Below are 144,179 nucleotides of genomic sequence, written 5' to 3'. Positions count from 1 at the left end.
TGGTCGTTTCATGTTACTTTTCTTTACGAGTAGGTGATGAGGGTGTATTTAATATCACCAGAAATGAATACGTCAGTTAACTAAATGGACCTGTGCCATCAAAATATGTTGTTGTGAAAGCTCATTCTTCATCTTGGATTGCAATAGTCTGATTTGTAATGCAAAAATGATTATGCATTGATTCAAAGTCTGATGGGATTTCCTGAAAGATTAACAAGAGAAAAAGTTAAGATGATGTGGCTGTGAAATTAGTGCGAAGAACTGGGTTTGTCTCCCAACTGAATTAAAACTTTCCCCTTGTTTATGTAACTCAGCCTCTTGGTTATGGTTGGACAAAACATCTACTGCATGCATGTGAGAGAGACGAACTCTGCCCGTCCTGCTAAACGCACAAATGTGATGCAGTAACCTCCAGCAGCGGCTGTGCACATTTCATGCATGTCTGTGAGATCAGAGGAATTTCCCTCTCTCCTCAGCATGAACTAGACAAGGCTGACTTTATTTATGTATCTATTTATCTATTCAATTTATGCTCTTTCTAAATAAAGATGAATAAAACTATTCATGACAAGTGTTTTGTGAACTGCATTTGGGCCCCCAAGCAGCTTCATAATTCTGAGCAGGTGGCATGGAAACACTAAATTATAGGCGGCTGCAGACAATATGAGTTTCACGCCCGGCATCTTTACCATTGGTCCCCCCCCCCTCCCAGAAATCAGATGATATGATGCATGTGCTGAGCCCTTCCTGACTCCCATACAAGGATCGGCATGTGACCATTCATGAGTTACACAAGGTTAATCCGCCATTTGATGGGAAACGTGTTGTCCTCAAGGTCTCCCAGGGAAGACAGATTTAAAGGCAAGGGTGAGATTACATTTTCATTCTTCTCTCTTTTTCCACTGTTGACAGAGGAGCAGAGTTTATTTACTTTACCAGCCTTTTAATGCCAACACCCCCACCCCCACTGCTGCTTCACTGAGCTTCTCTGCTAAGTGATAAGCTGGGGGGGACCATTAATTTCTCTCCTCACACACCGTCACTCTCTGTTCACTTAAACAGCCTGCAGAGCTCAACATGCCCTTTACAGAGTCACTGATGTGAGGAGCACAGTTACATGTGTTTGAGTTGGTTTCTATGGTAATAACACACACATACTAAAGCGCCTGAAAGCTCAGAATGTTCTGGATTTTTTGCATTTATGCGGAAAAGAAAGTGAACCCTCTTTCAGTTCTAAGATTTTATGTAGTCATCTGGTCCTCACCAGCTCTTAAAATTAGGCAAACACAACCTCAGATAAACAACAACACAAAACATTTTACGATATGTCATAATTTCTATCACAAAAACTAAACCAACAGCTTGTAGAAGCAGCTTCAGCAGCAGTGAGTTGCAGTAATGGTTTCCTGTGTGAAGTTATCAGTCTCTCTCATGGTTCTGGAGGAATCTTGGCCACTCTTCTATCCATCGTTGCTTCAGCTCATTGAGGTTTGCAGCATTGGTTTCTGCACAGCTCTCTTAAGGTCCCACCACAGCATTTCAGTCAGGCTGAGGTCTGGACTCTGACTGGACCATTGCAACACCTTGATTCTTTTCTTTTTCACACATTCTGCTGTAGATCTGCTGCTGTGTTTGGGATCTTTGTCCTGTTGATGAGCCAGTTTCAGCCCAGCTTTAGCTGTGGGACAGATGGCCTCACATCTGACTCTAGAATACTTTGGTATCCAGAGGAGTTCATGGTGGACTCAATGACTGCAAGGTGCCCAGGTCCTGTGGCTGCAGAACCAGCCCAGACCATCAGCCCTCCACCACCGTGCTTGACAGCTGGTATGAGGTGTTTGTGCTGATATGCTGTGTTTGGTTTCCTCCAAACGTGCTGCTGTGCATTATGACCAAACATCTCCACTTTGCTCTGGTCTGTCCAAAGGACATTGTTGCAGAAGTCTTGAGCTTTGTTCAGATGCAGCTTTGCAAACCTAAGCTGTGCTGCCATGTTCTTTTTAGAGAGAAGATGCTTTCTCCTGCAGCCCTTCCAAACAACACTTACTGAATATCAGTTAATCAGTGCATTGATCAGTAGCTCCTGGCTGCTACTTGGCCTCTTAATTCTTATTCTTAACTCTTACGGGTGGGTGTAGCTTTTCACACACTACATCTGCACTTTGGTTTAGTTTTGTTAAATGCATAACTTCTCAGTGTAAATCCTTGGAATTAAAATAGTGTGAACTTTCTCATTTCAGACGACTGTCGTAGTGTATTGATGTTCTTAAAAAAGCACACAGCCTCTACCTTTATGCCTCATTTCTCCTGCTCATAAGCTCTCTGTTGTACTCAGGCGGTCCAGACATGCTTACAAGAAGAAGCATGTTCTTCCTCAAGCTTTACCTCAACTGAAAAAGAGATTAAAGAGACTTGCACATAGAGAGGGGTGTGATCTGTGTCTAAATTGGCCTGTTTTGTCCAAGATATACAGATTTATGAGCTGTCTGAAAGGCTGCATTTCAGGTTTCACTTTCACTTGTTTGTTTCACCATTCTGGTGTGTTGGTGCCCAAGTGGCCATCCTACAAATAGATTTATCGACAGCCTTCTGACTTATACACATTATTTTTATCAAATCATGGAAGAACCATCGTGAGAGCAGTGGCTTTAACCTTGCAGCCCTCTTATGTTGTGGACTATGACGCCACTCGTTCTTGGAGTGATTTTGGTTGGACAGGTTGGGGTGCAACACTGATCCTCCATGTACCAAGTACCTCCTGACACGTAAAAAGGCTGCAGACGGAGGCATAAACCTGCTGACTTTCATTCAGTAGACTTAAAGTAGAGACCCATTCAGCACTTTTCCCTTTTCTACTAAACTCTCACTCAGACATGATTCAAGATAGGCAATGAAAATAGATGGTGAGGGTTAAAATCTAGCTGAATTTCCTTCAGGGTAGGTTTAGATGTTACAATATTTATGGATTTGGTGAAAAGTTATGAATTTTACTATGCCTGGGTGACAATTCCTGCCACGTTATGCAAACTCAGCCAGACACAAAACAACTTACTGGGGATAAGTTGCCATCTCACAATGTCTCACCACAGAGTTTGACACCCGTGGGTTTTGGAGATGTGGACAATGGGTTTTGTATTGTACTTTCTCTGGTGATACTGGGCTCCATACATGTTTTAGCCTTATATAAATAGCTTTGTATTCTGACATGCTTGGAAATCTCTTTTAGTCATGCCATGATAGACTTCCACACACAAGTTAGATCCCTTGTCTCTACGTAGACGAGGACACCCACCCTCTCCTTATTGTCGTTCCATGGATGAAAAAACACCTTAGAGCTTGTTTGTACTTGCAAGGAGGGTTCCACCTGTATCACTGTCAGCCCCTGAAAACAGGTATTTTTTTCTGCATAGGCGGACAGATGTGCAGTCCACCAAAAAGCTACAACATAACACACTTATTGGCTGAAAGGTAGCTTGAGCCAGGCTGACAACAAACAATACAGATGAAAAGCACAGACAACAGCTGCTCTGCACAACCAGTTATTCAACATTTAGTTTCACTCCACCATAAAGCAAATCTGTGTCCACTTTGACCTCTGTGTGATCGACGGCAGAGCAAAGCTAAAGGACCAACAACAGCGCGAACACAACCAAGAGCAGCCCAGAGTTCAGACTGATCCAGACATTTCTAATAGTGGCAACAGAAGCTTTAACGTGTAGGCGTAGATTTGCAGAGGTCACAGGGTGGAAGGTCTTGGAAGCTTTGCTAAATTCTAAAGCTAATTGCTAATCTTGTACATTCACACACTTCAATTTAGCTTTGTATGTTCTCCAGAGTTCTGTTGGATACAAAGAAAAGTTTAAAGGAATTACCTGCGATTTAATAGGCTTTATAAAACACTGACTTGAATATGTTTTGGTGTACAAATATTTTCAGACTTAACTGTATATTTGGAAAACATTCGAAGAAAATATTCTCTGTAGCCATGTTCACAGCTTACTTGTGGTTGTTAGCTGCATTCATAACATAGTGTGAAAACTGGGGATATGAGAAGGAGTGTCATACATCATCTTACATGTGAAACATCATAGCCATTTCCACACTTTTCCTTACAGCCTCTTAGCCTCTCCACACATACAAAACGGAAACCATCCATTAGAACATGGCTACGTGCTGCTCAGAGCAGCTGTTAGCTGCCAGCGTGTAGCAGCTAAGAGGTGCTGCGGTGGAATGGCTCGACATCACGACCTCATCAGTCACCCACAATCCAAACAGCACGACAGGCGCACAGGTTTAACCGGCAGCAGGGTTCAACCGGAGCCACACTGCAGCTGGTGTGCAGGACACGCCACCTTATTTACTCCATTCTTGTGCACACCTGCTCAGTGTTGGGTCAGGCTCCTTACTGCAGGGTCAGCCCATCCTGACTGCACAACAATATTAATGCTGAGATACTTGTTTGGAGAACTGTTTTTCAGACTGGAGACAATCTATCTAAAATGCCAACAAGATTTTGAGGCTGCTTTTCCGTGCTTATGTCAAATAATTCAAAGCTCAAGCTATTCAAGCATGTTCCATGCTGTCTTGGTACTTTTCAGTGCTAAGAACTTGAGTTTAAGCTTAGTTTTTGTCTCAGATTTTTAGAGTGGCAAGTTGTACAGCAACAAGGTTCGAGCCAAGCCTTGACTCCTCATTATTGGGTCTTAAAAGGCAGCTTGTTTGCAGTTACAAGAAAACATAATTTCCATCATTCATTTGATATCAAGTTTCTGGCCACCTGGTCAGCGTTAACTTCAGTATTCATCTCTTCCAGCTCTGCTTTTGACTCTTGATTCCAACCCCTGAGGGACATTTTTGGGTCTTTTGCTACTAAATGCACTGCTATGTCCACCAGCTGGTCCTAAAATGTGTCTGTGTGCAGTTTGGTGCTGGAAAGGGAGTGTACCCTTTGTTTATTAGAGCCTCTTGGCTGGAACAAAACCGACAAACCAATATGGTTAGGTTGCAAACCCCAAAAAACCAAAACAGTTTTATAGATTAAAAACTCTTCCTCTGAGGGTGAGGATTACTTAAAAATAAATAAATAGATACAGCTTCTACTGCTTAAAAATAAACTTATGGATGAATTGTTTGTTGGCTTCAGACGTCCTGTCTGCTCCTCCTGAGCTCACTGAAACCCTCTCCACTCCAAAACAAGAGACAAACACCTCTTCATCACCTCCACCATTTCGATATCTGCTTCAGTCTTCTTTAAAAACTTTGATGCATTCCCAGATAAATCTAATCTTCCAAACACTCTCTGATCTAATCCTTTCTGCAGGACCCTCAGAAAGACCTCAGCTGGGATTTGAACCAGGAACCCTCTTGCTGCAAGGCGACGATGCTAACCACCACGCCACCTTCAATAAAATGATGCTGCATTAATAAAAAAAACAGGTTTGGTCTGCAGACAGGACGGCAGAATGATGTTTTAAGTTGTCTTGTTGAACAATGCACGGATGTCCCTGGAAAAGATGGGGCCTTGAAGGCAGCATATGCTGCCATAAAATCTCAGTGAGCTTTTCTGCATTAATGCTGCCGTCACAGAAGTAGAAATGAGCTTTGCCCCCTGATCCAACCCCATACCATCACAGAGCCTGGCTGCAGGGACTGGTTGCTGACAGCAGGCTGGATGCTGCTTTTGCTCTTTGATCCATTTCTTCCAACAAAGATCTGGAATACTGATGGGTCTGACCACAGCACACGTTTCCACCGTGTGACGGTCCATCCCAGACGCCTCCGAGCCCAGAGAAGTGGACGCCGCCTCTGGACGAGGTTAACATCAGGCTTCTTTTCTGCACAGTAAAGCTTGTGAATGGAACTCTGTATTGTAGTGCTTGATAAAGGTTTTCCACAGTAATCGCTTGTCCATGTGCTTCTATCAGCTTCAGTTATACTTAATTTAGAATGAGTTAAGAGCCTGAAATACAGGAATGGATGTCTGCTAAATTGAAAACTGTCAAGACAAGGATCATATTTAATGTATACATACCAACTGGCCCTGTGACGGACTGGTGACCTGTCCAGGGTGAACCCCGCCTCTCGCCAGATGACCGCCGGGATAGGCTCCAGCCCCCCCCCCGCAACCCGACCGATGGATTAACCGGGTGTAGAAAATGGATGGATGCAAAAAAGGTCAAAGTAAGGTAAGAATAGCTTCTTTTTCTCAATTTGTTGTTCTAACTTCCTCTGATTTGAGGTTTTAGAAAGTGTAAACGTGTATTTCAAGCGCCTGGTGATCAGCAAGCCTGAAGACTACTGAGTGGCTTGAGCTGGATATGTGTGTCAGGACAGGAAGAGAAACAGATCCTCTTAGCAGCCTGGAATTGGCACACTCTCAGGAAAGTGTCACTTGAGTTGGTCAACCTCAGAGTGCCAGGCGAGATAGTTTCTTCCTCCCCCAGCAGCCTGGCCCTACTTCACCCGGCTTCCTGTGGGAGGACTGCTTACCTAAAGGCAGTCGTAGAATCCATGTACATAACTCTGACCTTTCTTCGATATGCTGCTTAGTATGCCGTACCTGGCCTCCAGGCATTAGATCAATCCAAGGATTCAAACTGCCTGTTAGGGTAATTAGACTAAGAACTCCTGCTGAGGGCTGCCAGGCATATCTAGCTCAAGCCCCACAACTAGCAAAGACTTCAACACAAACACATCATAGCGCATGTTCGAACTCTCACCTCCATGCAGTGTCTTTGCTCCCACAAGCAGCTGCCCTGATAAAGAAAAAAACCCTACAGATATTTGACTTTTTGTGTTCTGTCTTCGCCTCTCCAGCGCTGCACATTCCTCCTCTCATCTTTCTCTTCTTGTCTCCAGATGTTTCTCTAACCATGTCACGCAGACAGTGACAGAGAACAGGCAGACCATGTTCATTCCATCAATTTATTGAAAACAGATACAACAGGAAGAGTTCATTCCTGTAGAGCAGCCACCCCCCCACTCCATAACTACAATCAATAAACAACGCCTGGTTTTAAAAGCATGCGTGGCATTTAATAGATTTTAATAAAAGCTCCACCACTGTCTCTATGAAAAAGGATTGTGTTACAGCAGCAAAACCTGCGCCATAAAACCCATAAAGTAAACACTTATCATTTCTGGTAGATTTATCCCAGAGTCAGTCCAACGATTTCCTAGAAAGTACATTAACACACACAATAAATATAAGTCACTTTCATAGCTGTTATGTGGAAAATCTCTTGATTATGGAAGTTAATAGACAAATAAAAGCTAAACAGGAGTATGCAGACAATAATTTACCTACTTTCGCTCAAATGAAAGCCTTAAAAGAAGCTCTAACTCAGATTCAGTTACACAAACAAGCGTAGGCCTAGAACATTCTGGTAAACGATTCAAATGTCGGCCCTAACCTCAAAACAGACAAATTAATGGGGTCTGACTGTGGCGGTTTACAAAGGCAGATGCATGCGACCCAAGTTGGCATCTTCCATACGGTTCCATCCCGTTTTCTTTGCTCTACTGAAGTTAAAAGACAGTTAAAATCATTAAGTGGTAATGTTAGATGTCAGTTTTGATTATGATGGAAATAATAGATTCCCAACATTTACCAATTTATCCTTAGATTCCTGTTGGCCCACCAGATTTTCTCCATGCTTCATGCTTCATTCTTGTCATTTGGAGGCCCAAAAAACAACCCATATGCAACATCTGCCTGAAAAAATGATCCCCTCTCGATTGGCCGATGCCGTTTCCCATGACGGGCGAGGCCTGTCTTCGCTGTCAGCACCTCGGCTGAGTTAAGGAGCATCAAATGATTTTTCTCAACGCAAAGCTGGCAGTACACATTATTCATGTTTATTTGCCTGCAAACCACAGTCAACATTATCCAACAAAATTACATGTTAATCATTTTCATGACGGGAAAGCAAACAACACAAAGACTATCTTCAAATATTTGGGCTGCAGTGCAAGGATGGTTATGAAGTTAGAACAGATGTCCCATTTAATTAGGAAGGGCTTCATTAGGCTGCTTAAAGGAATATTTGATCTCAGTCCAGTTAGCCAATTGGAATTTGCTGAATGCCATAAGAAGGCTAATTTGACTGTGAAGACTCAATTGCAAAGGGACGAGTTTACTTGGATTTTTTTTGTATTTCTCATTGAATTCGTTGTTTTAACGTTACACTCTTTAAAAATTGGTAACAGCATAAAATGAACATGCAACATAGCTGCAGTCCCACCAGATCCAACACGATCATGTCTGCAATGGACTGGAAGAGTGTCGTTAACTATGGGTTTTGTTCAGAGCTTCTCATCTCTGACACACTGTGTGCAGCAGGGGTCTCCTGTTACAGCACCACAGCCCCAAAACAAAGAGACATTTATGGATATTTAACTAAGTGGGATTTTATTGGTATAAACCTAACACTGTTTTCATGTGTGTGAACACAAAAATAACTTCATGGATTGTGTCATTCCAATTCAAGAGCGTTTTAACCGGCCAAAAAATGTCTGTATTTGGAGGATGAAGGGTTTTGGTCACCTGTCCAACCCAGTTATATTTATTTAGTCTTAATCTTCATTCTTATTCTTACTCACTGTTTATGCTATGCTTTGCTCATGTTTTCCCATGTTGGACGATTAATTGATTTTCCACCGAGTCTCAAAGGAAAATGTTGGAAAGATAAACAGATCAGACGATGTTCAAACGTGGCACACATGAATTTACCAGCAGAAAGTCTGTGTCCGCTGTGAAGTACGTGAGAAACGTGCGGAAATAATCCGGTCCAAATCGTCTGAGCACCTCCTGTGTTAATGTGTGAAAACACCTCCAGTTGTTGTAGTCGTGCACAGTTTTCCCGAGCAACAAGTGATTATTTTTGCTCCTGGGTACAGATCAACTGTACTGGTATCAGCACTTACTTTGGGGTGCAAGTTGTTATCTAAAAAACCTTTGAAAGTTAAGCGATCTAACAAAAACATTCAACTTGTGGTATTAACTTCTGAGCTTCTCACAAGAGCTTTCAACCACATGTTACCTGTCGAGGCATTTTTCTAAATTGTTTCTTTGGTGACTGCTGATTTACGTCATCTGGGAGATGTCAGAGTATTCAAAACAAGATGAGTTTGTCCTCAGTTTCTGTCGCTTAATTAATATATTTACGTGTGAAGAGGTACGTTAGTTTGTTGAAAGAAACTATCTACTATCTGCTAAAATCTACTTTGAAGAAACTGCAGCACATTGTAAAGGACAAAACGCAAAATAACAAAGCTGTCAGAATGATCTGTGCTGCACAGAATGTAAAATGACTGCTTTTTATCAAGTGATGTGCAAGTCATGACGTGGTCAGCGGGTGCAGCTTGTGCTGATGATATAGCTCTTATGTGAAAGAAAACACGTGTTGTCAAGAAGGAAATTTGCAGGTAAAAATCACTCCTGGTGGAGGGTAATTAATAAATCAATCCACAACCTTTTGTTCTGTAGATTTGGCCAGATGTTGCCACTTGCCTTATATAAAAATGATTTATGGTCTGGAATGTACTGGGTTGTGGCAGCTTAACAAAGATATGTTGATGGAGAGGGACAAGCAAAGGAGGATTTTCAGATTTCTCGAGATGGAGAAGACAGAGGGTGAAAATGTAAGATGGAGACAAAATCATTCAGAATGATGGAGTATCTCAAGCTGAACATGTGGTTTAGGAAATGAGACCTAAGGGTGGTTTTCATCTTTTCATTATACACAAACTGCCCAAATTATACAGTATTCAAAACCAGATGAGTTTGTCCTCAGTTTCTTCAGTTAATTAATAGATTTATTTATCAAGAGTTACGTTAATCTTAGTCTTTAATATGCCACAATGCAACGATGCCCAGGCCATTAATCATTTATTCTAACTTTTGAACATGGATGGGAGGATCCTTGTGTAGCCCCTGATCTTCTCGTCTTTACCACAGTCATTTGTTCACACAATATTTCAGCAAATGATTTATGGGCGGAGTGTTGTCTGAAGATGAGTTTAGATCAAACTGGAGAAAAAAATATAACAACACACAAATGAATCCTGTCGCCTTGGTATCATGACAGAACAAACCAGAAGTGGACTGGATTCATTCAGAGAGGAAACGGCATGCAAAGAGTGTCTTTTTGTTGAATTAGTTTAAAGCGGTTTTGGGAAATCACCCCTGGACAGACAGGCAGACAGTAAACAGCCCAAAGGTCGGACACTAAATATTTCACATGTGAAAATAAAACAGAAACAGAAAATATGTCAAGCAATAAGAAAACTAATCTTAGCTGGAGACCTTTTTTGCTGTTCTCCGGGTGTTTCCTTACGCTTTGCTTGTTTTTCCATAATGCAGTCTCAACACTTTTTCTGCTTCTGTGGTAGAAATCACACAATGACCGATACTGATTGCTTTATTTTCTCAGTGTGTACCCCCCTCTCGTGTATGTTATTGCAGAACAGGAGGATATACCGGACAGGGGGCCGATGCTGAGCCTGCACAATCTGAACGTTTTCTCTCTAATAATTTGAAATCCTGTGGGGTCGATGAGGGGTGGGGGCATGAATGAGGGAAGGAGCAGGGTGTCTGGATGACTGGGCTGGAGGGTGGGGGGAGCGACGCGAAGTGCCAGATCACCAGGTCTGCTGCTGAGGGTCTGTGAAAGGTGAGCACTGCTGCAGACGGGGTCAGGTATGCAGTCTGGCAGGCACGTGCTGGTGTTCTGACCAATATGTGTAGCTGCAGTTTTAACCGACCAAAACAGTAAAACAATACCTTCATGGTTGCACCTACACGTGAGGAAGCGGCCACACATACACACGGGTTGCATGCCAAGTAATTGTTGTTTTTGTGAGTTAATATGGAGTACAGGCAACTACACACCTGCCCAGAGGAATGTTGTATCATTATTGCCTGTGGGGGGTATCACTAATGGCATTCACATTCATACCATTGATGCCAGTGGCGCAGAAGCCCCACACAACACACATGAATGACTCTGAGGCAGCTTTTTTCTCTCTCTTGTTGAAATGTGCATACATGCATGTAATGTGTAAAAAGAACATTTCTATTAGCAAACATTGAGAAGAAATGTACCCAACATTGTCAAGCTCCAACTGCAGCTCACTGAAATGTCCTTCCCTGTGACAAGATGGAAACAAACGCCTTTTTTTTTCTCCCCCCCAAAAGCAATTTTAGCCGGAATACACTGCAGATGAGCAGTCCTCAGAAAGTGTTATAGCTCAAACAGCTAAATGTTTGAGCAGCCCTCTCCTGAGACTAGCCGTAGAGGTCCCTCATATTGGGGCTCTCCGCTTACATTATGCATACGGAGGAGGGTGTGACTTGTTGGCTCTTTTTTTCCGCCTGTATAAAACGAGAAGTTCGCGCAAAAGAAAATACAGATGGAGAAGGCTAGCCGGCTCGCTGTGTCACAGAGAGTCCCCTTAAACCTATGTGACAACTCGCATACTGTCCCTTTGTGACCAGCTTAATCAGCACAATGCCCGGTCTCTGTGTGCTTTGTCTTGCCGCCGCGCTGGCTGCTTTCGTCCGGATCGCTGGCACGGTGGGACCGGTGGTCCGATGTGAACCGTGCGACGCCAGCGCGCTGCTTCAGTGCAAGCCGCTGCCGAAGGACTGCGGGGAGAGGGTGAGGGAGCCCGGCTGCGGCTGCTGCATGACGTGCGCCCTCGGCGAAGGACAGGCGTGTGGAGTGTACACGGCGCGCTGCGGCTCCGGCTTAACCTGCCAGCACCAGCCCGGAGAGAACAGACCCCTGCAAGCTCTGCTGGAGGGAAGAGGAGTGTGCTCCAGTGCCGCGTCAAAAAAACTCAACAGCATTCTCATCCCAACCCCCAAACAAGGTAGTTTCCTGCTTTCCATTTGCGCTTTTTATGATTTATGCATTACTTGTTGCTCGTGTGTGTTTGGGTGATTTGACAGGCGCCCTCTCCGTGAGGGGGGTGTTCCCTCTTTAAGCGCGTAATGTTGATAGTGCATAGACTGGTTAAAGGTGGAACAATATGCATGTTTCGCTACCTTCCACAATATAAAACACACTAATTGTCGCGCTCAGCTGTGTTCAACAAATCCCATGAGCTTCTGGAAGTTTGAAGGGATAACACCGACTAAGGGTCGGAGGATCATTCAATTGGTGTCGCTCTGGAGGCGGTCACTTTTTTTCTTGAGCGCACAGCTTTTGACAATCGCGCGTAAAACGTACATTTTTAAAATGTGGGTTTGCCTGCCCACAGTTTTAGTGTAAAGGACAACAATGCTCCAGCTTCGTCCACAAACACACACACACACACACACATGCAGAGTCTGGCTCCTCCAACCCAATATTTAAGGGATGCCACATACATACTGTAAGTACACAGTATTTAGCGGAGGCTGAGCGAAGAGCATGTCCCTTTTCTTTTGCTATGTCCGTCTTTTCCGTCAGTAAAGCTCGTGGGATTTTTATTTTCATCATGAAAATATGTGACGCAGATTCCCCAGTTCAGGAGTGAGCCAGTACATCTCAGGTGTCTGGTAGGGAGGATACACAATAAACACACCTTTTGCCAATGAGCACTGAGTAAATGCACGCTTGCACAACACTGAGAGACATCCTGTGCGTGGTGTTTTGTGTGAATGGATGCAAGCTGCTCACACTGGTCAAACGGCACACATACCACTTCCATGTGAATACATACAGTTGTGTGTTTAGGCGCAGCTGATGGGAGGCCTCCAGGTGCCTCTGTGTGTTTTCCTCTCTCTGGGTATTTGGTCTGGCCACAGTAACGTGTTGTGTGCAAGCTCTCAACAGTCACATTGTCATACATTCGCATTCAAACATGCTTGTAGCTCTTATGTTTATCTTATTCATTCAGTCAGTCTGTTATTTCTTGACCTCATCTCTTCTTCTCTATTATTTACATTGTTTATCACAAGTTGAGGCCTATGATATCAGACTAAACTAAAATAGTTCTAATTTTGGAGTATCTTATGCAGAATAGATGCAGTGGGACATATCAGTGCCAGCATATGTACAGTATCTCCACAGCTGGAGATGAGGGGGAAAGGGATGGAATTGATCTCAAGCGCCCCTGTTGGGCAGAGTGGCTCATTGCAGCCCAGTGGTTTCCACTCCCATCTGTCCCCAGCACCAGAGCAGCTTCTCCTCTCAGACGTTGACCAACTCTGCTGTTTACTCCTGTGCCATTATGCAAACAAACTGCGTAATGTGTTTATCCAAAAGACTCCTGCCTTCATGGAAGGTTTTTATGAACATTTATATTGACAATAAAAATTAATGACGGCAAGAATTTAAAACAGGGCTCAGTATTTTTGTCCTCGGTTATGGATGTTTATGGGCATTGCTGAAGATTTCAGAAAAACCATAAGCAGGCTGTTTCAGGTTAAAGAGCAGTTCCTGACTCTGCTGAGGCTGTTGTTGACATCCATGTTGTTATTCCCAGTTCTGCTGATGGCGGAGCCCCACCACGTCACTAATTGATCAGGTAGCCACAGAGAAAGGGTCGGCTGCCAGCCTGCCTGCCCACATGAGCTACACGCCTACATGCCCATCCACCGCCCTCACCGCAGCTCGCGCACACAAAATCTGCTTCGAGTTAAAACTGTTCGGGTGTGTTAGTCGCTGCATGAGTATTCCCATCGTGCCTCTGGCTTTCCAGGGCGCTGTCTGCAGGCCTGGTTTCCTCCTTCAACTGTGGTGGTGTGTTCAACCAGGTGGCAGATGGAGTTTGGTCCTCTCCGATATTAGGGAGGAGTATTCGAAGCCCCTTCTTCTCGGGCAGATGGTTCCTGCTCGGCTCTGTGTTAAACAATTTGACAGTAAACTTTCTTCAAGCTATCAATATCTGCTCCATCATCTTCAGTTTTACCTGCCCATACCTTCTCCCAGTCCTAATATACACATTCACACTTATACTCAACATTTCTTCTCTGCAGCCTTAAACTGACTTGTTTACCCTCAGGTTCTCCTCCATCTCCTGGGCTGCATACTGTGGAGATTTGTGGATATGTAATCGTCATGTTTCTGTTTATTATTTGTCTTCAGCTCCGACTCCAAACAGCCCCGAAGGCAACTAAATAACTTTATTTAGTCTGTTTCAAACAAGCCTCTCCTACGCAGCCAAGAATTCCCATCGGGACTGAGTGAGATATTAGCAGGAAGTGATAGTTTTTTGTCATTTATAAGCACTTAAACATTTGCTGAAGTTTGCTTTGATTCAGAGGAAAACAAAAATGTTAGTGGGAAACAATTTGAAGACACTTTGGAACTTTTAAACAGGCCCGAGTTTTGTAATATCTAACTCTTTCCTCCACACATATGGTGCTGAACGAAGGAGTCACTGAATTTAGTTTTTGTTTTGTTACTCAACATCAGTCAGACTGATGACCTACCTTTTTCCACACAGAAAATACTGGAAATCAAGTTGAAGACTATGCCAACGTGACCCAGACGATGACAGTGATGCCCGGCGTGGTGACTGTGAAGGGTGGTCACAGTCAGGGGTCAATGGACACCAGGTCTCCGCTGCATAACAAGCTGTTGCAGATGGCTCAGAACAAGAAAACGCAGAGCTACAAGGTGGAATCGGTGTCGGGAGGAGCCAACATGGACATGCACAACTTCTCCCTGGAGAACAAGAGGGAGTCTGAGTATGTAAGTCACACCCAGAGGCGATGAAATTTCTGTAAGAAATAGTTATGCCAGTGGCGCATAAAGATTTTCTCTGTGCTTTCTGCTGGCTTTAGTGGAGTTCAAGGGATTCACAGCGGATTATATATTACACAATGTTGCACAGCTAAGCAAGCTGCCTGGTTTTAAACACATGTAGTACACCATCTTGGATAGAAAACCGCTTCCTCCGAAGGTCTTGAAACGCACACAAACACGTGACCCGTTGATTCAGGAAATTCAGATGCATCAGACTTTCCTTCGCTTTGCTTTCCACGCCTGGCTAGATGCATGCTGGCAGGTTGATCACGCCTGTGGTTGAAACCATGTGCAAGATCATTAGATCGTGCCAATCAAGCCCAAGTACAGATGGTTGGAACAGTAAAACTTCAAACAGCTGAGATAGGGTAGGATCACTGCCTGGAATACCTCCACGTTTTCTTTCATTGTTGACTGACTTCATAATAGAGTTAACACCCTTTTAATCATGCTACCTCATCTGTTATCATGTTCCAGTGGCACGTGAGTTGAGATGTACTGCCAACTGTATATCTTGAAGAAGTTCACTTGTGTTTGATGGACTCCTCTCTGGTGAACAATTTGTTGGTGTGTTTTGGTTTTAAGCCAAATGAAAAACACGTTTTAAACAAAGCTTCGGTTGCAGATTTCATTTTGGCAGCTAGTAGTTGCACAAACTTTCAGATGTAACAGTATTGGTATAAGCTGTAAAAAGCTTCCTGAATGCTTCTTTGATATGCTAAGCATATTTAAATTATGTGTCTGCAACCAGCAATTTTTCGTTAACCAAGTCTCAAAGGCAAACAGAAACTTTGAAGAGTATTAAGCAAATACTAAATCTTTAAAGTCTTAACTTTAAAACCAACAGAGAAAGGCAATTAAATCCCTATTATTTGTATCTCTCTTTCTTTGCCAGTCTCAATTCAGAACCCATGCATCATGAGTCTTTCATTCAGAAGCTGAAAATTATTGCCAGCTAGTTTTCTCACTCTCGAGCTACTTTGATTTAGTACAAATTTACCTATGTGAGCCTTTCAGATAGTTGAAGAATCTGTAATTAAGAGGCTCTGCTCGCTGGGTATGATTTGCTTTCTTTCTACTCAGCATGTTAGTATGAATTTAAAGTTACATACATTTAGTTATATTTATGATGCATTGCATGCTGAGAGAAAAATAGCTTTTAGATGCAACACAACAGTGCTGGCCACTGAAAAACATGATAAAAGATGGTTCGTGCAACACAAATCTGCCAAGTCTGAGAGGCAAAATGGAGGAAAATCTGACATTGTTTGTCGACCTATTTAGGAACACATTATCTAGACATTGAGAGTTGAGGCCTATCTTGCAAACAGGATTCCCTCCATGTGGGTTTGTCATAGGTAGCATATGACCGATTTCCTCTCCAGGTGTTGCTGAGAGGTGTGAAATTGCAGTATTTCTGGGATTTCTGCTTGCTAGTTAGCATGATTCTAGCTCACATACCATCTAAAACATCCAAAAACATCACATACTGAGGAAAGCAAATAAAGTGATATTGAGAGGCATATAACCTGCTTTCATGAACTAGTTAGCTCTAGTTATCCTTGATATTGCCTTCAGTTAATAATACTGAACAAATAACCATTAGGAAAGACTGGTAAGAATATCAAAAGTGTCCATGATGAGCTCTGGAGGCAGTCAAGAGAAGGAAGTCTCAGAATAAATGGCTGAAATCAAACCAGGTGTCCTGCTTGTTCGACTGCTTGCAAGATAGCTTCCCAGTATCAAGCACCACCATCACCACTAAAGTTTTAATCCTGCACGAAGGTCTAAACTGGGAATCGGATTTATTGTAAAAGGAGGAGAACATGGACCAGTAGGTCGAGTTTGGCAAATATTCTATCTGGAATGACCTCCAAAAGTCTGGAAAACAATGAATTTTTTCATTTTTTTATTTGCTGATTGGATCCAAACCACATTTGGAGACGATTAGTAATCAGATTGTGATCAGACGTGATTGAGTACAGATGTGTCTTGTTGTGGACGTTATGGCTGCTCAGATGATACTTTTTTAATTTGCATTTTTACTTTTTTATCACTCGCACTGCGCCACAAAAAAACCCCATAAAATCCAGAGTGTCGCAAACGATGAGAAGAGTCGATGCTGCAAGACATCAACAGTCTGTAGACAGAAATAAATTGCGTCCTTGCTCTTTGTGGGGAGGATTCTGCACAGACAAACTTCTGTGTTGGAAAGTCCTATCATCAGCATAGCCACATATTTACTTATGCCTATGTTGTTACCGCGGTGGCCCAAACAGAAAGATCTGTGCTGTTCGGGCACATCATTTGGATTTGATCATTTGCTACACAGACAATCAGTCCCAAGATCCGATGCCTGCTGTCTGAAAAACGCCACAGTGGCTTCCCGCTCCGCCTCAGCCGTATGCAGCTGGCAAAAATGCATCTTATTGTCAGCCCATGGGTAGGTGGTATGCATGTGGAGGCTCGTGCATGTGAGGCAAAAACACAAGGTACAAACAGTGCAAAACATTACTGTACTCTGCAATTTGTGGTTGAAAACTCCACAGTGTAGCTTTACCTTCTTTACAGTTGTTTAGAAAAAAAGAAGCTTTGATTACAAATATTTTGGGACAGAAAGTAGTAGTTTTTTAACAAAACTGATATCTCATTTGGGGATTTAACCTCTTCAACTTGGACCTACCGGCGGGTTTATCTCTGCAGCTCAGTGTTGTTCAGACCATAAATGCTTAGATATCCAGAACGTTATTTAAAACAATGCCATGCTCGATGTTTTTAATGCATAAACTGAAGCACAAGACATTTAGAATGTCTATTTTTAAAGGGATTAGTCAAACATAAAATAATTTCTCTTTATTTAAAGATTATATGACTTCAAGAATGAAGATTGTTACTTTTTCGACAGATAAGACAGTCCAACTTACCTTAAGGAGGTGATTAATGGGACATTTCGGGTTGAAGTTGAGCAAACATTCCAGATGTATTCATGTCTGTCACTGTGCATGGATAAGTGCTTAGTATTTAAGTGTATTTGCTGTGTTGCTAGGGGCCGTGTCGGCGGGAGATGGAGAGCATCCTGAACAGTCTTAAAATCAACAATGTGCTCAACCCGAGAGGCTTCCGCATACCCAACTGTGACAGAAAGGGCTTCTACAAGAAAAAACAGGTGAATGGCTCTTTATGCGGTTTCATCTCTGTCCCTGCTGTTACACACCGTGTCTGTCTCTCTGTCGCGCACACACACACACACACACACCTGCGGACATGCAGAAAGACCCACCACATGCCTGAACACTTCCAAAGAATCCTCAGACTCATCCCAACCACCCACAGATGTGCAATCCTCTTTCTTTTCTTTTTTTTTTGCAGCTCAGGTTGCCTTGACAGCCACATCAACACTATATTATCAGAATGGCTAATAACCATGTATTACCCTGGTAAATGCTCTGCAGCCGTCTGACTCATGCCTCACAGGAAATGAAGTCGGTCAGGTGTGTTTGTGGGTGTGTGGTGTGGGAGAGTGTGGGGGGTAGGGATGTAAGAATGCGGTTTGGGCGTGTGTGTGGCACGGTAGATGTGGCAGCAGGGGAGTGTATGTATGCAGCTTGTTTGATGGCGGTAGTTTTGGTGGGGGTGAGTAGGTGTGGGGTGCTGTTGGTGAGGTAAAAAAAACAAACAGGCTGTCACTGGTTTAGTTTTTCTTGTCCGTGGTGCAGCAGACCGGGGCCACCCATAGCCTGCTCATTGGAAACACAAGGAAAACAGAGTGGCTGCTAAACTTCAGAGTAGCTGGGCGGGTGACATGCGCTGACCTGAGGGAAGGAGGGGCGAGACAAAGGAAGGTGATAGATGAAGGCAGGTAGGGCATTGCTAAGATACACAGCGTGTCAAGTAAATACCACCATCCTTTTTTATGAGACTGGGAGTCTCATCGGGGGGATTTTTACCAAACTGGAGTCCATTCTGAGAAATGTGTGAGTCACCAAAAAACCCCACAAGCACTATTACTCAACTCTAACTGTCACACACACACACACACACTGCAAAATCCTCCTATTTCCCCACATTTCTTGAAGCGTGGCTTCATTGTTCTGCTATTAATGCCAAACTCTTCCTTGTTCTTTTCCCGGATTTCATCATCAGACGTCCACAAAGGGACAGGTTTTGGTCTGTGGATGTGTGAGTGTTGCATGCTGCGGTGTGCCAGGTCTCGTCGCCCTTTCTCAGAGGGCCAGTGGGGGTGTTGTGTTAAAGCCATCCGAGGGGATGTGCCTTCACGGTGTGTTGCAGAGATTTATGACCGGAAACACGGCGAAGAGGAGACCGTGTGAACCGTCTAGGGTGACAATACTGTGAAAAGAAGGGAGCAGGGGAGTTTGGGAGGGATGGGTGAGTGGCTGGGTGGCGGACTGAAGACTGTACAAGTGATATACTGTCCGTCATTGCATCTTAAATTCTTTGAAAATGACTTAGTCACAGATTGTTGAAGATAGCTGGTGTTGCATCTCTCACGTATGTACGATACCAGGAACTGAATGGGGCTTTCTGATGAGGTCATTCCAAGAATGATGAAAGTAAAAGCACAACTGTAAGTTCACCACTTCTAAGTAATTGTAGGGCTCGGGCTGACAATGGATTGCATAATGTTCCGCAAATTAAGTCACGCAGAAGTAGAAAAGGAGAATGAAACTCCCCAAAGCTTCTAGAGTTACACCAGTGTTTGTAGACAGATTTTGCTTTGTTTGAAAAAGGTGTCAATACTCACTGAAGGAGTTGAAAAAGCCTATTTTAGTCATTTCTGATGGCGCTAACTTAAATTTCCTTCTTAATATATATATATATAATATATATAATACATTTTTACCATATTTTTTACCACATTTCAACAAGATTTTTAAAAAGTCCCTGAAAGGTAAGACGTGAACACATCCCATCTGCTTAAAATTGTCCATGAAAGGAAAAGTGAGAAACGAATGTTACGTTTTAGCTTCTAGGGGACTTTTTCTTCCATTTTTTTTAGACTACAGTCTGTTTTTTTGGAATCTTATATCCCACTCGGCCTCTCTCTTCCTCAGAGTCTCCCTCTTTTGAGATCTGAAGCACTCATCCGGTATGAGAGAGCATGCAGTAAACGGCCCAAACTGCTAATATAAAAACAAAAAAATACTCAACTGGCAGTTTTATTGTCAAACACTTACCTTTGCCTTGTCTGAAGTTAGACTATGTACAGCTGGAGGGTCCATGCAAAGTGTCATCTGCTGAATTTGGATAACAGTCACCGCAGAACATAATGGCTGCTTGCCGGTTAAAAACACCATGAGAACTTAATTCCTACACAACATATCGGCTTCAGGACTTCCACGATGCGTGATTCCTGTGTGTTTCCTGTACGTTTTCAGCAGCAAACAACAATAATCGCTGCTTATGTGGCCAAAAACAAACATTAATCAATGTACTGGTGGAGCTTTGGATCATTTATGTCTTTATTTAGTCAAAGTATAAAACCAATGATTCATTTTGACGTTAGTATCAAAGTATTTCCGAGGCACAGCGAGTAAAGCCTCAACTGTGGTGGAAGTTGGGCGGGAGTTTGGCACCATTATAGGTTAATGCTCTCGTGCATAGAAGAAAAATAATCCATGTTATCAAGTCTGAATAATGAAAGTAGCAGACTCCCTCCTGATAGCAAATCCTGTATCTGGTGTTTGGAGAGCAGGAGTATTAAGTTGGAAATTGTTTTTCATGATTAAAAGCAGAAAAACTTGGCTACATTCTATTTCCAGCATGAGTCAAGCATCACTTTAACTCTGTGGAAGACTACGGTTGTCCCCAACAAGCTACTTGTGACAAGGTTAGTTGGATGAATTGAACAGGATTTTAACATGACTCGGATCTGTGTAGCCTTGCAAATGTGGCTGTTTTGCAAGAGTTTTGGGAGTGAAGCGGTGCGATGTAAAAATAGTTCAGCATGCCTCTGTTTGTTGTTTAGTAGACACGCCTTGCAGTGCTGAAAAAAAGCGAGCAGTATCTGTCTCGTGCACATCTACACAGCGCTCAACTGGAGCTTTTTCAGTTGTTTTATGTCACAGACAAATGTTTCTTTGAGGAGTGCAGTCAAAGGCCTGGACCCAATCAAAAAGCAAAGCTGTTGATTAGACAGGCTACTATGGACAAAGACACTTTATTGGTAATATCTTCAGCTGTTTGCAAACTTATTTTCATCTATTTCTTTGGATGAAACTGCTTTAGCATTACCTGGCTGGACGGTCTGTAGAAAATATAAGCAAATACTAAAAAAAAAGATGATACGTATGATGCGCCTTCTGATTTCTCCTGAAGACGAGGAGCACGAATGTGGGGGGAGGAGCCTGCCGTAATGCAGAGTGATTACACTTTCCTCTTATCAACCCACTCAAACTCGTGTTTTCTCGTATTTTTTTAAATGCAGACAATCTGTGCTGATTGGTGTAGCTAGTAAGTATCACAGATGGAAATATATATCCAAGTGAAAGAGGTGGCACGCATGTTTGTGTGGTTTTCTGTATGCTGGTAACATGAGTGGCCTGTAAGAGAAGCCGAGCAGTGTCGCCCTACCTAAGCTACAGTGCAGAGAAACATATTTTTAGCAGCAGTTACATGAATTGGCTCAGTATCCCAGTTCAGGCCATGCATTCCCTACACTGACCCACTCATTACACCCCTCTAAGTCTCACTCTGTCTCTCTTATTCATCATTTCATCCACCCATCATTACCCTCATTGTGCCCTGCCTACAGTCATGCACCCGTCTTTTGTTCTGCCTGCCCGCTCCATCATTCTGTTCATCCTGCCCTTCCGCCCACCTGGCTTCTCCTTCCTTGTTTGGCCAGGAATCACCCCGCAGAGGGTTGTGAATGGGACGGCAGTGTCTGCGTCTCTCTGTGTACTCTTTTAGAGTTTAGTGTGTGTGTGTCGAGAGGAAGAGGAGGAGGCCATGGGTTAAGGATGTGAGCCAGGTGCCTGTGTACCCTTGTGCCTCCTCCCTCACTGGGTGCCGACAGTGCCAGGCCCATAAGGGCTGACTTATTGAGCGTGACTCAGAAGGATGTGTGGAAACGTACACACTGACCACAATGGCTTTATAATAACTGACCAACCTTCGGGGACCCAGACAGCTATTTTCACTCTGTCTCTGCCTGGTTCTCCGCTCTCCCTGAAATTCTGGTTCAGCTCTCCTTCCTCCTCACTTTAGGAAATAAACTTTTTATTCTTGTTTGCTTGCAACGACTGTTACATAATATATAAAGGAGAGTAAAACTGTTCTGTCTAAAACTTAGTGTTTTTTGCAAACACTTTAACCTGTAAATGTAAACAAGTTTTCCTGTTTTCATGTAGCAAAACGCAATAAATCACCCCAACAAGTAAAAGTCACGGTGTCAGAGGTGAAATCTAACTCAAGCGCCCCCCCCACATATTGATGGTTTGTCATTTTAATTATGTATAAAGTCCAGATTATGGTTTGGACTTCCTTGTGGCGTTTACAAGGGTTTATTGGACCCGGGTTGTCTGCACGGTTAATTGTACACTAAACGCACCATCTATGTGAAAACAGATGGATATTTTTTGGATATACATCAGATTATGTGACCATGTAATCTTTAACACAAGGCTCCATTACAAGGGGCTTTCTAAAACCAGGCAAACTTAAAACTGTCCACCAAGATACATGAAGATACATGAAGATACATGAAGATAGCAGTTTGAGAGGTTACACCTTCGTCTTTTATTGTAAATTATTTCCTTTGCCCTCATATTTCATCAATATTTGAAGAAAGAACTGTCTTGAAAGGTAAAAATATGGAAAAAATGGTTAAAAAAAAGCAGCTCATTTATACATTAATGAAGCTTTTATTATGCAAGTTTACTAATAACGAGATTTGACACCAGAATTACCAGCATCTAACTGAGCAGCATGTTATTCTCTTAATAATAATTCACTCCGGTAAGAACGTCCATCTTACTTAAAGTTGTCGTCCACGTCGTCAAAATCTGATAAATATCCTGCCATGTTGCACAAAACTATCAGCAGCAAACTCTGTGTGAAGTTAGCCGACTGTCACAGAGCACGGAGTGAATAAACTGTGCTGCAGGGGGGCGTGTGGATGAAGTGGTCCCAGTAGAGTGCCTGTGTAGAAATCCCTCCGTTAGCTCTCCTATAGCTGCAAGTAGCCACATAACAGCAGCTATGAGCTAACAGAGCTATAGCACACGTTCATTCTTTCATTCTTCTTAAAGTATTGGTGAAATAAAGACAGATAATGCTTTATTTCACCAAACTGCTCTCGGTGAGTAGATGAACGTATTTCATGCCAGAAATAAGGTTTAGGTTTAAAATTACCGGAGTTCCCCTTTAAAACGAGTCTTCTTTCTTTGATGCGACACCATTGTGTTTCACCACATTCAGTCTTGATCTGTATCTCACCTGGTCAAGTCCAGCTTTGCTGACTTTGAAGGCACATTCTTCTAAAACAAACTATTTATTTAATATACCCTCCATCTACTGCCAATCCATTTGCAAACACACACACTCACAGATGCATCCTTTTTTTTCTTTCCCCAAATACATGCTCCCCTATACACACATATTGCATTTTATGAGCTTGTGTTTATCCTGTGGTCTGACTAGGCTCTTTTTAATGTCCATGAAGCCCAGTGGTGCTGCTATTAGCTATAAAGACCAACATCACAAGAGCACGCATTCATATGCACAACACACACATACACGCCTCATAAAGACAGCATTATGAATGTGCAGCATGTATGAAACGTGTATTTTTTTAGTGACAGTTGTGTGGACCACGCAGTGCCAGCAACAGGGCTGTGAAGCGCAGAATGTAGGGCAAGAAGTCTGGGCTGACCAACAGTTCAGACTCTGTGGTTCAGCGTGTCGGGGTTGGTGAGCTCATTAAATGGGTTTTCTTTCAGAAATGTGTTTGCTGAGTGTCGAAACTCACCTGATAAGTCTGTAACTCACTCCTTTATGGGGTGCAGCCAGGTGCGATTTAAGATCGATGAGTAGCAAGTAGAGACCGCCTGAAAAATGGGAAACAATTAGGAAAATATAACAAAAACGTATGACTGTCGTTCATAAGAAAGAGTTTAACCAGTTTAAACTTTTTTATGTTGCTCAATACAGATTTTAGTCACAATAACGATAAAAAATTATATAAAAAGACTTGAAGACGTAATGATGGAATTCTTAGCTCCAGATTTACTCACTTCACACCTGATCCAGATGCAGCTGTGATTTAGCACCTGGCGCTGATGCTTATGTCTTAATGGGAGTTTCCCTTTTTAGAGCCCAAATGGGGGACGGCCTTTTTTTAATGAATTGTGCAGAACGATTTGTTAAGACTTGTAATTCCCTGCTTATTGCACCATAACTTACCTCCTTAATGTTTCTGCTTGACGCGGATGTCACCGTTGCTACACTGAGGAACAGGGCAACAGGAAAGAGTGCATGAATAATGAGGTTCTCCATTCATTCACGCCACCAGAAGATGTTATCAGAACATGGTAATTACCAAGGAGTCATGCAAACGCTTCAAAACATATCGCAGCTCTTCACCGATTCTATGGATTTATTGCGCCATAAAGAACATCTTAAACATTTTAACTGGAAAGGAAATCAGGGTAATCCTGATGTTGCCTCTGGTTATCAACATGTCTGCTTGTCTGCTTGTTTGCTGGTAAACTGATTTGGTCTTTGTTGAAATTAGCTCCTCGTGCTTGTGTTTGTGGACCACCGCCGCTTTAGAACATCACCCTCCAAACTAGACACTCCCAGCGGCGCTGTTTAAGTTTTGCGACCGCATGTTAATTTGCCAGGAAAGTAAATCAGCCCCTCGGGGTTAGCATGAACAACAAGGCAGAGCCACCAATTTGACTCCCTGGCTAGCAGGACAAATTAGTGCATGTCATTCTCCATGCTATCACCACATGTTCATCTATTCTCCTCTCAGGAGTTCTCAATCAAATAACAGAAAAATGGCCGAACAAGTTACCTTAAGAATCATTTTAAAGAGGTGAAAACAGTTCACAGAAACTGCCGATGTAGCTGCTTGTTGTGGAAGTTTTTTCTAATTTAGAGCAAGCACAGAGAAGTAGGGAGCCAAGTGTGGGGATATACACAGGAAAGCATTAATCTGAAGCCATATTTTCCCAAAGTGATCGCACAGGAAAGTCTTGGTTATGAGATCTGCGTGAGAAATATTTTATGTTTAGCTCCGGCTTTGCTCTTCCTAAGTCATGAACTCCCCCGACAGCATGATTTGGGAATTTTTGTGTCTCTAAACTGTTAATATTTGGCCGTTTTTAAACACACATCCCAATTTTTCATGGATCATGCATAAAATCAACAACAAAAAGCCTTCCCTTGCTGATATCCACATCTCAGAGCTCCTGTTTTGCAATCCGATTGCAATATTCTTATTTTTTACTTTAACTGACCCAAATGGCCACACCAAGAGAGGAAAAAAACACATCACGAATAAAAGGGAATAAAAATCTGTTGTGTTATTCCAAATTAAACTCAAAATTAGAGAAATTTGATGAGTTTACATCATGTTGAAATCTGTCAAAGAGTGTCCATAATGGAAGGATTTAAATGTTACAAATAATATTTCTGTTTAAAAAGAATGAGCTAACAAAGCAGACTGGGGTTGTATCTGTGGAGCAGAGAGACATCAGACTGCAGCCAGGACTTGAAAAACCAAATGAGCACAACTGGTGTTCCAGATCACACAAATCAAGCAGCAGCAGAAGCACAAAGAAACGGGCAAACACCGTAACTAACCACAAGAGGGCCCGTAGGGGTCATCACAGCCCGAAAAACCAGGAGGTACACAGGGGAGGTTCTGCTCTAATGGGTCAGAGCAGAGAAGAAGTCCCGCTAACCGTAACTAACCAAAATAACCTGTCACCACAAACAAATCATGATTTATTTTAGCCTAATGTGGTGGTTAATGTGTGTTTAGGGCCGTTCTTTTTGCTTGCATTAGTTTATCTGGTCTAATGCTGACATTATTGGAGATGTTTTCGTGTTGCCTCCTGACCCACTGGACCAGCATCCTCTCTGATTTACACACAAAGAACTGAGTGAGACATGAATAACAAGAATGAGACAACAGGTCTGTGCCACCCTGTTGCTGGTTTAACGCATGGTCCATAAATATTCACCACCAATATCGCGTAGACCTTCCAAAACATCCAAAACAATGTTTTCAGGGAAGCATCTGTCTATTAAGAAAGGCCAAGCCTCCTATGGCAGGCTGGGTTGACAGGCTGCTCTTATCTCGTGCCTATAAATGAATAAATAATGCAAACCAAATATTTAAAATGTGCACACCAGTTCAACCACCTTATCGAGTCACTGAGAATCAGAAAAGATGCTTAAAGGACCTACTTGTAGGTCCAGAATTTGCTGGAGGACTTGGACTTGATATCCCATCTGATCTGGGATCACCTCAGGATCCCCAAGGAGGAACTGGAGGGTGCCACTGGGGAGAAGGATGTCTGGAATGACCTCCTTAACTACTGTGACTCAACCTTGGATAAGAAGAAGATAAACAACAAGAAAACCATATTAGTGATAGATAAGAGCTGTGCATGCTGTCAAATTTAATGTTAATACACAAATTCAAAGGTGGAAAGTGGAATAAATCGTTTCAGTTAAGGACAAGTGTGTTTTCCTTCCTATGAAATAATCTTTTCCGAAAAGATTTCCTTTTTTTGTAAACGTAGATAAATATATAGATAAACCGATAACAGTTTGGTGAAAGTCGGCGTCCTTCGGAAGATATTTAGATAACTGGAGATCCATATAACGGAGTGAACGGGGCTTAGAGGATGCAGCCTCTAAATAAGGCATTATCTGTCTTTATTTCACCAATACTTTAAGAAGAATGAATGAATGAACGTGTGCTATAGCTCTGTTAGCTCATAGCTGCTGTGTTGTTCACTCCGTGCTCTGTGACAGTCGGCTAACTTCACACGGAGTTTGCTGCTGATAGTTTTGTGCAACATGGCAGGATATTTATCAGATTTTGACAACGTGGACGACAACTTTGAGTACGATGGACGTCCTTACCGGAGTGAATGAAATTAGCCGACTGTCACAGAGCACGGAGTGAATGAGCTGTGCTGCAGCGGCGGGCGTTGATGACGTCATCCCAGTAGACGAGTGTGTAGAAAGCCTCTATAAGCCCCCCGATAGCCGCCAATAACAACAACACAGCAGCTATGAGCTAACAGAGCTATAGTACACGTTCATTCATTCATTCATTCTTCTTAAAGTATTGGTGAAATAAAGACAGATAATGCCTTATTTAGAGGCTGTATTGTCAATGCCTCCGTTCTCTCCCGTTAAATGGATATACGCGGATTTCGAGTAATCTAAATATCTTCCATAGGACGCCAACTTTCATGAAATTGTTGTCGGTGAGTAGATGAACGTATTTTATGTCAGAAATAAGGTCTAAGTTTAACAAAAACAAACTCCCCATTTAAAGGAATTGCGCCTTTATACAAAAAAGCAGCCCTTATAATGTGAGACTCTCCGCAATACTTAGGTTCATTTAAATGTTTGAGGTGTGGTGTTTAACTCCTAATCGTGTGATACTAGAAAGGCATCTCTTAATGGCCGGTGCTGGGGGTAACGACCACCCTCAGAGCATATACAGAACGGCATGTGAGTACTTTTTATGCTAAAATAGGCCTTTGTTCAACCTAATCCACCTCTCAAGTTTACAGGGAATGAGGCTTTGCTACTTCAAACATAGTCTTTAAGGTAGTTTTTCTTTAATATAGTGGGATCAGCGTGTGTTTTCAAGCTCCCAGTTTCTGAATCACTGCTCAATGCCGAGATTAAAAGAGATGGAAAAGACTAAATTATACCTTCTGAAAAGAAAAACAGTGTAATTGTTCAAAATATGTTGAAAAAATCATTTGATCTGCAATAAAAATAGCTAAATGAAGCTCATAAAAGTGATAGTTGCGTGTAATGTCAACGTTGATTTGTGTATTGAAGCAGTAAAGACAGGATTGCTGGAGATGACTGCTAATAGTTCACAGATGAAAGAGAGACTGAGCGGAAATTCAGAGGTAGCCAAGCAACAGGGGAATGCACACATGCACATTTTGCTCTTCCTCTCCCTTCCGCCGTTCCTTTGGCTTTTCAGCCCTCCCATACGCACACACACACACACACACACACATACTGGTATTGCGGAATTAGAGGGACAATTTTTTCAAACCAGTTTTTTGCAACAATAAACGGACACCTCTTTCCACTTATACTAGAAAGATGTAGTAAATCTTCAAAAATCCTGTTTGAGCCATACACCACAAATCTCACTTAAAAATTTAGATAAACACATCAGAAGTCAAGATACAAGAACCTGACGCAATGCTGTATTAGAAGGACAACGATAATGAGGTACTTAGCTCCGCCCATGACACAAACAGCAATTGCCAGGGCCAACTTTATTTATCAGGACCATAGCCATACACATACACAAATGTGAAATTTCTGTGTATTAAAAAGGTCAAACATGGATAAATGGAATACAACTAAACAGAAAGAAGTAGACTGGATTTTACAGCACCTTCACTAAATTTGTGAACAGAAAGGAAAATTTATAAATGGCAAAATGAAATTGTGCATGTCTACTGTTAAAAAAAAAGATATATTAAACAAACAAATTGGGTGAACAAGATGAAATGTCAGCATGTTTACATATTCTGAACAGCCATTATAACTGGAACAGCCCTCCTCCTGCCTCAACAAGATTAAATATTTAAATTGTCCATCAGTGATATCATCAGTACACAGAGATTACTTCTGGTCTCAACCTTAAAATCCCATGTGTCCTGATGATATCACTGATGGACAATTCATCACATCCCCATATGCTATGCAGGATTTTCTTTTCTTTTCAAAGTTACGCCCCGATTCCTGACAAAATCTCTTATGTTTTGGATAGAGCGACCAGCCAGAGCAGGAACTTCAGCCTTCTTGCATTGCTGGCATTCAATCATAGTGGCGAGTTTTCCTTTTTTGATGTGGCCACCGAAATGTCTCATGACTGCGGCAACCTCCATGGGAGACCATAGATGTTTTTTTGCTCTCCTGGCACTTTCCAAAGATACTAGAAAAAAGACAAGTAAATCATTAATGAAAACCAACTCCACTTTAAACATTTTTTTAAATAAAGAAATTTATGTTTAGTTTATCATTTTGTTAGTTTGTGCATTTTGTGTTTCTTTGCTATAAATGATGTACTGATATAATGCCTGTTTATTCCCCTTTTAAAATGTGCATTCATAAAGAACATACATTAGTGGGACAAGCTACAGAAATGACCATGTGGGTTGCACAGATGAAAATTAATTTCTGCCAAACAGCTTATTCTGCCGTTGATTATATGATTGAATTCTGAAGAAAATAAATTTTCGTAAATTAAAGATTGTTTGACAAACAGGCTTTAGCTGCTTGTGAAGAACCATCCAAAGCCAAAGGACACTTCTCCTTCTCCCCTCCTTCTCATGCTGGTCCCGAGTCTCATTTCCCAGTGAAGGAGATCCCACTCAGTATCATCTTACTGACTTCACCAAAAGACGTTTCTCTACAGGTGCATCATCGGCCCAATGGTTGAGAACCCTGGTTTACTAAATCTAACTTAATAACCAAATCAGAAAATACATATTCCCATTGCTTTGCTTATGACAGTTTTTTGGTGCTTTGCTATTTTGAAAAAATATAACTGAGAATGCATAACGGATTAAAATTGGCATAGAGAAAGTAGTATAAACATTAGACCCATTACTGATCACTAAATTACATTTATTTTCTAGCATCTGAACATTGACAGTGTGAAAATTTGTAATTTTTATTACAAGGTACAGTTTTACATGGTATGCATGTGGTACTTTATCTAATTAAGCCAGATGATATATTAGATAAAGTGTCATCTCATAGTATCCTGCAGAAAGAAGAGAATGGTCATCATATTGCCTTTGGGTGGTATGGATCATTTCTTTTTACCATTCTTCTGTTTAACTTAAGTAACTTGGTGTTTAGTGACTTGTGTGGTAGCATTTACCAGAATGTTTTTTTGTGTTCTTTTTTCTGTTGGGCTCTTTGTCCTTCCTTTTTAGTCTTCTGTTGGGTTCTTTCCCCTTAGCATCTGTGTGTTTACTATGTGCTGAAGAAAGAAAGAAAGAAAGAAAGAAAGAAAGAAAGAAAGAAAGAAAGAAAGAAAGAAAGAAAGAAAGAAAGAAAGAAAGAAAGAAAGAAAGAAAGAAAGAAAGAAAGAAAGAAAGAAAGAAAGAAAATTAAACAAAAAATAACAATGGATGAGCATTTATGGGGTTAAGCAACTGATGGAGAAATAATAAATAAATACATTTTATAAATAAATAAATAAATTCACTGTAAAGCACTTAGGCTGGAACAGCTTTTTGGAATTGTTCAAACATTATTTGCTTAGAAGTTGATTTGTCATTGTGAATGATATGATAAGAAGTGCTTTTATTTTTAAGTGCAAGCCAAGGCGCTGTAGTTGCCGTTGTGTGTACTGAAAAGCAGCAGCCAGGCCTATATGTTCATTGTTGCACTGTAACATATTCAATGAGTAAATTGTTAGATTGAAAAGAATGGCCTGGTCATCAGTTAAAGCTACTACTTCTGTAATCTACATTCACATCACTTGAAAGTTAGCTTACATGCCTCCCATTTATCTGAACTGTTGCCATGACAACAAAATGTAAACAAGTGAAGAAGGTCTGAATCCACAATGCATTATTTCATAGCCTAAAAGCGATCAAAGAAGGTGACATGTTAGTAGAGTGAGGATAAGGGCTAACCTTGTGATAATGGCACAGACATGCCTGGAGGTTCCTCGACAGGTTGCCCAGCCAACAGTCCTGCACAACCAGTAATAAAATATAATATAACTCATTACATACATAGAAATAACAACGATGAGTATTACAGAGAAAGTTTGGTTAACTAATAATAATAATGATATATCTTATGGTTATATACCTTTTCCACTGAAATTTTAATTCCTTGGGACTGAATTTCATTTGACACATGCAGTCAAGTTTGGACAAAAGCAGACTTTCACAGAATAAACCAGGAAACATTGAAAAATCTAATTGACATACGGCACCCTTTGCCATCTTTGTATGTGACTTCATAGACGTCCACGAGTAAAACGCAAACCAACTGTGGAAGTCTGTTTGCATGGGCACTCAATTGCTATCTGGGACATAAGTCATTCGGGCCCTTACCATTTTCTAGTATTTTAGATTAATTAAATTAATGCCCCCTTAATATATGTCTGAAATACAAGAAAACAGTAAGAAATTTTGGTTACTGACTTGACAGTGAAATTAAAATTGGTTAGGAAACAACATAACATGTAGTTACACTGTTAAAAGTCTAACCATCTGGTGACAATAAATACATGCTAGGTTCCTCAACAGATTCCTTTGTTTTTTTTAATTTCTGCAGAATCTGTAATAAAGTTTAACATTATCATCACCATAAAAAAAAAATAAATAAAAAATCAGTCTTACCAGTCTGTGAATATGTGAGATTTCCTTCATCGACCTCACGCTCAGCATCGACCTCACGCTCAGCATCGACCTCACGCTCAGCATCGACCTCACGCTCAGCATCGACCTCACGCTCAGCATCGACCTCACGCTCAGCATCGACCTCACGCTCAGCATCGACCTCACTCTCAGCATCGACCTCACTCTCAGCATCGACCTCACTCTCAGCATCGGAATCGGTCAACTGTAGGTTGTCTAATAAAATAAATGATATTGCCTTAATGAATTATGAGTTTAAAGTTATATATTATTGTTACAAATATTGCTATAAATTATCTACACGTGTGTTCCATTTTGCTACCATACATTTGCTAGAAACAGGTCTAATTTTTAACTTTAAATGGCATTACCTTCAATTTCAATCTCGTCAAGTGTTTTGCCTTGAAGGTTTCTGAGAGACCCTTTCTCCATGGCAAGCAGCAGTTTGGATATTTTGGCCAGCTGTGTAGTAGCCTCAGGAAGTCTGTAATATTCACGATGAACGCGAATATCGTGGCCAAGGAAGTTAGCAACTTGGTCCAACTCGTGATTCTTGAGGTTCAAGATCTGAGACAAAGTTGCAACATGTTTGCGTAATTGTGTTGACCTGAGGAGCTCAGGGTTTTCGGCCCCACATTCACTGGCATAAAGCCTCAAACAGTCCTGTCCTCTGTAGGGAGTCAGACAGTGAGGTCTGGCAAAAAGGAACAGGTTTTCTGCCAGAACACCACAGTCTTTTCTTTTTTCTATTAGGAGCGTTATGGCATTCACCATGTCTGGTGAAAGTAACACTGCAACCTTCCGGCCTCTTTTACCCCTTAATTCAACACGACTGAAGTGTCGACAAAGGTGAAGTTCAAATTCTGTCAGTCCAAATGCGATGTCCTTATGCAGGGCACTTGTGTCTCTCTCCAGAAAGCCATTCATCGTCATCTTAGAAATTTCCCCCCCTCTTCTCCTGTTAAAAAGGATTACATTTGCCATGGTGGCTTTACACAGTTCACTATATGATTTTGATGAACTATGGTCTTCCAAATCTTTCAATGCTTGTTCTGTAGTCTTCTCCAGATGTCTGTGAAGACGTTGAACATCTTCTGTGAAAGGAAGAGTGGAAGGCTTGTTAAACTTCCGCTCGTTCAACGTAGTTAAAGCGGTGTGTGAGATGAGTTCAGACCACTTTGTAGCATAGAGAGTTTTGAAACTCTGGATTGACTTTATCAGCATACTGTCTTCTGCCATGAGTGCTCTGCAATGTAAAATATCACTGACTTTCTGTAGTGAGTGACCTAACTTTAGAGCAAGGCTTGGAGTACGGTAGAAGTGCTTTTCTTGATCATACCCAGATACTTTCTTGACCGCTTTGATGACCACATCAAAATTAGCAGGTCTCACAGCATCCTCAAGAGTATGTATTGAGAATTCCTTGCGAAGCGTAAGTAGAAGTCTTCCAGATTCTCTGAGTTTCTGGCGAATGTACTCATGTTTGGTGGGATCCTGTCCGTATTTGTTGAAGAACGATTGGGCCAGCTGAAGAATGGAGAAGTCACTTCGCACAGTAGAAGTTATCTCATCATCTTTCATAACAGCTAACATGTTCCAAACCCCTGGTGATATCTGCTGACACAGAGCTGACTCATTCATAGAGGCCAAAGACAAAACTCTTTTTCTTCCAATCTCTGAAGTAGCTTCTACTGGTTTTGAAGAACATTTTCGAACATGTCGCCACAGATCTCGCCGGAGATATAATGCCTGGCAGTACATGCAGTGAATGTAGTCTTTTGCATTATACTTTTTCTTTGATGTGCGTCTTAGTTTTAGTGATCCAACTCCACTCACCAAGACCTCTGAGTTATGACTGTGGTTTCCCTTGTTGCGAAGCTTTATAAGCATCTTCATACGTTGTTTGGACCTCTTGGGAAGACTTAAAACTTGAGCAACATCTGCATGTGTTTTCTCATGAGTTTTTAAGTGACGTGTAAACTTTGTCTGTATCTTTCCACAAATGTAGCAGTAAGTTCTATTTCTGAGCAAGGATGATGTGTTTGAGACGTTTTCCGCTATAGCATCAGCACCATCATCAACAATAATGCCTTCGGCATCAGCGTTTCCTACTTTGGCAGTAACTCTTGATACGTCAAGCTGAGTTGTGCTGATCATATCTTCAGGTAATGATTCTGCAGCTTCAGAAATGGACTCTCTGTCTTCCTCTACAAAACTTTCTTGGTGGTGTCTTTTCTTTTTGGAAGCAGACTTGCTGGTGGAGACCTCACAATTCTGTACTTGTTTGTGACTGATTTCTAAAGGTTCTGATCTGTCATCCAATGAGCTGTTTGAATCATCTATGGAATCAGGAACATACTCCTCTTCTGATGATGCCGCCTCACTTGAACTTTGTTCTGTACAGACCTGATAATGATTAGAAAAACATTTATATTTTGTATACTTGGAAAGCATTTCACGGAGAATAATTCTACTAAAAAGCTTACCACTTGCAGAAATTCAGTGATGTCCTCCTTGTGTTTAACATAACACTTTTTGTGCCAGGACTGATTGCAAACTAGACAGAGAAAAGTAAGAATTTATAAAGGAAGGTAACATGGTAAGTACTGAAAAAGCAGCAAATGGCTCATTTTGAACATATAGCACAGCTACACATGGAATAGTTTTTTTATTTTTATAAGTGTTACTGTGGAATCACGTTCAAAAGATACAGATAAACTCCCCCCTCCATTCTCAAAAATTACCTTTACATCTCACACCACTCCATTTCAGAGGTGAAAAAGGTCCTCCACATGTAACACATTTTTCTAAACTTGACATTTCGTCAGGGATGAGAACATGATCACAGTCCTGTTGACAAAAAAAAAAAGTGTAATTGTAAGACAGGAATTTGATCCTAACAAACACTTGTGTAGTGTAGAATTAAAAAAACACTCAACAGAGCATTTTCTTAAACAGAACAAACTGAACAGAAAAAAAACATGCACTCACTGAGGACTTATGCTACCAGTAAAAAGTTCGGACCCAACTTCTCATCCTCATTAAGCTGAAAAGGTGGATCTAAACTTTTAACTGGTAGTGTACATCTTAACATACAGAGCTTTAGATTATTGAAGTGGATTTATAGTCTTCATAATGTATTAACTTGTCAAATTCAAAATTACACAACACATGTGAATCTATACGAAACTGATTGCAATTCTTATGAATTCATATTTTTAAAAAAAGTAAAAGTAAAAAAGTCTTCAAAGATTCAAATTACCTCTGGTGTGTTGCCTGAAAAGGACCCGCATGCACCAACAACCTCAGCCGGACACGGCATCTCTTTGGAGATCTGAAATGTAAAGAACAATCACTGAATGGGAGTTTGTTTCTCATGTAGAAAACTCAGTCCTCCTTATTCCTGCACCTTACATGTTGAGTATTACACAGGACCTGTGTGTCTGCGCACTTCTAAATCTACTTTCATTCCTTTCTTTGTGTAATTTCAAAACTCAGCCCTCCAGATTCCTGCATCTTACATATAAAGGTTACATCGTAACTGTGTGTCTGAATACTGCTGAATATCATTCTCATTACTTTATATTAGACAATGAATATGCCTTCAAAGATTCAAATTACCTCTGGTGTGTTGCCTGAAAAGGACCCGCATGCACCAACATCCTCAGCTGGACACGGCATCTCTTTGGAGATCTGAAATGTAAAGAACAATCACTGAATGGGAGTTTGTTTCTCATGTAGAAAACTCAGTCCTCCTTATTCCTGCACCTTACATGTTGAGTATTACACAGGACCTGTGTGTCTGCGCACTTCTAAATCTACTTTCATTCCTTTCTTTGTGTAATTTCAAAACTCAGCCCTCCAGATTCCTGCACCTTACATGTTGAGTATTACACAGGACCTGTGTGTCTGCGCACTTCTAAATCTACTTTCAGTCCTTTCTTTGTGTAATTTCAAAACTCAGCCCTCCAGATTCCTGCACCTTACATATAAAGGTTACATCGTAACTGTGTGTCTGAATACTGCTGAATATCATTCTCATTACTTTATATTAGACAATGAATATGCCTTCAAAGATTCAAATTACCTCTGGTGTGTTGCCTGAAAAGGACCCGCATGCACCAACATCCTCAGCTGGACACGGCATCTCTTTGGAGATCTGAAATGTAAAGAACAATCACTGAATGGGAGTTTGTTTCTCATGTAGAAAACTCAGTCCTCCTTATTCCTGCACCTTACATGTTGAGTATTACACAGGACCTGTGTGTCTGCGCACTTCTAAATCTACTTTCATTCCTTTCTTTGTGTAATTTCAAAACTCAGCCCTCCAGATTCCTGCACCTTACATGTTGAGTATTACACAGGACCTGTGTGTCTGCGCACTTCTAAATCTACTTTCAGTCCTTTCTTTGTGTAATTTCAAAACTCAGCCCTCCAGATTCCTGCACCTTACATATAAAGGTTACATCGTAACTGTGTGTCTGAATACTGCTGAATATCATTCTCATTACTTTATATTAGACAATGAATATGCCTTCAAAGATTCAAATTACCTCTGGTGTGTTGCCTGAAAAGGACCCGCATGCACCAACATCCTCAGCCGGACACGGCATCTCTTTGGAGATCTGAAATGTAAAGAACAATCACTGAATGGGAGTTTGTTTCTCATGTAGAAAACTCAGTCCTCCTTATTCCTGCACCTTACATGTTGAGTATTACACAGGACCTGTGTGTCTGCGCACTTCTAAATCTACTTTCATTCCTTTCTATGTGTAATTTCAAAACTCAGCCCTCCTTATTCCTGCACCTTACATGTTGAGTATTACACAGGACCTGTGTGTCTGCGCACTTCTAAATCTACTTTCATTCCTTTCTTTGTGTAATTTCAAAACTCAGCCCTCCAGATTCCTGCACCTTACATGTTGAGTATTACACAGGACCTGTGTGTCTGCGCACTTCTAAATCTACTTTCAGTCCTTTCTTTGTGTAATTTCAAAACTCAGCCTTCCAGATTCCTGCACCTTACATATAAAGGTTACATCATAACTGTGTGTCTGAATACTGCTGAATATCATTCTCATTACTTTATATTAGACAATGAATATGCCTTCAAAGATTCAAATTACCTCTGGTGTGTTGCCTGAAAAGGACCCGCATGCACCAACAACCTCAGCCGGACACGGCATCTCTTTGGAGATCTGAAATGTAAAGAACAATCACTGAATGGGAGTTTGTTTCTCATGTAGAAAACTCAGTTCTCCTTATTCCTGCACCTTACATGTTGAGTATTACACAGGACCTGTGTGTCTGCGCACTTCTAAATCTACTTTCATTCCTTTCTTTGTGTAATTTCAAAACTCAGCCTTCCAGATTCCTGCATCTTACATATAAAGGTTACATCGTAACTGTGTGTCTGAATACTGCTGAATATCATTCTCATTACTTTATATTAGACAATGAATATGCCTTCAAAGATTCAAATTACCTCTGGTGTGTTGCCTGAAAAGGACCCGCATGCACCAACATCCTCAGCCGGACACGGCATCTCTTTGGAGATCTGAAATGTAAAGAACAATCACTGAATGGGAGTTTGTTTCTCATGTAGAAAACTCAGTTCTCCTTATTCCTGCACCTTACATGTTGAGTATTACACAGGACCTGTGTGTCTGCGCACTTCTAAATCTACTTTCATTCCTTTCTTTGTGTAATTTCAAAACTCAGCCCTCCAGATTCCTGCACCTTACATGTTGAGTATTACACAGGACCTGTGTGTCTGCGCACTTCTAAATCTACTTTCAGTCCTTTCTTTGTGTAATTTCAAAACTCAGCCTTCCAGATTCCTGCATCTTACATATAAAGGTTACATCGTAACTGTGTGTCTGAATACTGCTGAATATCATTCTCATTACTTTATATTAGACAATGAATATGCCTTCAAAGATTCAAATTACCTCTGGTGTGTTGCCTGAAAAGGACCCGCATGCACCAACATCCTCAGCTGGACACGGCATCTCTTTGGAGATCTGAAATGTAAAGAACAATCACTGAATGGGAGTTTGTTTCTCATGTAGAAAACTCAGTTCTCCTTATTCCTGCACCTTACATGTTGAGTATTACACAGGACCTGTGTGTCTGCGCACTTCTAAATCTACTTTCATTCCTTTCTATGTGTAATTTCAAAACTCAGCCCTCCTTATTCCTGCACCTTACATGTTGAGTATTACACAGGACCTGTGTGTCTGCGCACTTCTAAATCTACTTTCATTCCTTTCTTTGTGTAATTTCAAAACTCAGCCCTCCAGATTCCTGCACCTTACATATAAAGGTTACATCGTAACTGTGTGTCTGAATACTGCTGAATATCATTCTCATTACTTTATATTAGACAATGAATATGCCTTCAAAGATTCAAATTACCTCTGGTGTGTTGCCTGAAAAGGACCCGCATGCACCAACATCCTCAGCTGGACACGGCATCTCTTTGGAGATCTGAAATGTAAAGAACAATCACTGAATGGGAGTTTGTTTCTCATGTAGAAAACTCAGTCCTCCTTATTCCTGCACCTTACATGTTGAGTATTACACAGGACCTGTGTGTCTGCGCACTTCTAAATCTACTTTCATTCCTTTCTATGTGTAATTTCAAAACTCAGCCCTCCAGATTCCTGCACCTTACATGTTGAGTATTACACAGGACCTGTGTGTCTGCGCACTTCTAAATCTACTTTCATTCCTTTCTTTGTGTAATTTCAAAACTCAGCCCTCCAGATTCCTGCATCTTACATATAAAGGTTACATCGTAACTGTGTGTCTGAATACTGCTGAATATCATTCTCATTACTTTATATTAGACAATGAATATGCCTTCAAAGATTCAAATTACCTCTGGTGTGTTGCCTGAAAAGGACCCGCATGCACCAACATCCTCAGCCGGACACGGCATCTCTTTGGAGATCTGAAATGTAAAGAACAATCACTGAATGGGAGTTTGTTTCTCATGTAGAAAACTCAGTCCTCCTTATTCCTGCACCTTACATGTTGAGTATTACACAGGACCTGTGTGTCTGCGCACTTCTAAATCTACTTTCATTCCTTTCTATGTGTAATTTCAAAACTCAGCCCTCCTTATTCCTGCACCTTACATGTTGAGTATTACACAGGACCTGTGTGTCTGCGCACTTCTAAATCTACTTTCATTCCTTTCTATGTGTAATTTCAAAACTCAGCCCTCCAGATTCCTGCACCTTACATGTTGAGTATTACACAGGACCTGTGTGTCTGCGCACTTCTAAATCTACTTTCATTCCTTTCTTTGTGTAATTTCAAAACTCAGCCCTCCAGATTCCTGCACCTTACATATAAAGGTTACATCATAACTGTGTGTCTGAATACTGCTGAATATCATTCTCATTACTTTATATTAGACAATGAATATGCCTTCAAAGATTCAAATTACCTCTGGTGTGTTGCCTGAAAAGGACCCGCATGCACCAACAACCTCAGCCGGACACGGCATCTCTTTGGAGATCTGAAATGTAAAGAACAATCACTGAATGGGAGTTTGTTTCTCATGTAGAAAACTCAGTTCTCCTTATTCCTGCACCTTACATGTTGAGTATTACACAGGACCTGTGTGTCTGCGCACTTCTAAATCTACTTTCATTCCTTTCTTTGTGTAATTTCAAAACTCAGCCCTCCAGATTCCTGCATCTTACATATAAAGGTTACATCGTAACTGTGTGTCTGAATACTGCTGAATATCATTCTCATTACTTTATATTAGACAATGAATATGCCTTCAAAGATTCAAATTACCTCTGGTGTGTTGCCTGAAAAGGACCCGCATGCACCAACATCCTCAGCCGGACACGGCATCTCTTTGGAGATCTGAAATGTAAAGAACAATCACTGAATGGGAGTTTGTTTCTCATGTAGAAAACTCAGTCCTCCTTATTCCTGCACCTTACATGTTGAGTATTACACAGGACCTGTGTGTCTGCGCACTTCTAAATCTACTTTCATTCCTTTCTTTGTGTAATTTCAAAACTCAGCCTTCCAGATTCCTGCACCTTACATGTTGAGTATTACACAGGACCTGTGTGTCTGCGCACTTCTAAATCTACTTTCATTCCTTTCTTTGTGTAATTTCAAAACTCAGCCCTCCAGATTCCTGCATCTTACATATAAAGGTTACATCGTAACTGTGTGTCTGAATACTGCTGAATATCATTCTCATTACTTTATATTAGACAATGAATATGCCTTCAAAGATTCAAATTACCTCTGGTGTGTTGCCTGAAAAGGACCCGCATGCACCAACATCCTCAGCTGGACACGGCATCTCTTTGGAGATCTGAAATGTAAAGAACAATCACTGAATGGGAGTTTGTTTCTCATGTAGAAAACTCAGTTCTCCTTATTCCTGCACCTTACATGTTGAGTATTACACAGGACCTGTGTGTCTGCGCACTTCTAAATCTACTTTCAGTCCTTTCTATGTGTAATTTCAAAACTCAGCCTTCCAGATTCCTGCATCTTACATATAAAGGTTACATCGTAACTGTGTGTCTGAATACTGCTGAATATCATTCTCATTACTTTATATTAGACAATGAATATGCCTTCAAAGATTCAAATTACCTCTGGTGTGTTGCCTGAAAAGGACCCGCATGCACCAACATCCTCAGCTGGACACGGCATCTCTTTGGAGATCTGAAATGTAAAGAACAATCACTGAATGGGAGTTTGTTTCTCATGTAGAAAACTCAGTTCTCCTTATTCCTGCACCTTACATGTTGAGTATTACACAGGACCTGTGTGTCTGCGCACTTCTAAATCTACTTTCAGTCCTTTCTATGTGTAATTTCAAAACTCAGCCTTCCAGATTCCTGCATCTTACATATAAAGGTTACATCGTAACTGTGTGTCTGAATACTGCTGAATATCATTCTCATTACTTTATATTAGACAATGAATATGCCTTCAAAGATTCAAATTACCTCTGGTGTGTTGCCTGAAAAGGACCCGCATGCACCAACATCCTCAGCTGGACACGGCATCTCTTTGGAGATCTGAAATGTAAAGAACAATCACTGAATGGGAGTTTGTTTCTCATGTAGAAAACTCAGTCCTCCAGATTCCTGCACCTTACATGTTGAGTATTACACAGGACCTGTGTGTCTGCGCACTTCTAAATCTACTTTCATTCCTTTCTATGTGTAATTTCAAAACTCAGCCCTCCTTATTCCTGCACCTTACATGTTGAGTATTACACAGGACCTGTGTGTCTGCGCACTTCTAAATCTACTTTCATTCCTTTCTATGTGTAATTTCAAAACTCAGCCCTCCTTATTCCTGCACCTTACATGTTGAGTATTACACAGGACCTGTGTGTCTGCGCACTTCTAAATCTACTTTCATTCCTTTCTATGTGTAATTTCAAAACTCAGCCCTCCAGATTCCTGCACCTTACATGTTGAGTATTACACAGGACCTGTGTGTCTGCGCACTTCTAAATCTACTTTCATTCCTTTCTTTGTGTAATTTCAAAACTCAGCCCTCCAGATTCCTGCATCTTACATATAAAGGTTACATCGTAACTGTGTGTCTGAATACTGCTGAATATCATTCTCATTACTTTATATTAGACAATGAATATGCCTTCAAAGATTCAAATTACCTCTGGTGTGTTGCCTGAAAAGGACCCGCATGCACCAACATCCTCAGCTGGACACGGCATCTCTTTGGAGATCTGAAATGTAAAGAACAATCACTGAATGGGAGTTTGTTTCTCATGTAGAAAACTCAGTTCTCCTTATTCCTGCACCTTACATGTTGAGTATTACACAGGACCTGTGTGTCTGCGCACTTCTAAATCTACTTTCATTCCTTTCTATGTGTAATTTCAAAACTCAGCCCTCCTTATTCCTGCACCTTACATGTTGAGTATTACACAGGACCTGTGTGTCTGCGCACTTCTAAATCTACTTTCATTCCTTTCTTTGTGTAATTTCAAAACTCAGCCCTCCAGATTCCTGCATCTTACATATAAAGGTTACATCGTAACTGTGTGTCTGAATACTGCTGAATATCATTCTCATTACTTTATATTAGACAATGAATATGCCTTCAAAGATTCAAATTACCTCTGGTGTGTTGCCTGAAAAGGACCCGCATGCACCAACATCCTCAGCCGGACACGGCATCTCTTTGGAGATCTGAAATGTAAAGAACAATCACTGAATGGGAGTTTGTTTCTCATGTAGAAAACTCAGTCCTCCTTATTCCTGCACCTTACATGTTGAGTATTACACAGGACCTGTGTCTAGACACTCATATATCACATACCAGTTAATATTTAATTATAAGATCAGTATAAATCTATTTACATGTGACAGTTTGTAACATTTTGAATAGTACTGAACAAGTTGAAATAGTGTCGTCTGATTAATATTTCAGCAAAAATCGTTTTTTTTTAGGCACTATGCTCATCACTTCTTATATTTTTGACTATATTGATACTGTGTACTACAACTTGATATACCCTTCAAAATTCTGTTCAAAGCTGGTAGAATGATTCTTGACAGTTTTGTTACACTTCTATATACCTTGCTTCTCCATGGCCAGTCAGAATCACCATAATTATAAGTGATTTCTTCCCCTGGACCAATATCTTTGAGTGCAAATAAACAGAGATGGGGTCTTCCATCCACTCTTGTAACTTTCATTTTGCTGTTTGGATTCGCCTCATCATCATTTACCAGTCTACCTAATGATCCATCCTCTTTGGCAGCATCAACACTGAAACATCAAGTATGCAATAAGAATAATTACACGATGTAAGGAAAATCATATTTAGTGTTAGCATGACTGAAGAATATTTCTCCACCAACTCAAAATATTCATCTGGCACTGTATGTCATAACTGAAACTACTTTTACTGATGATGAGGCAGAAAATGTTTACATCACTGTCTTAAGATATAAATTAAATATATAAAAAAAACACACTTTAAAACAGTCACATACCATAACTGTTGTCCATTGAACTGGAAGTCAAACATAAAAACCTTGAGTGCATCATGGTAAACTTTCAATCGGTTTTCTTGTTCCTTTCTACTTATGACTTCCCCTCGGTACTCAATGAGGAAATCTCCTTTTTGAAAGCACCGGCAGCTGAACACACCCCGACCTGGAGGTACATATAATAAACAAAGTAGAATAATAAACTTCAAACAATGTAGAGCTTTCAAATAGTAGCAATTGAGATTATTAACTTTTTCAAAATCTGTTCATTTATTTAATTTGATGTCTTTCTTTGATTAGTTTAAAAAATGACTCATTCACTTCTAAAATGTTTCTGTGGATTAATCCATAAACAATTATTAAATAAAGCATCTATCTACATATACGATTATCTTCCCAAGAAAAAACAACTTAACAGCTTCTATTTTGAGCAGTTGCTTGTCTCCTTTGAAATAAGAAAGATGTTCTGATCATAATGATCATAGAACAAGATCTATGCTCCTAATGTGCAGTTTAAAAATAAATTATAAGTAAAAATTAAAAATAAATCTTTGTGTAATAAACTCTGGAAACTTATGCTAAATAAACTTACAACTCACCTTTAAATGAATTAATATATTTTACATCAAATCCTTTCTTATCTTCACCTAAGGAGCAATAATAACTGGCATCATGTTTGGGATTTATTTTTGCTCTCTGTAGCCTTGTTCCTGCCATCTCCTGCAAAGATCAGATGTTGTTAAATTGAGCAACAACATATACAATATGATTTAATGTTATTGTATGTGAAAATTTTGAAAACGGGTCCCAGAGTGTTAAAATTTTAAAACGCCAGATAGCCCGGAGTGTTGACGGCGAAACGATGACGTATGGGCCCCGCCTCTCTAACCATTAACTTCAGCCGCAGTCACTATACGCGTCATAACCATAGACATAAAGAATAAAACTTTAACAAGTCCATTGTACTTGTATTTTTCCAAACTTTATAATGTCTATGGTCATAACAACAACGACAATGGAGGACTACACGCTTGTATTACCTTTATACATAGACGTGTAAGATTCTTTATATGTCTATGCCTGCATGCTCCATGGCTTCGTTTCCGTTTTTAGTGTATTGGTGTGGCGTTGTCACAGCGCCACATACAGGCCTGGCATAAACGTACGACAGCAGTTTGGGTCGTTTCCAGTGAATCCGTGTGGACTCAGATATTTCTGGAAACGACGCCGTATTTTTACTTTTTTCAAAACGACAGCGTATTGGGTGAGGCAGCGTAGTCGTATGGACGGGCCCTTCATGTCTCAGTTATTCTAATTCTGGAGTGAGCCACCATGCCAGTCAGTTGCAATAACTAGCTAAAATGTCGCAGATCAGATGTTTTGGTACATCCAAACATCAAGTAACCTACACCATTCTGCATAATTATATAAAAATATGTACCTAAATGTGTAAGATATATTAAATGGGTCTTACCTGGTCCTCCGCGCAAAGGAATGAAAGGTGTTCAATTAAAGAGTAATCGTTCGCACCAAAACTTGACGGACTGTACCACGTTGATAGAAGAGGAGGGATATGACAAAAGAAGAATTCCTTTTTTTTTCATGACAGCATAATGTTTGATTTATTCAGGATGAACAAAACAAATTTACTTGCGTAATAGTTTTTTTAATTTAATTCAATATTTCAAGATAAATAGTTTATTATACATTTTGTTTTTATTAGGTTGCAACAGTCACATGGTATCTCCCGCCAGCAATGTTTACAAGTGACTACTTTTGATCACTTCTGATGACATGCTATATGATGTCACAGCACCTATACTTTAAAAACATGTTTATTTAGAGACACTTTGTGATTGGTATTTGTTATTATTAATTTTCACCCAAATGAGGTAGCTTAAACCCTTTTTTAACTTTTCCTCCCTCTGGAAACTGCTGTCTATTGGCAGACACAACACCAGCAGAAAAACATTGTCTGATGTACCTGCCTATAGACAATCTAGACTAGACAATCTGCATGTATGTAGAGTAGCAGTATTACCTGGGAATAATGACAAATTATCAATCTTTATAGTTTTATGCTAACAACAACACAGGTAACCGTGATATATTTGCACTATTTTTTAAATCAATGCCTTATACATGGTGGCCCCATTTCTGAGTCAGTATATATAAACAGTCTTGTTCATTATTTGGCCGAGGGCAAGCAGAACAGCATCTCCTTGGTAAATGCTGAAGGTTTTGGTTTCCACATTCTCATTAATATATATATATAACTTATATATATATATATATATATATATATATATATATATATATATAAGTTATATATATACCATTCTACACTTTTAGAATTTTGTCAAAATTAGCAGGACACTGCTCCTGTCCTGTTAATACAAAATGTTCTTCTAGTGTGGTGTGTATTCTGACCAATTGTCCTGTTAAAACATATTTACAAACGCACACACACACACACACACACACACACGCTCCTCTTCACTCTCCACCCCAGGCTGCTGTGGTTATGAAGTTATATATATATATATATATATATATATATATATATAACTTAATGGAGCTTTTCAATTTCCAATGATTCTTACTTCTACGTTAGTGACAGAGTTTACTGGAATCTACTGTACTGGCTGTGCATAGACTCTCGCTTAACGTGAAGAGGACTGGCTCCTTCACTCTACTGTTCACCTACTGAATAAAATCCACGACATTTGCCTCTATTTCTGCACAAGCCCTGCACTCATGGTCAACATGGCAGATAAATATGTACTAATCTGCTCAAGTCAAGTCCACTGCTGTCTTAACTTTATGAGCATTTTTAATTTTTCAAGCTGTTCTAGAACAATCAGATCATACAGTTGTGAAAACATATTTTTAGACACCCCATGCATTTGTCAAGTGTTGCATAAAGAATCACTCTTTGTGGTTCAAATCCACAAAAGACATCCTCGGTCAAGTAATAAACAAAGTGAGCAGATAAAAACTCAGAGAAGTTTGAGAGCTATACAGAAACATGCTTGGCTGGAAGTAATGGAAGTGCTATTTTTTTCACTTCATACACAAATCCTGTTGTTTTTTAGCAATCTTTCCATCATACTGTGATAGTCTCGATTGGCGAGAAGGTGATGCACGTACAAATGATCTGCTCTATTGTGGCTTTAAGAATGTAATTTATAATTCTTATTATTTTTTAATCACAGTTTAGAAGTCTTTCCTTTAAATACTGGTCCTGTATATGAAGAAATCCATGTTCAACATTTATTTATTACATTTTAATAAGATAGATGTCTTGCAAACAAATAGATTAAGGTATTAAGAATTTGAAAAAGAAATGTAAATGTAATTTATTTATACAGCCCTTTACAACAATCCATTTCGGTGTACCAAAGTGCTTTACAGCAGATAATAAATAAAGAAAAGAATAAGTACAAACAATAAAATAACAGTAAACGCAATAAAATACAGCAAAATTGAATAAGATAATATAAAAGAGTCACCATACTATTGGGTATTAAAAGCCATCTGAAATAAATATGTTTTTAGCCTAGATTTAAAGAGGCCCAGGTCAGAAAAAGACACATCTGGGGGGGGGGGGGGGCTTATTCCAGAGTCTGGGGGCAGCAACGGAAAAGGCTCGGTCACCCCAGTGCTTGTATTTTGACCTGGGCACTTCCAACAAAAGTTGATTTGTTGACCTCAGAGCTCTGCCAGGGTTACAGACAGTTAAAAGCTCAGATAAATACGATGAGGCGAGGCCGTTAAGAGCTTTAAAAACAAACATTAAAAGTTTGAAATCAATTCTATAAAGGACAGGAAGCCAATGAAGGGAGTTAAGAACGGGAGTAATATGCATACGTCTGTTAGTGTTGGTTAAAAGACGGGCAGCAGCATTTTGCACAAGTTTAATGACCTCTTCTACTTGATCTGGGCTTAAATATGCACTTTTCATTCTCTCAATGACATTGTTAACAAAATCGCAGCAGTGGAGCACAAAAATAGTTTGATTGCTTTTTAAGGGTTACATTTCTTGTCATCCATGCACTTATCACAGACATGTATTATTCATAATGTTTCAAAATAATAATATTTGATGAAAATGTACATCTATTTGTGCATATTTTTAGGTGTCATATAAATTTCAAGGTTGAACAAAAGGTTGGGTTTAAGCACCCAGCAAACCATTATAAAATCTTACATTTTATAGCATAGAGAGTAATCATATTGCCAACTCATCCCCAGTGTAAATAGCGACACGTGAATTAGAAGGACAGTGTAGTAATAAGAAGGACCTTCCGGCAGACAGCCAATCACCATAAGACACTGTGTGAATATTCATGAGGTCTTGCTAGTACACAACCTGCCTCTGGGGGCGCTGTGGTGATACACAGATTGTACACAAAATCGGGTTTATATGTATTAAACGGACATCTTGTTTTTTTTGCATTTTTAGGTTTAATGGACCAATAGAAACCATTCTACACTTTTAGAATTTTGTCAAAATTAGCAGGACACTGCTCCTGTCCTGTTAATACAAAATGTTCTTCTAGTGTGGTGTGTATTCTGACCAATTGTCCTGTTAAAACATATTTACAAACGCACACACACACACACACACACACACACACACACACACACACACACACACACACACACACCCACCAGGCATATGGAGGACTCTATCATCATTAACCAGAGCAGAGGAACACAATGTTAAGCTCGTCTCCACAGTCTCGTCCGCTGGGTCAAGGCTAAAATAGAAACTGTCCACACAGTCAGACGATGGCACAGTGATGGGGGAGGGGGGGAGAAGGGGGGAGTGGACAGGGAGACAGAAAACAAGAGTGAGACAGATGAGGAGGAGGAGTAAGATGAAAACTTTGTTCACTGCGAAGAATCCGTTGATGATGTTAGTGTGTGAGAACGGGGCGTGTTTGACTGGGTACTTGCCCCCAGACTGCTGCAGTAGTTGATGGGGAGGTATTTTAATAGGCCTGTGTCTCTATAAAGCTGCCTTTGATCATGTACTTAGGCTGCACGAGAACATTGACTATGCAGGAAACAGACACCTGGTCACACTCTAAAGCCTGTCTGTCTGCCTGCCTCTAAGTGTCAGGGGACTTTGTTTCTGCCCTGTGCTCCTGGGTGCTGGAAATTTAGCTGACTTTGATTAAAGTTCGGATGTTCAGCTGTAGTATCAGCGTGTTGACACACACGTCTGACAAATGTGCACGTACTAATTATTCACTTACTTATATATACAGTATATTTACTTTTTTTAGCTTCCATGATGCGACACCATATGTTAAAGACTTTATCCAACTCGTTCTGGACGTTTAACGATGTAATGATGGAGTTAAGCTGCAGTCGTACTCAGATCCAAACACGATTCCATTGGTATTGTACAGATGTGAAAAAGGTCTCTTAAGGTCCCACGTTTCAGTCAGGCTGAGGTCTGGACTCTGACTGGACCTTGATTCTTTTCTTTTTCACACATTCTGCTGTAGATCTGCTGCTGTGTTTGGGATCTTTGTCCTGTTGATGAGCCAGTTTCAGCCCAGCTTTAGCTGTGGGACAGATGGCCTCACATTTGACTCTAGAATACTTTGGTATCCAGAGGAGTTCATGGTGGACTCAATGACTGCAAGGTGCCCAGGTCCTGTGGCTGCAGAACCAGCCCAGATCATCAGCCCTCCACCACCGTGCTTGACAGCTGGTATGAGGTGTTTGTGCTGATATGCTGTGTTTGGTTTCCTCCAAACGTGCTGCTGTGCATTAGGACCAAACATCTCCACTTTGCTCTGGTCTGTCCAAAGGACATTGTTCCAGAAGTCTTGTGCTTTGTTCAGATGCAGCTTTACATTTCAGTTCGTTCTTAGTGCATGTTGCCACATGCAGAAAGAGTTCAAGTATGTATCTCATTAGGTATGCAGGTAACATAGCCCTAGTTTATATAGTTAATATGTATATATATACAGAGCCAAGTACATGCCAATCAGCCACAGACAGATTATCAGGGTCCTGGCTTTGCCGATGTGCTCCGAGACACAATAAAAACTCCTCAGGCACGACTTCTGAAACAAAAAAAAAGGATTCCAGGATGCGTTAGCCTCCAATCCAATGAGGCATCTGTGCAATGCACCTGAATATCAGTCCACAGAAGCCCCAACCACTAACCCACGGGACCAAAGAATCCTGGCCAAGACACCTGACTGAAAGCTTTTAGCAGCACTCACTCAGAATCAGTTGCTGGTTTTAACATTGTGTCGGGTCATTATTTTGTACACAATTAGGTGTAAGACAAGTTCAGGCTGGCTGCATTGTTAAGTTCAGCCCTTATTTCAGTACATCTGTTGATAATTAAGCTGATACCTGTAAATCAAGTAGCAAATCTCACACGGAGCGCCCTATGTAAGCTGCTTTAACCTTTACAAGCCGCCTCCACCCAGCTCCTCATACTTATACTCTGTCTTTATTTATATTGTATATGTTGTGTTCTCTCAGCAGTGTTTGCTGCTGCTCCCTCTGCCTCACATATTTTGTGTATACATGTGGGAGATGGTAGCTCGTTGGAGGAGATTTATTCTAAGTCAGAGTTTAGCCTGATTTGTCGGATTGGGTTGTTTTATGCGTTTGTTGTAATTGATGCTGCTCTGTTGTGTATTCAAGGTGGCTTTTCAGTCTTCTGGGCTTTCCATAACCAGACATTATGCAGAAATTACACATTCGAAAGGATGTAAACAATGAACATGGAGCCAGTAAAGGAGATTTGTGATTGGTTGATGTTAAGATTAGGGCGGATAAAGCTACAACTGGGGCATTGTTGATGGTATTACGGCCCTTAAAGCAAGGATGTTGGATATCCAGTCACATTTGCCTCTATACCAGCTCTAACTATGACCTTCAAATTGTATCTCACAACAGTGTAACGTTAATTTCTGAACAGCTTGCACAAGTGACGCTCCAAACAAACTCAGGACACGTAAGGTGCCATTATAAATACCCAAACACGTATTTTTAAATGCGTTTATTCTAAGCACAAGCAGTATTTGCTGCTGCCTCGGGCTTTCCCTGTATGCACAGGAGGTCCCAGAACAGAGCCATACTGCCAGACACAATCACTGCAAATGGTTTACAAAAGCGGTCCTGACTGAACTGTATATGCAGTACCAAAGTGTTTTACCCCGGTTCTGTGCGTAAACAGAAAATGTGAAGTTGACGTCACACGTTGGTTTGTTTTGAAACCACATCTAACTTCAACCTCAGTTCATTTCTAATCCCTATAGCCAGTTTTTAAACGTATCTGTCCATTGCAAGTGGAAAAAATCCCACTTTTAGTGACTTTCATTTTTAAAACACATCTTTACTATCAGTACAGTGACTCTATATAAAACATGACTTCATATAAATGAGCCAATAAGTGGGGGTCGGATTTTGTGAGAGTTCAGATTTCAGCATAAAACTAGCTTGTCATTTTGCAGATGTTGCATTCAGCGGTGAGGTCCATCTTCTTTCTCCTTTCTCCATCGTTTCTCTTCACTAGATATGACCATTTTTAGCCAAATATAACAATCCAACCAGGCAACAATGGTCTTAAACAGGGACAATGGCGGAGCGTTGCTCATAAGACGGCACTTTTACTAAATAACCTATGTTCCCAGCTGGTACTTTTCCACTCTGCTCACACTGCAAATATAGATGACCTTAAATGGTCCAAGACCTTAGGATGACATAGCAAGACAAAACAACTGGGTCAGACAAAACATCTCTATTGGAGTAGATAGGTCTGGTACATTAGATCCACGCCTAAAACAGCACTCACACACACTGTTTATCACTTCCAAAGAACACAACGAGGACAGTGGTTGGCCTGCTCATGCCTCTAAAAACTGTCCGATTATACAAGTGTGAGTACAACCTGTGAGATAAAGCTGAATATAAACATGGAATGCTTCCGGATATCGAGGCTCGGCCTGACGGGTTTCTTTCGAGAACTCTGTCACTTCGAGTCCAATAATAAATACTTAGTTTAATAAAAGATTTCTCCAGCTTGTTCCTGGGCGTCCAATGAAAGAACCGGGCTAACAGTGTCTTTGCATTCTCTCTGCTGTTACTTACTTGCTGCACTGCCAGCGAGGCAGACAGGTGTGTCTCGGCCCTGGCTGGTCCCCTCACCTCTCTGTCATCACTCCCATGGCGGGAGATGGTCGTACGATGATTATTCTGGGCCAGAGTTCAGCCTGACTCCACTGATTGGGTCGTTTCACGTGTGCCCCAAATGGAGCTCATAAAGTTGCCACTCCACAAAGCCCGACCCCCATGTGGGACATCTGATATTATTGCATACATGTGTGTAAGCAGGTGGGAGGTATGTATGCCTACCGTGCGTTCGACTCTTGTTTGTGTGCGCCTACATGTTTGCTGATGTGTGTTTACGTGCGCGCTTGCTCACGCACAGGCCATAATCAGCTCCAGATGATTTTGAGTGTCTGCCAGTTTCCCAGAATAGCAGCGCTGGTTTCCCTGCAGCCCTCCAACTGGCCTTGGCAAATATTTTAGCAACTTCATGTTTACCTTCACACTCCTTCATTCTCACTCACTCAGAGTGTTTCTCATTCCCTGGCCCTCCCTATCAGAAATAATCTGCTTTTTCATCGTTTACCCCCAGCAGTGAGGAGCATCAAGTAAACTCCTCCACAGGAGGAGGCCACATGTAGTGTCTGATCTTCATACATTAATTCCTGTCTCACCAAGCAAGCAGCTGCATCGCCAGTGCTGTTTATCTCTGATAGTTTCTGCACATAAACAGTCAGAGACAGTTACAGGCAGCAGGGCATTCCTTTCTGAGAGTTCTGCTGAGACAGGCATCCAAAATCTAAAAGACAACAGAGAGATTGCATGTTTTAAAACACACATCCACACTGAAGGTGGTGCTAATAAAGCTGTGTCAAATACATATTTCCTCACTTATGCTTATCTAGACTTTAACTCTGAGCAAATGATGGATGATATGAGTTGGTTGAGTGTGGCCCTGCAGGGGCCAAATGATGTCTGGACGCCAGCATACAATATTTAGGAAAAGCAAACAAGCAGCATGCTAAAATGTCTTATTTCTGCATGTTTTTGCAGTGCCGTCCATCCAAAGGCAGGAGACGGGGCTACTGCTGGTGTGTGGACAAATATGGGCAAGCTCTACCTGGCTATGAGGGCAGGGAGCGGGGCGAGATGCAGTGCTACAACCTGGAGAGCCAATGAGAGGACGGACTGACGACGCATGGACGGAGAGAGGGAAACAGCATACGGGGAGGAGAAGGGAGAAAGACAGAAAGCAAGAAAGAAAAAAGAAAGAGAAAGAAAGAGAGCTCACTTTGCTCTTGCATGTAGTTTTGTGTAAACATTTGAAGGAACTCTGGACCTTTGATTTCAGGTCCCATTTCTGTCAGAGGGGTGGGGGGAGAACTGGGGGAAGGGGAGGGGAAAGGGGTGGAGCACAGCCTCCTGTCCATCAACAGATATCTGTCCCGTGCTTAAGGAGCCTCTATCCTTTCTTATTAATGATAATAAAAAAAAAGATTAAGCTGAAAACTGAGACAGAAGGGGAGGAAAGAGAGAATCCTATCATCTGCACTATTCTTTAAGATGGAGAGGAAGGAGGGACTTTTCCACTCACTTTAAAGAGGACTTGTTGTTACTGTGACCCCCCCCCCCAAAAAAAAAAAAAAATCGCACCAACATAATTTCTGTCATGTGTGTCTGTGAGTGTGTAACCATGAGTCTGAGTGTCTTTTAATCCACGAGCGCCTGCATAACATACATTTTCACCGATGCCTGTCTGTGTGAGTGTGCTTTCCCCAAACCGTTTGTGTTCGGCTCAGTTTAGAGATGTCAGTCGGCCCTGCTCTATTAAACAATGCAAAGAAAGAACACACTCTCTGGCTCAGGGTCCATTTTGAGATAAAAGCTTATGGGTTGGCAAGGTTTTTTATTCCACCATCAGCCTTCCCTGCTTCCTCTTGCTCCTTCACTGCTCCGCTGGGCTAATGGGACGGAGGCAAACTGTGCAGTTACAGTGCCTTAAAAACCAACCTTTTGATGCCTCCCCTCTCTTTTAGCCTCTCCAGTCCTCAATTCAAGGAGTACTTTGTTGAAAGTTTGCCTTTCGAGCATCAGGCTTGATAAGTTTGTACCTTGCACCTCTGCGCGGGACAGCAGGTTCACAGCTTGAGATTTTTGACTATGAGAGATTTGATGCTGCAAAAACAACATAAAGATATCCTTGAAGATTTAAACAATCCCTCCTGCAGCATAATCTATGACATATCTGTTTCACTCACAGCTTCAAGAAGACGTTTTTGATTTAGCCCTTAGTTTCAGTAACAACTAAGCCAGTCTTAAAGAAAGCCGTGTTTTAAGTGAAGTTGGTTTATTTATATTGAATTTGAGCGGAGCTGATACGAACTATTGGACAGTCTCCGATTAGAGCCCACTGCCCTTTTCAGGGGCAGGTAGCCTCCCTAACCTCGCTTCTGTTACAGGAAACATGCTAAGACAGAGGACATTGTGCTTCCATTTCATGGGAGCTTTGAAGCTTTGAGCCGTAGCTTTAATATATGTGACTATGATAGAATTGACACCACAAAAACAGCATAAAAATACGCTTGAACTTTTGCGGCTTCACTCCTGCAGCACGGTCCACTTTGTCATCTTACTGGTTACCTATTTGAAACAGGTCTTGAACTGCCCTGCATTGATGCATTTTATATGACGATGTGACTGTCCAAACAAACTAACTTTTCTGTTTGTATCTCCAAAAATAGACAGAGTACAGTGGCCCAAATTTGAAGCAGTAAGTCGGACTGATTTTACACTTTCACTGTGTTAGCAACACACAGAGGAGCAGAAAATCTGCAAATAAGATTAATTTTCAGGAGATAAATGTAAACTTGACCGATGGATTGTGCTGCAGTAATTGTGTGGGAGGTTTTTTAGACTTAGGTCTCCTCTATGAAGGCTGTAAATCAAAGGTGACTTCCTGCTGAAGGTGCAAGCTACAAACCTCTTATAACTTTCTTTTATAAGTACAGGTATAAAAGTTTGATATGCAAAAGACAGATTCCTCTGCTGGGTTTTCCTTTTAGTGGTCCCTGCAGTCGTGGGAGTAATTGTGGTTAGATTAGTCTGTTCTCTGTCTCTTTCCTGCCCCCATGTTGTCTCATTTTCTTTGGATGTTTTCTCTGTCCTGCCATTTTTTACCTCCCTCGGTCTCCCAGATCTTTTTACTTTTTACACTAATATCCACAGCTTGTCCTCGTGTCTGTGCCTAAACCTGTCCTCATCTCCAGCACCCCGCCCGCCTCAGCTCCGCTTCCTGTCAGTGGTGCAACCTGGTGTAGGCTTGTTTGAACGGGACGAGGGCCCGGTGCGACGGTCTCGCCCTGCCGCAGGTGCCAGCTGCCCATATGCTCAGAGCACAAGCACTTAAAGCACTTTAGCTGCGCTGCTACTCTTCAGTGCATGCAGTTAAAGAGAATTGGACCTATCTATATCTGCATACCTTTCTACAGAGGTAATGTCAGATGAAACAGTGAGATATTGTAAGAAAACAATAATAACCCAGGGAAGAAAAAGAAAGGAAGAGGGAAAGAAACGAAGCTGCACCAGGACTTCTGACAGATAACTTAGCAAACACCCCTCAGAAATGTCCCAGTCAATGCAATTATTTTCTTCTGTTGTTTATGATGTTTTTGTTTCTTTGACAAAAAAAAAATTGCTTGTATGATCGTATGCCAACAAATCTCCACAAGGTGGACACAGCACCATATATGCATTCACACAAGTGGCGGGAGGTCCTGGGGAGGAGGCGTGGTCCTCCCCGCGGAGCTTCCTGCCTGATGCGCTCCCACATCCTGTGTAAAGACTTGAAACGTGGATAGAGTGCCGACAGGAGAATGCCTGCCCAGTAGCTTGGTAGCATGAAATCGGCTGTACACATCCTCCAACAGACAGCAGCAACTTACAACCAGCCCGTTGGTGCTATATCCCATCTATTCAAAGACTTGATGTAAGGGGAGGAACATACATAAAAATATGTGTAAGCTATTCCCTCCCTAATATTTGTATGTGTGTCTTTTTATATATTATTATTATAATTATTAGTAGTATTAGTATTTCCTGGCCAGCTATGTGTCTGACTAGACATCATGTACAGTACTTAAAATTTATTTATCTATAAAAGAATTATAAGCTGATCCAAACTAGGTTTTCTTATGAACAATTTAGTGACTCACCGATTGCACAGCAAAGTCTTTAAGATTCAGTGTATTTTGGGGAATATAATCACTAATGAATGTTTTATCTTTAAACAACCATTTCCTTCCGTTGCTCAGCAGTGTCATTGGTAACCTGCGTGCCCAGCAGGCGGGTTTCAGCCTCGGGGAAATCTGTGTCAGTCTGGCACTCAGGTCATCCCAGTTTACTGCCTCTTAAGGCCAGTGAACCCCTCACCTCTCAGTATGTCACTTCTCTCCGTGCACACCCAGCCATCCTGCCTCACTCTGTCAGCGCAGAGCCAGGGTCACACTTCTTAAGGTCACTTTTTACTCCTTGGTTTTTTTCCCCTACTGGTTAAGTCGAAGCTCTCTCTGTTCACGGGTAAATGTGTTATGTTTTTTTCATTTCGAGTTTATCCTTCAAAGTTTTTGATTCAGGCTTTTTAATGGTACAAACTACAAATCAAAGAGCTATTACTTTCTCCAAGAAAGGAAATGATTTTCAATCATGATATAATTTGTATTTAATGTCATTTTTTAAATAAAGACTGAACACATTTTAAAAAGTCTGCCTCTGAGGTTTCTTTTTGTTCATTTCCTGACTGGCATCAGCAGTCAATAAGCCGATCGTCTCGTCTTAATTTCTGCAGGCAATCGGGGGAACAAATTTGCTCCCGTTGAAGTCCTCAAATGCAATCAGGCTCCCCTCAGTCTTGGAATGTGTCAATAAGGATACAGCAAGGGTTCAATTTGTAAAGAACAAAAATAAATCTGGTGGTGCCAGGCAGGCTGGCAGTGGGCACGAGAGGTTGAGCCGAATTCCTGTGCCCGACCAAGGCAAACAGAGCGGGTCAAAAGGCAGCGCTGAGCTGTATGTGCCGGCAAACTGGCTAAAGTTAGACAAGGACCTCCACTTTAGATCACTGTGATAACACAACACACAAACACACTTAATATAGAAAATGTGGTCCAGGAGTGCATCTATACACAGACTTTCACAATCCTGATGGTTGTGATTCTCATGTTTTGCCTCCTATGGATGCACAAAATAAACCAGCCTGAGGTGAAAGAGGGGCCAGGAGCGCATAGCTGAGGGTAACGTTTTTATTAAATATATCACCTTTTTTTTCTTACATTACATCTCAATTACAAAAAGTATACATACACACGAGTGAGCAGTTAGTCACTTTGGAATCAACTCACATAAACAATAATTCTCTCTCCAACAGCAGCATGTAGATAGAGCTGAGAACGCCACGGTTCACCGCGGCGCTCGCTCTTTGTGGTCATGTGTTCTTGGTCAAAGAGAACAGCAACATATAAAGTAACACATCTTCTTTTTTGACAGATACATCAACACAACTGACAGCAGACATGTAAATATTGGAGGTAGGTTAATGTAGAAATACCCGTCTGAGAGGCGGCGCAGGGAGTCGCTGCCTGTCATGCTATCTGCAACCCCATGGAACCATGGGAAATGCTTTCTGAGAGTGTAGAGGAATCCCGACTGAGAGTTTTGCATTCAGTGACAAGAGCTGATGTGTCACACAGGAAAATATAAAAAAAAAAACAAAAAAAAAACAAGATGAACGTGAAAATGAATCATAAGATCATTTAGAAATACTTCTAAATGACATTTGGTCACTCAGTGCTTTTGTTCTTGCTTGGTTTGTCACAAACCAAACCTCCAGACAACTCCTTAAGGGCAGAGCGAGCTCAACTCAGCAATGGAGTTACTCAGGGCCAAGATACATATATACACTTTATACACGCATAAAAATAATAATATAATAACAATAAGGCAAAAAAATGATATAAATACTCATGAATAATTACAAATTACAAATAAAATGCAATAAAATTGAAATAAATAAGGCTGAAGAGTAGAAGTAAATACATCAATATTAAAATCTCCTTTTCAGAAAAACAAAAATAGATTTTTTTTCTCTTTGGGATGGGTGTTTGGAGAGGAGGGAGAGAGGAAGGTGGGGTTCAGGGTGGCTTGGACCATCAGTCCTGCATTGACAGTGTACCTGAATTCAACACCACCATGGACAAGATCAATAAATAAACAGCTATCAAAAAGGAATTATCAGTGGCTTGCTTCTTCTTCTTCTTCTTCTTTTCTTCTTCTTCAGTGGTTGATCACTTTAAGGGCACTCAGCGTCTGCAGGCAGGTTGGTGGAACCTAAACTCTTCTTGCCGTTCCAGGAATTCACGCACCAACATCGACCCCTCTGTCCATCCAGGAGGGATTCACACTGCAGGGGAACAGAAAAAAGGAAATCTTTATGGGACTGCTTTCATTTTCATGGCATTTGTGAAGCCCACATGTACGGTCCTGCAGCCCTGAATGAAATCACTGAGTGTTAAACAAATCCCTGTCTGCAACTCACACACACACACACACACACACACCATCGTGTCGGGGCTTCGCCTGACATAATCTTGGCTGACTTGGTGAGATTCTTTCATGCTGAGACGAGTCATAAATCCATCCAGTTCACACTCACAGCCAATTTGATAAAAGATACCAACCTGCTTGGGTTTGTAAAGTCCGTGCTTGTCACAGTTGGGGAGGTAGAATCTGGTTAACTTGTCTCCTAGTTTTTGTTGGGATTTGGCAATCTTGTCCAAAGCTATCTGCAGCTCCAGGTGACAGGGACCCTGCACAGAGACACAGGAGACAAAAGGGTTAACCGAGTTGTGCAAACACGCAGAAATAATACTCTGCACTGTTATATTATCAGCAAGCACGTGGGCTGACATCAAACTGCATATAAAACTTGTAGCAACAAGCACCCCCATTCTCCCTCTTGTCTTCCCTTTCCTCTCTTTTCAAACAGCACACGAGCTCCCCCTTGTGGTGCACCAATCCTCGCTCGAACCTCCCAAAAACTTTTAGCAACACAAGGCAATGAGCGGTTTCACCAAATACACTCAATCATACCGGGACGACGTCTGCGTCTTACCTGCTCGACCAGTTTCTTGCGGATGGCGATGAGTTTGGCTTTCATGCTCTCCTGAGCGTCGACAGCAGCCCGGGGGTCGTAGGGCTTACTGAGACCAGGGGGGTAGCGGATGGAGCCGGGGTCCGAGTTGATGGCTGTGTTGTCCATCTCCGCCTCTGGCTCTCCCTGATCTGGTGGAGGAAAATGAATGAATGTTAGGCGACACGCGCTGACTGATCGTACAAGGTTTCATATGTTAGTCAGGAGCTCTGATGACTCCAGTGATGATGATTTGCTGGATGTGGTGAAGCGCAGATGTGTAACGTGGAGGTAACAGGCCTACCTTGTGTCTGGGGCTCCGGAGTGGGCTGTGGCCCAGAGCTCTCCGTGCACACAGCTTGTCCGCGGGTGAGGGCGTGCAGCGGCCGGGGGTCGTCAGGTCTCGGGGTGCACCTCAGTCCGGAGCCGCACGGCGCCGTGTAGATTCCGCACAGATCCCCTGCCTTCAGGGCGCAGGCGAGGCAGCATCCACAGCCGGGCTCCCGCAGCACCTCGGCGCATCCGGGGGCCACCGCAGGACACTGGCTCAGCCTCTCCGGGGTACACGGGGCGCATCGAATCGGCTCTGGCCCCGCCACCGGGGACCCAAGCGTCACTGTGACGAGTACAGAGCACACCGCTGCCACCACGACCTGCTTCAGATATAATCCACCCATGGCCAAGATTATCTGGATACTAAATATGGAATATGAGATGCAGAGCAAGGCAGAGAGAATAATCAGATGAATACGCCGGAATCCCACGGTTCTTGCTCAGTTGTCCCTTTCGTTTGATTTTGGGAAAATGTCTAACTCTGCGTTGCGCGCAGCCGTATTTATAGCCGGGTGCTGAGTGTTTGACGCATCGGCGTTATGAATGATTTCTGAAAAGAAGGTGTAATGATACGAGGAGCTCTGATTGGCTCGTCCATGCCCGGTCATGCTGCTCATTTGAATACAACAATCGCGTCAATATTTATTTTGGAACAGGCGGTGCTTGGCACATATAGCTAACGAGTGACGACACCAATGTTTGATGTTGCAATCAAGGACCCGTCCACCCCCCCACCCCACCCCCCTCCGTCTACGACCCCCACCCCCCCTTCCCACGAGGGTGCGACACTAAACTACTTTACCCCAAAATGCCACATTACAGAAACATCACACAGGCATTAAATTAAATTATTTTGGTCTGTTTCCAGAACTTAAAAATGAGAATAAGTTGACACGATGTCACGCGGGAGCTGATTGGGAGGATTGGAGAGGTGAAGTAGTCCCTTGTTTACAGCTCTGACACAAACGCTTCTCTATTAGGAACAACGTTGTCTATTCATGAGAGGTTTCCATTAATTGTCCTCCAGAAAAACTTCTTACACAACTTTGGAGAAAAAAAAACTAATAATGAGCGCAAATTACGCACGCCCAAGCTGGCCGGAGAGAGCGTGGGCGCGCAGGGAGCGAACCAGTGGCTATGGTGTGACATGAGAGCGCATCCGTGCATTGCAGAGGGATAATAAACCCAAGTTTCAGAAATAGCAACGCGAATGAGGGTCGCCGTTTACGCCAGGGACGCGATGGGTCGGGACGTTGTGTTATGCGCGCACATTGAAGCCGGTTTTGGGCTCCTTCCAGGTGATGTCCCGTTGTAATTATCCTTTTCCTGGGATAATAATAGCTCAAAGCTCAGAATCAGGCCAGTCTGACGTGACCACAGACATGTCCCTCGCATTGCTTCTCTCTGGGGAATTCGAAGGTCCCACGACGGACAAAACGCACGTTTTCACGGTTTGCTGAGAGACATTTCTACCCAGTCACTTCTGCCCAGAACGTGAAAATACCTTTATTTGTACGGTCCCCCTTTTTTCCAAACACCCCATTTTCCCTCCACATCTCAATTAATGACCTTTACATGACTCTTTTGTGGGCTGCATGGCGTCGTCGTCTTCATGCAACTGCTTTGTGGGATTGCATCATCTGGCAACTGGTGTTAACAGTCACTGTCAATGATGACCAGATTTCCACTCCACCTCAGGCTAAATTTAGCATTAAGTGTAATCTGATGTGGGTACGAGCGTTTTCAGTCTGACAGTCATATGCTGAGGCGGACTCAGCTTAGTCACACACCTGTGGTGCAGGTTGTGCAGGTGAACCACAAAGGTGGAACGTAACGTAATGCACTTGGATATCATTCAAGTTTTACTACGGAAAATTCTGGATTTTATCACAGCTATTCCACCGTTAAACTGGTTATGATTTCCTTTCAGAATTCTCTGAAATGATCAACTATAATGTTTTTTAAAAAAAGTATTTGCTCCATCTGAACCAGCTGTATAGTACAGTTAAAATATAATATTGTAGTGATATGACGCAATGCTCTCAATTATGACATAGTACAATAATTAGTATGATTATTTTCATTTCTGTTTTTTAAACTACATCCAGCTGGTGTGCATGTGGGGATGTTTAAGTTGCTACATTATGTATGTATAGTAATATAAACATTAATTATACCTGTAAAATTTTAGACTAGCTTTCAGTAACTAAAAATATGGAGAAGTACAGTACTGCTCAAACCACACCTCTTTTCTTTATTTTCAGGAAATAAGTGCAGCAATTTACTCAAACATGGTCAAACATAAATGTAAATACAGCATATAAGACCAAAAAAAGCTCTAAAGTGAATATCTGGTCTGAGCTCCTTTATTCTCCAACACAGCCTGAACCCTCTGAGACAAGCTTTCTGTCATTTCTTTAAGGAGTCTTCAGGAATAGTTCTCCAGGCTTCTTGAAGGACATCCCAAAGCTCTTCTTTGGATGTGGGCTGCCTTTTGTTCCGTTCTCTGTCAGATGATCCCACACTGCTTCAATAATGTTGAGGTCCGGGCTCTGGGGAGGATTCATCCCTCCATAAGACCTGTTGCCACTGATTTTCAGTCCACTTCTTGTGTCATTTGGCACAGCTCAGCCTTTTCTCCCTGTTTCCCTTCCTTAAGAATGGCTTCTTGACAGCCACCCTTCCATGGAGACCATTTCTGATGAGGCTTGGGCCAACAGTAGATGGATCAGCTGAAGGTCCAGATGCATCTCTCAGGTCCTGTCAGGTCTTTGCTGGATTTTTTCCTCTTTCTTAAGGACATCACTTTCAGATCCTGTTCATCTGCTGTAGATAGTTTTTTAGGCCTGACACTTCTTCTTTTGTCCTCCACTTGTCCAGTTTCCTCAAATGTTTTAAGGACACACTGCACACCATGCTGAGATATGCCAAGTTTTCAGCTAATAGCTCTTTGGGAATCACCTTGTTGCTGCAGAAATCCTATTTTCTGTCTGTCAAACTGTGTTTTCTTTGCTGTTTTTCATAGATGCAACTAAAGAAATGGGAACAAATGATGTGTCTTTGTGACAAAGTGCCTAAAGATCCAGTTTAAAATGGCTTCTTTGCTAAGTTGTCTGTTATGTGTCGACACAACACTGGTTCATCCCTTGAGTTAGGAGCCTTTTATCTGCTTGAATGATTCATAGGTCAGCATTAAGAGGCTTAACCAACAAAAACACATTCCTCTGAAAATGCTCAGTTACAAGAACTGGACTGAAAACGAGTAAAAAGAAAACAGCCAATGTCCACAGAAAAACTTTGAAAGACCTTCAGAAACCCTGGAGAGCTTTTGCTCAAGAACACTTTAAAAGATTAGAATGAAGTCTGGCTGCTTGGAAGGAAAGATAATGAAGGCTGGATCAGGACATTTGCACTGTGCTGCTCAACAAAATCAGTAAAAAGGACAAGTCTGCATACTGAATGACAGTCATTGAGCAGAAACTGATGGCAGTACTTGTATTTAAGTAAAAAAGCAGAAATTTAAAGTGTGATTTGTGATGGCAGGAACTTCCCGTCCACTTACTGTATGCTCGTGTTTTTCAGATCCCTTTTTGAACCCACTCTGGGTTCAGACTCTGACTAAAGTTAATGAGTAAATGAATCACAAACACTCAAGTGTGCCGCTCACAAAGTAACACACAGCTGCAGCACTGGAGTGCTTGTCAAACATAAACCAGATCAAAACATCTTGTGTAGTTTATATTTCAATGAAAACAGATCTCAGGCTTGCAAAAGACTCAATATCAACTCATTTGTGTGCTTTTTCCTTTAAACTCTGAGGCAATTGCTGTGAAGACACACAAACTGTTAAAGTTTTGAGGCAATATTAATAAATACGAGGGCAAAGTCAGTAATTAGCAGTGAAATCATTGTTTTATTTAATGTTTCTAGTTTCCTCAGTAGCCAAAGAAGGTCTTTTTTGGACAAAACCTTGTTTCAGTGGGTTAAAACACAGCAGATGTTTCTTGTTATTATTTATCCAGAAATGATGGCTGTTTGACTGCGTTGAGCCATCCCTGAGTCATCTTATAATGACCTCAGTGAGACCAGCAAACCTTCTTGTTAGTGGTGAAATGCTGGTGTGTTCATTTCTGTCCCTCATAAATCTGCGTTCTGATTCAGCTTCATAAATCTTCACACTGGAGACTGTTTTTTATCTGTCAACACAATCTTTATTTAGCTTTCTTTGTATAAAAGCAACATTTCCCTTCCTTCATTCTCCACTTTAGGAGCTTTTAGGTCACAGAAATCCCTTCGTTTGACCTTGTCCGACAGGATCATTTACTGTGCAGGGTCTCACATATCCTGTCCATCATTTCCAGACACATTTCATCTGACGCGATCTGAATCTTCAAAGAATAGAATAAACTTTGTATCTTGAGTTTGAAATGACCACCGTTCAGTGAGGCGTGAGGGCTTAGAATGAAAGAGGCTCCATTTCAACATGTGATGTGTGCTCATGTGCAGCTTACACAGTTTTTGTCTAACAGGATGTCCAAATGTTGTTTGCTTTTGCTCACTCTCACTGAACAGGAAGTCCTTTAATGTATTGCAACAAGAACAGCAGCCTTGTCATCACGCAGAACTCCATGACTTTGTTTCAGTTTATTTTGTTAGAAAGGATGAAATCATTGTGCTTTACGGCACATTATTTATTGATGCAACATTTTATTCGTGTCACTTCAAATTTAGACGACTTTTAAAAGGCCTAATTACAATAAGGCTCAGCAGCTCATTGTTTTAAGCCTCTTATTTACTTTCTGAATGAAAGCTTTGCTTTCTGGAATTTTTCAGATCTCACTCTGACCTGATGATGGAGACACAGAGGCCGCCTCGGATCCATAAAGTTCAAAGTTGTTCATTTTGGCCTTACAAGGGTGGAGCTGCTACGGATTGGAATTGATGATGGTTGTTCAGGAGGAGTAAAAGACAGTTAAAAACCAGGTTGAATTAGCTTAACGTTCACCAGCTGCAGCATCAAAATGTCACTCATTTGACTCATTGTTAACAGAAGGTTACCTCAGCTGTTAGCTTCAAATCACAAACGCATTATTTCGATTCAATGATGTCACACTTGACAGTTTTATAATAAATATTTAGATCAGGTAAAACTAGCAATAATAACAGTTCCAGAACAAGTTCCAGCGTGCAAACAACCGTAAACATGGAATTACTTACCTCATTTTTTATAAAAAGCCAGCCAAGAGGAGAACTCATTGTGATTAAGATTATTATTGGTGCAAATGACCATTTATTTAGCTAAATATGTCCCTTGTCCTCTGAAATATGGTGAAGTAGTGGTTTAAAGTAGCTGTATTTCATACTGCTGCTTCACTCTACTTCAGAGTTGTACTGATTACTGCAGCTCAAGCAAATGTAGTCTCAGAAATGTGAAAACGGAAGTGCTTCCAATGGAAACCGCTGAGGAACTCATCCATGCAGGATTACACATCACACCAGTTTTAAACTCTTTACTCTGGCTTCCAGTCAGTCACAGAATAGATTTTAAAAGCCTGCTGATGGTTTACAAATCCCAGAATCTGTGATATGTTCAGAGAATATAAACCCAGCAGAGCTCTTAGATCCAAGGACTCGGGTCAGCTGGTCCAGTCCAGAGTCCAGACTAAACCTGGAGAAGCAGCATTTAGCTGTTATGCTGCAAACAAGTGGAACAAACTGCCAGAGGAGATGAAACTGTCACCAAATGTAGACATTTTTAAATCCAGGTTAAAAACATTTATTTTTCTGTGTCTATGCATGAAATCTGCACAATATCTTTTAACTTATCGAGACTGTTGCTTGTTTTTAATCATTTTAGTTATTTTATTTGTTTCTCTTTATATTCTTTTATGTATTTTTAATGTTTCTTCCACTCCCTGCTGCAATGCTTTTATTTTATGTAAAGCACTTTGAATTCTTTTGTGCATGAAATGTGCTACAAATAAACTTGACTTTTTAAACTTATTTAAACAACTGCTCATGCTTAAAACTTCAAAACCGAGACTCTTACAATAGGTGATGCACTTTAAAAACTGTAAAGCAGAGAAAGTAAGTACACTGCTGCATTCTTCACACCATATAAGGTATCATGTGAGATTTGGAGCAAATGTTAGAATCACATTTGAAAGTGATATTTGTAAACTATTTAAGCCTCTAACATCTAAGCTCTTCTTGCATTTATTAGAGCATGAGGTGTCTTAAAGTGTCTCGATGTGGCATTCAGAAACACAAAAGTGAAGGTCTCAGATCTCCAAATAATTTTAAATAAACAAGTCCAAAAGTAAACCAAAAGACATTCAACTGACTGTGTTTTATACATTCTCCACAAACCCCAAAATATCAACGCAGTATCTGCAGGTAACTGCAACTGTTAGGGACAAAGAGCTGCTTCTAAAATCACACATAGCACAGATTTATAAGTTTAAAAGTAAGCACACAGACTTTATTCAGATACATGCTCTATCAAAGATAATTAAAGAGTTATTAAATGATTAAAATAGTTATTTGGCCACAGTAACCGTGAGATCTTCTCAGATAAAGAGCCTCAAACAACTGTGAAGCAAAGTGGAGGGAATGGGCAGTTTACAGCCACAGATCCACCATGAATTCTGCACCATATCAAATAATGAGTGTAGACAAAGTGAGCCTGTTTGTGTGCAAGTTGCAGCTTGACAGAAAGCGGCACCAGGTGGGTAAACATCTATCCTGTAAATTGTGTTATCTAAATCTAACAAAGTAACTTTGATATCTAAACCAATCAAAGCAAAAAAGTAAACACAAAGTGGAAAGGGAAAAAAATAGCTGTCTCAGACTGAGATCCAATGATAAGCCCTACGGCCCCTCCTCACCTGTCCTTCAACACTTTACAATGACCTTACTCATGAGTAAACGGTGCAGAATGATGTTAAAACATCTGACGTCAACATGCATCCAACGCTGGTGCATGAGAGCACCAATGTCACAGGACACCTTGAGTCTGAGGCTTTGATAAAACGGGAGTGTTTGATGCCCTGGGGAATAATGGGTTGCCTCATCACACCAACACATGCTTCCAAAGAAAGGAGAGGCGATGATGGGATGTGAAGGAAGTTAAACAGGCTGCATATGCTAAAATACCCAGAAATTTCCTGCAAGTGAAGGGAAATCCAAGGAATTTGAAAGAAACTGAAGGATTTATATGCAGAAAACCCACACAAAATCATTTCTGCTAAAGGTGGCATTTCCAGTAAGGTGTAGTATCACAAAATGATATATCTGTTGATATTTTGGCTCAGAAAATGATTGAAAACGCATTGAAAATGCCTCTGCTTCATCTGTAAACACAGTTGAAAAAAGAATCAAGTGTTTGTATGTTCAAATGTATTCAAATGTACAACAATTTCCGTGGCATTTACTAACTCATCTGACATTTAAAATTAAGTTAAAGACAAATAAGACTAATTTTCCCCTTCAGTAAAGACTCAAAATACTCCTACCACTGTTGAGCTGTCCCCGACAATAAAATTCTGTCAGTAACGTGTTAAAAGTTCAAATTTTACAACCACAGTCACATGTTTCCTGATGTATTTATGTATCCTCTGCTGAACTTTGATGTCAGGGCAACACTGGCAGTCTGTGGGAGAATGTGGCCTCCAGGACCACTGAGCCCAAATGATCATCTCTTCTTCTTCTTTTTTTTTTTAAAGAGAAGAAGTTCTTCAAACCTAAAATGCTCAAAAATAACTTTTAAAGTCATCTGCCCTGGTGTAAAAGCCTGCTTTGTGGTATGGCACGGCATGACATGGCTGCAAAAACACAGCATGGGATCACATATAATTAGCAAGTTGATGTAAAGAGGGAGAGACATGAGGCATTAAAACATGTGAATTATTCTCATGGAAGAGCCACATGTGTTAGCTAACAGGTTTTTCTTCTGCTGTCAGATCAGAGAGGCAGGGTGGTCAAACAAAGTGGTTACCTCAGGTCAAGGACAGACCTACTTTTTCAAAAACACATCCACACAGCGGGCTCCACCTACATAAGTCCTCCAAGCCCCCGCATGGCTGCTGCAGGGTTTGTGTTTGGGAGAGCGATGAAAAGGAGGGGTGCTCCATCTCTTTCAGGTGTCACATGATGAGGAGATCAAACGGCGCTTGGCATTGAACGTCCCAAGACTGGAATGTTTACCTTTGACGAGAGCAGCAGGAAAAACAGTGTTGTTGTCTCAGGAGCCGCTCACGCCCACGCACACACACGCAAGCACACACAAACACACACACTGGTCTCCAGGATCCACTTGTGGATGATTCAAAACTTTCCGTTTCAAGGGCATAAAAAGTGGGTATCCGTGACGGATGAGCTGAGAAAAACAGGTTTGTTTGGAACACACCCACAGAAAAGAATGCACACCTGTATGGATACTACACAGGCGCACATACACACACGTTGTCCCTGAGGTTTTACGGCGTGCACAGCCCTCTGAAGTAGTTTTACAAGCACTTTAGATGTTTTCATAGTCATTCTGCGGGATAATATCAACATGTCTTATCAGCCACAGATGGTTTGACCCTGATCTCAACATCATGAAGTCATTTTAGGATTACAGGAAGAGACAGCAGACACTAGTATCTCTTTATCAACTTGTGAGTCACTAACTGAGCACTTAAAATTGCAATAGCCTGAACAAATAAAAATTTTAAGCTTGAAATAAACTGGAATTTGATGCACTTTACAGGTGAGCACAAGGCATGCCACGAGCTTTGCAAATAGAATAGACAGGAAAGAATCCGGCCTGTTGAATTGAATGTGCTCTGGACAGATGACCCAAAGACAGAGTTTTTTGGTTCGTTACAGTCGACATGCTGGGGTGCTTTACAAGGGAAGAGCCTCATGTCAACTGTGAAGCACGGAGATGGGAGTGTTATGGTTTCACCGACCTGTAAATTATGGTGACAGGTCGGGAAGAAGAAAAAAGTGGATCCAGTACACACTTCCATCAATAAAATCAAAACACCTTTATTTGTTTATGGTTTTATTATTGGTTGTTTGTCTCGTTTGTTGCTGTGTTGGTCCTGCTGAGCCATTCAGGGTGTATTCGCCTGATGGCAGCTGGGATAAACTTCAACATCTGGCAGCCCTGAATTGCATTAGGAGGGGTATATAAAAGGGATGGCGGGATTATCACACATATTTATTCTTGTTTACGTCTCTACTGTCCAAACCACACAGGCTCAACTGCTCTTGAAGTCCATGCAGCATCATCTGCCAAGACCAAATACAATGCACAACCTTTTACTTCATGATAGTCATGACAACAAACAGATGTGATATAAGCCTCCCTTCTGAGTGGCCAATGTGCAAGATAGGCTAAGTCATGGCATTAACATTTTGAGGTAAAAATGGAGCAAAGCCTCATCAGTCTGTGAGGAAAACAGTCCCAGTTCCCACATCATACAGCACAAAATGTTGGGAGCTGTAATTCAGTGTACTTTTCTCCTTCACTGAGTCTCTTGTTCTGAACCTAAAATAGTCTGAGATCTGCACACACTGTCTCTTTCGCTGCTTTACAGCCTCTTGGATTGTGTTTTATTTTTCTATTTCATTTCGTCCGTTTGTTTTTTTTGCTCTGTACTAAGGTTGATCAGGGATTCAGAACTAAAACACAATCATGTACAAAGCGTTTGTTAGTTTTACAATTCTGGGAAGTTATTACTGCTGCAACTTTGGGAATTCTGTGACGTCCACTGCATGATAAACATTACAAATCTGCACAACAAAGTTATTGCCCAGGAGTGTGAGCGTGACTGGCCAGAAATGGTCCAGTTGCTCACAATTTCACCATAAACCTTCCACACATGTACACACATGTACAGCGTGTTGAGTTGTTCTAACTTGTAAGCTGCTGCGACTTGACCAGAGGTGATGGCCTCTGTTAAAGTCTCGCTCTGGCAGTTAAAACTTCTCTGAAAACTTATCTGTGTATCTCCAAATAGCACATTTATAGCGTTTTACCATGAATAAAATGTATGCTTTACAAGTTACTCAGAATATGACTCTACTTCCTTTTCTTCATTCAGGGAATATACAAATCTGGTCCTGCACATATCTCCACACCAGCAGCTGACAACAACCTTTCCTTTTAATTACCAATGCTAATGTTGCTGTAAGACATCCATACATTTATATATCAAATGTGTTACGGCTGTTTGTTTAGTAAACCCCAGTTTTTAATGAATAGCTTATAGAACCATAATAATGATAATGTGTCCAATTTTTATGCTGTTAACATCCAGCTAGCTTCTTCCTGCTAACTCCTGAAAACCAGGCTAATTCTTAGCTGTTAGCAAGCCCAGTTTTTGCGAGAGGTTGTCTGATTCCTGGGATTAGCAGTACACAGCTGAAAATAGGCTAAATTTTGAGCAACAGCAGTCGGTGAGCCGACTGGAAGGTGCCATCTTTGAGGGTGCTGGGCTAGCTGGAAGCTAGCAGAGCGAAGTCTCAGCTGGGGAGAGCGCCCTGTTGGCCTTGCTTCTGCTGTTTCCCATCAGTTTGCTCCTGAGTTAGCTTGGTTCTTGACCCTGTCTAGCCTGGTGCTTGTGGCTTCCACAGTTAGCTCCCATTCGATCAGAAGCAAGCTTCTTGCCACATCCCATGGCCTGCAATGTGCTATAATTAGCCCGTGCTCACTTATTCTTAGCTTGAAGACTTCACCAGTTCCTCACAGTACATGCAAATCTGCTGTGCAGTCACACCCTGCACGTAGTTAGGATTGGTTGGTGTTGGTTCCTCCAAACAGTCTTCGCCTCTCTGCAAGTTTCAGTGGTGCTCTGCAGATTCAAAGCAGAAATCCTCAATCACAGCCACCAGTGGCTTGTTTAGGACAAATGTCTAAGAACACACACAAAAAAACAGCTTATGGGCATACCTAAAAACGTAAAAACTTTGTTTTTATTGAAGCAGGACTTTACTTTTCTATAGGTCAAACATCACAGGACGAAACACATCAAGAAAACTTTGTTGTCTAATTTTTTGTGTCTTTGTAATGTTGATTTGTGAAATGTATTAACTTTTTGTTTTGTGGAATTTCATCTTTGAAATGCTGTGTTTGCTGTGTTTTGCACGCCACCGAACACACCGTTGCTGTCTGTCTGCACATGGCCCCGACTTACGGTCAGTAGGACTGTGGGAGTGGACTTGTGTTGGACAGCATGTACCGTCTGGAACTTAATAACAATGAACCATCTTGATGGTGTGTGTGGGTGTTGTTGTGAGTATCTCTCTTAGTGAACTGATGCGGATGGAGGCTCTGGTTCCTGGGACTGGGCCATGTTTTTCTCTTGTCCCAGGACACATCATGACGTGGTTAAGCAGTGTCCTCTGAGGGCTGAGAATCAGCAGTCAGGAATGTGATGTGAGTGGGCACAATGACGCTAATCCTCTGCAAAGTTGTTCTTTTTCTTCTATTCCCCTTCTCACAAGATTTCCTTAATCGGATAATTCCTGTCTTATTAAACAGGGAGTGAGGATCAGACATCGAGGTCTGGGAGAAAAACACAGGAGGAGAACTGAGGTCATACATGATGGAGGAGTCTTGTGCTACTCTGCTGTAAGGTGGTGAATGGAGGAATGAATTTATTCGCTTAGACCCAAAGGTCTTGGCATGTTGCATGATGGTGCACGTGTGATTCTGACAGGGTCTTTCAGTGTGTTTCCAAATGAGTGTGTATGTTTGTGAGCTTGTGATTGTACACTTGTGTGTGGGAAACCCAGGAAATCCAGTCTCCCATGCGCCAGCATCCATTGTGTTTAGTTTCCTCCTCTCTCTTTCCTTCTGAGTGACTGTGTGTGTGTTTAGCTGCAGTGCTTCCCTCTCTCGCTGTGGCTCTAATGAGATAGAGGAGGAAGTCCGAGCCAGAGGATTGCACTTGGCAAAGTTAACTGGAAACAGTCTCATGAATGGGTCAGGGGAGCCGTGTTGGTAGAATTAGCTGTTATTATGTCCCCCTGCTACAAAATGGAGATTTCCATCCAAACTCACTGTTACTTAAGACTCCCTCCTCCCCTTTCCTTCCATCTGATCCATGTCTGCAGATCCTTTCCTCATTCACAATAGAACAATCGGCCCAGAACATCCACATCAAAGAATCTGTTGCAGTAAATGAAGCCTGAAAGATCACATGCAGCCAGGAAGAGCGACAGTGGAATAAACGTAGTCACCGCCCTTTGGGATGTTGACTGTATTGACTCTTTGGCTCCACATCTCTTCATTTTCAACTTTATTATCTCCCGGAGGGGCGGATAAATATGCACAGCTGGGAGTCTCAATCCTTATATAAATTCAGAGAAATAGGACAGTTGCAAAATTCTTTTTAGATCATTAAGTTACTCACCAAAGGCATAAATTTAAGTCATCATGAGGACAAAAAAGTTATCTCATAATCACCCCCCATATATACAGAGTATGTTGATAAATGTTTTAAAAGCTGTATGCTAGGTGCTTTATTGTAACACTTCATCAAGCAGGTCATTACCACAAAGATTACTGGAGTTTCTGCTTATAAAACACATGAAAAGCTCATTTAGAAGCAACAAACACTGTTCCATTGCTCTGACGTACTACCAACTCTTTAGGAGAAAGCTGCAAGTGTTCTACGCAGCTTTAGGAGGCTGGCTGTGAGTGCAGAAGAATGTAACAGGTCTGCAAGAAAGATGAGGGACAGGTTATGAATACAGGTTGAATAAATGTGTCAGGATGTTGGGTTTCTGTTTTGCATGTATCAGGTTTTGGTTGTTCTTTTGGTGTCCTGTGCTATTAAGCGTCTTGTTTTATTTCCTATATGTTGAGGATGTCACCGAACAAATCTATACAGTTACAGTAGAGTAAAACTAATGTGTTACATTGCCACAGGAACCACCTCACATTCATTTACAGGAAATGCATGATGATAATATCATCTTTATCAGTATAAATAGTCCTGCTTTGATTGGACCAAAAACTTCCAAAAAAGTGACTTTGCTTACTCAGCAATATTCCAATATTAGCTGTGAATAAGACACATAAACCTTATAAATGGAATACTGTGTCATATAGATTAAGGTCCATAGTTGGAATAATGCAGCACATTTAAACATTTTTATGTATCTTATGATAAAGAGTGATTTTAACAGTTTATCTGTTCAATTCTAGATATTTTATGGTCACGCCATCATGTCCTTTTCAAATGATGTGGAACAAACTTTAATCCTCAACTCCTGGTTAAAGCCAAATAATCCTAAGAAAAAAAGACAAACAATTCACTCAATTTCACTCAAGTCACAGTTTACTATTCACTCTCTCCGCAGATTTAATATGACATATAAATTCTATGCCGACGACATTCAGCTCCTCTTCTAATTTAAGAAAACTGAGACGTCTAATCTTGCTAGACTTTTAAATGGTGTTGCAGCAATAAAGCACTGGATGGCTGATAACTTCCTCCAGTTAAATCCTGATAAGACTGAGGTTCTAATCATAGCTCCTGATCACGGACGTCATTTTTTTTGGGGGGGGGGGCACAGGGGGTATGTCCCCTGCACTTTTTCAAAAGCCCGTCTTGGTCCCCTGCAGTTTTTACAGTCCAAAAACAATGTTACGCTATGATAAACAGAGACTCGTCAAGCATTAGGACCAAGCGGAAAACGGCCGCTCAAGCTGAAGCCTGTTTCCCTCAGTTTAGACCCCCCCCCCCACACAAGCTCCTCGACTGGCTCTGCCATTTCTTGTGTGATTGGCCGTCCCTTCTGTCACTCCATCTGGTTGCAAACTGCACCAGGACTTGCAGATGTGGTCTGCTAGTTGCCGAGGAGTCCCTGTTACTCTGCCACTGTTAGTTGGGTGTTTGTTTTGCCCGGGTCACATCAGCTAGAAATACTGTAATATCAGAGGTTTAATTTGTGTGTTTCCATCAGGCGCAACCAGGATGTCTAAAAAAGAGAATAAACTTTCGAGGTCAAAGTTTAAGTTACCACAGACATGCGTTACACCCATCCTGCAACACCTTTACGGGCTCCCAATAAAGCAGCACATCCTCACAACAAACTTATAAAGTGTCTTTGAGCTTTATTGAAAGAGCTGATAAATTAAATGTATTATTATTGTTGTTATTATTGAGTGTGCCTGCAAAGCACCAGCAACACCCATCCACAACCTTTACAACCAGTCAAACCAAAAAGGGAACAGTAAACTTAAAAATCGCAATAGAAAACTAGAAGAACTACTAGAATACACAGTGAACTGAGTTTTATTAAAAATGCTTGTGCCCCCCCCCACTTCTGAAAGCAAAATTTGGTCCCTGCTCCTGATAACTCGGAAATAATGCAGCATCTTGGGCCCTTATCATCTTCAGTCTGTTCTGTTGTGGGAAATCTATGGGTGCTATTTGATCATTCTGTCATTCAACACACATAAAATCATGTTTCTTCCACCTCCGTAACTTTGGCAAACTGAGGGCCGTCGTCTCCCAGGCTGACATGGAGATACTCACACTCATCAAAACGGTCCTTCACCATTTACAATCTGCACTGGCTTCCAGACACTTACAAGATTCAATGTAAATCACTCACCATCACTTACAGGTAGGGATGGGAATCGAAAACCGGCTCCCAGTAGTTCGATTCCGTGGAATCGTTAATCCGCCTGCCTAACGATCCCGTTTATAGCTTCCGCTAATGTCTGACGCATTTGCGCGATGACGTCAGAGGCAGAAGCGCCCTAAAGTTTGGTTATATTTCACCAAAAAGGACAATATTAGGACCAGCTGCAGCACATGTGGAGCTGTGATCCCATCAAAGGGGAGAAATCCCTCCAACATGCTGAAACATTTGACCACACAGCATGCAGTTACTGTGCATGAATGTAAAGTCTTTGACGCGCTGCGAAGCGATGGCGGTGACACTCGCAGGCAAGCCTTTGACGCAGCGTTTTCCATCTCAAAAGTCCCAGGTAACGTAAAACTTCCAGGTCCCGTTGATTGCAAGAATGTTAGCGACATACTGGATGAATAATTTCCATCTGATATTAATATTTAGTTTGACGAGGACTGCAAGAGTGAGGCAGGCTCAGAGGCAGGCTCAGAGGCAGACTCCCGCATACATGTAGCCTTTCATCGAGGCAGGAAAAAGTAAAATGACAGAGGTGAAAACAGATGAATGTCACGAGCAGTTACGAGATTTGTGGTGAAAGGTTTGCCCCCTTTTGCCACGGCAGAAGCCCCTGACTTTTGGTAGGATAATCCAGGATTTGCAGCCATTTGTACTATATGTAAATGGATGAGAATCGATAAGGAACCGAACCGATATCGATAATGGAATTGCTAAATTCTTAATTCCCATCCCTACTTACCTCCTCGATCTCACATCCATACCACCTCACGGGCAACTTAGATCCAGTCACCAGAGCCTGTTGCCTGAAAACCTGCGGGGAAAGAGCTTAGCCTCCACTGCCCCCCCAACTCTGGAGCGCTCTCCCTGCCAACATTAGATCTGCTGACAGTGGAGACTGCTTTAAGTCCCAGCTGAAGACGCATTTATTTAAAACTGCTTATGGTTAAGCCAGCAAATCTGATGTTATCCTTTTATAGATCATTTACTTTACCTTGTTATTATTTTATGCTCTGTTTTTATGGGGTTATTTATCTATTATTGTAAAGCACTTTGTGATTTTATCTGTGAAAAGCGCTTTATAAATAAATAAATAAGCAATTTATACAAAAAGAGCAAAATATCTAAAACACGAGCAAAGATATACACAAGGACACATCAATTACAAAGCATTACGGTACTGTGTGCTAAAAGGGTGCAGAGAATAGTGCAAAAGACTGGTTTCACATGACAGAATGACAGTGGCAGGGAGCAGCATTGCCTTCAGGGCGTCACCAGAGTTTAAATCACTTAATTATGACGAGCTGAGAAGCAGCTGTGGAAGCCCACACCGCATATTCCTACCATGGAGAATATTGGTGGATGGGTAAAGCCAGAAGTTGGCAATAACACAACCGAAAGGATGCCAACTGCAGAAAAACTCCCAAAGAAGAGGAAGAAACTGCTGTATGGCAGAGATGTGTTAGTATTTTTTATCTTTCTCAAGTGTTAGAAGTCAAAGAAGAAGCATTTTCTTTCTGAACACATGACAACAGGCCAGCTGTCATCCTACTTTCATTCAGGACTGTGACAGATTAGCCTTTTGATGGATGTTGTTGTCATCTAAAAACGGAGAAATAAAGAAAGAAAACATTGAAATAAACGTCCTTAAACAGAGGGAGAAAATGCAAAGAGAGAAATAAGTTAAATTATGAATAAAATGTACAATGATTTGATTTTTTTTTAAAAATTGTGATTTGACATTGAAATGTGAAAGTATAACACATAAATACATACGTGATAATAAGAGTAATTAAAAAAGGAAATGAAAAAAATAATATTTCAATAAAATGATCATAAATGTTTGTATCTATAAAAAAACCCTGAAAATTAAAGCAGAAGTTATTAATTAATGTGTAAAGAAATATTTGCTTAATATTAGTAGCAATCATTGGCATATTAGTATATCTATGTAGTCTATTTATTAAAGATTTAAGTTTTATTTAAGAGTACAACAAAACCAAAGGCACCAAAACTATGAAATAACCCAAAATGAATCATGTGTTGAGAAAACAAATCAGCAGATGTTTCCCACTTTCCTTTATGTGAGCTTTACGGAAAATTGAATGTATCTAACCCGGCTTAAAGAGATCGCTGCAGGAAAACTTTGTTTATCCTTCACTGATTGAGGTTGAGGCATTAAAACCGACACGGTTTAGTAAAACATCATCACTTACCTACAAACTGACCCTTTCACATGTTATCAACCTTTTTTCTGGCCTACCTACTGACAAACTCTGTCTTTCATGCAAAAGACTCAAATTGTGGTTCAAAAGAAACCATCTTAAACAGACTACATTGCTTTTGAAAGTTGAGCTGGTTGGCATGACAAATATGCAGGAAAACAATAATTTTTGGGCCTGTTTTACAGCACACCATGAGACTGGAGGACCAGCCGCGGGACTGGAAGACCTGGAGTTTCATCTGCTGCAGAGGAGAGGTTTCTTAGAAATCAACAACAAGAAGGAGCTCAAAATTAGGGCCCACATGATGTGTTCATGGAAACCACTACTGATGGAGAACAGTGTCAAAAAGCAGAGGTTAGTCCAGTTCCACCAGTGGAAATCTGAACCTCATAGAAATGTATAGATACACAACATCCCATCATCCCATCTGGTCTGAGCTTCAGGACCAATGTGTTGTCAAATGAATGCATATAAAAAGCATGCTGCTTCCGCTACTTTTGGCGTGTCATTTATACACATTTTCAGCTTGCAGCGCATCATTTCACGCCGTTAAAATAACATCTGACCTGGTTAGAGTTAGGGTATAGTATGACGGAGGATCTCCTGCCGTCACAGCACATACCGTGAAAATTACTGTTCATACGGTGAAACGGTTGGACTCCAGGACTGGCCTCCAAATACATCGCATGAAATAAGTACAAAAAGTATTGTAATAACATGCCAAATGACTTGGTGTGCAATAACTACACCTTTTCACGAGAGCAGGTTATCAGGACATTGATCCAAACCATCCCTGAAGGGGATTTTTGTACCAATTCCTCCGTCTTGTTAAGGAGATTAAATGCTACACTGGCCTCCGTAACCCCGCCATCCACCACACACTTAAGCTGTTCGTGCTCTGGCTCAGCAAAGAGTTGGCACTAGCATAGCATTGTTTTTTTTGGCTCTGGAGCTGGTGCTTTGGCGATTGAAACAGAAAGAACTGGTTCAAAGTTAGGCTCTGGCTCTGAACCAGATCTGGAAGCGCTTTGGTGGAAAATAAACAATAAGAGCTGTTTAGATAAGGAGGAGTATGATGGATTTATACGACCTGAACTCATCAATCATCAACATTAACCTTGCACCGATGGTTTGAGATAAGCTGAAGCATAGAGTGAAGGAGAAGCATAGAGTGAAGGATGTTAAAGCTCTTATTAAAGTAAAAGGTGGCGACTTGAAGAGTTTAAAATTTGCAACTAAATTAATTAAATTACTTCATAATTCAGTTCTGTTCCACAAGGCAGAGGATGAGGATGACTGCAGCTGAATTAGAGAAAAACAAAGAGAGTTTTAGGGGATTTCCAGCACTCTGTTCAATGCTTTCAGCAAGATGATAAAAACTGAAATCTTATGTGAAGGTGAAGGTCAGCAGACTGTCTCATCAGCAACCAAAACAGATGAAGAGTGTTCAGGCAAATACCAAAAACAAAATGTATCTTCTCATGGCCAGATCTGGCAGAGAGCCACGCTGATAGCTTTGTTTAAATGTCAAGATTTTGAGATTTCCACAGACCATTTTACTCTTGTTGTAGTTTTAGCTTTTGACCGTAAAGTATTTTTAAAAAAAAGTCCAAAACTGAGCACAACACGTGTTTCAACACAGTGACCTGGATAATCTACAGGACATGTTGTTCCTGTTCATCATAGCTGCAGACAGGGCTGGGGATTATTGTGACGCTACCACGAGAGACGCCCCCCCCGAGCAGCAAAAATAGAAAGTTTACCTTTGTTGTTTCAGGGTTTAGGCAGAGGAGTCGCTTTCATATGATCGTTTCTCATCTGGAGTTTTTATTTTGATCTATTCTTCGAAATGGGTCGTCCTGTGTGTGCGAGTCTGTGGGTCAAAGTGTCCGTTATCCAACTGTTTTTCACAGAATCTTTCAGTTTACCACAGGTCACCGTGATCCGCTGTTTTCGCAGGTTATTATGACATTTCATGCATGTTTTAAGGTGTTTTCTCTCAGCTCGTCACATTCCATCTGCGTCGAGGTTCAGAAGAGACCAAACATGCAGGAGTGGTGCGAGAGGGTTAGAAAGGGTCGCGGCTGTTCTTACACAACCCAGAGTTCATTCACCCTGCGTGCATCTGTGCTGGTGTGCATGCGGGCAAAACACAACGCACAAGACGGAGAACAACACGCTTGCATTGGGGAAATCCTTGATGAGAAACAGTCGGGAGGGAGGATGTTTTCTCTCTGTTAATCACAAATAAGCAGGTTGTGTTTCTGGCTCCCGTTGTACAACTTGAGGAAGAGTTTCATAACCTTGCAAAGGTTGTGAAACTACAACGTCTTGGAAGAACATTTACACTTTAGTATTTGGAAAGAATTTGAACATGTGGATTTGATTGAATGTGAGAAAACAGGATTGATGGAAGTGTAGCGTACGAAGGCCCTGGGACACGAAGAGGAACAAAAAGCCCGACTTCTGCACCTTGGATCGTGGCTACAGCTGGATGCATCTGTATACTAATCTGAATGACAACAGAACCTGTCTATGTCTATCTATCCATGATCCACATCTGGATTGTATTCCTTAGAGTCGTAACATAATGATGCCGTTTTATTTAATAGTTGTAGCTAATGTCTTTAGTCGTGGTTAAGACATGATGCCTGCTACTTGATGTCAGCTAAAGGCTTGCAGAAGTACTTTTATTTACCGTTTTTTTCCAGAGTTGGATAAGAAAATCAGTATCACTCTCGTGTGTTTCTGTTGAAGCTGAGAGGCATTCAGCCGAGCTTAGACTGGAGGATTACATACATAAACAGTTAGCCTAATTCTACTCAAAGTTTGTTTACCCTGACGCCATTATCCCGGTTATGCGACTTATCCTCCTCTTGATCGTGCTCAGAGCATGATGCTTACATTAAGCTCAGATAATTGTGTTCCATATCCTGGAGCACGCTGCAAATACTGCTGACGGTGGCTGCTGTCACCGTTTGTTTAACCAAAGCCAGCTTCTTGTAACTTATCTGGTTCCACGTGGATTCATCTGATATCACTGAGACTGCGGTATTTGTACTTCATCTTAATCTTGCTCTGAAAATGTCACTGCTATAGACGATGCTTGGTATTGTGGTGCCACAGATGTGGAACTGAAGAAGTGATCAAAGGGCCAAACTTTGGACAATCCAGCAGAAACATGGGCTTTTGACAGCTGCCTATATCCGATACTCTCAGAAAAAGCCTTCTTAGGTTTGGCAAAGCTTTTGAGACAAATCTTGTTGGTGGTTTGCTGATTTTTGCCTGCTTTCTGAGGCATTGTGGGAGACAATTTTGTTGAAAAGTGTTTCCCGATGTACTCTTTGAACTTAGAGATCATCTCTTGTCATACATTCGTTACCTAAAATTAAATAAAACTATTTAGACGCGTCATATGGAGTTAACGTTTCAAACCGGCGCTGGCAGAGACGGATAAATGCAGACGACACTCTTTACTGTGTTTTTCAAGATTTATGAGGCCCTCGAAGGCTGCTTTAAGAGCTTTTTTCCTCCATATGTGTATGATTGGGTGTCACAATTAAGATCATCATGTATCCAAGAAACTGAACCTGTGGGTAACTCAGCTGCTGTTGATATGCATCAATCAAATAAGTTGATAATGCATCAAGTTGTTTTTTGTGTTCCTCTTAGGTCTCTTTGGTCCTTCCTTCAAGGCTCATCTCTCTAGTTATAGAAAATAAAATGATAAATCTGGGGTTCAGGTAGGTTTCCCACAACTTTCAGCTTGTCAGTGAGGTAGCCTGAAGTAACACATTTCCACCCCTTATATATCCTTCATCTTAAAGGGCTGAGTACTTTCATCTTGGGTGGGCTCTTAATTATATTGGGTGGGTTGAGGAGAGGACACACGAGAAAGAAAGCCTTATAATTATGTGGAAATTTAGTCCCTTTTTTAGTGTAAAAGAGAGCTCAGAAACATTTGCAAAAGTTTGCAGGTTTGAGTTGTTTTAAATGGAGAAATTGACCTTTTATCTCCGTTTCCAGTCAGAAATCCTCCTCGAACTGAGAGCGCTTTCACCGCCGTCTATTGCAGGTTATTATGTAACCAAATAACTAATACTAATTAGCACTTTACACAACCCAACTTAGAGAAAAAGAGGGAATTAAAAAGCAGCCTTAAGTCAAGCCCTTAAGTAAAGGTGCTGAGCCAAAGAGAAACATGAAGTGAAATGATTTACTTGGACTATCTTAGGTTACTTACTGTTGCAAAGGAGCCCCCGATTTCAAAAGCATGTGAGCAGATGCTGCACAGCACAGTCATTCATATGGACCCGACACTGAGGACACTCACTTGCATAATTTAGGTAAAGATGGCACCAGTAAAACCCCTTCTTCCTGCTAAAATGCAACCTTTATGTTTGATGTTACGCTGCTGGTTCACCGCTTGTTTGCCCCCCCCCCTCGCATGCAGAAATCTGTTCCCTACACAAACATGATTGCAAATGACAAAAAAAGGTAACATTTCCAAAGTTACAAGCACACACAGACGCTCTTTGGCAGCGGGGTTGTGTTTTTCCTCCCACGCTCCAGGGTCCAGATTCCAGCAGGGTTTACAGTAAGGGATGTTATGACACACAGGGTAAGCAGCGTGAGGGTGGGGCCGGGGCAGAAGAATTATCATTAACCCCACGGAGCGTCGCGGTTGGCTGCGTCAGAGCAGCGATCCCCCCTCTGCAGTGTGTGACTCAGACTGCTGATAGGTGGCCGTTCCACAACACCACAGCTGTAAACGAGGCCCGAAAGGCCCATTTCCGCTTCTTATCTCGGAGAGTGTGAGTGTTTATGCTGGCACTCCTGAGCCGGGCGCGCTTGATCATATCAGAGAGTCCAGCAGGTGGTAAACACTCCCATACACACACACACACACTGGAGGAAATTTTTGGGTTATCAACAAGTGGAGTATTGACATCCTCTGTGGTGATTGCACACAATCAGCATGAATCACAAAGCTAATAGACGGAGGAGGAAGAGTTGACTGGTTTATCATTTACCCGCTGAAAAACACAACCTTGATGTTTTCTTGTCAGGGCACAACCTTGTTGTGTTGCCATGACAACCTGTCATTCAGGATGCTCACGGCTTTGCCACGCCAGCAGCACAACACACACACCCGTTCACATCGCTGATGAATGTTTGGAGGCCGGTTCTTCCTGCGACAGGACCTGAAACATCCTTTCGCTCTCAGCTCAATGATAAGGCCTCGCATTTGCTTTGTTTTCTTTCTCCTCCAGCAAAGAAAACAAAGGGTGGGATGCAGAAGGGAGACACAAACACACTGTACATAACCCACTGAGACACCTTTTGGACTCCCCCACACAAAGAGAAATGTAAGGAAACAGGGACCGTTTGCCCTGCTTTAATGCCACAAAGCAGAGTTGTGAAATCTGTATGTTGATTTAAATCGGTTCATACAGCTCAGCTTGAGGACGACTTGTTTCTGACATTTCACTGGTTTTAACCCCTTAAACCCTCAGAGAGTTTATGACATTTTCAGGCAGTGGCAGCTCCACAACTGGAAGGTTAAAAATGAACAAACCTGGATCATATGGATGAGACACTTTTAGAAATGCTTTCACAACACATCAAGCACACAAGGCCCGTCAAAACCAAGTCCTATTGGATCTTAAAGCCCTCATGCAACCCCAAACCAGAATTAGTTGCTCAGACAACATATATGTTGATATATATCCACTTCGTAATGTTTTCACTCCTCTACCAAAGTGTCTGAAGGTGCAGCAGTGCAGGGTCAGTGTTTTAAGACTCTCCAGAACTCTCAATCGGTGACAGGTCTGCTTGAAAAATGCTTGGACGTCCCTGGAAAAGATGTGGCCTTGAAGGCAGCACCTGTTGCTGTAAAGTCTCAGTGAGCTTTTCTGCATTAATGCTGCCATCAGAAGTGGAAATGAGCTTTGCCCCCTGATCCAACCCCATACCATCACAGAGCCTGGCTGCAGGGACTGGTTGCTGACAGCAGGCTGGATGCTGCTTTTGCTCTTTGCTCCATTTCTTCCAGCAAAGATGTGGAATACTGATGGGTCTGACCACAGCACACGTTTCCACCGTGTGACGGTCCATCCCAGACGCCTCCGAGCCCAGAGAAGTGGACGCCTTCTAACCCCTCGTCCATGTGCTTCTATCAGCTGCTGATGAATGACGGTTCTTGATGCAGCGCCGTCTGAGGGGTCAGAGGTCACGGGTGTCCAGCTTGGGCTCGCTCCCTTGTGCTTTACACACTGAAACTCCAACAGATACCTTGAATATTTTCATGATTTTACACCACAGTACGAGAAATGCCCAACCCCCCCAGTCTTTCTGTGAGGAGCATTACTTTTAAACAGTTCCATGATTTTCTCACTCAGCTGACAAACCAAAGGCCCTCTTTTCCACCCCAGTTTGTCAAAAACTCTGCCTTTCATGGAGACTGCTTTAGAAATAATATGATTTTCTAAACTTCATCACATCCAATCTTTACTTTTTAATTGAAAACATAGATGTATCCTTACAAATTAAATGATGTTGATGACGTGAAACACCAAATATACTGAAGTCATGATGTTTGCAATGAAATAACAGTCAAAATAAATGAAAAGTAAATGATTTTCTCGCCGTTTTAAGTCTTTCTGATTTGTAGTTTTGCTTAATAAGATGTTAGACATTTCTGGACAGCTGGCTGTAAAAATAAACTAATTAAACAGTCATTTTTCCTACTTTTGATGTCTTCTTTCACTGTGTCTTCATGCCTTTTTAGGGGCAGATTAGCAAACTAAAACCATGGTCGCTGAGCTATGTTTTAGTTTAATATCGCTTCAGGAGATGAGGACAATCCATGCAGTTATACTTCTTTTTATTTGTTTTATAGAACTGGGAATAAGATATAAAATGAGTCTCTTTTACAACCCTTATGATGCATCTTTTGATTGCATTTAGCCTAAATATCAGACAAACACTCCCATTATACGGCAGCTGCTCTGCTTTCATGCTTTCACGGCAGCAGACGTGTTTCTACCGTCAGTGAGAGGCCAACATCAGGCCGACACTGACCTCTGTGCTGCTTCCATCTAACATCAGCTGCTGTTTTTCTGCTGTTATGTAACTTTAACCTGAGTTTGTCAAACCCTCAGTGTGAGCTGTGCGAGTGGAAATGAGCACAGGAGGAGCTTTCATACTGCTGGAGACACGCCCCCCTGGCTTTATTCTTGTAATCATAATACGTTAATATTCTGGTCGTGTAAACACTTAGTATAAAATATCGTCTTTAACAAAATGTACATTCACATAAAACATCTCGATAAATACGTCTTAAACAAAAGAACTTGACAAATATCAGGTCATTCTTAATATATCTCTGGAAAAGACCATGTAGAATAATAGCCAGTAATACCCACATATAACAATTGAAACCCGTATCATACAGTATTAAAAATATCCAATTTACAGGAAAAATATTATACACAACTCCTTTTCATGAACTTCTGCAACTGTTTAAAGCATGTGTAGAAAAATAATCTCAAACCTCAAAGAAAGCATCCAAGCTACCAGATTTAGGTCTATATTAAATATGATAAGAAGTACAAGGTGTTGTCCGTCAGTTCGGTTTTTTTTTTAACAAATCCTTCCAAAATCAACACTTTCTGTCGCTTTAATCCACAAAGCTGCTGGAGAACAGCTCAAACAGTAAAAATACAGCCATTCAACACAAGGAACTCCACAATAACCGTAGCCACACGTGTTCAGCTGTGCTACAGCGCCACACGAGAACTCTGATATGTTTATGAAAATAGGTTGGCACATTTGAAAACCGGCTACCTGTCGACTACAGCAGGAGCAGCGAGGAGGAGGAGGAGGAGCCCTCGGCCTGATGTCCATCTATCCTGAAACAAAGTCCTAAAAAAGAGTCAAACATCGAGCTCAAGAAGAAGACACGTGTCAATAAAGCACCTTACATTCAAGAGGAACCGCTACCGTCACCGCATGCATGAGGACGACATTAAACGGAGTCCGCTGCTCGGCCTGCATCAGAGTTTCATCAAAGCATGCATGTAAGAGCCACAGGCTGGCAGGCAGTGCATGCGAGAACAGATTAAAGGAGAGTTAATGGCTGCGGTGAGCCGTACTGTGAGGAGCATGCTGTACCATGAAATAAATCATCTGGGTTTGCATGGTGAGGCCAGAACCAGAGGTTTGGGTGTCTCCTCATAAACAAGTTTTCTTTTCTCCAGAAAAGCAGCTTTCAGTCCTTAAAAATAGCAGAATAGAATATATCAACCATAGAATATATTTCTTCATAGACGAGCACGGAAAAAAGAGGAAATCACACCATACAGAAAGTAAGTCATGCTTCAACGCCACAGAGATAAAGACCGCTGTGGCGAGCTATGCACTCGACTGGCTACAAACACTATCGGGTCAAAAGTGGGATCCAGCAGGCCACAGCATGCAAGGAGTGAACAGGCTGAGATAGGAGACGAACCGCTTTATTGCTACACTTTGACGAGGAAGAATCTGGAGGTCAAGCATCACAGGGAAACGGACGGCAAACATGACTGAAATGCAGCAGCGGCATCGTGCACTTCGAGCTCGGCTCGAGGAATCGGGAGTTTAACTGGAGTGTTTAATCGGAGTGGTTTCAGTGAAGGGCAGAAACGAGCTGAATGGCATCACTGAAGGCAATGCCTGTGGGTTTTTGGCAAGTTTATACCATTAACTGCCTGTGCTAGTTAAACATTTGGCGTCATCATCTTTAAAAACACATGGTGCCCGTGGAATCAATTCATCTGAAGCAATAAAGGAAGTGAAAGGCAACAAAAAATGTCAAGAGAGTCTTTGTGAGGAGTGGTTGCTAAGGCAAGATCACCGATTTGGTTTTACACCGAAAGAAAAAGGTCATCTTAAAGGAATTTGTTGTCGTTGTGAGAGGCTTGCGTGCTACACGGTTAACTGTGCGTGCGTTTAACTCTGATAACTCTGACATCCTTGGCCTCAGTGACGGAGCAACGCGGCCCGAGAACCCTGCAGAGTGAAGAAAGAAACAGGGCTCGAGTGTGGAAGGAGGGTCCGATCGAAGCCTCGCACACCGGGCCGAGTCCAGGCCTCCCACTGGACCATCAGCCTCCCTGCCGTCCAACAACAGCAGAAGAAGAGTGCAGAACAGCCTTCTCTGCTACAGCTGTCCTGTTGCTGTCTGCGTCTTTTACCCACCTCCACTTTTCTTTTCTTGCTTTCACCAGGAGACGGCGTGCATCACACCACTGCGGTGGGAACAGAGGGCAAGTACCTGGTGGTGCTGGTGGTCGGTTTGGCGATGCTCGGGCTGGGGGTCCTGATGTGGGCGTAGGTGGTGGCTGCGGGGGCAGGGCTCAGCCTGGTGCACACGCTGCCCTGGGCGAAGGCGCTCGCCCGGCGCTCTGCGCTGCTGAGCTGCAGCGGTTGGCTCTGAGACAGCCTGCTGCCTGGTCTGCGCCCCTCGAGGAAGTACGTCAGCATCTGGCCTTTGCCCTTCACGCTGACCTGGCCGCGGCACACGAAGTTGTAGTGGTCTGTAATGAGGCGATAAACGTCCTCTGTCACCTGGAGGGGAAACACAGAGGCTTGGTGTTTGCTGCATCCTGCACACACAGAAATAAGGGTTTCATTCCTGCACCTAAAGGTTCAGTTGTTAGAAAAAGTAAGGTACAGAAATGGTCCTTCAGCTGTAAATACTGTGGACCTTTATGGCTTCCCCCAAAGTCCAAAAACAATTGCTGACTCTAAAATATAACATGTGTGCCTTTGGGACCATTCCTTTACCTTCACTTCTTAGGGTGCAGTTCAAAATTAAGACTTAAGACAGGGGGAGCCCGAACCAACACTGCTAATGGGTTAAATGGGTTGGCTAAAATGGGTTCTAAAAATCGATAACATAATTAGTCACCAACGTGTTTAATTGTCGATAATTGTCGGTTACGTCATCATTACGTCTTTTTCACGCTGTCGAGCTGAACATCATTTTTCGTAAGGAGTGAGTCATCTCACTTCCTACCTATCTCTGCTTCGAGATGCACGCGCGTTACGGTAAATAATAGCTGGAGATGACCTGTAGAAACAGTGAAATGGCTGCGGCTGAATTATCGTCCTCTCGTCCAAAAGTGTCTGGGAGCATTTCACTCATGCATGAACATTTGAAGAGGAAGCAGGTTGGAGCTCTGGGAGACACCATAGAAAGATATTTAGCTTGTTAGCGTAGCCTGCTAGCTATAAATAAGAGTTGTCTTGGATTTTAACATTAAAGTGCAACATTAAAATTGTATCATTCAACTTCAGTCCAAAGTTACAACCAGGCTGTATTCTTTTACACTTTTTGGTATTGATTTGACTGTTGGTGCATTACAGCCAGCATTTGAATGTGTCCTTTTTCAGTTTTAGATTGTTTTAATTAGTAATTAATCGATTAGTCGATTAATTACTCGATGACTCGTCATAGTCGTTAGTTGCAGCCCTTTTTCTAAATCATTCATATGTTGATACCTTCGTGTTATTAAGTCTCTATTCATCGTGCTCAGTTGGAAGTTGCTGTTTTGGTTGTGACTGACAATGCATTAATAATACCTGCAGGTCCATTTAAAAGCAATTCATTAAGAGAGTTTTTTGACCATGTTATGAAACTCGTGATTCTGTACAAGGGAGAGTGAATCAGTCAGGCCTTTTTTTCCTTTTCATTGACAAAAGGGGTAATCATGCGTACAAAGAAGTTGCATGAGTCAGCCTGTTTGACCTTTAAGAAAATGTATGAATCAACAATAAAAAGCACAAAGAAAAAGAAAAAAACCTCAAATGACATCACATATACGTTTATTTGTGTTATTTTCATGTATTTCCTGGTTTTGGGAGGCCCAAGAACCCTGCAGGGAGTATTTTTATCAGTATTAATCAAACTGTTTGTGGTTAGAAAGGCAGGATCTGAACCAGTACCGACACCTGCTCACCTTTTTCAAATTAGGGTTTAAATTGTACCAATAGACAATCGTCAGGTCATACAAGGTCATTATTTTATTATTAACCTTTATTTATACAGGTAAAATCTCATTGAGACCCAGGGTCTCATTTGGAAGAGAGACCTGTTTTAGGTAGGCAGCATTAAGTCAGACTACTGGCTGCTTTCATTTTGAATAAAATCACTGACAGACGAGAAAACAACTAACAAGAAGACAGGCCAACACGAGTCTCCATCCTATGACGGCCTGCTACTGCAGCTCAGCTGCTTTTACGGCACGTGACGTTTACATCATAAGATTAGCTCGTTTTTTCTGGCTTAGACATTGCAATCAATCAGTCAATACGTGCTTATATGCAGCTTCAACATAAGCTGCATCCACAACTGTAGAAACATGCTTTTTACCTCCCGCTCCTGAAGAATAGTTCTGCAAGTTCTGCATCAGATTTCAGTCCTTTACTGCCCAAAGGATGTCTCCAGTGATTTAAGCAATGCTTATATTTACTCTTGTTTCTTTTTAAAAATCCTTTTGTATCTTTTCGGTGTATTTTTTTTTAATTAAACGGGTTTCTGGTTCACCAGAAGCAGCCACCATTGCTAAAATTACTTTGGTTTTAACTTGAACTCGTCTCTATGCCACCAGTTTGTTCGTATCCTAGGGTCCAGTCGATTAGCCTATTTCGCTTGGGAACCTTCCCACCCGAGTGAAATGACCCGGAAGTATCCGAGTAGCAGCCAAGATAAGATAAGGTCTAAGGAGAGGAGCTCCAATGCTTCCTTAATGATCCCTTCCAGCGTTGGATACACCGGATCATCCTTTATCAAAGGAAGGAGATAATTCCATCCCACAATTCCTTGCAGGTGCCGTTATTTTCATCCGGTTGCACCAACTGTGATTCATGTGGATGAAAATGAGAAGATGACGATATATATTGCATTAAATTAATGTGACATGAAAAGATTGCAATAATCTAAAGTGCTTTTTGGAGAATATTTGCTGAACATTTGTAATTTCAGTGTTGCAGAGCTTCACGGCGCTCATTGCAGCTCGGCTGCTAATCTTACCTTCACCCCATGAGGTTTTCCACAAGGTCAAGGAAAAGAACTTAGAAAAAGCCCCAAACTGTGAGCGGCAGCCACAGATTCTTCTTCTTTTGATGGATCTTGACACTAAAGTGACTCACATTCCATCTAGTGGTACAAGGTGGTATTGCAATAAATTGCGGTCCGTCCCCAAAGGATTTGTCTTCAGCGCAGTAAATCGGGTAAATTTAACATTTAACTTATTGCTTTTTTACAATTCTTCTTTGTTAACGTGTTCTTGGCAATTTGTTGCATCTTGTCTGATGACGCAGGCGCTTTAACAGGATGACATCACGGAAAAGAAAGAGGAAACGGACACAGCTGAGGAATACCTGTATCTTTCCCTGTACTCCAGTACTGTCCATCCTGCTGGCCACATTCACTGTGTTTCCCCAGATGTCATACTGAGGTCTCCTGGCTCCAATCACTCCTGCCACCACTGGGCCCACGTTGATACCTGGTGTGAACACAGTCCACAGCGTCTGTAAAGCTCATCATTTCGATACTAATGCAACTTTACTGAAAAACAAACACTTATTAGCACAAGTCCTGTGAATGCATAGCAAAAGTCTAATAAGTAAGAGTGTGTGTGCATCTGTTCTAGTAGTTTATCACTCATCCAACCATCCGTTACCAGGGTAACAGAGTAAATTAATCTGATTATATGATCTCAATGATGGAGCTTTAACACGTTTTCTCTCTCTTTGCTTTAAATACCTTTGACTGAATTTGGGATCAGAAGGTGAAAATGATGTAAAACCTTCACAGACTGCAGGAAAAACACGAAGAAACATACCATCACGCATGCTTTCACTCATAGCTGCAGCCAAGTCAGAGTAATCACACCCGTGCACGTGTTTGGGGTGTGGAAGGAAACCCGAGCCTTAAGTGACATAATCAATGCTTTGTTGCCCTCAAAATTAAACTTAGAGGAAATGATCAGTTACATAATAAACCTTATTTACCCATCTGGAAGGGTCTAAATGATTACGCCATGTTTTCAGTGAAGCACCCTGTAGTGTAACGTTTGTCAGATTTCCCAAAGCTTACAACTATATTTAGGACACAGGAATTATGGATCAATCCACCTGGAAGGAGCTCCAGGACTCCTCTGAAGGATATCATTGTGTTTTAGACAGCTAACGTAGCTGTGGGGCCACATCTAAAGCCTTAGCAGTGCCTCCACAGTAACACGGCACAGGAGTTTCTGCAAAGTTGGCTCGGCCTATCGACACAGTTTTAACACACGGAGCCCCACTCTGCAGACAGGATAGAAGTGTGTACACCAGGTTGCAGTGGGATTAAACAAGGTCTCCTGTCGCAGGCTCCCCACAGGATACTTAACACAATGGAGCCCAGAGCTTCAGGTCTGGCTGTTACGAGTTTCCTGAAGAGAAGGTTCTCTCTGTGATGCATTTCCTGGCAAACTTACTGGCACTGAGCCTTCATGGTGTCCTGTGCAATAGGTCAGGAGGCCTGACACAGATGTTCATTATGTTCAGTGCGTCTCCTCACTCACCAACTCTCAGCACAAAGTCATTATAGGACTGGTAGTTGATGGCATCCAGGACGTCAAACATCTCAATGGCAAAGTCTGACACCGTGCACAAATGTGAGGTGATGGACTTCTTGCCCTGTGAATCAGAAAAGCACACAGAATTCATGCAGAATGCTCACATCTGAAGTGAGAAGTGAAATTAACCTCCATTTCTGTTACCCTGACCTGACTACGTGCACGAGCATCAGCAACAGCCACAGAGGCGTGCACCAGGGTTTTCCCCAAAACAGCAGCTGCGACTGACTGTTAAGTTTGTTTCAAGCTCTGCAGAAGGTACAGAAAGGACTCTTTTGTTTGTCGGCTTTGCAGGGTTTAAGAAAACTTTCTGAATGCAGAAATCCTGACGCCACAGAGGCCGGTAATCCCTCACAGAGGATTATGTGGAGGGAAATGTCGCAGCGTTATAAATAGAAAACAAAAAATAACAACAATGCAGTTCTAAAAAGTGCTAATACCCCTTAAAAACACACTCAAACTCATACGGGATCCAAACATGGCGACTGCTTGTGTACCTTGGAGGCAGTTGTGGGAACCAGCCCGACTGCAGCCATGTATGTGCTGCCAATGGTCTTGATTTTCTCAATGTCCCTGTAGCACTCTTTATCCATCAGCTGGAGGAAAGAAACGGAGGAGAGAAGCGGGATGAAGTCGGAGGGAAACCATTCCTGCGTTATGGGCACAGTTTCAGCTTACATATGGAAATATTATACGCTGTGCTGGCAAATAATCCAAATGGTCTACTTGTGTTTGTGTAAATTAATGCTTTGTGTTGCCGTTTATAGTCAGGCAGGCCGAATGTCATCTGTAAGTAATCCCTCATTTTGAAGGACTTTCCCAACCGCAACCGTTGCTGATTATATTGCATCAATAAACAGTATTTCTTTTCATAGCCACAAAAAAATGACATTATGGATGTCACACAGCGCTGAGGCTTCCCTCAGAGGAGCGGGCAGACATGCGATCTGCAGGGAAAAACAGCTGGTTTAACGGATGGATGGAACCAATCGCTTCACTCGCCTCATCAAAGTCCGCGATGATCTCATTGAGCAGCCTCAGGCACTCGACTCCCATGTTGTTCCCGTCGAGCTCAATGTAGAAGTCGTTAAAGTTGGCGATGGAGGCGAACAACACTCCCACTTGAGCGTAGGACTGGTAGTACAGGTCCTGCAGGGAGGGAGGACAGTCAGGCATGTGTCACTTCACCCAAATGACTAAACAGCTGAGCTCAAGTATTCAGGTGCTTCACGTGCACGAGAGGAGAAACGCCACAGAGTGAAGACGCCTAAGTTAAAACCAACGAGTGTCACACAGCAGCAGAATCTGAGTCCAGAACTGAAACCGAGTCTGCAGCAAGTTTCTACAGTCGTCCATCTTGGGAAAACCAGAGTGAGGTAACTCTGGTTTTATCCACCGAGGAGCACGATTCACTCAGTGGGGGGGATATGGACACTCGCACAGCGGGGACTGTGGCCGTCCCAAACATGAAGTTTAAAGAAATTTGCAATAAACACAAAATGCTTCTGGTTTGGGTGCAACTCTGGCTGCTTTCTCTGCTGCATTCGTTACCCGATAGATAGCGAGTGGTTTAACATGGTTGTACAGCTACGGAAGCCTGGATGGACAGTAAAGCTTCAATTTCTTCTGATTATGGGCAAATGCATAATTATCCATAACCTTTAAATGTGTTGTGTTGCCATCCATTTAGGACTTGGTCTGCTATTTCAACCCGTGTCAGAACTCATTTCTCTTCATCTGCCCTGAAGACATAAAACACTGGTTGATAATATGATAATTACAGAACGAATTTCTTTCTTTCTTTTGTGCTCATGCACGTTAATGTCGAAGTGATACTATGACGCAACAGCTTTTCAGCTCCTGCGGGAGTAAATCTGTCTTTTATCTTGTTTTCATCTATCTGTTGGACTAAAGTTCAGAATATTCAGCATTTTAAGATTTCTGAGATTCACAAGACAAGAAAAGTGTAAAATCTGAAGCTGTCTGACAAATACAGAAGCAGAAAGAGCAACAGTTGGCACTGGGATGACAAGAGAAGTCGAAAGCTGCACAAAATGGGAAAACTCAAGTTCAAGTTCAGTAAATGGTGGCATACTGCAGCTTGTAACCTTATTTAGTGAATAAAGCAGACTTAGCGATGGTCCAGGTGCAAGTAAATGAACCTTTTGGTGTAGCATCAGTGAGGTTTTCATATATTTATCTCTGCAGCTGCCTTATGTTCATTATATCAAAAGTAGGGCTGCAGCTAACGACTAGACGAGACATCGATTAATCGATTAATCGGTTAATTACTAATGAAAACAATCCAAAACTGAAAAAGGATACATTCAAGCCATATTTAATCTTAACGTTTAACATTAACTGAAAATGCTGACTGTAATGCACCAACAGTCAAATCAATACCAAAAAGTGTAAAAGAATACAGTCTGGTTGTAACTTTGGACTGAAGTTGAATAATACAATTTTAATGTTGCACTTTAATGTTAAAATTTCAAGAAAACTCCGCTTATTTATAGCTAGCAGGCTACGCTAACAAGCTAAATATCTTTCTGTGGTGTCTCCCAGAGCTCCAACCTGCTTCCTCTTCAAATGTTCATGCATGAGTGAAATGCTCCCAGACTCTGGACACTTTTGGACGTGAGGACGATAATTCAGCCGCAGCCATTTCACTGTTTCTGCAGGTCATCTCCAGCTATTATTTACCGTAACGCGCATGCATCTCTAAGCAGAGATAGGTAGGAAGTGAGATGACTCACTCTGTATGAAAAATGACGTTCAGCTCGACAGCGTGAAAAAGACGTAATGATGACGTAACTGACAATTAAATATATCAGCGACTAATTATGTTATCCATTTTTGTCGACACCGTCGACTAATCGTTGCACCCTTAATCAAACGTTTAAGAGTAGCTTCAGTGATCACAGTGATAGAAAATTATTAGTGTGTCTAGTTTTTAAAGTAATTCATTATGTAATTATGTCTTCTTTTTAGAGTTCAGATTCTGATCTTTTTTAACCTTGTTGGGCTTCCTCCAACAGTCCAAAAACTTCAGTTCACTGGTGATTCTCCATTGGTTCTAACTGTTGATGGCTGTCAGTCTCTTGAGTGTTAGTGTGATGGACGTCCATGTTAAACAACACGTATAGCTAACGGACAGGAATATATTACCACACAAATATAGATTATAAATGGGAATAACAATAAGAAACACTCAAAAAACTGTAGAGACATGAGAGGTGATTTAAGGGGGGCGTGTCCTTGATGTTTTTAGTCATTTGGTTGAACTGTTCGAGTTTGAAATGGAGATTTTGGTGTCAAATCACAAGTCAAAGAGCCGAAAAGAGTCAAGTTAGCGGTCATTTAAATATCAAACATGTTTCCTAACAACACGGCTGAGGACAACATGTACGCTAAAAATGTTTTTTAATCATTACATTAGAGCAGCGAAACTTTGAAGTGCCCCAGTGTTGTGTTGTGAGTACAGTGTATGGGTGAACTTTAGCCCAGAGGAAAGAGAGGAAGCCTTTCTATACACTGGAGCTCTGTGGGGTCCCCAATGTGCTGGAAACACACTTCCTGGCTTCCTGCCCCCAGTGTTTAACAATCTCAGTCAGCTGATCCCAACACTGTCTGATGCATAGCTTGTCGAAGGATAAAAATAGTGCTATTTAATCTTTTTATTTTCATTTTCAACAGGTTGTTCCATCGGAGAGGCCACAGTTTATCAAAGAGCTGTGAAAGAGAAACCTTCAGTATACCTTCAGCTGATAAAATACCACATTTTGCTTTGGGAAGATGTTTGAATATTATACTTAGGTCATTTGCCAAAGCAAAATCAATTGAGTGGATGGATGGAAGGCAATGTTTCTTTTTTTTAAAAGCTGAAATTGATAAGACACTTGTCGTAAAGTCAGTTTTATTAAGAGATTTGGGCTGTTCCTTGATTATTTCCACATAAATTAAGCAGGTAAAGGACCCACAGCTGATTCTTATAGTAACTGTTGCTATGGGCCCACAACATGTTGTAAAATTAGCTCGAAAAGCGAGTGAAATAGGCTACAGTTTGGTACATTCTGAGAAAAATCCCTTCACGAGATCCAGCCAAGTAAAAGACAACCTCCAGGAAGCTATCGGAATATTAGACAAGTCTACCATGAAGAGAAGACTGCACCAGAGCAAAAAGGGTTCACTGAAAGATGCAAAACACCTCAAGAACGTAAAGATTGGAACTTATAGAAAGATGTTACAGTTCTGGAACAGCATGGATGAAACAATCCAACTTTAACCTCAACCAGAAGAAGAAAAATGGAGAATTTTAGGACTGACTGAGCAAAATTTGACCGTTATTGTCCTTCACTCACAGGACTTTAGAGAGTCTCTCTGCAGCATGGAAGGTTTACACAGAGCCAGAAACATGCTCCAGGTTTAATCAGCAAAATGTGCACTTATACATCTGCAACATAACCCTGAAAACCTGCCGAAAATGAAGGTGATTTTGATTAAACTTCGGGTAAACTGACCGATTCCTGGAGCCCTTTAGTTTAATCACAGCATATAAAACAGTGATCAAAAGGATGGATAATGTTCACTATAAATGAAATCCTAATCCTCTTTCTGAAGAAAACAAACCCTCAGTGCTTTGCTTTTGGAGGTGGGAGTTGTGATGCTTTGTTTTTATGCTCTTTTTTCTACTTTGTTTCTCCATTCAAACCCAGTAAATCACTTTGTGCTGCAGGTACGTTCAGTTTGTATGAAAAATGCGACACAAATGAGTCTGATTTGCTGCATAAATCAGAGCCAATATGAGATGTTGCACATATACCTGAAGAAGCAAAGGTGTAAGTTCTCCAGATGCTTTATGGTGGTTTTAATTAATCTGTCGGGTCCCTCCATTGGTTCACTAAATTAATCTAAAGACATATATAGTCCCACACCTTTAATGCAGTAGGTGTGAAATTACGATAACTCTAAAACATATACTGTATATGCCTGACTCCTCTGATTAAATCAATAAAATCAGCACCAAACTTGGCTGTTTGAGTCGTGTTTTGTTCCAGAAGCTCTTCAGACCGTCTGTGGATGCTCACCATGTTCCTGGGGTTCGACATGAGGAAGTGTTGGGCCACATGAGCCGGCAGCAGGTTGAACAGGATCCTCTTGTTGTCCAGCTTCACCTTCTCCATGTCGTCTCTCTCCTCCTCCGCCTGGACTCCATCAGCAGCAACACAACACACAAACACATCAGGGGTCCTTTACAGAGTGATCCAAAGTGAAACTGACTCTGCTGTCAGTGACAACATTTTCCCAAGCTCAAGGGAGACATGTAATTGCCTGTCATTCTCACTAGAGGGAGATAATGATTTGCAAACAAGACAAACATACAGTTTTTCTTAAAATAGCAACATTCAGTCTTTCTCGATCGACACAAGACTGTGAACTGGAGATAAAAACTGCAGCGTATCGATGGATCAATCAGAAAAGGGAATTACAACTAAATATATTCATTAAGATTTAACTTGAGACAGTTTGATCAGTTTGAATATAGGACATGACCATTTGCTGAACTACAATTAAGAAAAAGCAAGAATTATTTCAAATGTTAGGAACAAGCTAATCTGTGTTGGACACTCCAGGTTTTACAGGCGTAAAATAACTACATAAATTAGGCCAGAACGTTGATTAAAAGTCCTCAGAAACACTCAGACTGACAGCAAATGATTTATTCAGGCTGCTTAAAGACACCAAACTACCATCCAGAAGACAGATGACCAGCCTTTGCTGCCACTTGAGCTTCTGCTTCCTCAAAATTGATCACATTACATTAGTTTAAAATATATTTCTTAACCCCTGAAGACCAGAGGAAGCATGTATCTGCCACCCAGACTTGGATTGATGTTTCAATCTTTTACAATAAAAGTTTAACCTGAAATAAAATCTATGAAAAACAGCAAAGATAACACAGTTTGACAGACAGAAAATAGGATTTCTGCAGCAACAAGGTGATTCCCAAAGAGCTATTAGCTGAAAACTTGGCATATCTCAGCATGGTGTGCAGTGTGTCCTTAAAACATTTGAGGAAACTGGACAAGTGGAGGACAAAAGAAGAAGTGTCAGGCCTAAAAAACTATCTCCAGCAGATGAACAGGATCTGAAAGTGATGTCCTTAAGAAAGAGGAAAAAATCCAGCTGTGACCTGACAGGACCTGAGAGATGCATCTGGACCTTCAGCTGATCCATCTACTGTTGGCCCAAGCCTCATCAGAAATGGGCTCCATGGAAGGGTGGCTGTCAAGAAGCCATTCTTAAGGAAGGGAAACAGGGAGAAAAGGCTGAGCTGTGCCAAATGACACAAGAAGTGGACTGAAAATCAGTGGCAACAGGTCTTATGGAGGGATGAATCCTCCCCAGAGCCCGGACCTCAACATTATTGAAGCAGTGTGGGATCATCTGACAGAGAACGGAACAAAAGGCAGCCCACATCCAAAGAAGAGCTTTGGGATGTCCTTCAAGAAGCCTGGAGAACTATTCCTGAAGACTCCTTAAAGAAATGACAGAAAGCTTGTCTCAGAGGGTTCAGGCTGTGTTGGAGAATAAAGGAGCTCAGACCAGATATTCACTTGTACAAACTCTGTTTTTGTCTTTTATTTTTGCACGTTTCACTAAATAACAGCAGCTGTTTCCTGTTTTCGTGGAAATGTAGAAAGAAATAAAAGGTACATTCTGCAGAGTACTGGACGATCCGACTTGAAACAAAAACGACTGATTTGTTGCTACAAACACAGACTAACCTGAGTCGCCCAGAGATAGTCGAGCCGCAGCTTCAGGTCCAGCTGTCTTGAATGAAGAACCAGAGCTCCAGAAAACAGCAGGACTGCCAACACAGGATCATAACCTCGAGTGTGGAGAAAGCCGCCGCTGGAAAGTGGAAAAACACACAGAAACAGAATGAGTCGGAGTTGTTTATTCATGCTTTTAAGGAAATTACGGAAGTCTAATTTAAAACATGGACGAATAAGAAATAAAAGAAAAAAATGGTTGGTGAAATCTTAAAAAATAACAATAATTCGCCTGAAATGAAGAAGAGTAAGAGAATTAAGTGGATTAAACAGTTAAGAAACATCTTTTCAGACGCAATCTCACCCCACGGCTTGGCGATAGCCACTGGTTTCCATGACAACTGTGTAGGTGACAGAGAGGAGGAGGAGCAGCAGGATCTTGGGGAGTGATGACACACGCAGGTAAGGGACCACGGTGAGGGTGCCGGCCACACAGGACAGCAGGGCGTAGGCCATGCTGGGAGCGGCCCTGTCCCCCGCTGTGCTGTTCGGGGGTTCCACCCCCAGAGCGTCGGCAGGGACGTCCTCCACAAAGCGGCTGGAGTTTGGCTCAACTCTCCCCCATGGTACACAACCCACCTGCAAGGAAATAAACTGTGAGGGTATGTGGAAAGATTCAAGATGAAAAGCAAAGTGATGGCATCCAAAATGGATCCACAGCTCATCCTATAACAGACCAGGATACTTTCCAGGTCTAAATATCTCCACTGCCACAGGGCAGGGTGGAGAAAACCCTTAAAACGTTAACACTGAAGTTAACACGATGTGGAGTGATCAACACACAGATTACATGTAGATGGTGCGTTTAATTTCAACCGGAAAGTTGGAATCCTCAAGTTCCAGGTTAGAAAAAAATCTGTCGTTGGAGCCTCAGATTGTTCACTAACAGATTGTTTCTCTATTTTACATCTTAAATTTATTTGTACAGCTCAATGTCAACTCAAGGCACAACACAAGTTATGGGAGATACGTTTTATTCCTTCTAAGTTAGCCTTTATAAGTTAGCCTTTATAACCAACTAAAACAGAAATTTTAATCAACCAGTTTTTAACTCAAATGTTTAGTGTGCTCTGCTGTCATTCTGTAGCCCAACAATGTGTGCCGTACATCGTATGTCACGGCTCTGAGGTGACTCCACAAACAGTCTGAAACAACACTTCCATATTCATCGATGCATTTTTAAATCATGTTCAGCCTCTTCCGCGAGTCCAGAAATGGCAACAATTCGTACACAAAGCAATTCAAAGTGCTTCACAGCTACATACAATCAGAAGAAGGCAAATAAAATCATTCTATAAATAGAAAAAATAATCATTAATTAATTCAAAGCAAAGAGTGCAGATAAAACACTTTCAGTTGTCATATTCAAAGCTAAATAACTGTTTTCAGCCTGGATTTAAACATTGTCAGAGTTGAGCCTGTCTCACATCTTCTGGAGGACTGTTCCAGGTTTTAGGAGCATAAACCTGAAAGGCAGCCTCAGCTTGTTTAGTCCTGACTCTGGGCACCAGCAGGAGACGCCTCCCTGAGGTCCTCAGAGTCCTGGTTGGTTCATATGGCTCTAACATGGCAGAGATGTACACGAGCAGAACGGTTTTAAAGTCTATTCTCTGAGCGACAGGAAGCCAGAGCAGAGACCTGAGCACCGGACTAATATGGTCGTATTTCCTGGTTCTGGTCAGGACTCGAGCAGCAGCGTTCTGGATGTCCTGCAGCTGTCTTACGGCCCGTTTAGAGAGAGAAATGCTTTGTTCCACACTATAAATGCATATTCTACTGTGTTCATGACTGTTTTTAAAGCGCAAACCAAAAATAACACATGAAGAGTTTGTTCCTCGGATGGTTTTTATGTGTTGTTATATGACCTTGGTTCATTACTGAGGTCACACGGTAACTTGGCCATCTCAATCGGAATTTATCGTGGGCGTTTTTTGACTTGGTGAGCGCCAAAACTGATGACTTCACAGCTCCTGGAGCGGCGTACTCGTTTGTTTTCCTCTAACCTGTCGTGCACCGGAGGAGTAAAGAGCGCTAGCGGGTCTTTATAGGTGCGGCCCACGAAAACCCAAGAAGGCACAATTATCGTAAACATCAAATACGGCTGGAAAGTAGCTCTCAGTTCAAGATGACGGCTGCAGTGAGTCCAACCTGCTTCAAGCACCAGTCATGGTGACATGATGTCACAGTGTAAGAGTGACAGATGTGTTGAGCATGATCAGCCCTGAGGGGAGATGTGACGTGTGGTCGAGAAACTTTTCTTTTGTATGCAAAGATGCTCCTCGGTTTATTTCAAACTTGAACAAATGGGATGCGGCACACAGACTTACCACACAGGCCTGTGTAACAGAGTAGGTGAGCAGAACGAGGAAGACACACAGCACTGTTCGGATCTGGATGGTGAGACAGCCTGGTTGGCACTAAAACCAGAGGAGACACAAGGAGCAGGTAAATGAAGCACCTGTTTATCGACCTTAATAGTATTTTGGACACATCATTAGCCACGAGTGGAAATGAGGACATTTTGTGGAGCTCTATTACAGGAGACACTAAAGGTTATGATGACCGCCCAATGCAGCATGAAGCCAAGGTGTCATATAAAGGCTCGGCATGTGATCCGGCTGTAAACAAAAATCTCACCAGTCAGCATTTGCAGCATTATTCACAAAGAAAAACATCAGAGAAATGCTGCGAAACAGGTGAGAAAAAGTTTAAAGAAAGAGGATAACTTTTCATATTTCAAATATGCAGAAAAATCACAACAAAAAGCTATGAAATGACCCCAGAGAGATGCAAAACACCCCAAAACACAGCAAAATAACACACAAAGATTCAAACAACCACTAAATCACTCAGCCGGGACAACCACAGACTCAAAACAATTCTGATCAGTAGTGAAATGATGGCAAAAAAACAGAGATTCATACCTCTGAAAACATGTTAAATAACCACAGAGACCTGAAAAGTTCAGATATTTAAAATGATCCTGAAAAGATCTGGGAGTTAAGCTCAATGAAACCAAGACCAGTTCTGCAGTTTAAATGTAAAAAAAATGCACAGAGAAACTCAGGACGACTCAAAACAACCACAAAAATGAATGCACTGCACTCAAAACGACACAAAAACAGCTCAGAACTGCAAACATTTGTGTGAAGACGGAACTGCAGGGAAATTCAAATGAACCAAAAAGGCATAAAACCATCCCAAAGACATTCAGAACAACCAGAATGACCCGACAGGAACATCATCAGTTCTACAGGTAGGTGAAATAAGTGCAAAGAGACTCAAAATAACCACAAAGGGTTCACAAAACTATCATGAACAGCCTCAAAATAATTGTATAGAAATGTGTGGATTGCAGAGAAAATAAAGGGAATCCGAACAACCAAAAAGAGAACTGAAGTCGTCCCCAAAATCACGAAATGACCATCGAGGAACCAGAGAAAACGTCAAAAAGACAATAAAAAAAATCTAAAACAACGATCTTGCTTTGAAAAATGGACTTAGATAGAAATGTTTTGGTGACAAAAACCTGGAATAAGCCCCAATAAGCTGCTGAGAGAAGGTCTGAAGTCATACCTGAACACTGGTGAGATGCAGGTACATGACACAGGCCACATGGAAACACACACACAGCAACAGCAGCAGCAGCACCAGCATCCCCCTGAGAGACAAGCAGACACCAGAGAGTCACACATTTACTTTGGATGTCTGAGGAAACGCAGGAATGCGGTGTGTGGGGGGGGTTTACGCACTGTGGGATCATCAGGAGATAGATAAGGCCAAACAGAGCAGCGAGGACCAGCGAAAGAACCACCGCACCGATGAAGTGGTCGTCATACACCTGGTGATACTAAGAAAGGAAGAAACGCACAAAGACTGCAAATGTAAGAAGCCCAACATCTGTCCGTCCGTCCAACATCTGTCCATCCATCCATCCAACATCTGTCCGTCCATCCATCCAACAGCCGTCCATCCATCCAACATCTGTCCATTCATCCATCCAACATCTGTCCATCCATCCATCCAACATCTGTCCATCCAACATCTGTCCATCCATCCATCCAACAGCCGTCCGTCCATCCAACATCTGTCCGTCCATCCATCCATCCAACATCCGTCCATCCATCCATCCATCCAACATCTGTCCATCCATCCATCCAACATCCGTCCATCCATCCAACATCTGTCCATCCATCCATCCAACAGCCGTCCGTCCATCCAACAGCCGTCCGTCCATCCAACATCTGTCCGTCCGTCCATCCATCCAACATCCGTCCATCCATCCAACATCTGTCCATCCATCCAACATCTGTCCATCCATCCAACATCTGTCCATCCATCCATCCAACATCCGTCCATCCATCCAACATCTGTCCATCCATCCATCCAACAGCCGTCCGTCCATCCAACAGCCGTCCGTCCATCCAACATCTGTCCGTCCGTCCATCCATCCAACATCCGTCCATCCATCCAACATCTGTCCATCCATCCAACATCTGTCCATCCATCCAACATCCGTCCATCCATCCAACATCTGTCCATCCATCCAACATCCGTCCATCCATCCAACATCTGTCCATCCATCCAACATCTGTCCGCCTGGTTTCAAACCAAACTGAAACCTGCTGCTCCGGCCTTTTTCAGGAATGCGTGAGGCTTTTTCTTTTCCATTTGTCCAGATTGAGGAACTTTGTTTACACGTGAAGTAAGTTGGCCAGATAAATGCAGACTTCACCTTATGACTCACATAAACATGAACTCAAAAGTCTAAACGTGCTTTGTTTTCCATTAGCAATTTTATTTATATCATCACTTGTAAAATATATGCCCCTGAAAAGTTTCCAGGATGGATCCTTTAAAACAGACTTAAAGAAAACGGCCGGCTTTGAAACCACGTGATGTTTACGACACAGGAATATTTTCACATCAGTGCGATTAAAACCTCACTCCGACACATCAACAGCCTCGTTTGTTCACATTAACCCAAACAAGGTCATATCTGGCGTGCGCTGTAATCAGATTAGGCTACATGGCGTGTGATGATCTTATCCACATTGTTATGTCCCCAGAAAGTGTGTTTATTTCGGCAGTTCAGTGCAGTTTGTTTAGTCTTGTTGCCACAGCAACCAAGGACCAGTGCACGCTGGGAAAGGGAAACTCGCTCTACCACTCGTTGGCTTCTGAATTTTCTTTCTCGCTCCTCGCTAAAGCAACGTCTGTGAGTATTTGTGATCGTTTGACATTAAGCTATCACTTGTTTTTGAGTTTCTGAGAATGTTGCCATGGTTGAGACGCTGATTGGTTTAATGCTGGGCTGGGTTAACTTCATGTTTGCAGCTGCTTGTTTTTACCGACTCGATCGTGTGGGCTGCACGGCTGCGTTGGCTAAACGGTGCCATCTCCATTAATGCTGTGTATTTAGCTTCTATAATGACAAAATACATCTTGTTGCTCTGTGTTGCAGTTTTACCAGATTCTCAGTAAACTTCATGGAAGTGAATCATCCGTGTCCTGGAGTTTTTTGAGTGTTAAACTGAATGGAAACGTAGCCCATGAACCACATTATTGCATTTTACCATGTTTTCCTGCATCTGGTGGCACACAGCAGCTATATGCTGCATGCATTTGGCTGTTCGGTTGCCAGGTTGGTTAATTACAAGCAACTTTGAGTGACTTTTAAAGCTTTTTGTGAGAGGATGGCTGCAGGTAAAAAAAGAAGACTCAAGTAATACTCCCTTGTTTTTAAAGTATATGTATATAATGAAGGCTTGGGATGGGCACAAATATCACAGTGGCTGAGAAGGATGAAGAATACTCCGTAACATGACATGCAATTCATCTAAAGACCACAATGGGAAAATCATCTTATTTAGAATAATGCTGTGTATGTACACATATCCCCCAACATACAGGAAGCGTGTCAACAGAAAACTTACACAAACATTTAAACATCAAGTTTGAGTTCACCGGGACTTGAATAACAAAGAAAAACGGCACAGATTTGTATTCTGGGTCCTCCAACGCTTTCATGTTAGAACAGAAAAAACTGTGTGCCAATAATGTGAGATTAACTTTTCAGAATATGACGGGCACTGTAAATGTTTTAGTTCATTGATGCGTCCTGCACTCTGCTAAAAAAGAAAATCTTTCATCTTTTAACGTCGGCCGTGTGGGAGAAAACAAACTTATTCAACTAATTTCTGTTTTTCTCCTTGGACTATTTTCTTGAATAATCGCACATCTAGAATATGTTCAAGTTATTAAAGTTTAGTTTTTTTACTTTTACTTTGAACCAGAATTTAATTCCACTGCAAGCTGTTTGAATGTCAAGATTGGACACAAACACACACACAAAGACACACATGAAGGCACACATCCCCGTTCTGTGTCTCCTTTACAACACTACCCACGCACACATATGAGAACACCGTCACGTGTGCTGTTCAGACGTTCCCAAATCATTATCTGCATCCCCTCCTGAGAGGGTGGGTGGATTCCTCATACAAACTCACGCACACACACAGACATCACAGACAACAGGCGTGGGAGAAAGAGAATTAGAAACTGTGTAGGGTGTGTTGTGTGAGCGAGACAGAGGGGGGCAGAACAAGCAGTCACGAAGCATCTTGCCTTGTGTGTAATGAGAAAACTATATACTTGTTACATGTGCATGCCGATGTAAATATAAATCGAAGCTGCTGCTTCCCTGCAGATGTTCATGTCCTCACCCGACGCTCTCTGTCTCTGCTCCTGTAGAACAGAGTGAAGTGGTTGAGGTCTGATGTCTCCGACTCGGTTTGCCGCGCTTCAATGAGTCGGCCGATGTAGCGGTTGACTCGTGTGCCTGGCGAGTGTTGCACAGCAGTGGCTGAGAAAGACGTCCGACTTCTCAGCTTCTCGGACGCAGTCCGCAGGGCTCTCCGCTGTCAGACACAGAAAAGGCGACACAATCAGCGCAGCTTTGTGTGATGGGGCATATAAAAGTAGAGAGTAGTGAGCTCAGGACGAAAGAATTGTGTTATAACTAAACATATATTTAGGAAAGATGATAGCCTGACCTCGTGAGGATTAATTATGCACCTTAAAATAAAACAGTCCCCGCCTTTGGGAGAAAAAGATCCTGCTCAGTTGAATTAGTTCAAACAAAGACAACATAGAAAGCAACATAATGATCCCAAACTTTAAATCAAACCATCCAGATAAGGTGTCAAAATAATCAATTCAGGAAAGGCATTATGAAGACAAAGCTAAATTAAACAAGCAAGGGACGAGAAATATGCTTTAAATGACAGAAATATAAAGGAAAGCTGTTATATTCTGGGCACTACCTCAACGTTGCACAGTTATCTAATAGGTTGCACAGAGACAGATAATTGGTATGATGTCTTTTTGTTAATAACATATTGATGTCAGTTGACATGACCATCACCAACATGACATAAATTCCTTCCAGAGAAATTAGCTTTCATTTCAGTTCATTGGCATCCATCTTTCTTGGTTTAAAGCATACCTCCGGCCATGCTCAGTTTGTTCAGCTTAGACATTTCAGATCACCATCTGTCCCAGATACTTGTGTCGTTCCCCAGAGCTCTGGTTTTGGGGCCTCCACTATTTTTCATTCAACATGCACCTTCAGGCAATATTTTCATGAAATTCAGTAATCCTGTAGACAGTGGTGATTCAAACTGCTTTCCAGACATATAAATATTAAAGAGGTCACTGCATTTTTGTGAGGAATTTTACAGTCCCAGTGAGCCGGTTTCCATGTACATTAAAGCCTTAAACCTGCATGTGCAGCAGCCTTTTTTTTAACACCATCACTTACACCTGTGAACACCATTGGTCATAAAAACTGTTCGTTTTTTATTGGTATCTCTGAGGTTGAAAGTTGTTTGTAACAGCTGAGAAGAACAGGAAATGTGCTGAATGACTTTCCTTTCTTATTAATTCCAGATTGATCCAGTCATCACTCCCCGTTTTACTTGATTTTTACTACACATGAGTAGTTTCTGTTTTCCTCTGTGTCAAACTCAAGTGAGCTGTGTGTGAAGTCACGAACAAGTCAGCACTTAGCATGTTAAGATAGCAACTTTTAAAAGTTAACATCAGAGACCGTAGCAATAAAACATCTCTTTATATGCTTTTTAAAATGGGATATACTGTTAACATGTCACTCTGGAGCATGCTCGCATCCTAACACTAGCTTTGTGAAACATTCACTGTTAAAAACTTTGAAGTGAAATGGCTAATGCTAAAATTTAGCACAGTTAGCTTACTTTCATGCTAAGATAAGCCCATGCCTTCATCAGCTTTTTGATGGTGTAACATTGAACAACATTAGCATTAATCCTTAAAAGGGAAGATCGTTTTTTTTTTAAACCTGGACCTTATTTCTGGCTTAAAATATGTTAATTTACTCACTGATAACAGGTTGGTGAAGGTCGGCGTTCAGGCGTTTAGCTCACTCGAGATCTCACGGGAGTGAACGGGACATTGGCAATACAGCCTCTAAATAAGGCATTTTCTGTCTTTATTTCATCATTACTTTAAGATGAATGAATGAATCAATGCATGCTATTGCACTGTTAGTTCAGAATTTCCGTGTTATTGGGGGCTTATCGCCACATACGCGCCTAGTGCGATGACATCATCGACGTGCGCCGCTGCATCCTCCTTTTCAGGAGCTCCTCATCCATATACTCTGACTCAAAACGGTAAGGACGTCCATCATACCAAAGTCGCCGCCCACGTTATCACAATCTGATAAATATTCTGCCCATCCCACTGGATGCGTGTGGAGAAAGCCCCCAGCGAAGCCCCCTGATAGCCCCCAATAACAACAACATGGCAGCTCTGAACTAACAGTGCAATAGTAGGGGTTCATTCATTCTTCTTAAAGTATTGGTGAAATAAAGACAGATAATGCCTTATTTAGAGGCTGCATCGTCTAAGCCCCGTTCACTCCCTTATATGGATATAAGAGTGATCTAAATAGCAAGGATGCCGAATTTCACCAAACTGTTGTCGGTGAGTAAAATAAGGTTCAGGTTTAGAACTCCCCCTTCTAACATTTGAGTTCAAGTGAGAAGTTTGAATGACTTCTCACAAATTTTCCCTCTTGTTGGAGAGAATTGGGGAATTTTTTTTTTTTTTGGCAGTTGAGCAAAATCTAAACAGAGAAAGCGGTTTAAAAATAAGTGCCATCTGAGGGGTGTTCTCCTGTTATTTGCCCCAGTTATCTGGTTAGAGTTTGTTCTCTTTGGGTAAAAAATGAATGAAAATTGTTAAATTTGGTGGGGAAGGGGAGATATAGAGCTTGAAGAAAAGAGGAGAAGTTAATTACAGGGGGGGGGGATTGCATCAAGTGGCCAAGGGGTGTGATACAGAGCATAGATCCAGACTTTGTCTTTTTCTGCTTTTAAATGACATCAGTCTTTTTCATCACTTCCTGTTTTATTTTGAAGAGTTTACCCTCATTTCTGTTGTTTTCATGTCCTGTGTCACACTTTCTTACTGATTGCCACACCTGATCCTTGTTTGTTATCACCTCCCCCAGCACAGATCCTCCAGGTTTTCCGTTGTTCATTACCAGTTCATTGTATGGAGTTGCCTTTGCCTTTGCCTTTGCCAGGCTGCCTTTCCCACTGTCGAATTCACTTCCTCCTTCAGTAGTCCAGCATTTGGGTCCGCTGGGTTAAAAGAGCCAATTTATTCTGAAAACACTGACTTTCAGCTCAACATAGCTTCTTAAGCCAATATTGCCCCTTAATAGAACACCCTCTCTGTACTGCTAAAGTTCATATTAGAGGTTTTCAAACATTGTATCTGAGATACAACAGCGAGAAAGGTTTAACGTCCATATAGCATCACCAAGAATTAATTCAACAGACATGAAAGTGACTAGAAATAATCTTCATAGTTCAAAATATTGGCATTGTTAGCTTGTCACATGTCATATGATGATACATTATTTAGAGCTCATCAAATTCCAGTGTTCTAATTCTATTGTAAAACTTCTCTGTGTCACAAAGGGTGGATTTTGGCTTCTTGGATAATCATGTAGCAATGAGCCTAATGCTATTAGAGGAGATGATACCAGGCTGTGGGTGATTACCAGCAGTCATAATGCAACCTCATCAGAGTCATGAAACACCAACTCCTGCCCGAGCTCACACAGCTGGGCGGATCATAGCTAGCAGGCTATTTCCAACAGCCAGACAATGTGATGACCCCAGTTGTGCACCAACTAATCGACTGAACCGTGAACCAGCGGCCTTGTGACTGACTCACAACTGCATCAGCAGTTTAAAAGCTCATATCGACAAAGATAAAGAGAAACACATGAGCACTTCTGCGGGTAACAATCCTGCACAGACAGTAGAAGAGCAGTAACTTCTATCTAACAACAAAGGCTTCTTGTTGTTTAATGGAGCTCTGTTTCACCTATAATAATATAAACTCTACAAAACCAGATTATGTTTCATGTGCTTGTCTGTGAGCAGATTACACATCCAAGCAGGATTAATTTTTTTCTAAATAATCGAAAAAACGTTAAACACACGCATGGTCGGTAATCTCTTACGATACATTCAAAGCTAAAGCAATGCAGACTCTTTTCTTCTGTTGCACGTGTCACACACCTTGTCGTCATCCTCGCAGGTCATGACGTTGGAGAAGGGGATCTCGGCCTTGAACATCTTCCTACAGTGCATGAGTTGCACCAGCAGGTAGCACACCGTCTTGAACTTCATCCTCTTGGCTGGTTTGATGTCTGACAGGATAATACCAGGAAAGATCTGAAAATCAACACAAAAGATATCAGATACAGAAAAAAGAGACACAATGAAGAAGAATAAATGTACTGTAAACACGATAGATTAATCATTTCTCTGTATGGCACAAATATTTAGTCATTTTGGGGCTAAATTTACTGTTTGAATAGTTTTGTTTGCCTCTCAAAAATCTACCTCACCTGTAATAATAAATAATAAAACCAATAAAGCACACTTTGATGTTACAGCAGAAACATGGAAGCTTTAAGCTTTAAAGCTGCTTGAAACAAACTTTTTACAAAAGATGACTTAGCATTAATATGTGGAGTTTGTTGGATTTGCATTGGTTAGCATGCTAACACTTAGCATGTAAAGTACAACACCTTTTAGCATTAATTCAAGATTTCGGTGCGCCAGAATGAGAATTTAATGTTATTTTTCATCCATCATAATGGATTAAGTAAACGCTTTTTGTCGGCTTGTCATTGCAATTCAGTCCAGTTGTTTGTTTGATAATTTGATAAGTTGTCTGACAACTAATATGATGGATATTGGGACATGTTGGTCTTTACTTAAAGCTTCAAGAGACAGTTCCACATGTTTTATCTCCAGTCCATCATGTGGAGCAACCAGACTTAAGATTCATATATGGTGAATAGTTGCTGGAAAGAGAGGGATGACAAGAATTCAATATTCCTCTAGAGAGTTTTCTCATTCATGAAAATAAAGCAGGCTTGAGGGGGATTTTTTTACAGTGAACTGTGAGTATGCAAGGCTTCAGAGCGTGGATATATTACGTGCTCATTTGTGTGTACGTGCTTGTGGATTTTCTGAGGATTTGAAATGCTTTGAGTTGACACAAACACACACCGCTGGTGCACATGTGCAGCTGGTGTGAGATAGTGATACTAGCCATGTGTATGCCAGCTTAACACATGGTCTGCCTCCCTCTCAGCATCAGAGGATTAACTATTACAACACTGACAGCTGTGTCACCTCTCAAGATGTTTGGTGAGAGAAAATGCAGGAAAGGAACTGATCCTGGCGTACTTTGCGTCTGTGTGATGGCACGATGAAAAAAGTCTCTATGTGGTGCTTCTGTAGGAAGGTATGTCTCTCATGGCCAAAGCCTGGCTCCACCTCGTAGTCCCCATTTAAACACTCCAGGGTGGTCCTTGTGATGTGCACCTTGCTGAGAGCACAAGCACAGCAGAGGATGAAAAGCAGTTAGTGATAAAAGCAAGTTGCTGAGGACTCAAATCGTTATCTCCCTCATTATTTTTATCAGGCTAATAGCCCCTCAGTTCGCCTGAAACTTCACACAGAATACATTTTCATCTTAACGACTCATTCAATCTGGTCTGGAGTCCTAAAATCTTATTACTTCACTTGAAACAAGACCAAATGGGGCCAAAGAGGTTACCTCATTTTTGCTTTTTAAAATGCAAATTTGTCTGTTTCCGTACATGAGTTTTCTTAAATGAAGAGATATAATTTTGATATCAGTGGTCTGATTTATTTTTAGCTCCGGTTACCATCCTTTTTAAAAGAAGACTTTAACGGAATCAAATAATCATATAACAGTAACTTCTTAATTAGGTGACCTCTTAAATAGTTACACTATTTAATAATTGAAGTATTATAACATTGAATTGAACAATGAAGACCGACAGTCATGTAAAAAAGAAAAACACAAACTCTCAGTTTTAAGGTTTGCTGTATCAGGACATAATGATATATTAATAATATAGGTCTCAAAATTTGGTAAATACAACCTCAGATGCACAATAAGTCATTGAATATTAAGCCAGGTTATAATTTATTGAATGAAAACAAAGACAAAACACAGAAGCAGTGTGTGAAAAACTAAGTGAACCCCAACAGCTTGTAGAACCCCCTTTAGCAGCAATAAATTGAAGTAATGGATTTCTGAGTAAAGTTATCAGTCTCAGGAATTTTGGCCCACTCTTCTTTACATTACTTCAGTTAAATTGAGGTCTTTTAAATTGGGACTTTTAAGGTCCCACCACAGCATTTCAGTCAGGCTGAGGTCTGGACTCTGACTGGACCTTGATTCTTTTCTTTTTCACACATTCTGCTGTAGATCTGCTGCTGTGTTTGGGATCTTTGTCCTGTTGATGAGCCAGTTCCAGCCCAGCTTTAGCTGTGGGACAGATGGCCTCACATTTGACTCTAGAATACTTTGGTATCCAGAGGAGTTCATGGTGGACTCAATGACTGCAAGGTGCCCAGGTCCTGTGGCTGCAGAACCAGCCCAGATCATCAGCCCTCCACCACCGTGCTTGACAGCTGGTATGAGGTGTTTGTGCTGATATGCTGTGTTTGGTTTCCTCCAAACGTGCTGCTGTGCATTATGACCAAACATCTCCACTTTGCTCTGGTCTGTCCAAAGGACATTGTTCCAGAAGTCTTGTGCTTTGTTCAGATGCAGCTTTGCAAACCTAAGCTGTGCTACAAAACTCTCATCTGATGGGACTGTATCAAGATGTCATTTTAAGAATCTTCTGATACGGTTCTTATAATAGTGATTGCAATTTTAATATCTTGTGACGGATGATGTCATTATCATTACTAAGTACATCAGAAAGGGTGAAGCCATGTATGAAAATACTTAATTCTATCCAAACGTATTATCCCAGAGCATTTTGTATTTTGGTGAGAGAAAATCTAAGAAAGAAACCCAACTGAAAGTAGATAAAAAATACATATAATGAGCAGAAAGATCCATTTCTGGTGCCAGGATGCCGTGTGTGTCCAGTTTGAGAGGATGTAACTGTCAGTACTGACCCAGGCAGGCCTCCAGCCTCCATCACATTTGCCAGTGTGACATCGTTTGACCAGACATCATACTGCCACTTCCTCAGGCCCAGCACACCACACAGCACCCGTCCTGTGTGCAGACCCACACGCATGTTCAGGTCCACCTCGGTCGCCTCCACAACCGACCTGTGGGAAGATGGAAGATTAATCTCACACCTATTTGGAACCAAAATGGATCCAAAAGATCTCAAGGATAAAATTTGTGCAGCAGAAGTTTGTAGGGAGGCGTTAAAGTTCTGGTTTGGGTTAGTTATCCTGTTTGCAGACCTGTGCTCACATGATGTCCCAACAGTGCAACTTTGTTCAAACGCAGCACCAACTACCCTGCAGTGCATCCGCAAAACAAAAATCTGCATTTCAGAGTCACAGACGGAGTCCAGGGAGAAAACGGAGAGCAGCAGACGGGTTGACAAACTGTGTTTGTGTTTATAGGAGAGTGGGAAATAAAATGTGCTCTGTCCGTCACACTGAAGGAGGGCTGTCTCACAAACTGACAGATGAATGTGAACGGCGGCACCTGTCCTCTGCGATAAAGGAGTCTTACAGCAGCATCCATCCACACCAACAGACCAGCAGGGAGAGAACATGACAGGCAGGTGCTCACACAAGGAAATGAGGTAGAGATGCTCTGTGTGTTAGCATGCTTGTAGGGGAAGGCGGACGCACACGTGCCACAGAGAGTCATTTAGAAGACAGATTTGTATGCGAGATCTATCTGCAATCAGAATTGACACAAGAATGAACATTTCTGTTGTTTAAACAGTTCTGGCATGAATCAAATCAAAAACCGCCTTCTGAAATATGCTCTAAAAACCTTAAATACACTTATTGATGACTGTATATCTTTGGAGAGGCCATGTGTCCGATATATATGGAACATATGAGTAACAGCATTTTGGAAGGTTGCAGAATCAGCAGATCATTTATACACGGAGCCTCCACCGAGCAAGCAAGTTTTTTCCAAACTCGGTCAAAGATTTATCAGCAAGTACCCAAAAAATGTTTCTCAATGCAAGATTGTAATGAAGCGGGGTGTTTTATCATCTACAGAGCAGGGTAGTCAGTGTGTAAAGGCCAAGGACAGGAACCACTGTTGGGTGGAGTTGACTTTCTGGTCTTCAGACGAGACACCATCACCTTAGAAAACAGTTTGCATTCAACACAATCTGCTTCTGCATCCAGAAACTGCTGTTTCACTCATGAAATATCGGGGGAAATAACCGTTTTCTTCCACAGTCGCTGTTCACACAAGCAGTTTCACATCTGGAGAAGGAAGAGAGTCTCTGTGGGCAGTCTGTCTACAGCAGACCTGATGGTCGTTGTATTTATATCAATACCTCGTGTATCTGAGTGTAGTCACAATAATGAGGAGAGGGAGTGGGAAGGAGCAAAAAGGTCCATAGAGAGGAGAATTAGCAGCGACTCTCACCAGCACTCAACTTGCTCAGTTTGCACGTTCTCTAAAGTGCACTATGCTAGTAGGAATCCATAGATCAATTCTGTGCTGACACAAGGCCGAGTTCTGCAAACACAAGCTCATCTGTAATGGAAGGAAAGACAGTGGACACGTGCTCTGGGGTCAGGTGAGTCCACGTTTCAGCTGCTTTTCTGGTTCTATGTGCTGAAGATGAGAAAGAGCATCCAGGCTGTTATCAGAGAAAGCTTTAAAGCCAGCGTCTGTGATGGTGTGGGGCTGCATCAGAGTCCATGGTATGGATGGCTTGCTGCACTGATGCACAGCTGGATGTTGGAGTTCTGGAGAGACAGATGCTGCCATCAAGGTGACTTCTGTGGTTATTTCAGCAGGACAAAACAAGAACTCTTTCTGCACAACCTTCAACCCAACAGCTTCATAGGCTTAACAGAGTGTGTGAGCTCGGCTGCCTGCCTGCAGTCCACATCTGTCTCCTGCTGCAGATGTTGGAGCATCATGAAGAGGAGAATCAGACAACAACAACCAGGGACTGCTGAGCAGCTGAAATCTGGGATTCAGCAGGAATGGACACAGATTCCTCCGAAAAACTGCATCAATCAGTGTCCTCAGTTCCCAAAAGTATTAAAAAGTGTCATTAAAGGAAGCTGAAGGAACACGATGGGCAACATGACTCTAGAAAGAACTTTTTGAGTTGCTGCTTGGATTAAATTGATTATATTTTCGAATTACAATGAGGCTGATCAGTAAAAACACTGAAAATAATTTCTTGGAACTTGGTCTATTACATAAAGGTTCAAACAAATCAGTAAAGTTTCACATTAAAGTTTCTTTGGCTAAACTTTATTCAACTGCAGTCTTTAGTTGTGGATTTTATGCTAAACTTATTCTATTACATAATAAAGACAAAATCATCTGCATAGAAAAAGGACTTATGCACCTCTCTGTTGAAAGAAATTAGCTTAAAATAGTCACTCAGTGAGAAAATGTGCACTAAAATCTGTCTGGTTCTTCAATAAATGTTAATAAATGAGAGTTATGTTGACTAGTTTACAGCTAACTTACAAAAAGACTAACCAACAGGGCTTAAAACAAGGACAAACGGCAGAGCAACAGCTCCCAAGTTCTAAAGGTCGAATTTACAACAAATCCTTCAACTTTAAAAACACAAATCTGGCATTTACAATCAAACACGTGGGATGTAATTTAGGTAGGTTATGGACAAACTTTAGGGCAGGGAGGCAGATTGATGCCTCATTAGCAGGCTTGTGCAGAACTTAACAATCTTTTGAAGGGATCCATTTCATCTGAATCAGGTGTGTTGGAGCAGGGAAACGTCTAAAACCTGCAGGACAGCGGCCCTCGAGGACCGGAGTTTGACATCCCTGCTTTAGGGTGTGCGCCAGCGTAACTTACGCGATGGTGTCAATCATATCCAGCCCCATCTCCACACAACAGTGGGCGTGGTCTGCCTTGGGCTGCGTCAGTCCTGACACACAATAGTAACAGTCCCCCAATATCTTTATCCGCCTGCAGTGGTTCTCCTACAGAAACACAGAGAGACGATCAGGTGATTATCTGAAACAAATCGCTGTAGTCCTGTGCAGAGCTGTTCACTCCAGACACGTCTTTGCATTGAAGGAATCCACAGGTTTTACAGTCAAACTGGTTACAGCCTTTAGCCAGATTATTAGGTTTTTAACCATGATAATGACAAACTGTGCTGGTGAAGTCTGTCCATCATCCCAACAAATGGTAAATGTGATATCCGTATTCCCTCAGTGTGAAATACAACATCGCTAATTATCTGAAGCTACAAACACTAAACTCAAATTCAAGACCATCTTTGGACATCTGTTTTTCACTTTTCTAGTTTTCTGTTTAGTTTTGGTTTGGCAACGCAGTTTTACAGTTAGATTAAGAAACCAAAACTAGTTAATAAAAGTGTCAATTGAATCCTGATTGGAGAAAACTTGTAATTTTGAGGCCTAAATCTAATGAAATATGGATTTATTTTCAAAGAGAATCCCCAGTTTTCTGATCAGAAGAAGTAAATCTCCCTAAAAACCCAGAAACTACTTGTGGGAAACAGGCAAAAGTTCACATTTTCAAGCATGCAAGTTACTAAGTGCATGAGAGATGTTCACATCCAGAGCTGTTTCCAGTTGTTTGTTCATGATATGCATACAGAGCTATTTGAAAACAAAGAGCTAGTCTTGTTTTTCACATCTAATGGTCCAACATTTCAATTCGAATCCATTTTTGTTGGGAAGTTTTGGACCGTTGCTATTTTAAGCCGTTTGGTCTGTTGATTAAAGCAAAACTTGATGTCTCAAGACAGCCTCTTTCAGAAATAAAAGATGACAGTCTGCAGAATTCTATGAAAAACGCTGCAGGGACCAAATCAAGACACATCTTCAGACCATTTCTTCATTGCACAGATGAACCATCAACAACAGTGTGACTCCAGCTGCATGAGATGCAGCAACACAGACATCGCGTGGAGGCTGCAGATGCATCTCTGTTCATGTAAATCAGATATCTTGCTTGTGAAACCATTTATGCATTTGTTGTTGGGGCCAACTCTAATTGCTCCGACATGCTCTTGAAGTAGAGTCCCGCCCACACATTCCCAGACAGATCCGCGATTTGTCACAGTGCGCATTGTGCACAAACTCAGTGTTGATTACAAACAAATATGCATATCTTCAACACATTATCACACACACACCTGCAAGAACACAAAAAAACAGCTGAATGGTTACATGTAAATGTACTGTACAGCACACTGTACCAGCATTTAGTTTCATTCACAGGGTTCCCTTTTGGCAACTGTATCACTCACAGTCATCAGAAATAATAATGGCAAATCCTACAAAGCTTAGCCTGTGGGCAGCCTCTGAGTGACAAACACACGAACACACACAGATGCAGAGGTTTCGTGACAACTGCAGGGTAAGAGGCAGAGATGAGAGGAGAGAAGATGGGGTGCTTTGGTTTTCTGCTCACGGGAGCAGAAAGATTCTGGCGTGGGAGGATATGAGAATTCAGAATGTGGATGATTATCCCAGCGCTTGGAACAGAAATGTGTGCGCGAGCGTGTGTGTGAACAGAAATCAGCTGACAGAGAGACATGTCTCAGGAGAAAGGACTCTGGGTTTGCTTTCAGAGGCAAATTTGGGATTATAAAACTGCTGATTTAATGGGGAAATATATGTCCACAGTTGGCCTGATGCATTTCTGACTTCCCTTACGGTTGGACGAAGGTTGGCTTCGGTGTGCGTCTGTTACTGTTAAGTTTTGGTTGAGCCTTCGGGGAATAAATGTTTTGTGTAGCACACAGCAGTCAGACACGCACAGCAGCTGTGACGGAGCCAGTTTGAAAGTGAATTTCTCCCTCGCTAACGCGACAGGATATAAATCTCAATTAGGATGCAGCTGCCACTGCGCACACACGCTCACACACACGATATATCCTCATCACAAGATTTCCATATAATGGGCTGCTGAGCAATGGAGTACCGACAGAGAGCCACATATCACCTTATATCTTGATCTTTATCCCCCTCTGTCGCTCTCCTCATTTTAAGCCACGACTGATTGTAAAGATACAGAATTAACTCAAGAGGGATAATCCTGATGCTCATGTGACCTGCGTGCACGCATGTGCCTGCATGCCATAAAGCACGGCAGAGGTCGAGCATGTGGCCCATTGAGGGGTGAAGCGAATGTGATGGCCTGTACAAGGTTAATAAATAAAGTCTAAGCTCTTAGTTCTGCGTGATGCACATAAATTACAACATTTCTTTTACTGTGATATAATGCAGTGTGCAGCTCTGCGTCACTGTGACATCATATAAGGAACATATCTTCTAAACGTCTTCTATCTTGGTTCTTTGGTGGTTGAACACGACAAATTAAGCTATGTTACTTCCTATATTTTTCAGCTTTTAGCTGAAGCTGAGAGGCACCTTCTAATTGATCTTATACATAATCTATTGTCTCTACTTATAGCTATTTTTAAAGCTGTCTTTTACCACTAGGGGGCAGTAAAAGTAGCCACGAGATGACGATGTTATGATGAATAGTTGATAAATAGCATTTATTTGGGTGGTATTTGTGTCCCCCTCATGAACGTGAGGCAAAGCTTGGTTGTAGCTCTAATTTAATCTCCTGCTCCCTAAAAAAAAGACGTTTAAAGGCTACTTTCTGTCGCCTTTGTACCACATTTTTTAACTCGAGTCAAAACTGCTGCATCATCTGCAGCTCAGTAAAACCTGGGCTTAAACGTTGGTCCATTTGTGTGAGTTTTGTTTTGTTCATCGTTAATAAACGATATCTAGTGCCTCAAATGTCAAGCTGCATCCAAGTGAACACCCCCCCACTTGAAATGCAAAAGAGCTGCTCTTATAGACGATTATCGGTGTCCTTTTTTAGCTTTTGAAGTGACATATCTCTGAGATAAAAACACATTATATGGGGTCAGTTAAGAAGGTTCCTGACTGAGTGAAATTACCTGGAAGTATTTACATGGTAGCCATGATATTAGCTGTTTAAGTTCTCCAAATGTCGAGCAAAGAGGCATCATTAGATGTAAATAAATGTGAGTATGAGCAGCGTGGGTGAGCTATATGTGAGGACATCTTTTACTTTTGTGGCTTTTTTTAAACTTTTTAAAATATTTTAAACTTTTACCGAGAAGTAGTTTTGTATATAACTGTAAATCCTATCATACTAATATGTACTAATACTCATATATCGTTATGCAATAAGAACAGATGAGGGGGGGGGTACTTAATGTGTTTTTTATTGGAATATTTTCACCAACAGCTGTGGTTTCAACACTCGCAGCTTCGTACAAATGTGGTCACATTCTCAGTCCCACCAGCTTTTATTGACCTTGAAGAGAACGTGCTCAGGAAAGAGGTCATTTTTTTGACTATTCGACTGTTCCCATGTTTTTCTAAACTAAGATGGTCCTCAGTTTCCACCAAACATCACCAAAGCAACCCATTATCATTTAATCAAAGTGACACTCAGGTCAGCTGTTGCTGATACACACTCAGGATGTGTGTGTGTGTGTTTGCTTGTGTTTTTACATTCAAAAGGTCCAGAAATGAGGAGTCTGCTATACTTATGGGCTCCGACGTGTTTTGAAGAGACCAAATGGTGCACCCCATATGTTTAAACAGGATTTTTGGGGGTCAAAACTTGGCTTTATGGTTCGGGTGAGGGTTTAAAGATGTGTGTGTTGTCTATTGACGGCACGGATTACGCTATAAGGGTAAAACTACAGCAGGAGTGAGTGTTTTTAAAGATTATTACACATGTTTTGGGGACATAAACCTGTTTTAAAAGTCCCTGTGGGGACGTGCCCTTCTTTTCAGAACACAAGGAAAGCCACATAAAGCGAATCATTAAATAATAGTATGGAGATTTAGCTTACGATTAGGACGAGGATTAAGAGAGTAAATTGTGGTAAGGATGAATGTATGCAAGTCAATGTAATGTCCTCTGAAGCGTGGGAAAAAGGAGTGTGTGTGTGTGTGCGTGCATGTGTGTGGCTCATGCAGTATTAATATGATTACAGTGGTCTGGCGGCAGATAACCTATCACTCACCTAATCTTCTTTCCCAGAGAACAACGCTACACAGGCTTACTGAGGCACAGTGCATGCTACCGTGCACACTCTCAGGAGTCCCAGTAGTGCTTTATTGCACACGTACACACCCACAGACTCACACTGAAACAATCCACCTCCTCAGCCTTTATCTCCCCTCTGTTTAAACATCACTTCTCTCATTTCTCCTCCTCTCACCCGTCCAGCACCTTCTCCTTCTTGACCTTCTCCTCCTCCTCCTCCTCCATGTCAGACAATCTCCCCTCCTTTACTTTCACCATTTGGATCAATACATAGATGGCTTGGCATAATAAATTAACTGTTGGACCAGATAAGACATTCTCTTGTCGTGGAGGGGAACAACAGCTGCCTAATCGTGAGGCTCAGTGGCAGCACTTCATGACAGATTTCATAGTTAATGTTTGTCATGATCGCCTTGTCTTACTGATAATATTCTATAGATTTGTAAAAAGAAACCAATCTAACTTCAATCTCGACTCGAATAAAAAGAAAAAGTCAGTCAGTCTTTAAAGAAAGACTTGAACTGATGAATAAGAAGGAATTTTGCTTGATCTAGTTCATCCTAATTGTTTACATTAGAGTTTATTCCACTTAAGAGCAGATTTTTAAGCATTAAAAATGTCTCATTCCTCACATATTTGGATATTTAAAGATGTTGATAAAATCAGACCTATAATGCCTGTCTAGTTTTATCCAGCTGCACCAACCCGATCTCATGCAAGATCTTTTGTTTTACTCTGACTTCTGTTCATTTTCCTATGGTTTCTGTTGCTGAAAACTCCCACATGTTGTTCATTTTGTGATTAGTTCTTGTAGTTTTGCTTTGTTTCTTGCCAGATCATTGTATGTTGTTCTGTTGTTTCCTTTTGGTTCTTGTTGCTTGTACTTTTTTGTTTGTAGTTTATTATTCCTGCCTTTAGTTTCTTTTTAATAAAGCCTCTGAGACTCCCTGCTTGTCCAGCATTTGGGTCCTCCACCTTCGGCTCAGGACAAATATCTGCTGTACATTGGCCCACAGAGCAAAACTTTGCCGTTTCTTGTCTCTTTCTATGTTTTCTTGACACATTTTCTCTTTGGTAATCCAGACACGCACCTGACACCTCACCACATGACGCCTCTATATCATCATGTGGGGAATAATTTCTCCCTACATGATGATTTGAACCTGCAGTCTCTTGCTATGTAAGATAAGATGCACTTTATAGATGGCTGCAATCAAAAGGTTAGTTTTGGACGCCATAATCAGTTCCCTTCTTTACCGAAACTGTACAGGGTTCATTTCTATCTACCTCACTTGATTCTCTAACCGTGCAGACTATTTATTATTGCTGTAATTGTCAATACGAAACAGGTGAGCGGGTGTGGCATATAAGGCAGAATGAGAAGACTTACCGTGGCCAGTTCATCAAACTTCCCAAAGAGTTCGTTAAGCAGCTTGACCAGTTCCTGAGCAGTGCACTGAGAAGCCAAGCTGGTGAAACCCACAATGTCTGCAAAGAGGATGCTGTCAGGAGGGAGAGGAAAGAGATTTTAATCTAAAGTGAAGAGCTCAGCTCGACATGACAGCTCATTCTTCCTCTCTGTGCTCCACAAAAACAAAAATAAAACAAAACATGACATCAGAAATTCACAGAGCAGTGTTTTTCTACCCATTTTGGAACAGATACTCACGGATCAAAGTGACGCAGAAAAATCTGCTAATGGTGATCAGCGACGAAACAAACAGCGAGGACTATAATCCAATCCCCAACAAGTGAAAACGGTTTTTAGGCCAGCCACTAAATCAATTATGCAGCTAAATTGCCTGCTGCTGGCTAGCTGATATAGCGGTTGAGGAAGGTGTTGAAAGCCACTTAGCCCCTCATTCATTTGCTCAGAGGCAGGCCAGATGGCAGCAAAACAAGGTGTTATGGATCTGATTGACTCAGTGAAAAATCACTGCTCTCAGCGGAGAAGGCATCCTGGCTTGAGCTGGATTTATTTAATTTATGATGGATGACTCTGAGACGGTTGAATACCTGATTGTGAGAAATACTGAAATGTGTTTTTATTTTGCTGACCTCCTGTCTGTCAGGGTTTTGAATGCTCCCATAAAAACGCGACCATGAATCATCTGTGAAGTGGCAGCTCTCAGACGGCAGTGGCAGCTGCTCCATAGAATCATTCAGCCCAGTGCAAAGATAGCACAGCCCATGCTTCAGAGACATGAACGAGACTGGCGACCAGTTCAGGGTGTTTCCGCCTCTCATGCATGCCAGCTTGGATCTTTCCAACCTCCTGCCACTCTGAACAGACACATTCAGAAGATGACATGACAACTAATCTGTTCGCAGTTTCAAGAATGAGTTCAAAATTATTTATTTTGTTTACCTGTGACTTATTTTAAAATGAGTTATGAAGCTGTTCTCACTCCAAACTAATCACATACAGAAGCTTTATTGCTTTTTTCACATTAAAAGTTGTAAACATGCAGGGAAAACATCCAAAACTCTTCAATATGTCAGGATAAGGCTGTATCCAGCTGCTAATCACTGGTGTTGCAGAACTTATCTTTGCTGTGACCCAGAAAACGATCACTTCTTATTATAAATCTTGACCGTATAATCAGGATCAAGGGTACTGCTTTAGATTGTTTATGTCATAAATATCTGATAAATAAGTTTGTAAATGTACATAATGTGTCCTGTAAAGACACCAGGGTTGTTTACGGTGTTCTTCAGGATTCTGGAGAGGGATCAACTCAGTTCCTCCGATGCTTCCTGTGGGCGATATCCTCATGGACCATCACATAAACCGCCACTGTTATGCTGATGATGCACATCTTTATTTACCAGCCCAATTCCAACATGCTTTCCAAAGTGTAAAAACCAGGAATGCACTCATTTAGAAATCTCATAGACCAACATAAATGAGACATTTTAACATTTAATGAAATTTTAAATAATGAATTTTAAGGCAGCAACTTGTGTCAATTACAGGAACAAAAGGCTGTAAAAGTAAGTGGTATTAAAGAGAAACAGTTGGAGGAAGATGTTGCAACTGATAGGTTAATTAGCAACAGGTCAGACACATCATTGATTATAAAAAGAGCACCTTAGAGGCAGAGTCTCTTAGAAATAAAGACGGACAGCGATCTGCAAACAGCGTCTGCAGATTGTGGAGCAATTTCAGAATAATGTAAAATTGTGAAGACTTTGAATATTCAATCATCCACATAAAATAAAATCATTAAAACATTCAGAGACGTCTCAGTGTGTGAAATACACAACTGGAAATCGGTCCTGGGTGTCTGTGACCTTCAGGCCCTCAGGCAGCTCTGCATGAAAAACAGACCTGATTCTGTCCTGGAAATCCCTGCCTGGGCTCAGGAACACTTCCAGGAATCATGGTCTGTGAACACAAGCTCACTGTAACATCCACAGATGCAGGTTAAAGCTCTATGATGCAGAGAAGACGCCACAGACAACACTGCCGTCTTCTCTGGACCAAAGCTTGTTTAAAATGGACTGAGGCAAAGTGGAAAACTGTTCTGTGATCAGATGGATCAGAACCGGATGCTGAGGAGACGGACCATCCAGCTTATTATCAGGTCTCAGTTCAAAGCCTGCATCTCTGGTATGGGGTGCATGAGTCCCTATGGAACTGGAAACCTGCACATCTTGAAAGGCTCCATCGATACTGAAAGGTTTTAGAGCAACATCTGCTCCCATCCAGATGACGTCTTCTTCAGGGAAGGCCTTGCATATTTCAGCAGGACAAAGTTAAACCACATCCTGCATCTATTCCAACAGCATGGCTTCATAGTAGAAGAGTTCAGGTACTGGACTGGCCTGAAAACATTTAAAATACAACAAACAAGACCCAGGACCGCCGAGCATCTGGAATCCGAAATCAGACAGGAATGGGACAAAAAAGGTCCAGCAGCTGGTCTCAGTTCCAGATGTTGATGGAAACATGGACCCGTCCCAACTGTTTTGAAACATGTTGTTGCCATAAAATTTAAGATGTATCTTTGAGACCTGAGGAAACGAATGACTTAGTGCAGCTAATAAGCTTGTATTGGGAGTTATAAAGACCTGGACCACCTGGAATTCTCCTCCTCTTAATTAAAGTAAAACTGCCCTCACAATCTCAAGGATTCATTTGAGATTCAGCCATTTTGTTACTCTGGATGTGACTTCCCTTGGAGTCATTTCTGACCAGGATTTAACTTTTAAATCACTTTTTAAACAGGTCACCAGAGCGACCTTCTCTCATCTGTGTAAACTGGAAAGCAACCTGCCTGAGCATCTGTCACACTCTGCTAGACTGTGTCAGAGCTGATTTTATCAGAGTAGATCTTTCACGGGATCCAAAACAATGCAGCAAGAGCACTGGCCGGTACCTCCAAGAGGGATCAGGAGAATCATGCCTTCTGACGTCTGGTTAAAACCGTCAAAGGTTGTATTTCAACCTTAACAAAAAGTGCTTTTGGAGCCTAAACTTAACCAAACATAAAGTCTAATTAAGAATCTAAAACAAATGTTCTCACAGCTCCAGTGTCTTCGGTGGAAACCCTGAGTTGGAGCGAAAGCTTCTTCAAATTAGATTAAAGAGAACAGAAACCCAAAAGTCAGGGTAAACTCAGAAGTGAATGCAGGCGAGGTTTAGCTCTCTTCGTGAAGCATGTCAAAAATGGCAGTTAATGTTTGAGAAGATGATTCATTATGTTCATTTGATTTTCTGAAAAGGCCATAAAACACCCTTATGTTATGCTGCGTAGTGATTAATGTACATCTTTTCAAGTAGAGAAGTCTCGCCTCGTTAAGGGTGCAAAGCTATTGAAAAAGTTAGTTTTTCAGGTGGGTGGAGGTTTCGTGAACACGTCCAAAGGCGGAGGGCTCTTCCTCTGCATCGTGACTGTGTCACTGTGCTCTTTTTGGCAGCTTTATGGTTGCTCGGGAACCTGATGTATGCAAAGCTGGGATCACGACTGCTGCTCGACACAAGAGCTCGGTTGTGGGATTTCTCTTTGAATGGTGGCGTGCTGCAGGTCGTGCTGATGTGTGGTGGGTGAGGGAGAGAGGGGGTGAGAGGAGGCAGGGAAAGGGTGAGCACCGGGTGGCAAAGCTAAATGCATGTGTGATCGAACGGGGGGGGGCAGCTCAGGGGGCTGCCATGCCCCTGCACGGCAACGTGAACCTGTTGGAACCTCCTGGAGATGAGCAGGAGGTGGCTCACTGGGTGAAACCCCACGTTATTTGGCAGAGGAGGATGCTCTCGGGCGTTGGAAGCCGAGCAGACAGACAGAGTGGAGGACTGCCTCTTGACAGCAGTGTTGTCAATATGCTGCTGTACACTCGACTCCTACACAAAGAGCAAAGAGACACCTCTCCTCTCCTGGAATTTAATTACCAGGCAGGGGTCTGAAAAAACTGTTGGTGTGCCTTAACTTTACCAAACAGCAAATGGAAAGGAAACTTAAAGGAAACAAGTGTTTGTGTGGAGCGTTCCTTGTGCAGCTACAAAGAAATAAATGCAACGTGTTTGCAAGCTGCCGTATGGGGGTGACTGGTTGGGGCAGTGTTGGGCCAAACCTGTCTTAGGCGGGAAGTTTTGCAGAAAAGCTTGTAGAGAAAGTCCGCAGTTACTAAGTTATTCTTACCATGTTTCTGCACGGTGACAAATACGGTGCTGGAGAGAGATCGGTACCATCCTGAAAACGTCTGTGCACGGAGGGAAGTGGGGACGGTGTTGATTTGCATCCTGAGCCAAGCAAGTTGCTTAAATGAACGTATGAGTAAAGGAGCAGCTACAGCTCTGGCCTTACAGTCCACCACCTGCTGAATCATCTGCTGTTACTGAGTGGCACGTAATGGACTGAACATCAGCAGTTCTAAAAGCTGAATACACTTTCAAATAGGGGCAAATTCTACATCAGAAATATGTTATTTTGCTGAATGTGTTGATGCCCTATGATGGTTTATGATTATTCCCATTTTTGTGGCAACAGAAGCAGAAAAAGTTGTTTGACATATCAGCTTCTGGTTTGATTGGACTCTTAAAGTCTATTATTCACTCACTTGAGCTCTGATTTTGATCTCTTTTGGCCCTTAGGGGAAGCACCTGGCTAGTTCATTGCTAAATTGTCCCCACTTAATCTCTTTCTGCTTGCTGATTAATGCTGAGCTGGAAGTGTTGTGGGGGTCCCCCGCCCACTGATAAATGCTGCCTACTGACCAAGATATAATGTTTAAGAGCCAGAACAGTGAAGCTGGAGATCAGACAGCTAAACCATAAGCTTCAACTTGCTTAAACGGCAAAAGAAATGTGGTGGAAGCTGCAGATTCAGAGTATGGTCATTTTTAATCTGCTGCTGGCGGCGCTCCGTCCCTCTATAACCTTTACATGGCTGGACTCCATCTGTGTTAATGACTAATCTTAATTGTTCTCCGTCTATTCTCGACCCTGACGTCACATCTGGATCAAAACACTCCAGCACACCTCTGCAGTTGTCATGACACCCCGTTACCTGACATTGTCATGACGCTGGATGTAGATCTTGTGAAAGATCCTCTCGGGCGGCTTAAGGAAGTCCTCCTTCATCTCCATAGCAACGTTTCTGGGGAGCAGGCTCATTAGTAGGCGCTCCTGAGGAGGGAAGGGTTAAAACAGAACAGGAGGAAGTGTTAGAGCTCCAAACTTGGAGGACGCACCTGCACACCTGTAAGTAAAGTAACAGAGTTGGCTCCTTCTGTAAACAGAGATGTATTTTTAGAACATCAACCGAAGAGCGCTTTAACTCCGGTGTGAGCTGCTCGGTGTGAAGATTCTGCTGCGAAACGTTTGAATGTCACGGGAGGTTCTTCTAAATCTAAATGTAAAGCGTTTTGTTTCAACTTCTCACTTCTTTGGCAGTAAACTGACGATATTTTTGCCTCACGTGGACATTTAGGGGTTTGGAGCGAGTGGTGAATTGTTTAGTTTTAGATTTCTAACATCTCTTCGAATAAATAAATAAATGACTAAATGATTGTAGTTAATTAGAATAAAGAAAATTTTAGTTTTTTTAGCTCTTGGAATAAGGGTCAATATCCAACATTTTGTTTTTAATGAGGATAACAGAACACAAATTATCATATTTTTAATCATTTTAATGGCACCTATTGTCTTTTGTAAATTTTCCTTTATTAATTGATTTATGGTTCAATTAAAGCATTTTAAAACTGAAAAGACTGATATGAAAATATGTCAACACATTCCCAGAGTCCAAAGTAACACTTTAAATGTGTCAGTATAGTCCCACAAGCTAAAAAAATTTGTAAAAAAGATAAAGAAAATCTAAAATTAGACCCAACAAAACTCTTTAACCATCTCAGGAAAACTGATTCGACAAAAACCCAGAATACAGCCGGTCTACACACATCTGCCTTTTCGTTTTAGTCTCAGTTACAGCGGCACAAAGTACAATTCTCTGAGGATGTCAAATGGTTGTGAATGCAAAATGAATCATCAGGCGGCTATGCTGAATAGCTGCTGAGAGGCAGGGTTAGCCGGCTTCACTTTATACTCCCATTCACTGCGAGAAGCAGCCATCACTCTCACTGAGAAAGACTGTGTGTGAGCAGTGGTTGTTTGAGAGAAATAATGAATCACATTGCTTTATTATTCTCTTCCACTTCTTTATCCCGAGTGTGTTATAATCGCACGGTAATGATTCCCATTTCTCTGATCTGTCCCGGCTTTAATTCACTGTGGGCTTTGCGCGACTATTTTTTCATTCTTTCACACACTGAGTGCGTTTTGATCCATTTACAGTCATAATCTTCATGTGTTTTTGCACATATGAACGTCGAATCGTGACCCCAGAAACCCGGATTGTCCCTGCTTCTGAGTAACCTGCATACAACGGCTTGAAGGTTTGAATGCGGACTCTGACTTGCTGTTTTCCTTCCAAAAACACTTCAATATCTCCTCGTGTTGGCAAACATCACAGGCATTTGTCAAACGCAAACCACCAGGAAACAGCTTGGAGAATTCAGGTTTTAATGTGGAAACAACCGGATTTCTTTGAGTTTCGTGCAAACATTGTGTCCCTCAGTCCTGTGAAATGTGAAACTCTAACTCTAAACCTTTGTTTTCTTGCTAATCCACCCAATCCTCAGAGTTGATCTGCAACATTTTCACACAAATTTCTACAGTTTCACAGTTGATGCTGTACAGTATGTTGTAAAGCGAACTCATGCAAGAGTTTATGGTCACTGAAACTCTAATTAATATTGAATTAGATGATAAATCCAGCTTCAGCTTTGATGCAGTCGTGTAACTGCATTTAAGCGACTGTCCTCCCACTTAGAAAAAGAAATAAAAACAAGTGATTTGTGTTGTTTATGCAGGGAATAGCTAGCTACCTTTAAACCACTTGCAGAAAATGCGACCTCTAGTGGCCTTGAGAGTAACTGCATGTGAAGTGTGATAGTGGGGTCCATTAAGGCAACAGTAGAGAGAAGGTACTTTAGCCATAAATGTTGACATTTATCTAATCCTAACTTTATAGTTTTGTTGAGTAATTTCAAGTGTTGTTTTCTGGTGCTGTTGTGTCACCAAGGCAACCAACAAAGTAGCATCGTAAGAAGAATGTATTCCAGCCTGTTTTCTAACTCTTAACCCAGTGATAGTGTCACCTGAACTTAACCGTGAAGTTACAAAAGTGTTTTGGTGAATTGTTTTGTTACTAACCTGAAACGTATAGAAGCGGTGGTTGTATTTAGGTTTTAAAGCAGTGTCCCGAGGTTGAAATCTTCTCAGTATTCAGTGTGGATTCAGATATGTTCGTGTAATGCTTTGCTGCACAACATTGACCTGAATCGGTCTACAGAGCCGATGAACGCTGATCTCTTGCTTCTGATTTTCTTATTTAAAAAGTTTGGGAAACACCAACGTAACATGACAATGAATATTGGAAATTAGTATAACTTGTTGAATCCACTTTAATTTTCTACCTAAGACTAACCCCTGACTAAACTAGACAAATACAGAAGAATATTAACTACCGTATTTTTCGGTACCGCATTAATTTATCCTTAAAATGCGTTGTGCCTAATGTATGAATTAATTCTGGTTGTGCTTTCTGACCTAGAACCGATTTTATGTGGTACACGGCGCTAAAAATGTTTTAGCACGGCCTTGGTAAGCTACGAAGCTGCACTGCTGGATGGATTGAGCATTATGGGCCACCGTAGTCACGAGCCTCGCGGAGTAACACGATCTGTGCTTCAACATTAAGGTGTGTGCATTCATTCATTCATTTTCTGTACCCGCTGCCCCAAAAATGGCTCCTGTTCAGAGACATGCTTACAAAGCGGATTTCAAACTCAACGCTATCAGTTACACAGTACAACAAGTGAGTTGAATAAAGTTTTCTTTAGTTAGTAGTTCTTTAGTTATCTGAGTTTTGTTTAATTTAATGCGCCTTATAACCCCAAAAATACGGTAATTTATATCAAATAACTCCGGTTGATTGCTTACATTAAGACAATTATTCTTTGCAGTGTTTGAATATGTAAATGAGTTATTATATGTGCAGTAATGAGCATATGTTTCCAGAAAGGAACTCTGAATATTGGAAACCAAGTTCAATATTCCTGTTACACTCTTTGAAATATATACATATATTTACATAAAGTTACATAAATATATATTCGATGGTGCGGTTCACCTGAGGGACATATATATATATATATATATATATATATATATATATATATATATATATATATATATCAATGTCTCAACCTAATCATGTATTTTTCATGCCTATCCGTGACAGACGGCTCTGAACATGTCATATTTGCTCGGTATTTCATCTGCGGTCATTTCACCTCATTAAAAATGTAAACATATCACAATTCACAAAGGAAAACAGACATTTAACCATTTTAGATCTTGAAAAATGTGTAATTTTACATATTATTTAGCGTTCGTGGCAGTTTCACACCATTCAAAGCGAAGATATGTTACAACTTTGAAAGGCAGACTCAGACATGTGAGGCTTCTGTGGCCCAGATAAGGCAGTAATTTCACTATTTTTGAGCCTTTATTGTTAAACTACCACATTCTGAGACGTGAACCGGTGAGAAAACATTCAGAGTATTGCTGGAGCCAGAGATTGAGGAAAACTGCCTTTATATATGTAGATCGTAAAGCTCAAAACATTTTTAAAGAAAAGTCAGGGTTTTTCTGGTGGTGAAATGTGACCATGAAACCTCCCCAGCTCAGTTTTGGATTGGAAATCTTGTGTGTATGCAAATGAGACATTAACTTATTTAGAATTCAGTGATTTGCAGAGGTTTTCTGTGTGTTATGAACACTGCATTGCTAAAGATTTACCACTGCATTTGGTGCCTGGAAAGATAACCTTACGACTGTAACGTGTTCATCTTGGATGGATGAGATCGAGGTAATTTTGAAGCATCAAATCTTTATTCTTCCGAATATCCTCCAAAGATGTTCTGGGCCTCTTTAACGTGTTAGATTCTCCTGCAGAGTGGGAACATCGTCATGTGACAACAGAAGGTCGGCGCCCGTGTGACCATAAAACCTGAGGGACAGAAGCCTGATCACCTGAGTTACGAAGGGCGTCGCCTGGTGACAACTGAGCAAAACAAAGGCTGCAGCACAGCTCAAGGAAAAGATCCTTTCAGTCATCTGAATGTGGACTTTTTTAAGGGTTTTTAGTTTTATTTTGGGACTTTTGCGTCTTGTTTTGTTATGTTTTTTTAATTTTTTGTGTATTTTGAAGATATGGGTTTGAATTAGGATGGATTCTCTGTTAGTTCTTGATTTTCCGTAGAGGTTTACCTGTCTTGTCTCGTTCTGTTCTTGTGTTTCTCTTTCTGTTCTTGTCTCTGTTTAGGTTTTAGTTATTTTCTCAGTCCTGATCTTAGACCTCAGTCTGGTTTTATTCCTGCTTTTGTTGTTAGTTTGTATTCCGGGCTTTGTTTAGTTTCCCATTTCCTGTTTTATTTAGAAAATCTGTTTCCTGTTTCTCCTTCTTTAGCTGTTTTTCTTTTGTTGATTTGGTTCATTTTGAGCATCACTGTAGTTACCTGCAGTAAAGTCTCTTGGTTCTTGGTTCTCTTGGTCTGGTTTTGGGTCCAAACTTTACTACTTTTACCGTGAATCACAACATGTTTGTTACCATGAAAATGGCAAACAGAAGAAGGAGCTGTGTGTTGCTTAGCATGAACCCACAGGACAGAGCTACTTACGAAAATACTACTTTTATTGTGGTTCTTATTCATTTGGGAAATGGTTAAAATAATCCCAACTCAAAGTCTTCTGATACCCTTTTAACTGGAGCTTTTATCCACAACCCTCAACCATCCTCGGTAGTTCGGTCAGTTTGAATCTGCATTTACAGAATAATCTATAGTAGAGCTCCTGAAGTCCAGCAGGAACTTTGACTTTTAAGGAAGCAACGATTAAGAATGAAGCCATAACAGATACTGAGATCCTGTTCCAGATCAAACTGGATGTGATGGATGGCTCTAACGAGCTCCGTATTCTGCCCTCTCTGGTGTATGTGAATGAAGAGAAAGCTTTGGACTGCTTCTCGGCTTCCAGATTTGCTATTGAGCTGAGAGGCCAGTTTAGCACGCGGGTGCACTGAATATAGCCTACACTAGTTCAGGAATCAATGCAACCTGTGGCTCCGCTCTAAGCTAAAACCCGAGCAAACACCCGGGTGATAACCAGAGGCACGTTTCAGCCGTTTAATGGGTGATTATCAAGCCTGAGACGTGTGTTCATGGGCACATCAGCAGAGGCCTGGTTGCTGGCTGTTGATAGATCACAATCATGGGTCTCTGTGTGTTTCTCTCACTTAGATAAACTGTGACCTTTACTGGAGTAGGAAGGCCATGAAAGCAATCTGCTTGTATAATTACCTGTCAGAAGGGAGCCTGATACTGCTGGAGAAAACACAGCATTTCATCACCTAATCAACAAAGCACAGGTGCTAAGTGTCCATGTGTGCTTGCAAACTTTAAGGAGAACGAAGCCAAGACATATTGAGGCATATTAAATACATGGGATGATTAATATCCTATTTAATACCTGGTGGGTGCGGCACATAACTAAAGCGTTTCTGTGGGTTAAAGTTGCCTGATTGTTCCTTAGTTAAATCGCTCCATGTGGGTGTGCGCAGAGGGGGTGGAACGTGTGGCGCTGGTGCATGTGCCACAGTAATTGTTCTTTCCTTAAATAGCTGCTGTCATAGTTACTGCGTGCCTGTGGGCAGGTTGTTGGAATACATTGCCACCTGAAACCTTTTAAAAGAAAACTTCTGAAGCAACTGTGAAGTTTTCTCGAACATACGTGCTCAGCAGAGGGCGGCTGCACGTGTGCTTGGCGTCGTCTCCCACCTGACGTGCTTCCTTTCAGTCATTGTTGCGTGTTTGTGTGTTCACGCCTCACCTGTTTCTCATTTTCATCTTCCAGCCTCAGACGCTCCTCGATGCAGTTGCGAGCCTGCAGGAAGACTTTCCTCTGGGTGCGTTCGGTGAGAATCCGCACAAACACCCCTGACAAGTTGACGCTGGTGAAGAGCACCGCGTTGGCCACCAGCTGCACACAGACAAGAACAGACATGCCTAACAAAGCTGGCGGCATCCACGGTCCATATGTACGGCCCTATATGCATATATACATATGTAAAAGTGTGAATTAGTGACCAGGAGCAATCGAGTGGAGTGGCAGGCAGACAAAGTGCCCTATTGATCAGTGATTGGCGACTCTTGTTCTTGTCCCACACTTCATTTTCCACATTGATTCTTTGATTCTGATCAAACCGGAGTTAATAGGTCAGAGAAACACTGTTATTTGGCACATCCAGATAAAATATGCTCTTTATCATAAGAGGACACCTATGCTTCACTGCCATTCGTTTCAGTTGGAGGGTCATGACCACATTAGATTAAAAGAGTTTTTCAATTGTTTCCAATTTTGGCCTCAAAACCTAAAATAGAGATAAATTTGTGCTTCAAATGTTTTCTTTAAGACATCTGAATATGTCTCAGGATAAAAATGTTGGGCTAAACTGCTGTGATGTTTACATTTACATCGTTTCATGTTCAGGACTCACAAGGCAAAAGGTCACTGAGCCTAAATAACAAGTATCCATACATGTTTTAGACCTCAGAAACCAGACTCAGGCATTTGTACTACAACTATCGCTGCTATCTGATTCACGAGGATCAGGTAATCAACACAGAGTTGTGTTTGAATCTCCTGTTTCAGCACGCGCGGCTGGACAGCTCCTCGTCTACTGAATCACACTGATGCGCAAAAGTGAGCCTGCCTGCTCGCTTCCACTTTTACGGCTTCACTGTCCTGGAGCTAAAATCGATGCAGCGCGTGTTGTTTAACCTTTTTTCTCCAGGGAAAGTCAGATGAATAAACAGTCTGGCTGTCGACACCACTATACAGTCATACTTCAGAGTGCAACTGGGAGCAAAACAACACACCGGAGCAGCTGCTGCTCAGAGGCACTTGGACTGGAGTTGTTGAGGGAAACTTGGATTCAACCCACTTCACACGTATGATGGTGGATTAAGTGAAAGGATTGTTATGTCATACAAGCAGCTGACTGGGATGCAGGTGCAGCACTTACCGGTCTCCACAGCTTCTGTTTTCTACCCGTGACCGACGTCGCTATGACAATAAAGTGGGATGCAGCCAGCATCACCCCAAAGAGCACAGCCAGAAGCGTCCGCACGGGAAGCAGCACGTAAGCCACGAGGGTGACCAGCATGAGCTGCCACACACCTTGCTCAGGGGCAGCAGCGTTCACCAGCTCCGACGTCCCGAGCGCCAGCGGGAAGGGGCAGCAGAGCAGCGCAAAGGTGAAGCTGAACAACAGGGCCAGCTTAGCTATTTGCTGCAGCTGCGTTACCTGCAGGTATTTGACGTTGGTGACGATGAACAGCGACAGGAACACCACGCAGTGCACCGGGTAGGAGCCCTTGGACAAGGTGAGACGCGGGCTGGACAGCAGCTCCATCAGAGACAGCGACGACGCCGCCACGATCAGCACGGCCAGCGCTTTGAGGGTGGAGGTCTGCTCCAGTTTCAGGTTGTAGTTCTGAAACAGAGCCTCCAGCTCTTGGCTGTTGAACTCGTCCTCGCAGGCGATGGCGCCCAGGGGTGCACCGGCCGGGCAGTGACCCTTCCTCCGCCGCGTCTTAACTCTTTCGAACTGCATCTCCTCCATGTTCCGGCCATTCATGAAGCGGAGATGGCGCAAGATCCCTCAACTTTTCGGTTGCTCTCCTCCTCCCGGGAATCGAACCGGCACCCTCTCCCAGTTCATGCGTCCTGGATGTCCGAGGGTCGGGCTCGGTGTCAGAGGGGAGAGGGTGGCTGCGGAGGACACAGCAGAGCACCGCGCGCGCTCATCCACAGGTTGGCTATTGTTGTTGTGTCGTCAGGAAAGTAGCCCGAGCACTGTGCCGCACGCGCCTCCTCTCTCTCTCTCTCTCTCTCTCTCTCTCTCTCTCTCTCCCCCTCTCTCTCCCTGTCTCTCCCACCCTCTCTCTGTCTCTCTTGCGCGCGGACCTCCTGCCTCGACTCAGACTGGTTCACCTGTGATCCCGGCCCCAGCAGGACTCAGAGGAAGGGTCATGCTTGGTAATCCAAACACATGTCCACGAGGCTCAGCGCACACATCTTATAACAGAAACAATTGAACATAAAATCATGTCCCCGCTTGTACTTTCTGTTCTTCTCCCTCGTCTGAGACGCATGAGCTCAGGAAAAATATATTCTAGAGTCTTCCTTCTCGGGGTTTTATGTGCTTGAGTGGTAGGTCAGTGGTTGGGTGAAAACAGCAGCAAAACAGTGCCGGTGATTTCCTCTCTCAGTGTCTGCAGTCAGGGCTGAGTTCCCGGCTAAAAATAGACCAGCCGCACCGGTGGGTGCTCCAATATAGCAACAATGTGGTCTTTCCCGCTAATCTTCCTCTCATTTATTTTAGTTTCAGATTCTAACAGAAGAAAATGGTCAATAATAATCACGGGGGTAGGACAAAAATCCCGAATTTACGGGGAAAATGTAAGAATGATGACGTGGCCCTCAAAGTGTGGTGCGCCGTTGTTGGAGTTAAGGGCACGACTTACATGTTTGTGTACATGCATTATTTGCGCTTTAGGTTATTTAATGTGTGTTCAATTTGAGACAGGTGCAGAACAAACTCTTTAGAACAAAAACAAGAAAGAAGACAGCAGAAAGTTCAACAAACGGGAGCTGAATGCAGAAGAAATGTAATTTAATCAATTGGGGAGATATGGGTCTGCAGAGATTAGTCGTCAAAAGGAAAAAGTTATCATAAAGACACTTTTAAACAGTCAAAATATGATGAATGGTAGCGTGTAGTCACAAAAAAATGCGTTTACATCCTAACCTACATGAGTTATAGATGTATGATTGATTTAGCTTATTCTTGCATGAATTCAAATTTTCACATAACTGAAAAGAATAGCCCCAAAGATGGCGACATAAATAGATCCAGTGGGTAGGTAGACACCAAGAAATTAAAATTTACCAGAATTAGAAACATGGAGGGTAAATTCTAAAGTAAAATCTGCAGATGCAGGTCTTCAGTTAATTGTTAAACCAGATGTTTTCATGCATGATGGTGCCACAGTAGGTGCCTCATGTGTAGTCCCACAGCAGCCAAGTGTCACGATGCTGTTACAGTTTCTCCAGAGAAGAGACTGTGGCAGCTTTATGTGGACACCACTTACTGTCATCACTGCCGAATTTGAGAAAAACTGTTTAGTCTTAGCTATTAAGTCTGCAAAATATTGCATTTTTGCTCAGGAATATGTCAGCAGTGATTCAAATGTATAGAAACATCAACCAGTTTGGCCCTTTGTTTCTCCTTTTCTCTAATGATTGAGCACATTTTTCTTCTCATCGTCGTATTAGACCTTCGAGCTCATGAGACGTCAACTTCTATAGTTTCTAATCAGAGCATCTATGCTCAGATAACACCACAATAAACCAGTCTAATACAAAACAATAATAAACCAGGGGTATGGCTCCAATTTGCTGCACAGAAATAGGACACGCAACTCTATAAGTGGCTTTTTGTTGTGAAGATGCATTCGCATGTTAATAACACTCCATCAGTACCTGTTTTCACATAAAAGCCTCCTCAGTGGTGTGATTCCCGTTCTCCACAACTGTCAGATCAGACAGGAAGTCAAACACAACAGGCTTTTAAAAGCTATAAAAGGCTTCTTTAGTGCACGTGGTACCTGTAGAAGACAAACTCAGGAGCTTCGATGGCTTCAATAATTACCTTGTTTTCTTATGTGGGTGTTCTTTAAATTGCCCAGGTGCTTACAAAAGTCAATGAATCGGCTCATCAATGTGTCAAGTCAGTCAATGTGAGGCACTCTGGGCCATCGTAACAAAAAGTCTCTTCATGCACACGGCCCATTACTATGTGGTCAATATCCAATATTGTTCAGCACACCTTTAATCATTCGGCTCCAGAGCTGAGATCAGCAGTGAGATCAAAGACAATCTCACCTCCAACTGAATGGAGGCTAATAAGATTTTGTCTGCTAACAGAGTGAAACAAACTCATCTCCCCTCCTAACACCCTGCAAAGATCCAAACCTGTCTATAAATCCTTTCAAGGACTTATTTACTGTGCATATGAAGCTGATTTGCTGCACAGCTACTGTGTGTAACCACACAAAAAGAGTCACCAAACTATTAAAAATGACTGATGCTGATAAAAGACTATGATGGTGTGTTATACAGTACTCTGCTAAAGTCTTGAGCCACTCTTCTTCTCTGTATATATTGCAAGGAAACGGGTGAAAACGTAATTGTTTCTTAGTGCCTCCAAAGTTATCTGGTCTGAGGTCCTTTATTCTCCAGCACAGCCTGAACCCTCTGAGACAAGCTTTCTGTCATTTCTTTAAGGAGGAATAGTTCTCCAGGCTTCTTGAAGGACATCCCAAAGCTCTTCTTTGGATGTGGGCTGCCTTTTGTTCCGTTCTCTGTCAGATGATCCCACACTGCTTCAATAATGTTGAGGTCCGGGCTCTGGGGAGGATTCATCCCTCCATAAGACCTGTTGCCACTGATTTTCAGTCCACTTCTTGTGTCATTTGGCACAGCTCAGCCTTTTCTCCCTGTTTCCCTTCCTTAAGAACGGCTTCTTGACAGCCACCCTTCCATGGAGACCATTTCTGATGAGGCTTGGGCCAACAGTAGATGGATCAGCTGAAGGTCCAGATGCATCTCTCAGGTCCTGTCAGGTCTTTGCTGGATTTTTTCCTCTTTCTTAAGGACATCACTTTCAGATCCTGTTCATCTGCTGTAGATAGTTTTTTAGGCCTGACACTTCTTCTTTTGTCCTCCACTTGTCCAGTTTCCTCAAATCTTTTAAGGACACACTGCACACCATGCTGAGATATGCCAAGTTTTCAGCTAATAGCTCTTTGGGAATCACCTTGTTGCTGCAGAAATCCTATTTTCTGTCTGTCAAACTGTGTTTTCTTTGCTGTTTTTCATAGATGCAACTAAAGAAATGGGAACAAATGATGTGTCTTTGTGACAGGCTGTTAGATATTATTTAAAATGTAGACACAACACTGGTTCATCCCTTGAGTTAGGAGCCTTTTTTCTGCCTGAATGGTTCATTGGTCAGAGTTAAGTGGCTTCACAAAGAAAAAAAATGGACTGAAAATGAGTGACAAAGCCGAAAATGTCCAAAGAAAAACTTTGAAATACCTTCAGAAAGTCTAGATAACTATTGCTCAAGACCACTTTAAAAGATTACAAAAAGCCTGGCTGCTTAGAAGGAAAATAATAAGAAACCGGGTCTGGATCAGGACTTTTACACAGTGCTTTGAATATAAGATAAACTGCCATGAACCAATAAACAGGATTAGAGTGACACACAGAATTAAATATGACCTACAAATACATAAGCTCATTCTGATTTTACAAAAATCTTCTTTCAAATAGAATTCAGTCCCATAGAGAATGAACAAAGTCCACAGCTACAGTGCAGAATCAGTATTTTACTTTATCAGTATCTATGGTCAAGGTTATAGAAAGAGCTTTGACCAGAAAGTCGATGTCTGCTCATTAAGTCTCACTTTTGCAGCTGCCATTAAAGTTCAGAGCTTCTCTTTGTAATCATTTGTTTCCTCCTGTGAAACAGTGTGGGCTGCATAACCTGTCCACACAGCACGGCATCAATAACCCCCCACAACAGCACTTGGACTGCTTTGGGTCGTTTGGGAACATCTCCATGGAGTCATTCAAAGAGTCTCATCTTCTCTGTTTAGCTTCTCACCCGTGAAGCAGAGTGATACATGAGTCGGGCGCCGATGCGCTCCTACGCCGGCTCCATTTCTGTTTCACCCAAAGTAAGTGACAGCTGCAGATTTTTTTTTTGGACCGTCCCTCCCTTCAGGATGCCTGACAGTCCCCCGTTGCCATGGCAACAGAGGCAGTAAGGCTCGCAGTTGTGACTGATATGCTGCTGAGGTGTTTCCCAATCTGACACCCCTGCTCCCTCTCTCAGTCTTTTGTCTCCCCTGCCTGCCTTGTGCCTCTCTGACTTTCTTTCTGGCGGTTTGAGATGGTGATGAGTGCCGCCGCTGGTGTGTTTGTGTCTGTCTGCGGTGCCGCGGTGACACAGCGCCCTGCCCTGCCTGCTCATTGTGCTCACTGACATTTCTCCAAATTGAGGCTCTGACATGAAGGACAGCGAGGTGCAGATGAAGCTCCAGAGGTGACCAAGCCACACAAACCTTCACACCATCACTGCGAGGACTCGACAGGCGGAGGTCGGATGCTTGTATGTGAAGATGAAGCAAATCCATAGATTCATAATAAACTCTGAAAATGTCAGAGCAAGTCCAGCCCCTCCTTGAACCTGGTGACCCAGTGATTGTGGCTTTGATTTGTCAGGAGCGCCACTGGAGTTATGGCAGCCAGGTGATTTCCAGGTCATCAGCCCAGTATGTGTTCAAGTGTGTGTGTTTATGTGTGTGTGTGATGAGAGCCAGTTGGCAGGGAGACATAGGAAGAGATAAATGGGAAGTGGACTCTTCAGTACATTCATGAATAGAAGCGCGTCGCTCGAGCTGAGGATGCTGCTGCTGCCTCAGTGTTGTTTGCATTCATGAATAAACCTGCTCGCTGCCATTCATGCAAACACAATTAGCTCCATGCTTCACCTGTGAGAGACAAGAACAGATGAACACAGAGCCCCCCCCCTCCTATAAATACATGCTAATACAACTGGTGAAGGACCTCATTAACTCTATTGTCCTTATAATCGTTCTGGAGCTGGAAATTCATTTAGTTTTGCATTTCTGCGTGTTGAGAACAATCTTTACTTGTATAAAAATGAGAAAAAAAGACATTGATATTCTGATAAAATGATTCAAAGATCTCCTCGGCACTTCTCTGCAGCTGCTTTGATATCTTTTTAAAGTGCTCAGCTGTTGGCAGATTGTACGTATTTATCCACATGCACAAGAGGGGGAATGAAAAAGATGAGAGAGGCACAAAAACAAAGTGTTCAGCAGTAGACTGTGAGTTAAAGTGTGTGTTTACGAGTGCATGTAAATGTGTGTGTGTGGCCTCTTGGGTTGCAGTGTGTGTGGGAGTGTTATGAAGAGATATTTTTAATTCTGTATGTCAGTGCCTCTCATCTCCCTCAGCAAGAGACGTCGGAGGGAAGCAGAAAAACATTTCCAATGCAACTATCATTTAAACACACACTCGCACACACACGTGCAAACGTGCACAGTTTCAGGAGTCTTTCATTTGGCACCAGTTGCGTCTTTGAAAGTTCAGAAAAAGCCTGCCAGATTGTCAGTGTTTCCGAATTTTCCCTCCGAGTGCTCGTGAGGGAAGTTATACATGAGCACGACTGAAGCATGAATGTGATCCCGGATGGATACACAAACCAGATTAATACGCAAAAGAAGGTGATAAAAGATTAAACGCACAAACTGTTCCTCACCACTTCTGAAAATAAATCAACTTATGGTGTTTAGAAAGGAAAGGGACACCTTAAAGCCATGGTTACCAAATGATACTAAACCATATGGCAGATGATGGCTATAATAATTCCCTGTGGAGCAGCTGTTGTCAAGCTAATGACTTCTATATTGTTCCTTTTAGGAGTTTGCACAGTCACTACGGACTGCAAAGTGGGATTAGGGTCATCCTGGAGGAATATGGCGCAAGATTTCTCTCAACTGGCAGATAAATGGATTGAGCTCACCCTTAAGAATTAACGTCTCAATAACACATCATACAACCCAAGCACACTGACTTTTTATCCTCCTGGATAAAAGAAACGCTGTTTTATTTGATCCTCCAGCGATGACAAATCTGCCCTTTTAAATCTGCTTGAACATCTGTACTCTTTATATGGGAAAGGAGTCAAATTTCCAAGCATCTGTTGAAGCACCAGCACATCGCTGCCACAACTTCCTAAAATGTGGGAGGGAGAATGAGTCACAGGAAGAGCAAAATGGTTCCTCTAAAAAATCTGCTAAAATTTACAATGATTGGTCTCCTTCTTAACTGAAAAACACTTGAGACTGCTCGGTTGCAGTTTACACAACATGTAGAAGCAGGTACAAGCACTGTGAGGGTAATATCTCAACTTCCCTTTCATTTAACAACAAGTTTCCCCCCTAACGGCTCTTTGTTGAACAACTAAACTTCACATTTATGTGTCTGTCGTTCTGTCTCTGACAGCAAAGGCAGACGTAACTTGAGATTAAGGTTGTTGGGCTGGATATTGTGTGTGTAAATGTTTTGTGTGCAGAAAAGTGTTTGTTTTTTAACAAATCTAAAGCTCCGTCTTCATAAAAATAATCAAGCTTACTTCCATCCTGGTACTTTTGGACTTAACAGCTGCCTTTGACTCCGTTTATCATTTCTTCCTCAGGTGACGATTAAAGAACAGAGCAGGTTTCAGTCCTACCTACCAGACAGAAGTCAATCAGTTCACCTCCTCACCTGTGGTGTCCCTCAGGGTTCTGTGTTGGGCTCCATGCTCTTCTCTTTGTTTTTGAGAAACAAAACACACGTGCATCAGCAAAACCCGACAGGAAACTTAATGATTGAGACAATCGTGCAGGTTTTCTTGAGGCAGACTGTCTAATCTGCTTTGTTTGGATGTAAAAAACTGAAAAAAATACTGTGTTTTAAATGTTAGTCATACAACAGTCTTACACAGGTAAAATGTATCTCTCAAACTTCTATGTTCAATACTGGACAAATCCAGTAAAATACAAAGTTGTAGCTTAATGAAACCATAAATATAACACACTGGTTGACCAATAATCTTCACAGAAGTTCTGAGATCTCTTCACCTTAAAAATGTGCCGATAAATCAAAAAACCAAAGACGATAAGGAAGGCTTCAGCTCTCACAGTCCTGACATCATCGTGCCCAAGTGAGGAAATAGAAAGTGGACAGTCAGTCCGGATCCTGGCCAAGAGACTGTGACTGCAGGTTCGGAGTCGTCTTCGTAATCAACCTGACACATCAAATATTCAGCAGCTCAGTGACGAGAGGAGGACAGCTATGATACTAATTATCACCAGCAGCTATTCGAGTTTCACCCCTAACACTTGCACTTATCCCCAACAGATTACGGCTCCACACATCAAATATTAAAGCGCTGGTGTGAATTATTGATCCCAATCAATGACTGCAGATCAGAGCTCGCAGCTGGCAGCGGAGCAGCCAATGTGTGGGTGTTATGTGAACAGCTGAGCAGCATTACAGAGACAGAGAAGCACTGCTACTGTGCAGAGGTGCTCAAACACAACACCAAGATTAGCAACCCCAAATCATCTCAAGGCACTTCAGAGATACCGTAATCAAATGAATTAGAATGAATTCAAATCCAAATCAGTCCGATTCACTCAGAGCCAATTCAATAAAAGTGGCCTCTGTCCTGAGCGTGGAAAGCGTCGACAGTGGAAAGAAAAAACTCCCTTTTAACAGGAAGAAACCTCCACCAGAACCAGAATCAGGAAGGAACCATCTGCCTGGACCAGCTGGGGGCTGAGAGGACAGGAAAGAGGGGACAACAAACACCGTAACACCAGGCCAGAGATACCTGCTGAGAGAGAGAAACACAAGTTAATGACAACAATGATGTCATATGTACATGGAGAGGGAGGAGAGGTGCATCATGGGAGCTCCCCCAGCAGTCTGGGCCTACAGCAGCAGAACTATGGGATGTTTCAGGCTCACCTGAGCCATCCCTAACTATAAGCTTTATCAGAAAGGAAAGTTTCAGCCTGATCTTAAAGGTAGAGAGGGTGTCTGCTTCCTGAAGCCAAACTGGCAGCTGGTTCCACAGAGAGGGGCCTGATAACTGAAGGCTCTGCCTCCCATTCTGCTTTTAGGGGCCTGATAACTGAAGGCTCTGCCTCCCATTCTGCTTTTAGGGGCCTGATAACTGAAGGCTCTGCCTCCCATTCTGCTTTTAGGGGCCTGATAACTGAAGGCTCTGCCTCCCATTCAGCTTTTAGGGGCCTGATAACTGAAGGCTCTGCCTCCCATTCTGCTTTTAGAAACTCTGGGAACCACAAGGAAACCTGCAGTCTGAGAGCAAAGGGCTCTGTTAGGAAAATATCCAACTATGAGATTCTAACTTGCTTATTATGCTCACTAAAGCCTCAAAACAAAAAAACAACCAATTACTCGCCACCAACACCTCAGAACTATCCAGGAACTGTTTGGAAAAATGTATTTACAGCGACTCAATTGGATGAAACATCTGCCTATTGCCATCATCACTGAACAGTGAGTTTTCGCTGCCATTGTTCACTGTCATCACACCTAAAAAACTACCTGTAGCCACCAGAGCAGGACACTGTTTGGTCTGACTTCTTCTGTTATCATCTCATGATTGGGAACTGTCTCAGAGGTGAAACCACAGTTATATGTTGGTGAAGTGGCAAGAAAGCATCTGGTGGCATCTTTGGGTTAAGAGAGCTTGTTTTCCGGTAATAAACGTAAGTTTTCACATAACAGAAACGGACAGCAGTTACTCAGATTACCCAAATTCTTACATACTATACGTTTAATAGCCAAAAAAACTTAACTAACCTTTAAGAACAAGTCTACATCTGTGGAAGAGCAGCTCTTAAAATTTTATATACATCAAGACAACGCCTACACTGTTATTGGGGGGTGGAGGGGTGGTTTTATTCCACATCCGATGTGCTGAAGCTGCACTGATTAAGTGCAGCATGGAGTTGCTCTGTCTGTTTTCTCCAGCACACACACACACACACACACACACTCACAGGTAGGGCAGCTGCGAGCACCACATCTGATTATGTTATTGACACTGGGCAGGAAACACAAGTGGAAACGTGCCTCAGCTGAGTGGTAAATACACAGAGGACGAGGCTGCTCCATCACAATAAATGACATAACTCGTTTACATTAGCGCTGTTTTACCACACGCTGGGAACAAGGCGGCCGGGTCAGCATAGTGGAACCTCGCAATCCATAAATCAGTCTTTTTATGTATTAGAATTGTTAATGCATCTTCGCCAGCCTTGGTTACGTCTGAGCATCTCTGAAGCCCCAGGGTTTGTGCTACAGCTAATGATTAGTATTTTCATAATGAGCTAAATGTTGGCTGCTGCCTTAAAGTGCCGCTCCTCAGCTGCAGGGGGCAAGCTGACCTCCACAGAAACAAACACACAGGCTTGGGAGAGGAGGACAGGGATAATGACAGACGTAACAGCATCCTTTTGAGGTTTAAAATGGCGGCTGTCCTGAGGGAAATCACATTTTTAGGTCCTCTTTTGAGGAATATTTAATTCTTCATACAAGTGGAAAGCAAACATAAAGGCTAAAGCTTGGTGTAACTGTATACTCCAGCTCCAAAGAGCTTTGATTTTTCCTCAAAATAGCCAGAATGTATGGCCACACACTGCAGCTTATTGCAACTCACCCACTTAAACCATCCTGCTGCCCCAAATTATCCAAACATCACGTCAAATCCAGAGAAAATACTCCTGAGGGCCTCAAAACAAGACAGCGATAAAGATATTTAATATCAGCAGCCTCAACCTGAACAGTTAAAAATGTCTTTTCAGAATAAACAGGATTTAAAATCAACCAATAAAAAATGTTGACCTAATCTACATTTTTTTGTGGAAGGTCAGATTGTTTAAATGCCTCCTTCTTAGCCTCCAATTGGCTGTAATTCGACAGAATAATCTTTCTTTATTGACATTTACAATCTTTATGAGGAAAATAGTAAAAGTTAACAATGGTGGGGTTATGAAAGTGTTTCACCAAGACTCAAAAACCAAAACTGTAGCTGCTCAGTAGGTGTTTTTACAACCTGTTTGAAAGCTTTGGTCACTACCGGGACTTTTTTTAATGGTATTTCTTCTTCTTCTTTAGTGTTTCACAGACATTAAACGTATCCCTAATTGTGCAGACTTCACATTTCCACAACTCTGTTGTCAGTAATGTTGAATTTTAAGTTCTTTCTTCTTTTACACATTCTCTTTACAATGTTGGAAAGCTTCCTTGGGCTGCAGACAACGTATTTAGGTGGATTTATAGTAATATTAATAGTCTGTAATGTGCAGACATCATTTTACTTAATGGCACAAAATGTCTTCGAAGCAAAACTGTCACACTGATGAACTGAACTACAATTCGATTACTGATCTAATCTGATTTTGTATTTATATTCTTACTGATAGAAGACAGCAAAATGTCCCCGTTGATGCTCACTTGTTTCTATCTTCTCTGCCCACCATCCCACCGGCAACATCTGTGCTCAGCATCAGAATCGCTCGTGGTTCTTGTGTCAGATGCTAGAAGTTTATGCCCATTTCTCTTCAGGCCTTCCTGCGTTGGTTCTTGCCTTTTTTCGCAGTCACAGTCCAATAAGCAGAAGGTTGGTGGTTCGATTCCCACTTTCACCACTCAGAAGACTGGTGAACTGACAGCTGGAGGGGAGGCAGTTCACCGTGCTCCCCGGGCGCTGTGATTGGCCGCCCACCGCTCCAGTGTATGTCCATATCCATGAGTGTGTGACCCATCCTGGATGGGTTGAATGCGGAGCAGTTTTGTGTATTTACATGTATCTCAAAGTCTCTTAATCTTAAAGAAAGCTGTTCATGGTACAGCTGAAAATGGAGGAGCACTTTCAGAGATGGAGAAGCTCTACCTTGCTATCTACCGCTTACCTGTGCTAAAAGGATGTAGAAGAACATCTGTGGCTTTTCTTACCATCAGCTGACTGTTTTCGCTTAGTAATTGGACCGTAAGAGTGAATGCAGATCATAGAAAGCTCAAGGGAACTTTTAGTTTCTTAGAAAGACTGCTGACATTCAGCGTTTTTAAGTCTGGACAGAGCCAGCTGTGTCCCTGTGTCAAAAAATAAATAAGAAAAAATGTTTAAATCAAAAACCTACACGTGTCTGAAGAAATAAACATCATATCTATCCAGTCTGCCTCCATTTTTCTCCTATACCCCTTCCTCCTCTTCCTCCTTTCCGTCACAATCTGTCTTCTCAAATACAGACAGCTTGCCTGACTGCCTGGAATACTCATTCGGATCTGCTTGTCACTTCACATCTCCCTCGTCTTTGTCTTTCCTCCACTTCTCTTTACCTCTATCTGTCCAGCCTTCTATCAGTACTCTCTCTATCTGCCCATCTTGGGCCTTACTTTACGTGAGCAAGCTAGTCTGTAGAGATTTTCTGCTTTTAATTCTTTGCAGGAGGAACCAAGGGAGTACTGGGGTGACTCTAAACCTAAAGAGTGGGGGCTCTGAATGTAAACAGTCGAACACGGAGCAGCTTAAGAGGGCTATAAATAGAGCGATTGAGCATGAGAGGAAGCGAGCAAGAGAGCGATAGAGAGAGAAAGCTTTGCTTAGGAATAAAAATTGCTCCCGACAGTCGGGGATTAGTGCTTCCCTGGAGGATTTTCACTCCAAAAGCCCAATCTGGGGCGATTGGGAAGAGCACCAGCCTCAGTCATCTTAATTCAGTTAAATACTGCTCTACACAGCTAGAAAAACACAGATCTGCGTATGTTCTCCTGCAAATACACACAGAGACGCATTAAAAATCTATAAACACACACACCGTGGCAGAAGGCGAAGCACGGTGACTGCTGATGCTGGATTAGAATAAACGAATATTAATAGAAAAAAGAAATGTAAAAGTAAACACATGCGCATCGCTGAGAGCCTCATTACCAGCAGTAGACCCAGCACCATCCTGCATTGACAGGCCTGCTTTGGTGGATCTCAAAACATGCACCTTTTGTGTCGTACAACAGATATATACTCAAATAACACCAGAAAATGTAGAATTGTGCTCCATAAATTACGCTCTGACAGAGAGGAGGGGGCTAGGAAAGACAGAAAACTTCATCTAAAAGCTACAAAGTCTGAAATATGACCTCGATGCTTCTTAAAATCCTGTGTGCAGCCCTGTTTTATTGATTCACTGTTTGATTTATGAACATCTGTCAACGGATCTCAGCACCATGTCAGGCCCCGATAAACTGTAATAGTCCATAAATCTTACAAAAGTATTCCAAACGGTGTTTTGGCTGTTAGAAAACTGTCCACCTGTCATCAAAAACTGAAATTTGAGCCTTTTCTCAGCAGAAAGGTACGTTTAACGTCTACATTTTAAAAACGTAGTGATGTTTTCCTGAGCTGTTTTCCATTGGACAGCGTTCACGGGACACGTCTGACCACATGTTTCCTGGTCATGAGCATAAAATACTCCGAAGCGGAGGAGTAACGAGTCCAGACTGGGAAAGGGTGGAAAAATGCGGGAAACATTGTCATGGACTTTGAGTTTTTGTGTGTTTTGGTTTACTTTTTGCTCTTTAATTTCCTTGTTTCCTGCTTTATTTTGTAAAGTTTACCCCCTCGTGTTTTCAGTTATATTTACCTCCTGCACACACCTGGTCTTCAGCTCTGACTGCAACACCTGATCCTCGTATATCCTCCAGGTTTTCCTTTGTTTCGTGCCACTTCCTTCACTTTCCTTTCCGTCCAGTCGTTTTTGTTAATAAGTTATTTTACTTTATATCTTTGGTTTACATCTTTCCTTTAGTTTATTTAAATAAAACCCTTCGTCATTGCTCCCTGTCTCCTGCATCTGGGTCTCCAACCTCCTGCTCTTCATTGTGAACTGAGACAGAAGCCTCAGACTGGAGATCTCCTGCATGACATTGCTGCTTCTTGTGGATTTGCACCTATGGGTTTAAAACAGAGGAAAACATATTTATCAGAGAAACTCCCGCACACACTCATGTAGGGCTGAGCGATTTTATCGATACTGTGATTATATATCGATATTTTGTTTCCCGATAAAGTATTGATTTTTCAGCCATAAGTATCGATTTTATTTATTTATTCTTTAGCAAACTTTATTTAAAAGTTAGACGTTACAATTAGTGAAAACACAGAACATTAACATAATACAAAACAATGCCGGGGGGGTCACATTATACAAAACAGTGATAAATTAGTTAATAAAAATGTGATAGAAAGTGCATAGCTCAGTGGGTTTGATGGCTTTTCTGTTTATAGAGTGTAGGATTGTTGTAATGTATTGTTTGAGCTCCCTCTCAAAAGTTAAAAAAGATGGTTTGTGATTAGAGAATTAGAAAAAAGTAAATTAAGCAGGTTGATGATGTAATATTCACAACATAAACATGAGTCTGTGTACGCTGAAGACACCAATCAGCGACGATTCATGTGAAATTACACTGTCCCTTTAAAATCTTTCAGAAAATGATGTTCATTAAATCGTATTGTATTGAATCTTTTAAAATCGTATCGAATCTTTGGCTGAATGCCGTGTATCATATCGTATTATGAGATTAGTGTACAGCCCTACATTCAGCTGCAGCTGTGTCTCTGGGTAATTCACTGTTTCTTTTCCTGCCTTTCCTCTGAAGAGACTGAGACTAAACCAGTAATTTCTCGTAAAACCAAAACATTTTGTCCTGAAAAGCCTGAAGAATCGCTGAAATCTCAGTTTTCAG

At 41.8% G+C, this 144,179-nt stretch overlaps 3 protein-coding genes across 3 annotated transcripts; 1 reads left to right on the top strand and 2 right to left on the bottom strand.

Moving 5' to 3' along the window:
- Positions 1–11,289: 11,289 nt before the first annotated feature.
- On the top strand, positions 11,290–53,130 carry igfbp3 (insulin-like growth factor binding protein 3). The gene is made up of 4 exons (XM_072388937.1): positions 11,290–11,874; positions 14,437–14,684; positions 17,785–17,904; positions 51,541–53,130. The coding sequence occupies exons 1-4, from the start codon at positions 11,511–11,513 to the stop codon at positions 51,664–51,666; spliced, it is 858 nt and encodes a 285-aa protein (XP_072245038.1). The 5' UTR covers positions 11,290–11,510; the 3' UTR covers positions 51,667–53,130.
- A 2,640-nt stretch (positions 53,131–55,770) lies between these two features.
- igfbp1a (insulin-like growth factor binding protein 1a) lies at positions 55,771–58,530 on the bottom strand. The gene is made up of 4 exons (XM_072388936.1): positions 57,975–58,530; positions 57,653–57,822; positions 57,219–57,347; positions 55,771–56,941 (listed from the first exon to the last, which is right to left on the bottom strand). The coding sequence occupies exons 1-4, from the start codon at positions 58,345–58,347 to the stop codon at positions 56,831–56,833; spliced, it is 783 nt and encodes a 260-aa protein (XP_072245037.1). The 5' UTR covers positions 58,348–58,530; the 3' UTR covers positions 55,771–56,830.
- Positions 58,531–82,097: 23,567 nt separating this feature from the next.
- LOC140311542 (adenylate cyclase type 1-like) lies at positions 82,098–130,513 on the bottom strand. Its single transcript, XM_072388935.1, has 20 exons — positions 129,724–130,513; positions 128,529–128,678; positions 122,584–122,702; positions 117,465–117,576; positions 111,848–111,975; positions 108,967–109,125; positions 107,209–107,350; positions 106,027–106,182; positions 102,115–102,309; positions 99,139–99,236; positions 98,963–99,047; positions 97,714–97,803; positions 95,691–95,965; positions 95,339–95,465; positions 93,638–93,754; positions 89,553–89,699; positions 89,048–89,146; positions 88,497–88,611; positions 87,310–87,434; positions 82,098–84,492 (listed from the first exon to the last, which is right to left on the bottom strand). The coding sequence occupies exons 1-20, from the start codon at positions 130,336–130,338 to the stop codon at positions 84,166–84,168; spliced, it is 3,381 nt and encodes a 1,126-aa protein (XP_072245036.1). The 5' UTR covers positions 130,339–130,513; the 3' UTR covers positions 82,098–84,165.
- Between the last annotated feature and the right edge of the window lie 13,666 nt (positions 130,514–144,179).

The sequence above is a fragment of the Leuresthes tenuis genome, unplaced genomic scaffold (assembly GCF_036924035.1).
Source record: "Leuresthes tenuis unplaced genomic scaffold, fLeuTen1.0.hap1 SCAF_7, whole genome shotgun sequence".
NCBI classification, from domain to species: domain Eukaryota; kingdom Metazoa; phylum Chordata; class Actinopteri; order Atheriniformes; family Atherinopsidae; genus Leuresthes; species Leuresthes tenuis.
This window is presented reverse-complemented; position numbering and strand designations above follow the sequence as displayed.

Bases quoted from the DNA above. Each gene is read 5' to 3' on its own strand.
- igfbp3 (XM_072388937.1), top strand. From the start codon at position 11,511: ATGCCCGGTCTCTGTGTGCTTTGTCTTGCCGCCGCGCTGGCTGCTTTC. The intron at 11,875-14,436 runs GTAGTTTCCTGC...TTTTCCACACAG, and splicing joins CATCCCAACCCCCAAACAAG to AAAATACTGGAAATCAAGTT. The intron at 17,905-51,540 runs GTGAATGGCTCT...ATGTTTTTGCAG, and splicing joins GCTTCTACAAGAAAAAACAG to TGCCGTCCATCCAAAGGCAG.
- igfbp1a (XM_072388936.1), bottom strand. From the start codon at position 58,347: ATGGGTGGATTATATCTGAAGCAGGTCGTGGTGGCAGCGGTGTGCTCT. The intron at 57,348-57,652 runs GTAAGACGCAGA...GTCTCTGTGCAG, and splicing joins GCAAGAAACTGGTCGAGCAG to GGTCCCTGTCACCTGGAGCT. The intron at 56,942-57,218 runs GTTGGTATCTTT...GTTCCCCTGCAG, and splicing joins GACTTTACAAACCCAAGCAG to TGTGAATCCCTCCTGGATGG.
- LOC140311542 (XM_072388935.1), bottom strand. From the start codon at position 130,338: ATGAATGGCCGGAACATGGAGGAGATGCAGTTCGAAAGAGTTAAGACG. The intron at 102,310-106,026 runs GTGTGTGACACG...TGTGTCTGACAG, and splicing joins CCTGCGAGGATGACGACAAG to CGGAGAGCCCTGCGGACTGC. The intron at 97,804-98,962 runs GTATGACTTCAG...CTCTGGTTTTAG, and splicing joins TGCATCTCACCAGTGTTCAG to TGCCAACCAGGCTGTCTCAC.